The 144,179-nt window shown below is 42.3% G+C and overlaps 6 protein-coding genes across 14 annotated transcripts in view; all 6 read left to right on the top strand.

Annotated features, from left to right (window-relative positions):
• The first annotated feature begins 40,618 nt into the window (after positions 1-40,618).
• On the top strand, positions 40,619-57,745 carry npy8br (neuropeptide Y receptor Y8b). Of its 2 annotated transcripts, XR_010795300.1 has the most exons (3): positions 40,619-40,850; positions 52,243-53,887; positions 55,461-57,745. XR_010795300.1 is itself a non-coding variant. In XM_066643340.1 (2 exons), exon 2 carries the CDS (start codon positions 52,393-52,395, stop codon positions 53,515-53,517), a length of 1,125 nt encoding a protein of 374 aa, XP_066499437.1. In that variant the 5' UTR covers positions 40,619-40,850; positions 52,243-52,392; the 3' UTR covers positions 53,518-57,745. The 2 variants fall into 2 exon arrangements, 1 of the variants encoding a protein (XP_066499437.1); XM_066643340.1 differs by having other exon boundaries at positions 52,243-57,745.
• A 25,986-nt stretch (positions 57,746-83,731) lies between these two features.
• On the top strand, positions 83,732-92,667 carry kctd9a (potassium channel tetramerization domain containing 9a). The gene is made up of 12 exons (XM_066643338.1): positions 83,732-83,875; positions 85,120-85,241; positions 85,411-85,454; positions 85,578-85,674; positions 86,217-86,275; positions 86,389-86,517; positions 88,533-88,600; positions 88,684-88,779; positions 88,876-89,025; positions 89,105-89,210; positions 89,464-89,597; positions 89,741-92,667. Exons 1-12 carry the CDS (start codon positions 83,828-83,830, stop codon positions 89,855-89,857), a joined length of 1,170 nt encoding a protein of 389 aa, XP_066499435.1. The 5' UTR covers positions 83,732-83,827; the 3' UTR covers positions 89,858-92,667.
• Positions 92,668-95,198: 2,531 nt separating this feature from the next.
• LOC136666619 (progonadoliberin-1-like) lies at positions 95,199-96,117 on the top strand. Its single transcript, XM_066644923.1, has 3 exons — positions 95,199-95,339; positions 95,821-95,919; positions 96,041-96,117. Exons 1-3 carry the CDS (start codon positions 95,205-95,207, stop codon positions 96,065-96,067), a joined length of 261 nt encoding a protein of 86 aa, XP_066501020.1. The 5' UTR covers positions 95,199-95,204; the 3' UTR covers positions 96,068-96,117.
• Positions 96,118-96,572: 455 nt separating this feature from the next.
• On the top strand, positions 96,573-101,187 carry ankrd39 (ankyrin repeat domain 39). 6 transcript variants are annotated; one of them, XM_066644294.1, is made up of 5 exons: positions 96,573-96,640; positions 97,982-98,099; positions 98,181-98,284; positions 98,498-98,701; positions 100,088-101,187. In XM_066644294.1, exons 2-5 carry the CDS (start codon positions 98,009-98,011, stop codon positions 100,232-100,234), a joined length of 546 nt encoding a protein of 181 aa, XP_066500391.1. In that variant the 5' UTR covers positions 96,573-96,640; positions 97,982-98,008; the 3' UTR covers positions 100,235-101,187. The 6 variants fall into 6 exon arrangements, with proteins under 6 accessions (XP_066500391.1, XP_066500393.1, XP_066500389.1 ...); XM_066644296.1 differs by lacking the exon at positions 96,573-96,640 and adding an exon at positions 97,339-97,584 and having other exon boundaries at positions 98,030-98,099; XM_066644292.1 differs by lacking the exon at positions 96,573-96,640 and adding an exon at positions 97,339-97,584.
• A 1,202-nt stretch (positions 101,188-102,389) lies between these two features.
• LOC136666152 (uncharacterized) lies at positions 102,390-105,763 on the top strand. The gene is made up of 8 exons (XM_066644191.1): positions 102,390-104,151; positions 104,221-104,339; positions 104,414-104,517; positions 104,840-105,017; positions 105,104-105,221; positions 105,293-105,378; positions 105,453-105,547; positions 105,620-105,763. Exons 1-8 carry the CDS (start codon positions 102,421-102,423, stop codon positions 105,676-105,678), a joined length of 2,490 nt encoding a protein of 829 aa, XP_066500288.1. The 5' UTR covers positions 102,390-102,420; the 3' UTR covers positions 105,679-105,763.
• A 29,118-nt stretch (positions 105,764-134,881) lies between these two features.
• fgfr1a (fibroblast growth factor receptor 1a) overlaps positions 134,882-144,179 on the top strand; it is a 44,114-nt gene continuing 34,816 nt past the window's right edge. Inside the window, exon 1 of one of the 3 annotated variants that reach the window (XM_066644932.1) lies at positions 134,882-135,561. The gene's annotated coding sequence lies outside the window, so the exon portion shown is untranslated. The remainder of the gene's footprint in view (positions 135,562-144,179) is intronic. The other 2 variants (XM_066644931.1, XM_066644933.1) reach the window with 2 other exon arrangements.

Below are 144,179 nucleotides of genomic sequence, written 5' to 3'. Positions count from 1 at the left end.
GAGTCGGTTCTGTGAAATGAATCATCTCACTATTAGCTGGAGAAGCTAGCGCCGTGTTTACATACGCTAAGCGACTTTCACATCCGGGACATCGCTTTGAAGAAAAAAAAAAATCACAGACGAGGCGTATACACCTCTCAGCCATAACATTAATACCACCTGTTCGTTTCTACACTCACTGTCCACTGACTGTTTACATGTACGTTTTAGTTCTACAATTAAAGATCAGGATCACCACAAAGCACTTCGGTGGTGGATATATTTGGTTGGTGGAGTATTCATCAGTCCAACAGTGAGGGGTTTAAAAACTCTAGCAGCACTGCTGTGTCTAATCCACTCGTACCAACACACCGCCACCACGTCAGTGTAACTGCAGCGTGGCGAATAATACACAAATCATACCTGCTTTGTGGTGGTCCCGTAGGGGTTACTGACCATGGTGGTACAGGTTGAAAGGGGCCAACAGTATGCAAGGCAACAGAGGGATTACAGTCTACAGATTTAGGAAATCCAGAGAAAGCAGTCTGTTCAGGGCAAAGTGGACTGTGGAATTGTGTGCCGTGGTCTGATTTTGTTTTCAGGAAAACTGGTCATCTACTTCTTTATGCCATAAAAAAAGGTCCATCCAGACTGTTATCAACTAAAGGTGCAAAAGCCAAAATGTCTTGCTGTATGAGGGTACATCAATGTGAAATTATCACTAATGTTGAGGTGTACATTTAAATATGAGAGAGATTTATACTGCCATCAAAACAACATCTGGTAAATCCATGGTAATTTCAGCAGACCAGGCCAGATACAATCCCAATGTATATGAAGCTGCATGGGATTTGTTTTTTTCTGCACTGGTTTTAAAATAGCTGTCAAACAATATGACAAACTCAATAATCTTACAAATTGCTCCTTATTTCTTTACATCTCTTCACACCAGTGCCTAGTCTAGATCCAAAATAGGGGTTAGTGCATTACCATATTAGTACTGACCACAGAGTAATAGCTGCTGGTGTAATCCCAGTGTAGGACGGTGGATATAAGATTATGCCTGTAGATGGCAGTGTTCAATCATTTTCGTTCTTAATCAAACTACGCTAACACCCTCACACATTTAACCAACGTCCAAAGGCTGTGCTTATCACAAAATACTGCCCATAAGCCAGCAAGATTGTTCAGTGGCTTTAGCCCCAGTAAACAAGGAACGTTCAAAATAGGTCTAAAAGTAGTCTGTCCGTCAAGGACATATTTTAAACGTTAATGGACGTCTAATTACGTCATCTTAATAAGTAAGTTAAGTGGTGACCAGTCGATAACGTCAATGGACGTCCAAAATACGTCTAATAGTCGTCTTTTCAGTGTCTGTGTTTGGACGTCTTTTCAACTTTCATTTTCAACCTTAAGAGAACGTTGATTAGACGGCAGTCATTGCGTTATTTCAACGTTGAATCAACGGCTGGGGCAAGTATTTATTTTAATGGTGATGTAATATAATAGTTTTGAAATACAGAACATTACAGAGATTGACAACTCCTACATATAATAATAATACTGCTAATAATAATAACTAGAAATAACGAATTTAATAGGCTACGCAGTGTTTTGATACAATGTCTGTGTCTACTGAATTGGGACCCAAGATTGGTGTACCTGAAATGTAGTTGGCGGTATATTAGAGTCTGCCTCTGACTCTAACTGTCTCTGTCTTTGACCGATGTGGAATGTGCGTCTAACAAAGTGGACAGTGAGTGGACAATGTTTAAAAACAGTATACAGAGTAACAGATGGACCACAACCTGTAATTGTAGAAATACTAAGAGCGCCTATATGATCAGCAAAACTGATCAAATGGACAAAAAGTTCATGAAGGTTATTGTAAATTGGGATTGAATTACCTCCACACAGTAGATCATGTAGCCTTTTACTTTTCAAACAATGTATAAATGTTTCAAAGTTTTCAATCTTTTAAGGAAGACCTGAAAGATGCACTTCCTTCTTTTATCTGGCAGAGGTCGCTCTTTTACTTTTTTTATAATGTCTCAAATATTGGCCAAAAACTGCAGGTCTGTGTAATCCTGATATTTAAATAATTACTTATTTACTTTTGGTTTTAACACATTTTGGATGCCATTAAACATTTGCTGCTCATATAATTTCTGCTAAATAAATAGCCTTACGACTCAATATATGTATCCAGATTGACACTCTAGAAAGAACAGATCTGACCATGCGTTTTAAGGATAAAGAAAATAATCTGTTTGGTGCTATTGGGTTTCACTTGGTGTATTGCATTTGAATTGATCTTAAAACCATCTCAAGCAGTTGACATGATTATTCGTTCTGCTCCCTCTGTGCTGCTGCCTAGGTCTCTATGCTTTTATGGCCTTGTAACTAATGGGGCATGTTGCTCCTATCAACCTACTCAGACCTGCTGTAAAAAGCTGACATATGTCCCACCCTAATGACAGGTCAGAAATCAATAAGGGCCAGTCAGAGCTTGAAAAACATTGCTATTTCGAGGGTTTTGTGACATCTGAAAGACCATGAAATGGGTTCTTTTCAGCTACTGGGCACATGTCTCTTAAGAAACAGCACCCTTACCAGCCAGGGGTGTCGAATTTGAAACGTAAGGGGCTCACATCTCTGCAGAGATAATTGTTGGTTTTTTTCTTCTCTAACACACTAACTTTGGCCCTCGGTCATTAGCTGATGAGTTGAATCAGCGTGTGTTAAATGAGGTAGAATGCTAAACTTAGAGAGTTAACTCTTTGTGGCCTGTGCTTAATGGAAATCATGGGTTCACTGCTCCTAACGGTTCAGCCATGCCTCAAACATGTGCTGTATCTCAGATTGAGTACTTCTAAAGTGTACTAGCCACTTGTAAGTAGTGCGTTTTCACGTAAAAACCGAAAGTGTCCTGTATAGTCGATGTATTAAAGCTGTTAAGAAATATGCACTTGTGTGTTTTTCCCAGAAAGTGTCTAAATATCTTCTATTTCTTAAATCTGAATAAAGCCTAATAGGCTCATCCTTTGGGAATGTTTACAAGTTTATGCGTGTTAACTGCAAGCTAACACTCCCACACAGTGAAGTGATCGTCTAAGATAGAAGCCAGCAAGCTTTGTCAAATATGGTGGTTACGTGGCTTTGGCAGGAATTTAAATATGTGTTATATAATAGAAGTGAAATAAAGCTCGAAAGGATTTCATTTCAGTGCATGCAAGTGTTAGTTTGACTGTAGCATGTATAAAACTATATAACATGTGAAGCCAAGCCAACAATTCTTTTTGAACTGCTGCTAATGCAACACCATTGAACAGCTTAACACACCAGAGGAGAATGCAAACTGCCCAGATTTGTTACATCAGCTGACAGATACCTGTGTTAGCGCTAGCACAGTGAGCAGAGAGACTGGAGATGTAAGGGACCGTCTTTCCCAATCAAGATAGCAATGCCATTAGGCTCTGTAGGATTCTGATTACTGGCCTCTGACAGCTGTGGCATCAATAGGGATCTAATTTGTGATCTCCTAACGATAGAGCCAGTGCTTAGAGATCGGTGCCAGTCAGAATCCCTCCCAAGGGTGCTTTTCTTTTCACCATTTAGGCATGACTAGCTTAGACCCACAGTCATTATTTGGGGATGTTGCTGACAACAGGATGATGCAATGTTAGCCAATGCTCCTCAGCCTCCAAAGAGCAACACATTTACATAAAATAGTTCCACAAGAGGTGTGTTAGAGCCAGCTGAATTGTGAATTATGGAGTCTCTCTGGAAATCTTCTTATCTGACCCTGTTTGTCCCTTTCCACACAGCACTTCTTCATTCAGCAGGCGTCTGGTGGTGTACAGTCGGAATAAATTAGCCCCTGTAATTACCGCCCTAACATTTTTTTCCGGTTTTGACATGCAACTTGTGTGCCGATCCGTGCCAAGCGACGGAGATTAGGAGACCGTGCACGGAACCATTGTTTTCCACACAATCACCTATGACAGCAAACAATTTCAGCCAATCTGTAAATATAATCGTTTTATCTCCCTCTCTTTCTTTCCCTCTCTCCACGAGCTGTCAAATTACCCTTTTTAAAGGGGAGTGATGTCAACATATTGCACAAAGACGCCGGGCATGTAGCGTAATGAGTTTTTACAAAGATAAGCTTTGCTCTATTCTGTTCTACGTTAATGACCGGGGGGGGCTCATTGAATTAGCTCTGTCCATGGAGACTGTGCAGCCAGGCTCATAAAGGACAGATAATAAAAAAATTAAGAGGAAAAAAAAACAACTTCCAAACAGGTTCAGCCATATCAGGCGCCTTTGTTGCTGTCACTCTGCTCTGCTGCAGTCCATATGCTAAATAACTCTCCAACGGTAATTATTCATGCCTAATCACGCTGCCAGATTGGCTGTTTTGAATATGCAGGATCGGTTTCGTGGCGTTTTTCATTGTCCGAGTGGTGACTGCGAAATCCCTGCACTTATTTTAGCTTAGCCCCGTCGCTAGTCATAACCTCACCTGATTAGCATGCAGAGGACTACCTGCAGCGCTGTCTTCTCCTACTTAAAATAAGACTGCTAGCTGCTGGCTCTTGTTTCTCAGTCAGTGGAAAAGATGCAGCTGTGACGAAACTTCTGAGCCGTTGCCTCGAGACGAAGATAAGTGTTTTTGTTGTTGTTGTTGTTGTTGTTGTTACCTTACATTAAGCTGTTTTTTTAATCACTACCCTGCATTCTTTGGACGTTTCTGTTTTCCAACAGTTAATTTTCCTGTTTGGCTTTGATTCCGTCTTTCAAATATTGTATACACACACCTTTCCCTCAAATTTGGACAGTGCTCAAATACACTTCCTCACATCTACTTCCAGATATCACCTTTCCAACTGGCCAAAATGCAAAGACACTGGACCTCAACACGCTTGGAGGAGAAGAATACTTGCCAATTCTGTTACATCTGTTTGGTTTCCGTTTCTAGTTTCTTGCTCGATCTGAAAGTTAAACTTGGCATAAATAATTACTTGAGAGTCTTGGACTTAAAACAAAAAAACACTAGGAAAGATTTGGTGTTTTCGCTCCTGGGCTCCCCCCATTAATTACAGTGTGTAATTAATTTTTGCAGCACTCTTCCTAAAGCCAAGGGGGAGAGGGGAGGTTGGTGGTTACCTAACCGCCTCCAAATGTCACATAGTGCTGTTTCTGCAGTGCTGAGAATAGAGTAGCCAGAACAGAGGCTTTATTCTAAAATATTATAATATGAATTGCACCTAGTGTTCTTTTAAACTGTTGTTAAAAAGCTGAACACACAATAGCATGTAATCAGAGACAGGGCAACACAGTAAGGCTCCACGGTCCTGGGGTTGTGGATTCAATCCCTGCCTTGGGCCACTGTCTCTGAAGAGTTTGGTGTGTTCACTCTGTGTTTGCATGGAGTTCTCAGGTTTCCTCCCACAGTTCAAAAACACATGTTGGTAGGTGGATTGGCTATTCCATTGTCCATAGGTGTCAATGTGTGAGTGAACTGGTGAATGTGTCTTGTGCTCACTGATTCCTGGTTGGGCAGGACACTGGCATGATAGTGGTGACAGTCACGTGTCCCATAGGGCCATGCGCCATTGTTTGGCCCCGTTAGCAAGGTCACACTCATCACCCATTTTGGTAGCACTGTAGTTGACCCAGAGCAAGTCATGGAAATCCTGAGTGGTGTTATAGGTATGTTTACGGTTGCCTGTGGTCTGTTTTTACCGATATGCTAGACAGCCCAATGCTAGCTGGGAGTTAATACTGCTATGGCCAACACTTAGCATTGGACATGGTGACCTTAGGCTCATGTAAGGAGACTCCAGAGAATCCTTGTCTACTTTATGTTGTTTCTGTGGAGATATTTGGAGAACTAGGATTCACTAGGATTTGTAATAAATTAACAAACTCTGATTATGATTTAACAGTGGAGAAACCTGCTATAATTCACTGCATTTTATATCTTTGCTGTTGTAGCTCTGGCCTCTCTTGCTGCAATGTTGAAAACAATTCAAACTGACCGTCCACATTAAGCCGTTAATAAAAAAAGAGCAGTCAGTCAAAACGTTACATAATGTCAGTTCAGGTTTGTCCACTGATAAATAGCTACAGTGCTGGACTAGTGCTGTACCATGTGCTCCCAGCTCTTATTTCAGAGACTTATTTTTTTTTTTAAAACATTTAAAGTTCAGTTAGCATTTGGAGAGAGGTGCTCATAAATCTTTCGAAAGCGTAAAATGAAAATCATTACCCAGGACCTGTCAGAACAGCTCATCTAAGCTCTGCCTAAATTGGTTTTTCAGAGGTCCTTGCTGGCCTGGGACTCGTTCCAAATTCAGCCAAGTGTGATGAGTGTGCTGGGGTTTAATCGCGTCGCAGGCCATGACCGTACTTTAATAGGTTACACACTCTCAAATGTCCACCCTTACACTCCATTAACGGCTGTTTTTTCTCCATTTCATATTGCGGTGTGTATTGATTTATTGTCATTGGAGCAGAAGAGGTAATGTGGAAATATAGCCGCCCTGTTTTCATTGGGTTCCAAATACACCGCTCCACCTTAAAAGACACAGAGCTTCTGAATGTAAACACACATGAGAGAACTGCAGTTCCCCACACTTGTAGATGTTCCTTTTAAATCAGCACTAGGTGAGATTTTATTTTTTCTCCTGGGGCTCCATCAATTAAAACTGGTGTTTAGAGCAGTGTGGGTTGGTTTCCTGTCCTCCTGAACAAGTTGGATGCTTCTGTAGTAGCAATGACAGAGACTCTGTTCTCCCTTTTACAGGTCAGTGAAATATCACAATGATTTTGAAGCTGTAATTATAAGATAAAAACATTTCCAAGTGTTTAAGGTTAACAAGTCATACTGTATTTCACATTCAGGCAAAGTGTAGTGTGTGAGTATTGTCTGTTTAGGTGTTCATGACTTTGGTATTTGGCAGCATCTGAGCTTCAAATATCTTTTTGAATCTAGCTGATGCAAACTCATTAATTCATTCATTCATTATCTGTAAGCGCTTATCCAGTTCAGTGTCGCGGTGGGTCCAGAGCCTACCTGGAATCATTGGGGGCAAGGCAGGAATACACCCTGGAGGGGGAGCCAGTCCTTCACAGGGCAACACACACACTCACACCTACGGACACTTTTGAGTCGCCAATCAACCTACCAATGTGTGTTTTTGGACTGTGGGAGGAAACCGGAGCACCTGGAGGAAACCCACGCGGACACAGGGAGAACACACCACACTCCTCACAGACAGTCACCCGGAGGAAGCCCACGCAGACACAGGGAGAACACACCACACTCCTCACAGACAGTCACCCGGAGGAAACCCACGCAGACACAGAGAGAACACACCACACTCCTCACAGACAGTCACCCGGTGGAAACCCACGCAGACACAGGGAGAACACACCACACTCCTCACAGACAGTCACCCGGAGGAAACCCACGCAGACACAGAGAGAACACACCACACTCCTCACAGACAGTCACCCGGTGGAAACCCACGCAGACACAGGGAGAACACACCACACTCCTCACAGACAGTCACCCGGAGCGGGACTCGAACCCACAACCTCCAGGTCCCTGGAGCTGTGGGACTGCGACACCACCTGCTGCGCTACTGTGCCGCCCGTGATACAAACTCGCTAAGGATATTTACTGTGTAAACAGCAAAGCACTTTAAACGTAATTCTGTTAATTTTCCTAAATGTAATATAAAATGGTGTGTAAGGTCAATGCCTCTAATGTCTAGTGTGTATTTAAGTGTTCAATGCCACAGATGTGTAAAATATGGAGTCCAAGTTTAATTGTACTCATTATAAAAGCACATTTCACTACTTGCGTTAATGTGGACAAAGATGAAATATCAAATTAATGATGATATTTTCTTATTAATTGGTGTGAATTTGGTGAAATGTTGCAGTGATGCATGAATGCTTGTGTGTAATTATGTTTAAATTATACTGCAATATGTTGCTAAAATTTTTAATGGCTCTGAGGGTTAAAGTCCAGGCCCTACCCCTCATTTTTCTCTGGCATGAGGGACTGGCTGTTTGTCACTGTTTATTATTGACCTTGGACAAATTTATCCATGCCTTCCCGCAATGCCCTTGACACACTGATGTCTGAAAACATTGTGCAACATATTTATGAGCTTCTGAGGGGACTGAGGGAAAAAAGAAAACAGAGAATGGCTCCCCGCTTTTCACTCAGGAGGAGGTTATAAATTCCACTTTCCAGTTTAAGCGCCTTCCATTCAGGCTCATCTGCCACTCGGAACAGCCTGCTCTCCTGTAATACATCAAGAGGAGCGATGTAATTGCTTTTTCAGTGGAGCTGGGGTCGTGATTCCTCCCCAACGCTCTGACGGCCCCTCTCCAAAGCCGGGCTTAGATTGGACATACATGGCCGGCCCTGGCTTTGCCTTGGGCCACATTGCCCTAAGGGGACTGGATTTATTGTATCCCAAAATGTCTGGACAGTAACCTCCAGAGAGTTTTGGTGTTATATTGCTGCAAACACGCTGTTGTCGGTCAAAATGGAATGGGACTTGTCTCAAGAATACCAAGTGTCCATCCAGGGTCAGTCCACTGTTGTAGGGTTCTTTCCCCAGAGTGTTTTGTCACAAGCTACAACATGCAGAGAAAGTTGTTTATCCGTGCCTTTGCAGCGTCAAGGAAGCTATATTCATGTTTTTGAAATATGCTAGTCCTGCTCTTTTAAACATTCTTGGAATGTAGGAATTATACAGAATTCAGTGGGGCACGGTGGTGCAACAGGTAATGCCCCAGGGTTCCGGGTTCTAGACCTGCTCTGGGTGACTGACTGTGAGGAGTTTCTATGATGATCCATGTGGGTTTCCTCCGGGTAACTGTCTGTGAGGAGTGTGCTGTGTTCTCCCTGTGTCTGCGTGGGTTTCCTCTGGATGCTCCGGTTTCCTCCCACAATCCAAAACACATATTGGTACGTGGATTGGCTACTAAAAGTCTCCCTAGGTGTGAGAGAGTGTGTGAGTGTGTGTCACTCCTGCGAAGGGCTGGCACCCCCTCCAGGGTGTGTTCCTGCCTTGCGCCCAGTGATTTTGGGTAGGCTCATTCATTCTTTATCCAGTTCAGGGTCGCGGTAGGTCCAGAGCCTACCTGGAATCATTGGGCGCAGACAGGAATACACCCTGGAGGGGTTGCCAGTCCTTCACAGGGCAACACACACACATACACACACACACACACTCGGACACTTTTGAGTCACCAGTCCACCTACCAACATGTGTTTTTGGACTGTGGGAGGAAACCGGAGCACCCGGAGGAAACCCACGCAGACACAGGGAGAACACACCACACTCCTCACAGACAGTCACCCGGAGGAAACCCACACAGACACAGGGAGAACACACCACACTCCTCACAGACAGTCACCCGGAGGAAACCCACACAGACACAGGGAGAACACACAACACTCCTCACAGACAGTCACCCAGAGGAAACCCACACAGACACAGGGAGAACACACAACACTCCTCACAGACAGTCACCCGGAGGAAACCCACGCAGACACAGGAAGAACACACCACACTCCTCACAGACAGTCACCCGGAGGAAACCCACACAGACACAGGGAGAACACACAACACTCCTCACAGACAGTCACCCGGAGGAAACCCACGCAGACACAGGAAGAACACACCACACTCCTCACAGACAGTCACCCGGAGGAAACCCACACAGACACAGGGAGAACACACAACACTCCTCACAGACAGTCACCCGGAGGAAACCCACGCAGACACAGGGAGAACACACCACACTCCTCACAGACAGTCACCCGGAGGAAACCCACACAGACACAGGGAGAACACACAACACTCCTCACAGACAGTCACCCGGAGGAAACCCACGCAGACACAGGGAGAACACACCACACTCCTCAGAGACAGTCACCCGGAGGAAACCCACGCAGACACAGGGAGAACACACCACACTCCTCACAGACAGTCACCCCGGAGCGGGAATCGAACCCACCCCTGGAGCTGTGTGACTGTGACACTACCTGCTGCGCCACCGTGCCGCCCACTCCGGACCCTCAGTCACTGAATGGATGAATGAACTTTCATAAATATTGTTGTTTACATTTTAAAAATACTGGTCTGCATTTTACAAAGTGTGGACAACACAACACAACTAAAGAACTCATCAAAATTCAGGATTATTGTCTAGAACTTGGTTAATGGTGGCTCTGTCGCAGAGTCTCGGCCTATGCCTTTGCAGACGGGCAATATTTCAAAACATCAAAACAGCATTGAATGTAATCTTTCATTACAAATCTTCCCATTAAAAAGCCCGGTAGGTGATGTTAGATGCAGTGTCTGTCACAAAATGTTCCCGTACCTCAGAAGGCTGTGCCTGATTTGTGGACAACAGCACTAATTAACTCATAACCAACGTCCACGCTCCTGCGCCGCTCGCCACTGCTCTGGGGGCGGACGGTGGACCATTTCCATGCCAACAGCTCAGTCTGGCACAAGCCAGACCTTGGGGGTCACTCTGGAAGGGAGCAGCTAATGCTTCACTGACCACTGTCTGTCACTCCGCACTCATCAAGTCCTGAACATTTAGACACACTGCTATAATTTAATTTTCATATCTTACTCACTCAGCCACATAAAATCTCTTCCTGTCCCCGATTAGACAGGGAACATGGTCAGATCTGTGCTGTCCACTCTCCAGCAGTTTATAGACACCTGCTTACCCAGTGTTTATTCTGAAATGGAGGTTATTAATAAAGATGGTTTTTTACCCCTAGTTTCCTGCAGTAACAGCCTCTGCTGGAAAACACTATTAGTGCAGCGGGACGGTGGGTTTGTGTTGTGAGTCAACTCAGCGGATGCAGCCAAGAACGCATCTCAAGCAAATTATTTAATAAAAAATCCAGTTGACCTACTGTTGGCACAATTTTATTTTAAGGAAAGAATGTTAAAAGAAAATGGTCTGCGTCTGTGTTTTGGCTGAGGGAAAAATGTTGAGATACGCTACTCTAGCCAACATTTGGCACTGATTTGGTGTTGATTTGGTTATTTGAGTTTGCCATTGTGAAACCATTATCAGATAAAATCTATACTGAAAATCCAGCGTCCACCGGCTCCACAGGTGGTCCTCTGGAGTCATGGAGCGCCATCAAATACCATTGGGATCAGTCGGAGTGTTGCCTTTGACCCAGAACTAGTCATGACACAACTCCCCACCTAACATCACTAATGGCTGAATGCAATTATATTTATATACAGGAGGTCCTCGGGTTACGTCAGTCCCGAGTTATGATGTTTCGTAGTTACGACACATCTCCCATTTATTGTATAAAGCCTTGTTTCGACTTAAGTGGTTTTGCGTCGTAAACGTCGTAACGCGAACTTCGTGTTTGGTGTGCGCGGCGGAAGAATACACGGTTACGCGGCTGGGGACCGAGGAGGATAGGTGTTAGGATAGGATAAGTGCTTACCCAGTAAACAAGGAACGTCCCTGGACGTTCAAAATAGGTCTAAAAGTAGTCTGTCCGTCAAGGACATATTTTAAACATCAATGGACGTCCAAAATCCATCTTAATAAGTTAGTTAAGTGGTGACCAATCGATAACGTCAGTGGACGTCCACAATGCGTTTTATACAAGTAATTTATTTCGGGACCAATTAATAACTTCAATGGACGTCCAAAATACGTCTAATAGTCGTCTTTTCAATGGCTGTGTTTGGACGTCTTTTCAACTTTCATTTTCAACCTTAAGAGAAAGTTGATTAGACGGCAGTCATTACGTTATTTCAACGTTGAATCAACGGCTAAATGTTTACTGGGTACAGTATGTTATTCACGTACAGTATGTACGTATGTTCCGACTTACACTGAAAATCAGTTTACGACGCGACATAGGAACGGATCAACGTCGTAAGTCGAGGACCCCCTGTATTTTGACATAATTGGAGCAACAGTAATGGTTCACAAACCAAAGAAAGCGATATTATGCTAGTTTGCACTGCCTTTTCAAGCAGGGAAAGGATGATAGGTTAAAGCTCAGTAAATAAAAGGCCTGGATAGAAAAAGGAATTCATATTTGTTTATGTATTATAATTAATAGACTCCAATGAAACTGGTATTCACCCTAAGCGCAGGATTTGTTGAGGATGGGCAGTTAAATGTCTGGCTAATCTCAGAGACTTCTTCGATCCAGGCTGGTGTGTTTTCTTAGTGCACGTCATCTTCGCTGATACCCTTCCCGTTATCTTCCACTGTTATTTGTGTTTCAAACTCATTAACCCTCCTGTTGATTTGCTGAGGTCTTCATAGCTTAAAGAAGGCCATCTCCCAGAAATTGTGCTCTCTCATGGCCAGGGCACTGGGGTGATGTGCCATAATTTCATTGATTTTTCAGTTCAGAATTTTCTAGAAGCTGCTAAAAATAGCAGCAGCATATGTAGCGGGGTGGTAACATACACACAAGGCTGTGTGATGAGGGGAGACAAAGGCTAATTCAAACCTGACAGATGACTGTGCTTGTGCAACACTATGAGAGGTGTGGTGGGAGAGAGAGTAGGCCATTCTCCCTATTTGAAAAGCAAGGCCAGTTGTTTTTTTCTTGGGACGCCTGGCCTTGGAGCGCTGAGGTATCACTGGCGATCTCACGATGATATGGGTGTGTGTCCTTTAACAGACCCCAAAGCACAAACGTCAAACTTTCTTCTAGAAGAGGTTTACCACACCAACATGTTTGCACCTCTCTGGTTCTGGTTCTGGTTCTGGTTGCGGTCAGTCATGGAACACAGTAGGAAATGGCAAAGCAAAAAGTTCTAGTGGACTGTTAGCCTAGAACAATGGCTATTTCACAAACTACATAGGTGGACTACTAGGTAGATATATAAAATACCATGACCTTTACGAAAGGACCTTTCAAGAACTAATTTAAATTTTGGATGCAAATCACCTCAAGGAACTGACCTATACCTCACTCACATACTCACTCGCATTTAGCAACTACTCCTCTTGGAGGTGCTCATGAGAGGTGGAGCCTCAAAGTAGGCCTTTATAAAAAGGTGGCCGGTATGGATATGTGTTAGCTCTACAGCGAATGGAACCGCTAAAGCTAGCTATTTAGATAAAGGACTTGGGTCAGGGTGAGTTGAAGTGAGTTGAAAACTGAGTCACTTGTGTGGGTGAGCTTACCTCTGCACTCTATTAATCAGGTCTGGAAGTGGTCCTGGCAGCCGTGTGACCCTGACAAGAGCAATTTAGTCTCTGCCTCTCACCCAATGCAGCCGTGGGATCAATTTTTAGCAATGGATTGGAGGAAGAAGGGGGGCGAAAAAAAAATTTAAAAAAAGCAAACCATACAGCTACAATTGGTAGCAGCTGTCATCTATCAGAGTTCAATACTCTTAGTCTGTTCTGGCACTTTTAAAGAAGCACATAGCTCTTGCCTTCATAATGACGGATCAAAGATTTTATTCTCTGTCTCTCTTTCTCGATTGACTCCATTTAAAGCCCTTCCCCCTTTAGTATTTTTCGTAGCCTAGGAATATTAGTCATAGCCATAACCTTAAGGAGGATGATGGCAAAGGCTTGCGGATATATTTATATATATATAATATGTGCAGTACTGAGATATATGAAATATAAAAAGCTATTTATCTGAGCAGTAAGTGTTTTTTTATATACAAAAAATAAACAAACAAATAACCCTTAACATTAGAATAAAACCAAATCACATTAATCCAGTGTGATCCTCTGTGTGTGAATGTGTCGGTTTAACTTTTTCCAAATCTCTCCTCATGGAGTTCGTATTATTTGAGGTTATCATCCAATCCCTAGCTTTAGTGGATAATAAATAATGATTTTAAATAATGTGGATTTAATGCTGTGGATTTAACAAATTCATGCAAATCAAGGAGAATCTGAACAAAACATTGTTCTTCAAACTCACTCTCACCTACTACTTTATTGAAAATAAAAATGATCTTATTTCATTCATTTATTATCTGTAAGCGCTTATCCAGTTTACGGTCGCGGAGCCTACCTGGAATCATTGGGCGCAAAGCCAATACACCCTGGAGGGGGCGCCAGTCCTTCACAGGGCAACACACACACATTCACTCACACCTACGGACACTTTTGAGTCGCCAATCCACCTACCAACATGTGTTTTTGGACCGTGGGAGGAAACCAGAGCACCTGGATGAAACCCACGCAGACACAGAGAGAACACACCACACTCCTCACAGACAGTCACCCGGAGGAAACCCACGCAGACACAGAGAGAACACACCAAACTCCTCACAGACAGTCACCCGGAGGAAACCCACGCAGACACAGAGAGAACACACCACACTCCTCACAGACAGTCACCTGGAGGAAACCCACACAGACACAGGGAGAACACACCACACTCCTCACAGACAGTCACCCGGAGGAAACCCACGCAGACACAGAGGGAACACACAACACTCCTCACAGACAGTCACCTGGAGGAAACCCACACAGACACAGAGAGAACACACCACACTCCTCACAGACAGTCACCCGGAGGAAACCCACGCAGACACAGAGGGAACACACCACACTCCTCACAGACAGTCACCTGGAGGAAACCCACACAGACACAGAGGGAACACACCACACTCCTCACAGACAGTGACCCGGAGGAAACCCACGCAGACACAGGGAGAACACACCACACTCCTCACAGACAGTCACCCGGAGGAAACCCACGCAGACACAGGGAGAACACACCACACTCCTCACAGACAGTCACCCGGAGCGGGAATCAAACCCACAACCTCCAGGTACCCATGTAGACTTGATTTATTCCACATACACTACATGCCCAATTGTTTGTAGACATCCTGGGTAAATCCCATTTCAACACCCTTAGCCCTACCCCTCTGATTTGTGTCTCAATTCTTGTTGCGAATGAGGTGTAGGGAGGAGGGGCAGGGGCTGTATACTCCTTGAAACTGAGATTTTTCAGGTGTATATTTTTAAATCTATGATCTTTTATAACGAATAAAACTTTGCAAGTAATTCGCCATTGTCTCTGAACTTCCAGTTCCACCTTAAATGGTGAATCAGTTACCTTCTAGCACCTGCAGCTACTTCAACATTTTAAGGTGGAACAAGACGTTTCAAACAAAAGAAAAAAGCTAAAGAAGAAATGGAACAGCAAAGCCGAACGGCAGACTGGCAGCTAATTTCTTCCTTCTTCTCTCTTGATTTATCGGGGTTACATGGTGTTCTCATTTTTATGTTCTTGTTTTCATTCTTGTTTTCTCATGTCTCCGCTCTGGTCATGTCTGTTTAACCCAGTCTTTGGTCACATGAATGTGGGTTTGGCAAAGTGAATGGAGAAGCTGAAATATTTACTGGGTAATGGAGTATTATCCAATACCTTTGGGATGAGATGAACTGAAGATGTGATCCGGAATATTTAGCCATGAGAATATTCCAGAGGTCAGCAGCTGATGTTGGAAAATTAGTTCTGAATCGCAAATGCCACTCCAATTCGTCCCAAAGGTATTGGATGGTGCTCCATCAGTCCCTACACCCCACCTACCTCTCAGTTCCACTGCTCAACAGGCCGAGGCTGGAGTTTAAGTTCTAGGAAGCTCCAGAGCATCCTATATATTTTTTTAGGTACAAGCTAAGGCTAAGTGTATCTCCAGTTTACTTCAGCGTTACTGCAAATGTTTCCACTCATATTCTGCAAAGCTGTTCATCTTTTTTAAATTGGCTCATTAAGTAAAAATATTAAATATAAGTTGATTTTTAAAAATGGTCAGACCTCAGGGAAATAATAAATATAATAAACATCTCTCAAAATTACAATTTCATCCTGGCCTTCCTTTAATTTGTGTTTGATCCCATGCTTGTTGAAAGTGTAGCTCAGACCTTCATGTAAACTATGCACCCCAAGGTTGTAGGACTCCCTTATAATTAGTAAATTCATGCTGGAGTAGGGCGGCACGGTGGCGCAGCAGGTAGGTGTCGCAGTCACACAGCTCCAGGGACCTGGAGGTTGTGGGTTCGATTCCCACTCCGGGTGACTGTCTGTCTGTGTGTTCTCCCCGTGTCTCTGTGTTGTGTTCCGCGTGGGTTTCCTCCGGGTGACTGTCTGTGAGGAGTGTGGTGTGTTCTCCCCGTGGGTTTCCTCCGGGTGACTGTCTGTGAGGAGTGTGGTGTGTTCTCTCTGTGTCTGCGTGGGTTTCCTCCGGGTGCCCCGGTTTCCTCCCACAGTCCAAAAACACACGTTGGTAGGTGGATTGGCGACTCAAAAGTGTCCGTAGGTGTGAGTGTGTGTGTGTATGTCTGTGTGTGTGTGTTGCCCTGTGAAGGACTGGCGCCCCCTCCAGGGTGTATTCCCGCCTTGCGCCCAATGATTCCAGGTAGGCTCTGGACCCACCGCGACCCTGATTTGGATAAGCGGTTACAGATAATGAATGAATGAATGCTGGAGTAGCTATGGACCAGGCCCAGTGTCAAGCCCCCCTCAGAGGGGTATAAAGCCCCCAGCTTTGGGCTGTGGATCAGTGGAACTATGCCCTCTGGAGTCATGGAGCACCATCAGATACCACTGGGATGAGTCTGAGTGGTGCTTGTGATCCAGAACTAGTCATGACAAAACACCCCACCTAACATCACTAATGGCTGAATGCAATCAAATCCTCACAGCAGTCACATTGAGTGTAAAGTCTTCCTAGAAAGGTAGATGCTGTTACTAGAGCAAATGAAGACAAAGTCCTTATCGATAACCTTGATTTTAGATGTGTAGATGTCCAGGTTTTTAAAAAGCCATTTTGTTTTTGTCATACACCACTTAATCACCTTAAAAATACTCTCATTTCCAGACAAGCCAGCGTGAGTGAGGGGACATTGGGGTCAAAAGTTGAGAGCCGCTGCCCTGTCTTGAAAGGCCAGGGTAATTAAGAAACTGTGGGGGACACAAGAGCAGGCAAAGGGCAGTGGTAAATACCAGAGTTGTCCTGTAGATGCAAACCCATAGAGTCACAAAAGTAGAGACAGAAACCCGAGTAGACATAAGAGTTTGTATGAGAAGCTGCTGAAGTGGCTGTTTAGCTAAACATAGAGAGAGGTTTATGTAAGATTGTTAACATTTCAGTTCCATAGAGAGGAATAGTGTGGCCTCAAATGCCACTTATCAGCCAAGACATGGTTGCTCCTCTGTAGCTAAGAGCTAATGTTTGTCCATTTGCAAATTGTCTGTTTTGTTGTTTTTTGTCCATTTCCTTGTCTTCACATGGCAACAGAACATCAGACAGAAACATCTGGGTATTGGCTCAGATGTGAAATGAGATCTGAGCTTGATTTTCCCTTTAAGTGCAGGGGCATAACTGGACTAAAGCCCACCCAGGCAGCCATAGCTAATTCCCTGTATGTCAGTTTACACACATTGACATTCTACTTTATTGTTGTTCATACACAGTTTGTTCATACACAGTTTGTTCATACACAGTTTGCCTCCACCCCACCACCCAGGCCTCAAAAAATCTGACCCAAATAGTCAATGGTGTTCCAAGTAGGGTATCCTTTCATCATTTAAAAAAACACCTGTTTCAAATTCGCTTCTTCACTTTTAACCTTTAACCTCTTTTCTTATTCAAGTCTGATTTGATTATTTCTGAACTACTCCAGCGGCACGGTGGTGCAGCAGGTAGGTGTCGCAGTCACACAGCTCCAGGGACCTGGAGGTTGTGGGTTTGATTCCCGCTCCGGGTGACTGTCTGTGAGGAGTGTGGTGTGTTCTCCCCGTGTCTGCGTGGGTTTCCTCTGGGTGCTCCGGTTTCCTCCCACAGTCCAAAAACACTCGTTGGTAGGTGGATTGGGGACTCAAAAAGTGTCCGTAGGTGTGAGTGAATGTGTGTGTCCTCCGGGTGACTGTCTGTGAGGAGTGTGGTGTGTTCTCCCCGTGTCCGCGTGGGTTTCCTCCCACAGTCCAAAAACACACATTGGTCCGTAGATTGGCGACTCAAAAGTGTCCGTAGGTGTGAGTGTGTGAGTGAATGTGTGTGTGTCTGTGTTGCCCTGTGAAGGACTGGCGCCCCCTCCAGGGTGTATTCCCTGCCTTGCGCCCAATGATTCCAGGTAGGCTCTGGACCCACCGCGACCCTGAACTGGATAAGGGTTACAGACAATGAATGAATGAATTAATAAACTACTCCAAAAATTGAATAACTTGTCCTTTGCTTTTCAAAAGACATCAACTAAACCAAGGCTGGTCTCTGACTCTAAAATCGTCAAAGATTTTTGTGCCGTTTAACAGCCAACGTGTCAAAATATCTGTACTCCAGTACATTTTTAAACCCTTTTGAGTGTAAAAATAAAAATCACATAATGGAAAAGATTGAAAAAGCTTTTCAGAAGTATGTCCTGGAGTCTGGATCTAATGTACTTATGAACCAAGACCGTATCCTGCATTAAAAATGCAACCGCTAAAGTATTCAGTGTATTTAATCAGGGGTAAATGGGAGGGGACGATCACAGGGGGAGCATTCGTTCATTCGAATGGTGATATGTTAAACTAGAATTATCCGCCACGGTGGTGAAGCGGGGCACAAAATCTCCATTACCGCTTTAATCAGGCGTCACTTCTTTAACATGCACCATGCATAACAGCCTTGCAGTCTGATTCCCGGTATTAAGGTCCTCCTCTACATCTCTGATGCTACGTCCTGACTTAGACGTGTGCCCCAATTACAAGGAACCCCCATGATTCTCTGCTTCAGCGTATAATTGCAAGGCTGAAATGAAGTGGACAGTGTGTAACGGCCTTATTAGCCGCACTATTCCCTCGCATGGCTGTCACTTTTTTTTTTTCTTTTTGCCCACCACTTTTGTGACTTGCTCCTTGATGTGCCCTGTGCGGGCTGATTAGCTCTGATTAGTGATTGTGCAACTGGGTTTGACACTCCCTATGAGGTTTAGACCTTATTTATTTATTTATTATTTTGTATTTCTTTGCCTGTTGTCAGCAGGCTGGACCGTTACAAGGCCAGGGTGGAAATGGCATATTCCCAGTGGAGGTAGAGAGTGAATTATATGCAGACAGATGCTTGACTTTAGTGAAGCTAATCACCAGCGAGGCCAGGCTGGACGCTAGGCTACAGGTATGATAGGGGCATGGGCTTCTATTGTGCGAAGGTAATGCTCCTTGCTGAAAAGTAAATGGCTCTGCTGGGGGGTTGGTGCATGAATAAAAGTGTGGGCAAGTGAACAGAGTAATGTGTGTGTCTGTGAGATCATACGGCCACTGACGTATCTAGGCCTGGACCTGGTGACCTAAACTTACTAACAGCTTAAACCTAGCCCTAATCCAATTATTATATCTAATTATAATCATTATTCCTCCTCCACCAAATGTAAATCTGTTTTTTTGTTTCACAAAAGGCACTTTTCCCTTGTATGGCACCTACTCTGCTCGGTTCTACTTGTTTTCTAGTCACTGGTACCTGGTATCATTTTTAACTACAATGGCTTCCCAAGAAATAAAGCTAGTGATGTTGCCGAACATTGTGGCATCATCCGGCTCTTGCTGAGTTCTTTCATTGGCTGCCATCCATACATACATCCATCCATTTTCCACCGCTTATCCAGGTCCGGGTCATGGAGGAAGCAGTCCGAGTAAAAAAAACCAGACCTCCCTCTCCCCAGCCACTGCTTCCAGCTCCTCCGGGGTGTACCGAGGCGTTCCCAGGCCAGTCAAGGCATGTAGTCTCTCCAGTGTGTTCTTGGTCTGCCCCGGGGCCTCCTCCCCGTTGGACATGCCCGGAACACCTCACCAGGAAGGTGTCCAGGAGGCATCCGAACCAGACACCCGAACCACCTCAACTGGCTCCTCTCGACGTGGAGCAGCGGCCCCACTCCGAGTCTCTCCCGGATGTCCGAGCTCCTAACCCTGTCTCTAAAGGTGAGTCCAGTCACCCTGCGGAGAAATCTCATTTCAGCCGCTTGTACCCGCGATCTCGTTCTTTCGGTCACTACCCAAAGCTCGTGACCATAGGTGAGGGTTGGGACGTAGATTGAACGGTAAATTGAGAGCTTTGCTTTTCTGCTCAGCTCTCTCTTCACCACAACGGACCGGTACAGAGCCCGCATTACTGCTGACGCTGCACCGATCCGCCTGTCAATCTCACGCTCCATCTTACTCTCACGCGTGAACAAGACCCCGAGGTATTTAAACTCCTCCACTTGAGGCAGGATCTCACTTCCAACCTGGAGAGAGCACGCCACCCTTTTCCGACTGGCTGCCATTCCAAGAAAAGTTTGAACCTCTTCAGAAGACAATGGAGTAATTTTACAAAACACAAATGTGATCTCTGCTGTAGCTTGGAGATTTTACATGTGACTAGTTTGTGCTGGATGTTTGCAATTCTTTGTGACTGACAAATGTCTCTGTCCAATCCGGGCTCTGCCAAACTTACACATCATACACGGCTCGCTCGGAACCATGAACAAGCAAGGACTAACAGAGTATCCAGTTACCAGCGATCCAGCAAATATGCAGAGTAGGGCCGAGTAGTGTAGGAACCATGTGGTAGAAAGGCACCCAAATACACACACTCCCACATATGGAGTGGCGGGGAAGCCATCCCAGCGCCCGGAGAGTAGATGGGGGTTGGGTGCCTGCATCAAGCATTAACTTATGATTCAAAAATACTGAGTAAAATGTAAAATAATGAGTAGACGCCAGGATGTTAATAAACTCTGCTTTAAATGTCCACCCACCTTCATTTTGGATGTTGATTAAAGCTATACCATCAGTCCTGTGGAATATTAATGGTTAAAGAACATGATCAGAAGGAATGTATATTTTCTGTATGCACTATGGTGAAAATGTAAGCGCTTTATATATTACAATAATTTGGCACCAGCCCTCCACTCAGATTCATCTAAATAAACAGGGTTTTGCATCCTTGTATTATTTAGAAATTGGCTTTTCATATTTCCAGGCTGCTATGTGTTACATTACTCGTCTTTATCTGTTATGTGTGATGCTTATTGAGTGCCAGTCAAGTCCAGCTGGCAGGCACACGCTGCATAATAAATCCAGTCCAGCAAATCTGTTCCTCCAAATGAAATCAGCATTTAATAAGGCTGTAGTTCTGGCTGGAGTGGCCAGCAGCAGCTCGTCGCCACAAGATGGACATGTTCAGACACCTGGGCCAGTTCAGACAAAGCCTCAGCATATTAATTTATTATTTTTTAATAATTATTTTTTATTAATGTACAGTTTTAACTCATCCCAAGGGATCTTTTAAATGTAACCTTTATCCATCGTTTCATATTTTTAGGATCACATCCAAGTTTCCCAAACTTTTTTTTCACATGTATGACCCTAAATTACACACCCCTTAAAAACAACAACATTTACAGCGTCAGCAGGCCTGGGAAACTCCAGGAATAGCTAGGATAACTTCCAGTAACTGCCACTAGTACTTAACTACTGTCTATCAGCACTGCACACACACACAAGATCACAGATACATCAGTAAACAAGAGACTGTTCAAGTTCAAGGTACTTGCTACTGGCACAAGAGTTAGCAACTGGCTAATTTCTGTTGACACCACACTTAGCAACAAGCTCATTCAGTTTCAGGGATAAGGTACATGTTATTGTTTGTTCACAAAACGTGCGCACACACACACACATTACATAGGCCAATAAATAATTTGACAAGACAGATCTATAAGTACAATCTCCCTAACCCTAATCTAACACTACGTCTTCACCTTATGACTTACCTATGACTTATAGGGTGGGCCATTTATATGGATACACCTTAATAAAATGTGAATGGTTGTTGATATTAACTTCCTGTTTGTGGCACATTAGTATATGGGAGGGGGGAAAACTTTTCAAGATGAATGGTGTCCATGGCGGCCATTTTGAAGTCAGCCATTTTGGATCCAACTTTTGTTTTTTCAATGGGAAGAGGGTCATGTGACACATCAAACTTATTGGGAATTTCACAAGTAAAACAATGGTGTGCTTGGTTTTAACATAACTTTATTCTTTCATGAGTTATTTACTCATGTTTCTGAGTAAAAAATACATGAGTAAATGTGTCAAGTTTCTGACCACTTATAAAATGTGTTCAAAGTGCTGCCCATTGTGTTGGATTGTCGATGCAACCCTCTTCTCCCACTCTTCACACACTTAAGACACCACACGAGAAATGCTAGCACAGGCTTCCAGTATCCGTAGTTTCAGGTGCTGCACATCTTGATGGTATGGTGTGGTATATGGGGTACAAAGATAGTGGGGTCATTCTTCATCAATGGAAACCTCAAGGCCACTGGATATGTGAAATTGCTACATGATGTGTGATGTGTTTTCATCTTTATGCACTGAAGCTGGCATGTTCCCTGAGTTTTTTCAGCACCACCACATTATGGGTGTCAGGTCAGAGCATTCCTAGATGAACAGTTTCCTGGAAAGTGGATTGGTCGTCGTGGGCCAGTTGAATGGCCCCCAAGGTCTCCTGATCTGACCCCCTTAGACTTTTATCTTTGGGGTCATCTGAAGGCAATTGTCTATGCTGTGAAGATACGAGATGTGCAGCACCTGAAACTACGGATACTGGAAGCCTGTGCTAGCATTTCTCCTGTGGTGTTGCTATCAGTGTGTGAAGAGTGGGAGAAGAGGGTTGCATTGACAATCCAACACAATGGGCAGCACTTTGAACACATTTTATACGTGGTCAGAAACTTGTAAATAACTCATGAAAGAATAAAGTTACGATAAAACCAAGCACACCATTGTTTTTCTGTGAAATTGTGAAATTCCCAATAATTTTGATGTGTCACATGACCCTCTTCCCATTGAAAAAACAAAAGTTGGTTCCAAAATGGCCAACTTCAAAATGGCCGCCATGGTGACCACCCATCTTGAAAAGTCCCCCCCCCCCCCCATATACTAATGTGCCACAAACAGGAAGTTAATTTCACCAACCATTCCCATTTTATTAAGGTGTATCCATATAAATGGTCCACCCTGTACATTGTAGAAACTATATATGTGTGTGTGTGGTGCAGAAATATTCTTCCAGCTCTGTGTTCCCTCTCCTGATAGGGCTCACTGGTTCTGAGGGCCAATTCATCATGATCTTGAGTTCCTTGGTAAACATCTAGAACCGGACCAGAGCACTCTCGTCATGGTCGGATTTTCTCAGCTCGCAGTACCTTGCACAGTGATTAGATCTGCGTGTCCAATAAATTGTCATTTGCTGTATGGTAAGGGATCCTGATTCAATTGCCTTCGTATGGAGTGGTCTCAGGCGAAGGGGGGGAAAAAAAAACAAACTGCTGCATTACTTAAAGTGGCTCTGAGCGAAAGCAGGGGGAACGCAGCAAATTAATACATATGAGGATAGAGAGAGCGAGAGAGAGTTTTGTTTTCCTTTCATCCTCTTCATGTAATTGAATCCTAATAAAGAACCATTGTGTTGCACATTCCCTCTGTTTGAGTCCAAGGTTATTTATGGTTTTTACAGAATCTGTTCATTAGAGCAACGAAAACAGAACGTTAGCTGTATTCCTAAGAGGCTAGCTGTCCATTGCTACAATATTTTAAGAAAAACAAAACAAGGGGCAGCATCTTCTGGGAATTGGGACAGAACTGTGCATGGTTTGCGTCTTCCCTGTTTTGCTAGTGCCTTGAAGTGAGATCAATCTTGTGAATGTTAATTAAGCTACTTGGTATCTCTTCCTTCGCTATGCTATAGCACGTAACTTTTCGTTTATAGTAGGAGGGAATGTATGCTGTGAGATTTGGGAATGTCTAAAGGCTCCAACAGTAAACTATATATTAAACCTGACTTATATATATATATAACATGGGGGGGGGGGACTTGGGAATACAATAAAAACCTGCATGCTTCTGTGAATAAGATGAGATATAATAAGATGAAGTAAGACATAAATGGTCACAAAGTAAAATGCAGAATATTGTTACACCCCACAGATGACGCTGAGACAAGCAGCAGATTTTCCACTACACTGAATCATGGTGTAACAAGACTAAAAGCACTGATAAGCACTGTTTGTGGTAAACCTACTACACTGTTCATACATACAAAAGTAGTCATAGTTTAATAACTGAAGAAGAACGGGGTTTTATTGTCCATAGTATGGGAAACTCTACCAGCGACACAGGGAAAGATATTGTACATAAATTGAGGGAACATTTGCTGCAATACAGTTCTTCTCCTATTTCTTACCATTATTTTTACACATTTTTTTCCTTATGATTCTTTTTGATTCCAACAGGAATGCTGCCCATGAGCAACAATGTCACTAAAACTGCCAGCCTGGTCCCAACAAGATTTTATACATATTTGATGTAAGGACCGTTCCTGGGATTCATACGGTGTGTACGAAAATAATATGCTGCATTGCACCATCTTTCAGGCACCTGGTCTGGTCCAGGTGAACGCAGAAGCCCAGCCAATCAAAAACTTACTGAGAGAGAATATAACGGGTAGCAACAGAAGTTAGTGCTTTGACTGTCACCCCAGGAAGAGTTAAAGTGGGGGAATAAAGACCTGAATATAGAATTTTCACACACACATACCGTGTGTACGAAAATAAAGTTCCCATTTTATGCATGTATACATGCAAATCTGATGCCTACACAGACTTTAAAAATCAAATATAACCATGTCCTAAACTCTAAACCTACCTCAAACCATTCCGTAAACTTTCACTTTAACCATAAGCCTAACCGTAACTCCAAACCTAGCCATAACCCTAGTCATAATATGAGCTTAACCTTAACTTAACCCAAACACTACCTTTTAGGCCTAACTCTAAGTTTTCAAACAACAGTTTACTGCACTGTTGCTGTAATTCTTCTTCGGGAACACAGCAAGAGTCTCTGCATGTGTTTAGCCAAACAGTGCCACCACTGGACAGGAGGTCACATAGCTATTTATGTTTTTCTTCCAACTGATTGCTGTATTAGTATTACATCTACCGTTTTTTGGTATTAGATTAAAAGAGAGCTCTCTTTGAAAGACTGTATTACAGCAATGATCTAGTAAAATTATGGGTGTTGTGTTATTGAGCTAAATCAAGTAAAATGTGAGGAGTACCCATCATTTCTGAAAGTGCTGGTCTTTGTCTCATGGTGTTAACACTCTCCCCCTCTGGGGGTTGTGGGGAATGCATGGTGAAGCCGGAGGCACGTCCCACTCACTCCATGGTTCATTACAGGGACGTGTCTGAAACAGGAGGGGACTGTAAATTGCAGTGTGTGTGTGTGTGTGTGTGTGTATAATGCTTGCAAGAAAGATAAACATGCTGTTCTTTGAAAATATACCCCAGATGCATAGTGCTCTGAAAAAATCCCAGAGTCACCCTTGTTTTAATTAATTTCCTGTTAACTGCCGTTAAGTACAAGATGTACAAACTTTTTATGAAGAGATTGGATACAAGACAATGTACTTGCATTATGGCAAGCAATGCCAAAAACAAAGTAGGCAGAATCAGGACTCCCAACAGCCATGCGGGAATAGATAGGCCACTAAAACAGTTCCCATCACATAAACAGCACTTTTATCTTTCAGACACAGGAGATATTTCAATGCCACTCTTGCTTTGGATCTGAAAATATCCACTGCTTTTACTGAAGCAGGAGTTAAAGTGCGGGAATAAAGACCTACATTTTCACACACACATATATATATATCCATCCATCCATTATCCGTAACCCTTATCCAGTTCAGGGTCGCGGTGGGTCCAGAGCCTACATGGAATCATTGGGCGCAAGGCGGGAATACACCCTGGAGGGGGCGCCAGTCCTTCACAGGGCAACACACACACACGCACACACATTCACTCACACACTCACACCTACGGACACTTTTTGATTCGCCAATCCACCTACCAACGTGTGTTTTTGGACTGTGGGAGGAAACCGGAGCACCCGGAGGAAACCCACACAGACACAGGGAGAACACACCACACTCCTCACAGACAGTCACCTGGAGGAAAACCCACGCAGACACAGGGAGAACACACCACACTCCTCACAGACAGTCACCCGGAGCGGGAATCAAACCCACAACCTCCAGGTCCCTGGAGCTTTGTGACTGCGACACTACCTGCTGCGCACATATATGTATATATATATATGTGTGTGTATGTGTTTGTGTGTGTGTGTGGAGCTCAGTTTTTAGATAAATAGAGCATGATCCAGCAATATATGGCAATCCAGAAATTCTGTATAATATTATATAGTCTTATTTGTGCTTATTTGTTATTTTTCCTCTTTCTATATAATGTATAATGTTTCTGAACCTGTCAGTAATATAACGTACCTGATATCTGAGCACATTAGAGCTGCAATTTATGATTATTTTGATGATTCAAACTAATTCGTTTGCTGATTTGTTTTTAATATCGATTAAATTGATTTTCACAGATATTTGCTATCCTGCAGTGTGTAAAATTGGAATGGTTAGTGATATTAACTTCCTGTTTGTGGCACATTAGTATATGGGAGGGGGGAAACTTTTCAAGACGGGTGGTGTCCATGGCGGCCATTTTGAAGTCGGCCATTTTGGATCCAACTTTTGTTTTTTTCAATGGGAAGAGGGCCATGTGACACATCAAACTCATTTGGGAATTTCACAAGAAAAACAATGGTGTGCTTGGTTTTAACAAAACTTTATTCTTGCATGAGTTATTTACTCATGTTTCTGAGTACAAGAAACATGAGTAAATGTTTCAAGTTTCTGACCACTTATGAAATGTGTTCAAAGTGCTGCCCATTGTGTTGGATTGTCAATGCAACCCTCTTCTCCCACTCTTCACACACTGAAATTCCCAATAAGTTTGATGTGTCAAATGACCCTCTTCCCATTGGAAAAACAAAAATTGGATTCAAAATGTCCGACTTCAAAATGGCTGCCATGGTCACCACCCATCTTGAACAGTTTCCCCCCTCCCATATACTAATGCGCCACAAACAGGAAGTTAATATCACCAACCATTCCCATTTTATTAAGGTGTATCCATATAAATGGCCCACCCTGTATTGGCCCCACCTAGAATATTTTTCATCAGCCACCACTGTATTTAGGGATTACTTGGACTTCAATAATATTAAAGCTACAATATATCAACAGTGTGTAATGACAATGTCCTAGCTTGGTGTAGTTTGGGCCTCAAAAAAAGACAATGATCCTCAACATGCTACTAAAGCAATTCTGGTGAGGCTGGAAAGAGGAGAAAAATGAGTGTTGTGAAATGACCTGACCCCAATCAGGACTAAAAGACTTCATAAGAGCCGCATGTTAATTTTCCCTCCTGAAAAAATCCAAACGTTGCTTGAGCAATCTTTTGAATAGGACAGGGCTGATATTACTCCATGCCCAGCAAATCTCCAGCTAATGGAGAATCAGCCAAGAAAACTACCAACTGCCAGATGGGCTTCATCAAAGTGGTCGTGCTTGAAATGATAGCATTTTAATATTTCATCCTTGCAATATAGCTGTTTAATTAATTGTTTCACTTTTGTCATGCATGTGGCGGGTGCACGGAATGTGTGAAGGAGAATGTGCCAGATGTGATTTATCAAAAGAGATATTAATTTTCTCCTCTTTATTCAATGCTTTTGTGCACTGTTTTTTTTCTAACCTATTAGGACAGAGATTGCTGGGTAGATGAATATGTGACTGGAATATGAATTGTCACAGTCTATCACTTTTTTAAATCATAAGTCTGCCAAGCTACAAGGCAATGGATTTGTGTGGGTGCAAGTGTAGGTGTGAAAGAGAGTCTGCAATCCTCATTGGCCGAAGGAATATTCATCCTGTCATTCATCTTCTGCGACCGCTTCTTCCTGATCAGGGCCACAGGGCACTGCTGACTTTTTGAGAGCCAAAAAGTTAAAGTTCCCGCTTCAGGGAACAAATATAACATTTAAAATTAAAGCAAAGAACATATAAAGTGTGCTATGACTTTGTCTAGGCCATGTATTTCTTTTCAGAATATAATCAAATTAGCAAATTAAGAGTAGTGCACAGTTAAAGAGAATGTCTAGGATTGTGGGGAATCGCAGTTATAAACGCTGCATCTTTTAAGGTGGAATCGTAAATTTGATGGAAAATAACGACTGTTGTTTGTACGTGGCTCAAGTTTAACTTGTTTGTATATATATTTTTTTATTGTTTACCACAGAAACCCATCTGTAACTGGAGTTTAGTTTTGTAGAACTGTCAGTAATGCGGTTAGTCGTCTCCCGAATTTGGAGACATTTCCACCTTAAACAATCTGAAACAGCAAAATTAAGTCAATGTTACCCACCTATGGAGCAGGGACAGAGCAATATCCTCCTATTTGTTCATGCTTTTCAAACTTTGGAGTTCTCTCCATTGTTAACAAACAACTATAGATGCCATGAGCAGAGAGAGAGAGAAAAAGCCTAGCATACTGGACCTAGACAGTCTGTTTTTTTAATTAATTTATTTATTTTTTGTTACATCATTTACAGACACTGGTGTTCGTAAACACATTAGACTGGTTTTGAGAGTAGCAAATGGTAAACTTCACCTTTAAGAACAGTACAATGTGCAAGAATTTGTTCTTAATTGCACTTAGAAGATTAAAAAAAAACTAATTTGACCAAATATTGTCAAAATTAACATGCTACTAACATTACTAACATGCCACCAACATATATTTATAGCCCTCTTTTTGTAATCAGCAGCAAAAACCTGTGTCTTTGTTTGACCACAGCATTGTTTGTCTTATGTATGTAAATAATGTAGAGATTATTGTGGGTGTTAATGTGGTTTGACCTCTGGTCTGAGTCCAGTGGTGTAAAGGCTTTATCAGAAGTGACCAGGGTGTGGTGTATAACACTGCAGCTGATGATATGTCCAGTGATACAATGGAAAACTATTGATCTCTTGACCTCTACTTTTCTTCAGGTTATTACAAGCTCACACACACACACACACACACACACACACACACACTCACACACACACACACACACTCACATACACACACACACACACACACACACACACACACACACACACACATTCTGTTATGTTTATTAGACTGGGTTTGGCTTTACATTTTGCACCTGTACATTTTAGTCTTAGATATTATTTGCATTGGACGACCGAAGACTCAATATACATTTACAGTATATTTGCTGTCTTAATGTAAACATATAGGTTATTTTAGTGTATTTTTCATACTATTTCATTCATTTTTCTTACATGATCTTCCTCTTCAGGGTCCAAGGTAGGTTCAGAGCCTCCATATAGTCATTGGACACAAGGCTGGAACACACCCTGGAAAAGGGCCAGTCCACCGCAGAACATGGACCCCCACCTACCAACATGAATTGTTTCTGAATTGTGGGAGGAAACCCACACATACACTGAGAGAACACACCAAACTCTTCAAAGTCAGTGCTCTGAGGTAAGGATGGAATCCAAGCCCCGAGACCCTGTGCCGTCATTTCAACTTACTTCAACTGGGTTTAGTAGCATTCTTCATTTGTTTTTATTTTTTTATTTTCAATCCCTATTCAAGGCCTCTTGATTTAGACTCTTACTGGAATGAGACCGCATGTTGTGCTCTGCCATAGTGTGCATACCTGGTTTTGAAAAGGTTTATACAATATATAACAAGAATACCATCCAGTTATCATCTGGAAACTCTGGGCCGTGTGCAGTGAGCCTATTTCATGGCATGACCCGCAGCTATGCTGGAAGAGTTCTTCGCTGGTTTCTCCAAATGCTCTCCACATTTCAGAGTTTTTCGGCCATTCGCGCTTCCAGATATGCTTTCTACACACGCTCACTTTCTTATCTTTTTTTTCAGTCTCTCCATATATCCATCACTCCGGCTTTTCCAGACACACGTCTAGCTCGGTTTGGCTGAAATATCAAAGTTATTTTGAAATGTTGCTGTGTTACAGAAGCTCTGTGTTCTTTCCACCTTTTGCATCATTGCTGCAGTAGTTTGAGGCTAAGGAACAGAGGAGGGATGGAGGTGGGAGAGGAGCAAGTGAATTGCTGTCTGATTGGCACCGGTGCCTAAGGCAGCAGGTGCCATCTGAGTGCCCGGTTTGAAGCAGCATTATGGACGAGCTCATTACCCCACAGGGAGCTTGTGGATCATTACTGATCCTTATGTCTCCAGCATTCACATTGGTTGAAGGGCTGTCGTGTTTATTAATGGCGATGTTTGGAGCATTGTCCAATAGCAGACACAAGGCTGGAAAGGACAGAATGTTGAGGTGTGTTTGTGGAATTATTTTCATGGCCATAGGAAGAAGAATACATGAAAATGGCAAAACTGGAGAGTTGAGGCATTTCTTATTGTGCATCACTCAAAACAGATACAATAATAGAACATTCTGGCCAAGATATGAGTAAATTTGTTACATTTCTGTGAAGATTTAATGGAACAGTCTGTAATACTGGCAACATCGGTTTAAATTGGGAAGCACAATACAGAGTCACAGCATTGGACAGAGTTGTCTGCCCCCTCCTCCCCAGACACAAAGCTCACACAGGTTGCCAGGTTAGGAAAACTGAACCTACAAGAATGAGTGCAAATAGACTGAAAATAGATTTTGAAACACAAACCTTGTTCCTCACTTTCTTTGTTTAAAACACACACCATGGAATTTACACACATTATTTATTAGTTATTACACGTTTTCGTTCTTTAAAACACAATACTATTCAGTCAGTATTTCCTGCTGTTTTACTCTGTGTCTGGTGGAGGAGATTTTTAGAATAAGGCTATTTATGTCAAGTAGAGTGTGTTATCTCTGTTCCTTTGCTCCATTCCCGTACACTGTGTTTGTGTAAACTATTGTGTGTCATACCTGGCAACCCAGGTTATGGAAAATGTACTGTGATTGGACCATGGATGGGATCGCAGTCAGAAACACCAATAGAATTCTGCTCTTGAAAGGGCACTACTCACAGAAGAATATACTGGCTGCAGCACTGCTGTCAGAGATGCCAGTGCTTCAATTTCGCCTGTTTTCTTTTTTTTTTGACACGTTTAACATGAACAGAATCAGTGTGTTTATGTATTAAACATTCAGATTTCTGAAAATGATCACAGTCCCCCTTGGAACAGTAATACAGAAAACTGCAGCATAATGTGGCCTAAAGCAAGTGGACTGTGGTGACGTAGTGATTCATCTGACCCTGAGTGGAGGTTCTCCTTTGACGTATATAAACCTCCAGCTCAGTGGTAGAGAGAGATAACCCGGGGACTCAGTATCAGCTCATAGCCTCCGGTTGTTCTTATGGGATTATTGGATGAATTCAGATTACAGGGATTCATTTGCAACTGCTGTGAGATATATATCAGTCTAGTTACAGCAAATGGTGGCTTCTGTTTTCCTTAATGTGAAGGCACAGCTATGGTTTATGTTGGTCTGATGCTAGTTTAGCTGGTCAACCGTCATTTCCAGGTTGGAAAAACAGTTTATCAGCATTAAAACATAACATGAATGTTTTTCTAGCTGGATTGCCCTGTAAGACATTTATTGGCAATTTATGGGGGACATGCAATGAAAAATAAAATCAATCACTTGTTTGGTGCGTGTACGCATTCATTTTGCGGATCTTGAGCCAACTAAGTCAAACACTTTGAAATAAAGCAACCAGGGAAGCTTATAGTGGTTTGCCCAGGAGTCGTCCTGAAATTATGCTGCATCTTAAAAAAGTAAAACATTGTGAAAACAAAGTGAAAACAACTAAAATCCAGATCCTCACTCCTGGGCTCTTGCACTCAACTGTGCTGTAGCCCATTCTATAATAAAGGAACAGGCGCTGAAACCAGGAGATTTGAACAGGACTGTTTAGTCAGGGGAAGAATGCTTCTGTGTTATTTGATCCTTGTGGTATTTTGACACAAACATGCCCTAGAACTTTTTCACTTTTGGAAAAGGGGTATAAGTCCTCTTTAAAAGGATTGATGAGTCTCCTGAGGCATCATGAACAAATTTTAAACAATAAAGCTTTCAAAAAGCTTGGTTACATACAGAAATCTCTTCAGCAAGAGTGAGAACCTGAGTTGGAGAGACATTAATGTGATTTCAGGCTTGTTTGTTTGTATGTATGTAACCTATATAGCTCTGAATTTTAAGGCTCCTCCATGCCAGTGTTACTCAGAGCCCCAGACTATTCTCTGCCTGACATAATCTCATTCGAACAGTGGAAATAACCACTAGGAGGCAGTGAGACAGGAAAAAAAGAAAAAAGCACAACATTTCCAGTTCTACTGCAGCTACGTCTCCAAATGTCGTGACCGTGGGGGGTTTGAAGGCGGCCAGGTTGCTCTTGTCAAAACCTGTTTATCGACGGCAAGTGGGTTGGTGACCTGGCTTATCTGAACGCTGATTCCCAAGGTCCTTGTGCTGGTGCATATTAGCGCAGACGCTCTTCCGCCACATGTGGCAGGGCGATCCTTTATGTGGCCTAACAATGGCTACCTCCCTGAAAGGCGAAGCGACCTTCGGTTTGCTAAAAATCGCTGCTTTATTCTGCTATAATCCCAGTGAAACACCACTCGCTTCGCTTCGTCCAATGAAATGTTATAAATAGCACGGTGTGAAGACGCTGCGTGTGTGTGTGTGCACGCACATGTGCACTGCGCAGGAGGAAGGTGCCACAGTGCCAACTAGCAGCTTGAGCTCTTCATTAGTGTTGTATTGATTCCTTCTAGAGAAGGGAGTAAAGGTTGGATGCTGGAATGACACTCTATCCCTCTCCAAACAATCTCTCTGTCTCTCTCTCTCTGTCTCTCTTGCTCTCTTTTGCTTTATTCCTCCTCCCCGGGTTCCTGGCCTGATGTGACATTTTCATTCTCCAGGCAGCGAGTTGTGCTGGCCGTTAGTAGATTGATTTTACCGAGCTGAGAACAGATAGCGCAAGAGTGAGTCATAGAGAGAAAGTCCATGCTTTGGTCTGCTGCACTGAAAAAAGCCCAAGAGTTCCCGGAGTATTCTTCAACATTCCCTGACATATTACCCATGTTCTGACTCCACTAGCTGACAATTTGAGCTTTCAGCATTGTGACCTTAAGCTCATGTGCAGCTGCTCCCTAAAATCTCCCATTCCACCTCATGCTGTCTGTGGACAAGATGTGTCTGTCCACAATGTGTGAATCTTAAAGTAGTTGTAGACACAAATAAAAGGTGTGTACAAAATGTTGCGTATCATACGTAGCATATGACCCGCCCAAAACAAAAAACCATGGCGTCCCCCAAAAGTCAGCCACATTAAATTACCAACAGATCACATCACCTGAACTGTTGAGATGTTGTTGCCTGGCAACAACATTGGGCAGTTCTTTGGTGCATTTCGAGCAGTGATTTTAAGGCAACTGCTTTGAAACTTGGCAAAGACAAAAACTACCAGAACCCCAGAAGCTATGATAAAAGCTAGTAATAAATACCTAACAGAAGCTATGTCATGAGTAATGTACCTCAGAAATACACAGTGTGACCATAAGTATTTGGGCAGTCCTTTTATTTCACAGTTTTGTCTGGTTCAGCAATTTTCAGTCAGATTTCTGCGCTGCTACAGCTACCCTGGTCAACTGTAAGTGCTACCTTTAGGTGTAAAGTGAAATTGTTTAGAAGCAAGTCTAGATTTCATCCACCAAGGAGTAGTATGTGAAATATATGGTTGCTGACCAGTTACAAACATGTATCTTCCTTTTTGTGGATTTTTTCCACATCATCAGAACACAGCAGATGTTCTTCACATTGAGTGAAAACATCATAAAGAAGTTATGAAGGATTTTTCCTTCTTCTGTAAAGTTACTGGGCGGCACGGTGGAGCAGCAGATAGTGTCGCAGTCAAACATCTCCAGGGTCCTGGAGGTTGTGGGTTCAAGTCCTGCTCCGTTGGTGTGTTCTCCCTGTGTCTGCATGGGTTTCCTCCGGATGACTGTCTGTGAGGAGTGTGGTGTGTTCTCCCTGTGTCTGCATGGGTTTCCTCCGGATGACTGTCTGTGAGGAGTGTGGTGTGTTCTCCCTGTGTCTGCATGGGTTTCCTCCGGGTGACTGTCTGTGAGGAGTGTGGTGTGTTCTCTCTGTGTCTGCATGGGTTTCCTCCGGGTGACTGTCTGTGAGTAGTGTGGTGTGTTCTCCCTGTGTCTGCATGGGTTTCCTCCGGGTGACTGTCTGTGAGGAGTGTGGTGTGTTCTCTCTGTGTCTGCATGGGTTTCCTCCGGATGACTGTCTGTGAGGAGTGTGGTGTGTTCTCTCTGTGTCTGTGTGGGTTTCCTCCGGGTGCTCCGGTTTCCTCCCACACTCCAAAAACACACGTTGGCAGGTGAATTGGCGACTCAAAAATGAATGTGTGTGTGTGTTACCCTGTGAAGGACTGGCGCCCCCTCCAGGGTGTGTTCCCGCCTTGCACCCAATGATTCCAGGTAGGCTCTGGACCCACCGCGACCCTGAACTGGATAAGGGTTACAGACAATGAATGAATGAATGTAAAGTTACTATTTTGTGAGAAACAGGTTGTTAATTGGGCGGCACGTTGGCGGAGCAGGTAGCGTCACTGTCACACACCTCCTGGGTCCTGCGGTTGTGCATTCGAGCCCCACTTTGGGTGACTGTCTTGTTAGAAGTTTGGTCTGTTCTCTGCATGTCCACATGGGTTTCCTCCAGCTGCTCTGGTTTCTTCCCACAGTCCAATAACACACAAAGGTAGGTGGATTGGCTACTCAAAAGTGTCCATAGGTGTGAGTATGTGCCTGTGTCTGCAAAGGACTGGCGCCCCCTCCAGGATGTGTTCCCATCGTGTGCCCAGTGATTTCAGATTTTCAGCTCTGGACCCACCACAACACTAAACTTGACAAGCTGTTACAGACAATGAATGAATGAACAAACTAGTGTTTTTAATTGGACAGACAGGATATATTATTAAAATGTAATGTTTCAATTTCTGTCAATAGATATAAAAAGACGATAAAATGGATACATTTGGATAGATAAAAATGGAGACACAACTTCTGTCACGACGGCGGCTACAAATCTTCAGTCTTCAGCTCATATTGCCTTTCTCTGACTTGACGGATCAGATTTGTGTTTGTAAGTGACCCATATCTTTCATTATAAACAGATTCTGACCTGAAGGGACCTGAATGTGCACATTTTGTCATCATGTTAGTCACCGCTGACACACTACGGACATGGGAGGATGACCACAATGATATGTGGATGGGCCGTGAAGTATGGAGTAAAAACAAAATAACACATCAAATCCGGTCTGACCATCACTGTGTGTCAGATACATGTGTCTGATCTAGCAGCACATAGAACTAAAGCTTTAGTGATTCAGAAGTAATAGTTAAACATCAGTACCTCTTGTGACCTCTAGCAACCACATACATAGAAATATAAAATTATGAAAATGCTATATATATATATATATATATATATATATATATAGGGGTGTCACGGTGGTGCAGCAGATAGGTGTCGCAGTCACACAGCTCCAGGGACCTGGAGGTTGTAAGTTTGATTGTTGCTCCGGGTGACTGTCTGTGAGGGGTTTGGTGTGTTCTCCCTGTGTCTGCGTGGGTTTCTTCCGGGTGACTGTCTGTGAGGAGTGTGGTGTGTTCTCCCTGTGTCACTGTGGGTTTCCTCCGGGTGACTGTCTGTGAGGAGTGTGGTGTGTTCTCCCTGTGTCTGCGTGGGTTTCTTCCGGGTGACTGTCTGTGAGGAGTGTGGTGTGTTCTCCCTGTGTCACTGTGGGTTTCCTCCGGGTGACTGTCTGTGAGGAGTGTGGTGTGTTCTCCCTGTGTCCGCATGAGTTTCCTCTGGGTGACTGTCTGTGAGGATTGTGGTGTGTTCTCCCTGTGTCTGCGTGGGTTTCCTCCGGGTGCTCCGGTTTCCTCCCACGGTCCAAAAACACACGTTGGTAGGTAGATTGTCGACTCAAAAGTGTCCGTAGGTGTGAGTGTGTGAGTGAATGTGTGAGTGTGTGTTGCCCTGTGAAGGACTGGCGCCCCCTCCAGGGGTTATTCCCGCCTTGCGCCCAATGATTCCAGGTAGGCTCTGGCCGCGACCCTGAACTGAATAAGTGCTTACATGTCCAACATATATCTCCCAAAATAGTAACTTTACAGAAGGGGAAAAAAACCTTCTGAGCTATCAATGGAATTCAGTGTAAAAAAATTTGAATCCAAATAATTTTGAAGCATTTTTATTGCTTCATTCTTCATGAAAGTTTTACACAATGTGAAGGACAGCTGCTGTGCTCAAATGATGTAGTAAACTAAAAATTCTCAAAAATGGAGATACATATTTGAAATTGGACGGCAACTATTACAGACCACTTCCATAATTATTTTGTTAGACAATACAACAACATTCTGTCCATGTGTCTATAATGGCACCCATAAAAACAATCATTCAGGCTTCCAAATGCCTTACTAAAAATATTTGGAGAAACTTTTTAACACTTAGAAACCACAAATCTCCTCTCAGTACTCTGTTCTCATTCTCCAATTTTCACAAGCTTCTGAACAGAAGACCTTCAGTAAAACAGCCCCTCAGAGTCCACTGTTCTCACTCATTCTTCACTGACTCATGCTCAGGGATTGTCTCTGGTGAGAAAGGTTGCGAAAGTGGTCAGTTAGCGCTGAGCTAACATGATCTTCCCATGAGATCTGTGTGAATTCTCCCCCAGATAGAATCACAACAAGTAGCCAGTTAGCATCAAGGATTAGCATCATTTGACAGAGACATTTCAAAGGAGAACAGTCACTGAGTAACAAAATAAATATGAAAGGTTACACATATCGTGGCATTTGTATTTGCAGCAGGGCAATAAAGCTGGAAAAATGTGGGTTTCTATTCATTATTTGCAGCAAATGCTACGTGAGTTTTGACAGATTTCGCTGGTGATTTCAAATGTATTCATGAGATGTTACAATAGCTTTAGTTTAGAGTTTGCATGTCTCTTTCCATTAAAAACAAACTTAGTAGTCTCTTGAATGAGTGGAAATAACTGCATAAAATAAGCAGGAGTGTTTCCAAGATGGCCTCCAAATGAAATGACTTTCCTCTAATGACTTCTTCTGCTTAACCCACTTTAACACTTAGATTTAAATAAAAGTATTACTGTTTTAATGATATACTACTATTACATATGAAATAATATATTTAAGGATGGAGATTATTACACTTACATTAAATATATATTCTTTAGCAGAAGCGTTTGTGGCTGCACTTCTAACATTTTTCTCATTTCTGTTAATACAAGATAATAACATGCAACCCTGATTAGCTAGATCAGCAGTGTGTTCTGATTGGCTGGCTGAATTCTGAAACCTGAATGGCTATTCATTAGAATATCTAAATGAAGGGAATCTTAACCCTGGGAGATTTGTTGTTTTGTCCTTTAGGTTACGTGTGGCTTTGCGCATGGTGACATTATGCTCATGTTTTTCTGCTCCAAAATGTCCTATTTTACTTTATGTTTTTATGAAGATTATACAAGATGTACATGCACACTGGAACTCTGTGTCTGCAGGAGGTTGGAGATGTTTGGGATGCAAGAGACGTGATAGTGGGCTGATCTGGAGACTGGATTGAAACCCTCAGGGGCTGTAAAATTTCCCAGCATATTCATCATGGGAAAAGAAGCCTCGTCTCGGCGGTGGGAACAGAGACGTCCGTCGTGAGGTCAAATTCAAACAATCTGCTGTAAAAACCATTACACACCGGTTGAAGGCACTGTATTTTAGCTCCTATTTAAAGCTTCCAATCAGACACTGCTCAAACTGAGCCAAATAACAGAGGTAAAGATGTTTCTTTCCATGTTCAGAGAACATACCACAGTGCACTGCTGCAGTACCACAGCTGGCCAGCTGAGGAGGTTTTTGACTGGAGGCTTTAAGAGGTTTTAAGTGGGTTTCTAAGCCATTGCAAAATATCCCCTAGCTGTGTTGGAAGAGTTCCACAGAGCAGAAGTGCAATAAATAAAACCACTAATACTCAGACTTTTAAATAGTGTGGCTTTATATGTTTATTCTTAGGTTTCCCGTCGGCTCAGATAAACCCTCAGTGTTTTGAAAGCTTTGAACTATTCTCATTCACGATATAATATAGGATTTCAACAAAGGCCTAGCTAGGGGGGCTGGGGGGGATTACATTTCTGTTTTGAACACCCTGAAATATTTTATAAGTTCCATGTGTAATAACTGCACTGTATTGACATAGTTCATGAAAGGTCAGCAAAGTCATCATGGTGATTCCTCCATTTTTATCAGCTGCAAACGCACTAAATGACAATTTTTAAACACTCACCCAGTCACTCAAACTCACCCAGTTACTCACACTCTCATATCTATGGGCAATTTCACACGTAAACACATGTTGGTAGGTGGATAGGCGACTCAAAAGTGTCCATATGTGTGAGTGTGTGTCACCCTGTGAAGGACTGGTGCCCCGGGTAGACTATGTAGACATAGTAGACCCGGGTGCCACTATGACCCTGAACTGAATAAGCGGTTACAGACAGTGAATGAATGAATTTTTTGGGGTGGTGGGGTTATGAAGAGGAAGTTTGAACCCACAAACCTAGGATCTTGGAGCTGTGTGGCAGCGGCACTGCCAATTTCCCTAACTTGCTGCCCAAACATGACACAAAAGCTGAAAAATACCCCTCAAAAATAGTGATCAGAGGTGACGATTGATTGTTTATACTTCTGCCACTGGTATGTTATAATAATCATTTCCAGTGGAACTCATTGGCCTACTTTGTTTACCTGTGCTGGGTAACTTCATTAAAATGGCAAGACTGTACCTTAAATAACTAGATTTGCATTTTCTGAAGGATAAACATTGCTTTGAAGGTATTAATAATCAGTCTAAAATGTTTAATCATTCATTCAGTCATTATCTGTAACCCTTATCCAGCTCAGGGAACCCACACAGACACAGGGAGAACACACCACACTCCTCACAGTCACCCGGAGGAAACCCACGCAGACACAGAGAGAACACACCACACTCCTCACAGACAGTCACCCGGAGGAAACCCACGCAGACACAGAGAGAACACACCACACTCCTCACAGACAGTCACCCGGAGCAGGAATAGAACCCACAACCTCCAGGTCCCTGGAGCTGTGTGACTGTGACACTACCTAAAATGTTAATTCCATTAACTTAACGTATTTGATGTTTCCATTTATGGTCAGCACTGCGACCCTGAACTGGATAAGCAGTTCTAGACAAAGAAAAACAGTAGTATCTTTCCTACTATAATGCTATGAACCTTACCACTGCACTTGCTACTGTCCAGCATCTCCCCAAAAAGCATCAACACTTAGCAATAATCAAAGTCATTTCATAGATTATGCAGTGGTTATATTCAACATGTTTTCATCCCCTCCCCTCAGTACATATCGGACCTTAGACTAACAGTCCTGGATTGATCTAACTTTAACCTTTAGTGCTCAAAATAGGCACAGGATAGCAATTGTTTTTAATGGGCTAAAATGCTAGGTCCAAAAACAGTTGTGTTGGGACAAGGGAATCAATGGGATGAAGCACAGAAACAGGAAACGTTAATTATGAACTCACCCAAGCAAGTTCTGATTTAACTCCGAGAATGGATTGTTCATTTGAACACAGGAAAACTCTGCAAATGAAGATAGATTGTTCTTGAAAGCACAGCATGGGTTTAATGAGTGTTCTTTTAAAGTTGTCCTGGTCGTTAAGTCTTCTGACAGCTCTCGAAATGTGATATTGAAGGCTGGAAGTGTTTCATAAGGACTTGAAAGCGTTTTGATTCCCTCATTATTTCAGAAATTTAAAGTAAGATTTAATCACACATTACCCTTTGAAAGTTGTTTCAGAAATCCCAACAGATTTAAATGCTTTTTGAATTCAGCTGTCCCTGAAAATGATGTTCATTCATTTTCTGTAACCACTTCCTCTTCAAAGTTGAGGGGTGTCCAGAGCCTATCCGGAATCCCTGGGTACAAGGCAGGAACAAAACCTGGACTGGGCGATAGTCCATCAAAGGGCATCACACACAGCAAATTCACCGTGTTAAATCAACACTATTAGTGTTAAATTAACACTGTTAATGTAATAATTTAACACTAACAGTGTTGATTCAACACTAGAGAACTTGCTGTGCACATTCTCACCATCACTTACACCCCATGGGCACATCCATTTCACCTAGCAACACGTGTTTTTGGAATATTTTTGGATACCAGAGGAAACCTACACAGACACAGAGAAAACACAGACAGTGAGGCAGAGATTAGATCACCACCGTGCCACACTGAGAATTATATTTCACCCCAACCTTAACTTCATTTCTTTCTAGTCAATATGACTAATAATAACAAGCTAAAAGTTCTCACTCTTCTCCTACATAGCAGCTTACGGTTTGTTCAAGAGCAAACTCCAGTTCAGTGTTTTAAATTGGTTGCTTTTTGATTTTAAAAAAGGTAGTGAATCTACCTTTAAAGAGAGAGGGTTGAGAGTGTGGTGGAGCTCCATAGGGTCACTGAGGGGCTGGATGCTGGTGGTTGTGTGGAAGGAAGGACGCCTCCTACTAGCGCTGTTTTTTTTTTTTTGGAGGGGGTGGCGGTCTGGGGGTGGTTAGGATTGGACTGAAAGATAAAACCCGCTTCTTCACACACACTACCTTCATGTGTGGATGGAACGCACACGCGACTCGAGAAAGAATACGCACCAGAGAGAGAAAGAGAGAGAGAGAGAGAGAAGGAGGAATACTGCGGGGACAGCCTCTATGGTGAGTCTGCTGAGGATATTTGGTGGAGAAAAGAGTTTTCATGTCGTCGTTTGTTCACCTGAAGGCAGCGGTGTTTCTGAAGGGAAAACACGTCGCTGTCTTGTCGCGCGCGTTGATGCGAAAAACGGTTGAACGTGAACAGGTTGAAGAGTACAGACTTTGGCTTGTGTCGCGCACTCTTAAAAAATAAAGGTTCCTAAACGGTTCTTGGCGGTTTGGCTGCTGGAGAACCCTGACGCTATGTTAAACTTTGAAAATGTTCTTTAACGACGTGAGCGTAGAGATATTTTACGGTTCATTAAGTGTTGACTCATTTTGGCGCCTTCGTTTTTTTGGTGTTGTATTGTTTCTCCTCGGAACTGGCGGCACGTGCAGAAACCTCTCAGACGTTGACTGCAGACAGTCGATAACGAATTGTGGAAGCCCTTTTCCCGCCAGAAAGGGAAGGGAAGATCACATTCTTTGTGTCTGATAGAAATATATCTATAACTTGACTTGGTAAATCGAAATAAAGTATTTTTTTGACGAAAAACAATATTTAGTACGTCGAAATAATGTTTCCAAATGTCCGGTAAATCAAAGAATTTTTGGCAAATAATAATGATTTGCTGTGTTAAAATATCTCATATTTTAATTCTAATTTTGACTTACTATTGTCTATAAGTCAATTAATTACTATGTCGAAGACATTTACAACAGTTAGGCCTTCAACAAAAATAATTATTTTCTCGAAATAATACCTTATTTTAGTAGTATTTTTTACAAAATTTCTGGGCAACTATATTGTAATATTTTGTATTAATAGTTCAACTTCATATGCTAAATAAGTAGTAGAAAAAGGGTATACTTCAAAAAAAGAGCATAATTTGTGGGATAAGAAGTCATTATTCTGGAAAATCTTGATAAAATTAATTAATAAATAACATTTCAGTATTTTAGGACACTAAGTGATAGTTAATTTTCACGTACCTCCACCTGAAAAGCAGGCAGACATAATTGGTCATGATTATAATCAATAAAACTGATGACCAAGAATATCAGAAAAAAAAAACCACATATAATTTTCTTTGTTGTCCTTTGAAAGGCAACATATTTACCATGAATGCCACTGCACATTGTCAGGACTGTCCTGATAACTGTGACAATTCATCCGGCTGTGTCTGTGTGCTATGAATATTTTATTGCAATCTCTGTTATGAAACACAAGACATGGAGAGAAGTTGTGGAAAAAATGCAGCTGGTGGAAGATTTCCCATTAGTTTGCATACGTTTGCTTGTTAATATGCAAATGCATGCATGCTAGGTTTGTGCATATTCCCCACACTGCCTCACAGTATTTCATCCACTGCACAGCATTCTATGTTTGTAAAAGCTAAAACTTCTGTTTGTGTAACTGTTCTGGAACAGATTCCACCCTCCTATATAGTTGCCAGTGCTCATTACTTACAAAAGTGCTTTACTTTTGCTACTAAGAATCTATTTTTCTTGCATCCTAGGCTGCATCCCCAACCAGTACAAGTTTATGAAAGTGCGAGCGATAACTTTGAGGCGAGAGCAATGCAGTGCAGTGACAGCTTTGATTCACATTCAGCGCCTTCACACATCCTACTGGAGAAAGTGTGAGAGACACTCTCTGACAGGAGCATTATTTCACACAGCATCTCTGCTCATTATCGGCAGCCAAGGCAAGCCGAATCGCACATTACGTAACACAACACTAAATGGATACCAAAAAAAAAAAAAGTCTGTGCATCCTGAAGCAATTAACCATCTGTGGACGTTCTAAACCCTTCCTGGTGGGCTTGAGGAGGCCATAAGCTTTGGAAAAGGACAGAACACAATTACAAAACATTTATATCGCAATTAAAAAGGAAGGTAAATTCCTTCTTTTCTGAAAAGAAAAATCGTTTATTGGTTAATTGCAGACAAACTGATACTAACCCCGTCTTATTTACAGCAGAGATAGGAAATATAATCATTTTAGTCACAATCCCTTTCTGGGGAATTGTCTGTATTTCCTCTAAGGGCAAAGTACAAATCGTGACCTGGAAACAGTGTCAGAAATTTTTCTTGATTTTCTTGTAATAATTGAATGTTATACACAGCTCCAGGGGCCTGTAGGTTGTGGGTTCGATTCCTGCTCCGAGCGACTGTCTGTGAGGAGTGTGGTGTGTTCTCCCTGTGTCTGTGTGGGTTTCCTCCGGGTGACTGTCTGTGAGGAGTGTGGTGTGTTCTCCCTGTGTCTGAGTGGGTTTCCTCCGGGTGACTGTCTGTGAGGAGTGTGGTGTGTTCTCTGTGTCTGTGTGGGTTTCCTCCGGGTGACTGTCTGTGAGGAGTGTGGTGTGTTCTCTCTGTGTCTGTGTGGGTTTCCTCCGGGTGACTGTCTGTGAGGAGTGTGGTGTGTTCTCCCTGTGTCTGCGTGGGTTTCCTCCGGGCGACTGTCTGTGAGGAGTGTGGTGTGTTCTCCCTGTGTCTGCGTGGGTTTCCTCTGGGTGCTCCTGTTTCCTCCCACAGTCCTAAAACACACGTTGGTAGGTGGATTGGCGACACAAACGTGTCCGTAGGTGTGAATGTGTGTGTCTGTGTTGCCCTGTGAAGGACTGGCGCCCCCTCCAGGGTGTATTCCCGCCTTGTGCCCAATGATTCCAGGAAGGCTCTGGACCCACCGTGACCCTGAACTGGATAAGGGTTACAGATAATGAATGAATGAATTTAATGTTATGACTTTCCATGACATGAAATCGGCTTTTTTTTTTTAAGTTGCAATATTATGGTCTGTATTCTTCAAGCGAGAATGGTTTGCCCTGGTTAATGCTTCTCTTTTATTGCCTTTCTACGACACGTGAGCATTTTTCAAGGAAATGAAGGCAAATTAAAAGTGTCTCTTATAAATGAAATGCAAATAAGGAAGTAGTAGGTGTGCGCTTGTTTCTAATCAGAATAATCTGATAAAGCACTGTGCTCCTGTGATTGAAAACGGGTTACACACGTTTCATCTGAATTAGGCAAATTGAATGAGTGTTTTTTTTTCTCAATACATGCCAACATAATGTTTGGCTTTAGTTGTTTACTTACTTAAGTGCATCAGAAGAAAAGTATCTCTGAGTCCTCTTACTGCACCGATAGATCTGTTTGAACTGCCATAGCTTATCACACATTAACAGCTGTGGAAATATTAGCTAGTCTCAGATCTAAGAATGACTTATTTTACCCTGTTGTGTGTATGATTTAAATTTGAAGACATTGAACACCTACCAAAACAGACACTGATATAAAACCACAGATTTGTGTGGGCTTCTTAAGACATCAAGTGTAGGATTGTCCCAGAGTCTTTACAATAACGGCTCTGGACCCATGTGAGAGTGCGAAGACGAGGTTAAGCCGAGTAATATATGATGAGGGGGGGACTATAAGGTTGCTGTCAGACTGCTGTCAAACTGGTTGTTTAGACAGATTGGAGAATGTTTGATTTTTGTGTATTTTTAACAAAGCAGGTCAAAGATGTTTCATTAAGATCCTGGAATAGTGTTCACTTGTGGAAAAGGGGGAGAATATGCCCCACTTCATACCATCTCCCAGAAGGCTTGTTGTCACAGGGCCTCAGTGGGTTAAAGATTAAATCAAATCTCTTGAGGGCTGGCAAGGTTAGTGCAGAGCCCGTTTACATTAGTGCTGAGGCTTCTTTGTTGACAAATGCTTCTGGTTTAGGACTGGGTTTGGGCTGGTTCTCTTGAAAAGTGGTCTCTAATTGCTCGACTTTAAAGCGAAATGTGAAATTGACACTGACGAACCATGAAGTTATGTGTGACTCATAGGTTGACAGTGTGATTGCAGGGAATTATGTTCACGCAGACGCCAGATTAGCTGTCACTTGTCAGATTTAAGGAGCGTCAAAGTGTTGCTGTCAGCACTTCCAGCCAGTTCCAGTGTCTAACCCATGGCTGGAAGAATAGGAATATCAGCCTTCTCTGTTCTGGAAGATTTTGATTTGTAGACACTCTTTATAATTATAAATTATGTTATTTTAGGATTTAGACACAAACATTGTACACAAAGCTTCACACATGAGCTTAAGGACACCAGGCCCAATGCCAAGCATTGAATGGAGGTGTGTGTGTGTGTGTGTGTGGGGGGGGTGTTCTCCCTGTGTCTGCGTGGGTTTCCTCCGGGTGACTGTCTGTGAGGAGTGTGGTGTGTTCTCCCTGTATCTGTGTGGGTTTCCTCTGGGTGACTGTCTGTGAGGAGTTGGTGTGTTCTCCCTGTGTCCGCGTGGGTTTCCTCTGGGTGACTGTCTGTGAGGAGTTGGTGTGTTCTCCCTGTGTCTGCATGGGTTTTCTCCCACAGTCCAAAAACACACGTTGGTAGGTGGATTGATGACTCAAAAGTGTCTGTAGGTGTGAGTGAGTGTGTGTGTTGCCCTGTGAAGGACTGGCGCCCCCTCCAGGGTGTTCACATGCTACATGTAACTCGGTAATCTGGGCCCTGGGAAGGGACTGGCTCCAAAGATCTCTTTCCTCTTTTCCTGTGTGATTATAGCGAGCATTTGGGAGAAGGCAGCTGGCCTTTGAAAGGGTGTCACTGTATAGAGCCTGTGTACTGTTGGCTCCTTTTGCCTCAGAATTCTCATTTTCAATTTCAGATTTATCACGAGACGTGGAGATGTGTTCCTGCAAAGCAGAGAACAAAACAAAACAAAGAAAACAATGAAATCATCTTTGTCTGCAAGAGATCAGAACACGAGGTTCCGCATTGTTTCCATGTTTCATTTGAGCCTCTACCAAAGGCAGCGGCGTTCTCATTTTCCATTTTAAAATCAAATGTGCACATTCGGATTCAGCCGCTCTAATCAAAGTGGATGCATTGGCAGAAATATAACTCTGTCTCTTACCTCCGAGCGTCACCGTTCATTAACTCCCTTTTGTGCTTTGCGTCGATGCCGACTGTGGCCATTTCACACAGATGCCCCATGTGAAACACAATCAAAGCTGAGACTCGTAAGCTCATTAGACGATTTGCAGCGGTTGCGGCCCCCTGCCACGATGCTGCATCTTACTTGCTATGATGTGCCGTTTATTTATGGCCTTCTGTCTTCCTCTGTGCCAGCCGCCTGGGAAAAAAAATAAAAAACCTCATGGATTTCACTGCATGCTGTTTGACACAAGCTGTGGTTTGTCAGCCGTGTGGAGTTTGCCTGTTTAACGCACCGAGGGTGGGCGATATAGAAAAAAATTTAACATGGGCATACTCGAAGATGGGCTATATGTGCAAACATTTGTAGACACCATTATATCTAGTGAATTCAGCTCCTTTAACATGGCCCTCTTGTGGATTCAGACATTCAGTTGCACACACAGAGCTTATGTAATCTTTACAGAATTGAAGAACAGAAAATGAAATGGGACGCTCTGCAGCAGATAAGGTCTAAGGTCACCGTGCCCAATGGCTACTGCTGGCTAGAGGAGGGGGGAGGGGGGTTTATTTTAAAGGGGGTGTACAAGTCATCCAGCATTGGGCTGTGAGGGAGCTCCATCCAATATCTCTGAGATCATTTTGAGTGGCGTTTGTGATCCAGGACTAATTATCCTATACCAGTACCTGACCTCAATAATGATCTCATGGCTGAATGTAATCAAATTTTCAAAGCCGTTTTCCAAAATTTAATCTAAAGAATTCCCAGTAGTGTAAGAGCTATTACAACAGGCATACACCCCACTTTATTCAGAAGAAATGTTTCTTCTGATACCTATTCCAAAATTATTTCTGGTGACATCAGCCTAATTCCTAAACGCAGTAATGGGCTGTTGCCACCTCTTCAACATGAGAATGTTCCAGGTTAATTGCACTTTTCCACTGCGTGTTAGCTACACTACTCGACTATACCAGGCTCAGGGCTCTGCCAGGTTTCGATGTCACGTTTAGTCTAGGGCTGCAACAACTAATCGATTAAAATCGTGTGTTAAAATAGTTTGCAACTAATTTAATAATCGATTAGTTGGGTCTAAGTTATTATACACATAGGTACAGTTGCTACACGTGACGAACTCTGGAAGAAGGGTTTGAAAAATGGCGGAGGCGGTCACAGCAGAGGATAATGTTAGCACAAGCAGAGAGAAAAATGTACGACCCGAGTCATCAAAAGTATGGGAACACTTTACATTAACGCCTTCAAGGAACAGCGTTTGGTGCAATATGTGCACAGCTGATCTCGCATGGCACGGCAGCACAACATCACTGCACGAGGCATCTGAAAAAGAAGCCTGTTGGAGCTATGTGTGAAAGAGATGAAGTATAGTAAGTTAATTCTACTTTTTCTCTCACTCAATGTCACTAGAGCCTGCTAGAGTAGTTAAACAAGATGTCTCATTTTTAGTAAATTTATATCACTCTTGTATTTAGCGAGTTTTCCGTTCCACCTTAAATGTGGCGGCAGTTACCTTGAGTTAAAAAAAAAACATTTTTTAAAATAATATATTTAAAGCCTTTTTCAAGGTCTTTTCTGACTGGCATTGCGTGTTAGTGTTTGAGTATCAGCCAAGAGTGTATTATATTATAAGTGTATATTACATTACATACACTGTTAAATATTGATGAATATAAAATTAATGTAACGGTTGGGTTAATTCTTCATGTAAACGCTAATTTTTAATAATGGTATGTTGTGTGTTCCTTTATAAAAAGGATTATGAAAAGTCCCTCATTCCAGGTACCAACATTGTCTAAAGAACAACAAAAAAAAGTATGTTCAAAAGTAGGGTCTAGTAGAGCGGTGTAGGAACCATGCAGTGGAAAAGTGGCATTTCTGTTGGTGCACTCGTTATGAATTTCCACACGGCTGCTGTTTTCAGTTAAACTAGAAGAAGATATGAAGAAACACAAGCTTGTGATCTGACAGCAGCATTTTGCGTCATGAAAATCACATGCACGCCCCCCACCCACGCAGTGTCCCAAATTACTCACACAGCCAGTTAAAAGAGCGATCTCTTGCTTTTGCACAGAGCAGCACTCAGCGGGGACTCTGCGTCTTCCTGGGCTCTTTTTCTCCTGTCAACGACTGAGGGAAATAACAAGGGCACCCTCGCCATCCGTTCATCCATTTTGAGGATTGGGGTTATGTTTTAGCAGCAGACATAATCGCATGTCAGTGTTTTCGCATCTATGGCCACAGGTGACACCTAAACATCCCCTGGTCTCGCCATCCGTGAGCTGCGCTGACAGGCTACGTGTACAACCCATGGGTCGCATCAAGCCTCTGCAGACCGTAATAAACGACACGGGCCCTGCTTTTTTTTTTCCAAGAGGATGGACCGTGTATCCTACCTCTGTCCCTCCACATCGGAAAAAAGATATCTCTTAATATCTCAGTACTTTCTTGCAGAGAACAACAAGATCTTTATAATTTCTCAGATTCTTCGACACCAAAGTGAGGTCAGAGGGAAAGACTCTAGTTCAAGATGTTTTACTGAGAAGATGATCCCAGGAATCTTTGCCTGAATCTCCTTTTGAGGGAAGGAATCTCAATATAACTTCAACTATCTCTCATCCTAGACAAACCACTTTCTGCTGTGAATAACTGCTATAATTTCTGTCTACGTCCAAAGTGTCTCATGTCTCCTTTTTCGTCTGATAGTCTTTCTCACGCGGCATTTTAGGAGAATCATTAAGTATACAAGCACGTTTTTAAGCAATATCGTTTTCCTCTAGGTCTCCAGCTTCATTGTACACAGCTTTTGAGTCGAGTACCACTGCTGAGACATGGCAAGAGTCCTTTCTGAGAAATAGGGGGCTTCTAGAAGGAGATTGACTTGACAATAATCTGCATTTCCAAGGCATATTGGGCCCACATCCAGATTCGGTTTCCGTGAAGATAAACAAACGCCTTGAGCTTGATGGATCTTTAGTCACTTGCAGCTAAGGCACTTCTGAATCTTATCTGCAGTCTCACAGATGTTTTGCTTTTACATCAATACGCCTAGAAGCCACTGATGTTTTCATAAAAGTCTCTGAAACACTTTCAATCTCAGGGACAATGGATGGAAAGGATTTACAACATTTCAGACATTACTTGTTGCACTTTTCCAATCAAAATAAATGTGTAAACCCATAGTCATTCTCATGGAGTTAGTATGATACCACTTTTTCTTTTTTGATGTCGATATTGAATCTTGTAGCCCTTAGGAGTCCATTGGCCTTTTGTTGGAAAATTATAACTCTGTGAAGCCTGGGTAAAGTTGTCTTCTCTATTTTAAGAACCCTGATCTAGAAGGTGTTGATAGGTTTAGAGCTGTTGATGAAGTGTGTCTGAGTGCTCAGTAATTACTTGAAGAAAACACTTTGAACACAATCTCTCCATTAATCTGCACTTCTTTTTGGAGATTTGAATATTAGATAGCCTAATTAGACTTATCTAAACATACCCATCGTTCTCCACAATTAAAGTGTACAAGTCTAAATAGAGATCTTTGCGTAGAATAACCTTATGAAATATTCATGGCTGCTAATTACAGTCATAATTGTTGGGGTGTTTATGTAATGGCTGAGGATTTGGGTTATGATGTGGAGTGTGAGACGTTGCAGTATGATTGCCTTTACACTGCCGGGTGTTACGCAAGATGGGGAGAAAATGATTAAGCTCATTAAATAGGTCTTCTTCTTTGTTATATGTAAATATACACAGTACTGTTACTACTGAACATCTAAAGAAATCTACAGGGATGATATCTTGCTTCCACATTTGAGTCCTAAAAGTTAGTTGCATTGTCTGTAATCTCAGTCCATGGACTCATCGGTTCATAAAACCTTTCTCAAAGGCGTGAGTGTAAGTTGGAGTTCATATGTAATTGGGGTTAATGAAAATGCAACCAGCTTCAAAGACTGAACATTAGAGGAGTGACAAAATGTCAAAAAAACAAAACAAAAAAAACAATCTAGACCGTTTCCAAAATCCACAAACATTGGGTGTTGCTGATGCTGTATAGCTTCAATTTGTTTTTCCACTTTTGAAGACTTATTTACACAGTACAAACCCAGCTGAGATTGAAGTCTTGTTCAGCTTCACTCAGGAAATCACTCTTTAAATCATCAGCAATGGGAGAATATCTACAGCATCTGGAGCTTCTCATTAGAACAAGGTTGGAGGAGCTCAAACGAACCCTAGAGACAAAAGATTAAGATTGAATTATACTCCTAACCAACACGAAAGCAGTCACCTTCAGTGCTCTCGAGGAAAACGTGTAAATTTGGGTAGATATCTTCTACCCTTCTACTTTACTGGACTGCGGTGTTGGGGAACTGATATCAGGGTTCAGGGGCGTCATGACTTACAGAAGTTTAATTGTACCCGGTGGAAGGCCATGAATTTCATAACTGTTAATTGATTTTGCACTGCATGGAGGGAGAAGGATAGGATTGAAAAAGAGATAAAGATAGATAAGGGAAAAAGAAACCAGCCAACTCTAGAACAGCAAGAGAGAGAGTGATAGAGAGGAAGAGAGTAGATTAGTGTTGGCTGAATTAACTGCTCCTCGGCGCTGATTATGAAGACTGAGACTAGTGCGGCGAATGGGTATTGGGTTTATTGATCCTGAGTATGTTGACATTTCAGCCAGATTTCGCTTCTGTCAAATGCTCACAGAGATGAAGTTCCAAAGATAACTCCAAATTTACACTCTGTTATTCTATCTAGCTGCTTTCATCCACCCCTCTTCAAGTTTGTTTTTAACAGGAAGTTTTGTGGGGGTGGGGGGACTGAACAAAATCTTTAATTTCACTTTAATTGAAACTTAATCCCAAATAGAAGAAACTGCTGTAAATATATTAAAGTCAACTTTGTAGCACTCAGCTTGAAGCTGTTTTGCACGAGAAAAATCCAAAATAATGCATGTTGAAAACAATCTTGATTGTTTTATCAGAAAGCTCTGGCTGATATTTTAAGAATTTGTTCAAAGGGAGAACCAAAGGATGTCAGATTTCTGAGCACAGAGTGTGATTTTCCAATAATATGCAGAACACGCAGCAGAAACATATTATACTCAAAATAAGATTTTCATATAGTGATATTAGCCTAGGCGTCTAGGCAGATCTTTGCTTCAGGCCAAGTTGGAATTGCAGACTGAGTAACCTGGCTCTCCAGGATTCCTTTGGAACCCGATTTATAATCTCATTCAGCAGATGGTCAGCTCTTTAGCACACATTATAGAACACGTACATAACATCATCTCCAAATGATGAGTTGCTTCTTTTTTTATGTTTAGGAATGAAAATACCATTAAAAATATATAAGGAAATACAAATGCTTTATTAAAAAAGCAACGTCAGGTTATATGAGAAATCTCATATCACTGTGCAGACAGTGTGGCCAAATGGGACTGGGGTCTGAGTAGAAGGAGATTGATATTTCTCTCTGATGAATACTTAATGTGGGGAGGAATATTCAACTCCAGCAAATGACATTCAGTGACTCCATCTACTGATATTGTATGTCCCTAGATTTTGCTTTATATTGCTACTGCTAGAACTGGGAAATGATTTTCAAGACCATGGATCTCCAAAAGTGCTGCAGCATTCCAACTAGCGAAAGGGCATAGTGAGTTATAACAAGGCTTGGATCTCTAGACAAACTGTACCCATGTCACCACCTGGTTTTCCAAGCCAAAGTGTGGTGATTTCCTAGTTTTGGGGGTTTTTTTTGGTTCTTGCCTCCTCCATAACCATGGTTTTTCATGCCCATCTTTTCATTTAAGTGTTTCTTTTCTGCTGCTGTGATAGAGATAAGCATGTTTAGATCAGAAATATCAAGTCCTGGACGTGTAGTTCTAAGGTACACTGAGCAGGAATCATGTGCCGAGTTAAAGATGAATAATGTACGTAGATTTTGACATAATGATCCTATTACTGGCTGTAATAATAGTATGTTATATCTAGTGTGTTTTCCGTGGTGAATGTTTTATTGCCTCAGCCACCTCTACCAAGTTCTGTAACTGAGTTTCTGACTCCTCCACATATTCTCCCCAGACCACGGTGTTGTTCTGTTAAAAATTCATGACCACGTTTGAAGTGAAGTTGTTCCTAGTGGCAGATGGGAGTTTGAAGTTGCTCGGTAAGATGCAAAGCTTGTTTCAGCTATCAGGGTTAGAACAGAAGAAGAACAGGAGACTAACCCAATGAATAAATCTTTATCACGAAGCTCCTGCGAGGGTTTAAGTCTCTGCCACTTCAATTTAGCATACAGAGAGAGAAGACAGGTCTGTGGGATTATTCTCGGAGTGCGGCAGATTCCCTGCTCTACTTAATAACCTTTAAACCTCCTGTTGGAGAAGATTTTAAATTGTATTCATGTCACAGATCCTCTATTTGCTGCAAGCACTGATGTCTTTTCTTCATTGTCTTATTGCAGGTGTCGTAGGAGCACTGCTGTTCTTTCAAGAGCCGGTAGCGCAGTGAAAATGAGACGTCTTGGGAACTGAGGGAAAAGATCGGACTGGCAACAAAGATAGCGGTGTGCGTTGCTCTTCTTTTTTGGATCTGTGTGTAGAAACGGCTGCTGATGGAGGGTTCTCACCCTAACAGCTCTGGATACTCTCTAATGGACTGGGACCTCTGCCCACCCTCGCTCAGCGGCACCACCTTCCTGATTGTGGCCTACAGCGCCACGCTGGCCGTTGGATTGCTGGGCAACGCCTGCTTGGTTGTGGTTATTTTGCGGCAGAAGGAGATGCGCAATGTGACCAACATTTTCATCGCCAACCTTTCGTGTTCCGACATCCTCATGTGCATCATCTGCTTGCCCTCGACTGTCATCTACACGCTTATGGACACGTGGATCCTTGGCGAGACTTTGTGCAAGCTCTCACCGTTCATCCAGTGCTCATCCATTTCAGTGTCCACCTTCACCATGGTCCTCATTGCGCTGGAGAGGCACCAGCTCATCATACATCCGACCGGTTGGAAGCCCGTGGTTGGGCACTCGTACCTGGCAGTGGCAGTCACCTGGATAATGGCATGCTTCATCTCCCTGCCTTTGCTCCCTTTTAATGTGATCGAAAACTTGCGAGACTTCAACATCAGTCTTCCCAGCGACCCCACTCCTGATCACATAGTCTGTATAGAGAAGTGGCCTTCCCGGCCTCATCGGCTAGCCTACATGACGTCGTTGTTGATATTCCAGTACTGCCTGCCGCTGACGCTTATCACCATCTGCTACATGCGCATCTTCCTCCGTCTAAGCCGTCGGAAAGATATCATCGAGAGGACTCGAGATGCGCGGCAAAGGAAGGCTAAACACTCCAAGCGGATCAACGTCATGCTGGCCTCCATCGTAGCAGTGTTTGCCCTCTGTTGGTTACCGCTGATCGTTTTCAACACCATTTTCGACTGGCACTACGAGGTCTTGCCAGCGTGCCACAACACCGTCTTCTCGTTGTGCCACCTCACCGCCATGACGTCCACGTGTGTCAATCCTATCATCTACGGCTTCCTCAACAACAACTTCCAGAAAGAGCTGAAGTCGTTGATGTACCAGTGCCGCTGCTGGGGGGCGCCAGAGAACTATGAGAGTTTCCCGCTGTCCACCGTCAGCACAGACATAACAAAGGGCTCCGTTCTTAGCAACGGCTCCGTCAGCATCAACGCCTTGCAACAAGAGAAGGAGAGTTTGGAAATCAATGCATAAAAAAGGTTTGCGAGACTGAGTTGCAGTTGGTAGGTTGTCAGCCTACGCTTCCTTGTAATTTCAAGAACTCAAGATGGCTCCATAATCACTGGACTAAGGCTCGTGCAGTGGCTGGTGTGGAAGTCAAGAACACTTGCGGTGGATAGTGGACACTTACGAGGACTGCAGCCTGTGGTTAAAAACGAAGGAGTTTAAGAGTGTGCAAAGGCCTTAAGGTTGCACTGCCTCATTACCTTAGCCTCAATATATGGCCTGGTTCTGGACATAGGGATTGGTAAAGTGGAAAGAGTGGTCAACAGTTTCAACATTCTGAAGATCACTAGTTCCCTCCAACGTGACAACTGTAGGTGTAAGTAAATTGGAAGCAGAGGTACATATCTTCCTGACCTCAATCACATTTGTTCATGTACATAGTGGAACATACACACAGTTGTAATTAGACAATTTTGCTATTTTACGGAAACCGAAAGATAGACGGGCTGACAAAGAATTCTAAACAGTTGGATACCTTACTGTAGTAGCATTTAGATGAGTTCTTAGTTCCTTCAGTGATGATAAATATGTTAGACTTTTCCAGACTTGTGCGAATGATATAGACTCTTTGATAAACTTTCAAGAATAATCCATCAGACGGGGCACATTAAATCGAGTTCAGAATAACTGTAGCATGCTTTCCAAACATGGGATGCCTTATGATTTTTAACACAGACCTAGGTATACGCTACTGAAATTATGGATATAGATCTCTCCCTTGATCTACACTTCATCAGTGTAATATACAGCACTGTGCAGAAATAAGAGACCACCTTTCATTTATTTAATTTACAGTCGAAATGGACTGTTTGGAGATTCCCAGAACTGGGCTTCCTGAAATGATTAAAGCAGTGGTTGCCCTTTTTTCTGCAGTGCCCCCGTTATGTAGATGAGAATGTTTCCGAGCAGCTTTGTTCAACGAAACATTGGAAAAAATGGATATACATGTTTTTCATGGGACAGCGATGGAATACTAAAATCGTTATTATGTTGTAGGGTGGGTGACACAGTGCTGCGGCAGGTAGTGTTGCTATCACACAGCTCCAGGGTCCTTGAGTGATGGGTACAAACCCGGCCTCGGCTGACTGTGGGTCTCGTTTCTAAACAAATTGGCTACTCAAAAGTGTCCATGAGTGATTGTGTAAGTGTGTGGTACCCTGTGACGGACTGGCGCCATGTCCAGGGTGTACTCAGTGATTCCAGGTAGGCTCTGGACCCACAGCAACCTTGAACAGGATGATTATAGAGAGTTTAAGAGGCTTCTGTGTTTCTCTGAACAATTTGGCCTTTTTTTTTTTGGTTCTTTTGACTGGAAATTAAATATAGGAATGGAATATAGGATGGTCCTTGACCTGCACAGTGCTGGGCTTTTTGTCAAGGTCAGGAACTTGTACGCACCTTTAATATGTTTAAATGAAGGTACACTTTATATGGAGCAGTCCAAAGAATGTATATGCCAATGCTACCACTCAAATGGAACAGTCCATTTGAACTGTACTCTACCTATTTAAAGAAATGCTTTGCATCTCTGACCCTATTCCAAATGCAATAGAGTAACTGCCAGTTATCTTCTAGTGATATTGAATGTAACATGATGTTCTCAATAGCCTAAAAGCAATTATATGTGGCCACATGAAGCGAGGTACTGTTTAAATCATTATAAATACTCATCAGCGTGAACTGTATATCCATGAATTATTTATCCATCGTAAAACCACACGCATACAAGCACATACAGTACAAACCTCTGCTTAATGGCTGTGATGGGAGTGTGTGGTTTGGGCGTAATGAACAGTATTGCTTCAACAGTATGAGACACCAATATTTCAGTTCCATCACCTTGTGGCAAATTGCTTTTGAAGTATTTATGGGAGTGAATAATTTATACATTTCTGTTTTTCTGTGTTCAGTTACTGTGTACAAATATTTTATCTGCACCTGCCTTTGATATCGCTCAGCCCCTCAGTGTGTGTTGGGAGGGTGATACGTGTGTGGACATATATTGCTGTACTTGTGAGGACCAAATTCGAGGTTTGGTGGGCCCTTGTTACCTCAGTAAGATGTTTTTCAAGGTAAACACTAGGTTATATTTTACTAGTTTAATAAGCCACAACATATAATTTCTATTCATTTTTGCTTATAATTAATATAAGCTTTAAAGAACCTTTCAGGTTAGTGTCGTAGTCACACAGCTCCAGGGACCTGGAGGGTGTGGGTTCAAGTCCCGCTCCGGGTGACTGTCTGTGAGGAGTTTGACGTGTTCGCCCTGTGTCTGCATGGGTTTCCTCCCACAGTCCCCAAAAAACACACGTTGGTAGGTGGATTGGCGACTCAAAAGTGTCCGTAGGTGTGAGTGTGTGTCACCCTGTGAAGTACTGGCGCCCCCTCCAGAGTGTGTTCTAGCTTTTTGCGCCCAGTGATTCCGGGAAGACTCCGGACCCACCGCGACCCTGAACTGGATAAGGGTTACAGACAATGAGTGAATGAATGAATAAAGTTAGGAGTCTAAGATTAATCAAAAATAAATAAATATAGTGGCACAGGACAGCATTATTGGGGTTCATTTGGGGTCCAATTTCCTTGTTGCAATATCGTTGTTAGAAAATACAGTTTAAAGCCATATATATTACATATAAACAATTCTTTGCATTAATTTTCCATTACAAAGTTGGCTCCAAGACTGTCACAATCCTTGGCGTACAAGCCCCAGAACACCTTTTATTAAGAGGGTTTGTTTACAGCCAATCACAAGTGCAGCAACACAAGTATTTGTGTGTGTGTGTGTGGGAGAGTGAGTTAACAGCTTCATGTCTGCTCTGAGCTCAGTAAAAAGCTGATAAGAAATGTATAAAATGACTGATAACCAGGCTTAAACAGGCCACAAAAACACGTATATTCATTCAACTTGGTAGTATGTTTGTCATTCTTATCGGGACATATGATTTATATAAAAAAACAATCCATAAACATTTCATATACGGCTGGTTTTACACAGGCTACACACAAGTTCATATATAATGCACAGGTACACTAATCAATTACAGAGCTCTAGCGGGAGAACAGATTATGGGGAAACAGTTTGTTTAATCTGTTCTGTTAAATCAATTTCTGAAACTTTCTTTAACTATTGAGTTGCACATTTTAGTTTTATTCTCGTAAACTATGTGCCATTTGAAAAAACATTTGGGGCAATTTCTTAGCTTTTTGTATATCTCACTAGTCTTTAGTCGTCCCCATCACTGCCCCCAGCCCCCGATCGCACACAGTGCCACCAGCCTCAGGAGTGTGGAAGCAAACACCTGCTCCCTCTGAAACACGTGAGACTGCCCACTGCTTCTTTTTGAGGCCTGCAAATGCCAGCACCATGGGCAGTAATGCCGGAGAGTGGGCCATTCTGCCCACCCAGAGAGCAAAGCCAACTGCTTTCTAGGAGTTCTAGAAAGCATGAGAACTGTTTGAAAACTTTGACAAAATCTGCCAGTCTGGAAAAAGAACATAGCTGTATACTTTCATAATATCACTACCATAAACACATGGCCACGTTATGAGAAATATTAGACAGTTAACAGTGAAATTTGGAGCCGTTAACAATATGAAACGTGGGTGTTAGGAGTCTTGCCCAAGGACTGCGTGGAAGGCAGTGGTTTCAGTGAGAGTTGTCATATGGTTTACGGTTATTTTGCCTGTATTCAAGATGGCGCTTCCCAAGATATTGTTTGCAGTGTGAAAGTTGATATTTTTCAAATGACTAATGAATTATAATTTTCTTGAACATATTTACAGGGTTCGTTCTGTCAACCTCAGACATTCAGATTTGATGTGTTGATATGGAGGCCAAACTAGACGTAAAGAACCAAATGGAGTTCCATTGGCTTAACTTTTGAAATATGACAATTTCTTGATGAAAGAGGTGAAATCACTTAAAACAGATTTAGAACTGTCTAGAACTAAGTGGAATAATTAAAACATCCTTGCAACAATCTCATAATGAGGAATATTAGATACATTAACTAAACTTAAGATGATTTCACTTGCAAAGTGTTTTTTTTCCCCCAGTTTGGGCATCAATTGTCTCTGCCATTAAAAACATTCCTGATATTGTACATATGAAAAAAGACCAAATTTTGTAATAATCCATCTTGATGTGTTGATGGTTTGGATTCTTGAATATGCTTCAGTGTGTTATTAAAATGTTTCAAACCTTGACTGGGAGTTTTCTCTTCTGTACTTTTACTGCGTTGCCATTCGGAAGGCTTTACCATCCAGCAGTTGGCCTTGTAGGAGTAATGCAATACTTCCTGTACGGCTTTTCAATGTTATTTTATTTACTTTTTAAGAGTGAACTGAAAGAAAGTGAAGAGAGCTCATCCAGATTGCCAGAAGAAAAAACGTTTCTTGGAATTTCTGAAATATTTCAAATAAACAGGGGTTAATAGAAAGGGATGTTTAATGCTGAGAAGGTCCACAGTATAAAAGCACATAAACAGATGTTTTAACTGTAAATAAGCACTTTCCTTGTGTTTATCTTGAGTTACATTATGGAATTTATTGCACTGCAAAACAGTAGCAAAACTCGTTAGACTTGGCAGGCATTTATCTCACACACACACCACTATTCCTCAAGTTGACTTTTAATGGCTCTGGTAAAGAAAATGAATGTAACATTGGGTAAGACTTGTTGATATAGCAACTATATTTGCAAGACATTTCTGTAATATTTTAATGATGCAGTCCAGTGCAAAACTCAGAAAAGTCCATAATGTTAATATTTTAGTGTCAAAAAAGCAAAAACAATCACATGGAAGCCTCAAAAGCTAGATGCATTATGAATTCCCTCAGTGTTTACATCGTCCAGTATTGTATTTATTCCAGATTCAAGCTTTGAATTTTTTCAGAGAAATCCACAATATTTTTCTCCCAGTTTAGAAGTCGGTTGCATTTTTCTGCTTCCCTCACTCCAATTAATTCCAATTTTTTGTCTATTTCCCTGTTTCAGAAACATCTAATTGACCGATCTATATATTTCAGTCGGTTGTCTCCGTGTAGGCAGCAGAGCAGTCTATTTACAACACAGTAACCAGCTTAAAACAACGTCGTCTGTGTCATTTTTACCAGCAGGGACTGTATGAGTATCCAGGAGTCCTCTACTACTGTCCTCAGCCCCTAAAAGGTGACTACATTTATTAACCTTTATTTCAATGGATGATGAAAAGAAACCATCGTGTTCCTTGCTCTTCTTGAGCTATTTTACAGGAAATTTTCTCCTGGTTTCACTGAGCTCTGTGGACCTGCTGTCTGTGTAATTCTCTCAGCAGCAGAGCATGCGAGGCCTATGGTGTTACATGGGAATATTTCTGAGGAGCTCTGTTGCAAAGCATTGTGTTTTTCTCCTCTGTTTCCTAGAACACTTTAGCATACTAATAGATCGTTCTCTCTGATCATTTCCACTGCGTATTTAAGATTGCAGATAACGTGATAGATAGATAGATAGATTTGTACTTTATTGGTCTAGCAGCCAGTAGAAAAAATACAACACAGCAGTCAGAATTCATATTATAAGTGTGGTACAATATACAGAAAAAAAGAAGGTTACAGTAGGGATATTGTAAATTACATATATATATATATATATATATATAAAGTTTCCTCTGGATGTATTAGCAAACTAGCTTGCTAACTAGCTAGCTAAGGTGATATATACAGACTAAAACCTCACATCTTAAGGTCACGTTATAAAATTAGAAGAAAATTATTAGCCGTTTGTTGTTGTAAACCCTTGAGCTACATTGTGTTAGACATTTTATGTTGAAATAAAGATGGAAAACAAATTGCCAGTTTAAAGGCTAAGCACCAGCTATATAAAAGTGTCAAACAAATAAATACAGTGGAAAGTGTTCAAGAGCCTCTGTAACATGGAGGTAAACAGGGTAAGGACACTCACTTCGCCTGTTTTTTTTGGTGTTAGTTAACGTTAGCTTGACTCGCTAAACTCTGTGGCTCAGATTATACTCGGCTACGTAGCTGCATTACGGAGGTTTATAGTGTCGGATGAATTCAAGTTCGACTTCGATCACATTTACAAGAATAACGGTACCTCTAAATTTGAGTTTAGCTTATTGCTAGGCTATTGTCATGAACAATGTTGGTTATTTAGCGAGATACTGTCATAACAGTCGGTCATAACGGTGTTTTACCGCGGCGTTGTTCAGCTGTTGTCCACCAGTGACGTCACGGTTGCGTTCAAGAATTTCCGTAGCGAGCTCGGTAATTGTAAGTTTTAAAGCAAATTAAGCTGCTATTTTCATTTTAATTCATACTTATATCTGTCAGTAACTAAAATAATGTGAAATATTCATGGAGGTCCATTAAGTGGTGCTTAGCCTTTAATCAAATATATCTATAAAAAATAAATTGTAATAGAAAGTAAATGTAAATTAATTCAAATTAATGAGGAAAATTGATTACAAATAAAAAGGAAGAAAGATTTGACAAATGTAAGCCTCGTGGTTCAAGTTTTTGAATTTTTTCTGAGTTCTTCATCACACAAAATTTGATCCCAACTCAACTCCAACTATCCCTCATCCTGCATCCATCATTAAAGGAATCTCCTGAAGTGTACATTATCTTAATATATGAGCCTTACATTATTAAGACAGAGATTACACAAGGGCCATTACAGTTTGCATAAGTAACTGCTTAGATCTCTGATATTTGTCAATGTGATCCTTCCCAAATGAGGCATGGTTTAAGATGCTATCATGAAAAATGTCTAACTTCAATGGCTGACCGCCAGATCGCCTATGGTTACTCAAAACGTAGTGTAAATTCAAATCATTCCGTTCCAGCAGTGCTCCTCTAAGCATCGGATCCCCTCCTGATGTTGGAGCCAAAAGCACTGACCTTGGAGACCCTGGGGTGATAAACCAAATCCCAACCCATGTCTCCCACGTTCAGGCAGACCCACAGGCCTGGAACATCTGGTCAAATGGAGATTACAGCCTATGTTTCTAGAAAATGAGAACCACTCTTTAATATTGATCGTACTAATAATGAATCCACTTTTTGATTCCAACTGAAAGAATAAAACAAGATAGAACATACAGGGTTAATTCAAGTACTAGAAGTACTAAAAAGATCGTATCTAAAGCTGTGTTAAAAAAATACTACTTTGTACTATACGTTACTTTAAATCTGCCAGATTTTTACGACCACCTCATCTTTGTACGAGACGCCTGATGCTAAAAATGAGACTAAACTAAAATGTATTTGACTTGATTTGACTCTGCAAGAGGATAATCATTAGTGCGCTATAAGCTCCTTACTTACTTGTTAGCGACACTACCTTCAGCAAACTATAAACACCAAAACCTTAGCTAATGAGCTACATGTGAGCTGAGGAAATAACTACTTTTTATTTGTTATTTTTTATTCCAAATCACTGCTTTTAGTTTAATATAAGGCCACATTATATTTTTCATTTAAAATCAGACTTTCTCCAGTTTTTTTTTCTCTGCAGCAGCGCTAAGCTAGCTGCAAACAAGAGAAAACATGTGGCCTCGGCTCTCTAGGTGTCAAATAATTAAGATGCTGTGTTGCAGGGGAGCTGAGAACAACCGAGAGAAAGAGAGAGAGAGGAGGAGGAGAAATACTGCAGGGATATATGGTGAGATAAAGCAAGGAAGGAGAGTGTATTTCAGGGAGGGAGAGAGAGAGAGAGAGGGCGAGATGACACAAAGATTGCAGTGTAAATTCTGATTTGTGCGCCTCCTGCTGTGATTTAGATCTGTTCCACACAATTCTGAGGAGCTGCAGGTGTCTGCTACATCAAACCATACATCTCTGACTGAACCTGGAGACACACACACACACACACGTACAAAAACATCTGCTTCTCTTTTCTTTTTTAGCAATAAGTAAAACAAATCAAAAAATAAATCGAATTCCCCCCTTATCCCTGTAGTCAATGGTTGTTTTCCGAGTCGTGCTAATGAAGCTCAGAAAAACCAGAGTTCACATGGTTAGTATTGTGCAATCATCTCACACTTGCCTCCAGCCCCATTAGGGATATGAAGCTAATGTAGTTAACAAGAATTCGAAGCTTATATATTTTGCATTGTGCAAATAGCACACTCGAATCCTCTCATACTCCCTTCAAACTGCACTGTGAAATATTTCCAAATACACATCCGAAACTCCCAGTGGAGTTGGTGTGTTCTCCCTGTGTCCGCGTTGGTTTCCTCCAGGTGCCCACAGTCCAAAAACACACGTTGGTAGGTGAATTGGCGACTCAAAAAAGTGTCCGTAGGTGTGTGTGAATGCGTGTGTGTGTATGTGTGTTGCCCTGTGAAGAACTGGCGCCCCCTCCAGGGTGTATTCCCACCTTGCACCCATTGATTCCAGGTAGGCTCTGGACCCACCGCGACCCTGAACTGGATAAGTGCTTACAGATAATGAATGAATGAACGAATACCCAGGGGCCTGGACTTATCAGAGATTCTGTACTTAACCTATAACAAACATGGCCGCCTCCCAGTGGGTAACCCTTATAGTGGAGCATAAACTTTTTCATGCAGTAACTGCAAGTCAAGTCTTCATTTCCTGAGAAATGTATTTAACAGGAAAAAAAATAAACATAAAAAATAAACTAATAAACACTGTTTGCACCTTTTCATGTACAAATATGGCTTGTTTTTTTTGTGACAGTACAGACAGGTGCAAACTCCAATCAGGCAGAGCAAACAGGCTCTTCACTGGAGTGGAAGTTCAGTCATAATGAGTGTGAAGACGACCTCAACAAAACCCCTGTAGAAGTTCACTGCAGTATTCTAACAGCGACTTGTGGAGATGTGGTGTAAAAATAGTGAATAGCGATGTGAATTAATGAGGCCTCGTGTCATTGTGTCCCTCCACCCCCACCCACCCCCCCTCATCCCCCAGCTACTGTCTGTTTGCATCTTTCTCTTTCTCTACTTTCCTATCCTCCCTCCATGTGCTATGACTGCGTGTGGGGAATTCAGACAGCTGTGTGTTATTTGTCATTGTCATATTTGGCACTGTTTCTGTGTGTCAGCCAGATAAGGAGCCTTAACATGCTTCAGAATTAATGATGATAATAACAACAATAATAATCAGCGATATGTACCGACCGCCACATATTCATGTTCCAATAATGGAGAATAAATCACAACCCAGCTCCGTATTTATTCACCATTATCAACAACCTACAAATATTTTGCCTTGTGTTTGGGATCACAGCTCGGCTGATATCACCTGCTTTTGCTGATATTCCTCCGGAACGTCAAAACAAAGCTGGATTTTGGTTGGAAATAGAGGTGGGAGGTCGTGGAAATGGATAATGTTGTTTTCCCCTGCATTGCTCTGTGCTCCTCTGGACCATGTAGGCCCCAACTCTCCTGTTAAACACTAAGGCTCTGACAATAACACTGTTTACAACTTCATATCCCTGCTGTCCTCAGAAGACCTTGTAACTTTGTGTTTGAGGGTTGTTACACACTCCTGTATTGTTTCATTTAACAGGATCTGGCTGATGATCCTCTGATGAGTTTTCAGGCTAAAAAAAGAGCGTACTTCATTTTAAGTGATGCTTTGTGATGATATTATCATTTTTCTTCTCTCTCTTTGAATGCTGTTTCCAGCAAGTCAACTGCTCTGAATACTCAGCATCGCATTTGAGTAAGGCTATTTAACCAGACGGGCGGCACGGTGGCGCAGCAGGTAGTGTCGCAGTCACACAGCTCCAGGGGCCTGGAGGTTGTGGGTTCGATTCCCGCTCCGGGTGACTGTCTGTGAGGAGTTGGTGTGTTCTCCCTGTGTCCGCGTGGGTTTCCTCCGGGTGCTCCGGTTTCCTCCCACAGTCCAAAAACACACGTTGCAGGTGGATTGGCGACTCGAAAGTGTCCGTAGGTGTGAGTGAATGTGTCTGTGTTGCCCTGTGAAGGACTGGCGTCCCCTCCAGGGTGTATTCCCGCCTTGCGCCCAATGATTCCAGATAGGCTCTGGACCCCCCGCGACCCTAAATTGGATAAGGGTTACAGAAAATGGATGGATGGATGGATATTTAACCAGACTATGCTGGCACTCTGGTGGGAGCAGGTGCAAAAATAACAAAAAAAACAAAAACCAAAATAAACCCTAACCAACTAAGGTAATGATACTAAATGCTGTTAGGCAGACACATGCATTATAACAAGTCCTGTAATAGCATGGCATGAAGATGGCAATAGACAGACAAACACCACGTTATCAGGTTTGTGAAAAACACTCTGTACTTAAAGCCACTTTTTAAAAATAATAATAATTAATTTAATCATTTTAATTAGTTGCTGAATCACCCAACTGTGTCCGAGAGCATTTGGCTTTGAAATGGGCTCTGTGCTGTTTACTGACAAATACCATTGCTGTTTATTTCTGTATAACCCTGGGTAAGAGACGCTGCAGTTCTTCAGAGAATAAGAGAGGGGGTTGCAGTCGTTTCTATTGATTGTTCTTCTTCAAAGAGAGCTGCATTTGTAACTTAATAGAACTCACCAGTACATACAGGACTCGGATCCCAAACAAAAATGGTGTAGCATATGAAAAGGTACGAATTTTGATTTCTTCCATTATACACCTTGTAAGTTGGCCAACCAAATGTTTCATGGATATCCCCGAAAAAGACGGCACCTAGAAGGCGGCATAGTGTGGTGACATCCAGCACAGAAGCTCTATGCCTTTTAATGCAGTGGTGTCTAAGGGATTGAAGTATATTCAGCTGTGAATTACAGCCAGGCGTTTTTATGCTGAGATTTTTCTCTGAATTTACTGATTCATTTGATGAATTTTGGGCATATGGTAAAACATTCATTCAGTATCTGTAAGCGCTTGTCCAGTGGGTCCAGAGCCTACCCGGAATCATTGGGCGCAAGGCGGGATCACACCCTGGAGGGGGCGCCAGTCCTTCACAGGGCAACACACACTTTTTTGAGTCACCAATCCAACTACCTACATGTGTTTTTGGACCAGGGGAGGAAACTGGAGCACCTGGAGGAAACCCACGCCGACACAGGGAGAACACACCAAACTCCTCACAGACAGTCACCCGGAGGAAACCCACGCAGACACAGAGAGAACACACCACATTCCTCACATACAGTCACCCAGAGCGGGACTCGAACCCACAACCTCCAGGTCCCTGGAGCTGTGTGACTACGACGCTACCTGCTGCACCACCGTGGCACTCTATGGTAAAACAACTACAATTATTATAATGCTCAAGAACGCTGTTTCTAAACGCTAATTCTAGCACAGAGCTTCAGTGGTAGCTAGAGCTTATGATGTTGTATTCCTAATCTTTAGGATTCAGGGTTTGAGCTGTCATCCACAAAGGATGGAATCAAGTGGGTAATAGGTTCTGCTCCACTTTAGTTTGTAGTTAATTCGGTTGTGGAGTGTGCGCTCCGTCATGTTTCACAAGTTTTAAGAGAATGAGCACACTGCTACGTTACAATACTGCCTGTGGAGCCATGAGTCATTCTGTTTTTAAAAAAAAATTTCTAAGGAGAACCCCTGACCCAGAGGTGAGAAGTTTTATGTCAAATGATCTTTACATCATGACTCAGGCATGAAAAACCTTTCTCTCTAATGTATTTTCTTACCTTTAAACCTGTTTCTTTGTGGTTGTGAATTGCTAAAGCAAAGGTTAGTCTGTGAGTTATGGCTTCTTTAGTTTTGCCCTTGAGTTTCGAATCTAAAGTAGCAGTGAGGAAGCTCATAATAAGTTATAAAGTGATCTTAAATAGCCTGAATTGTCTGGCGCAGAGGCCTAAGCTCTGGGAGGGCCAGTTCATTTCTATTAAAAGTCCAGTAGTATTTAATTGGCATAATTTTATTATTTTCCTGCCTGTTTCCTTTTTTTTATGTAATATCTTTATGTTAAAGGCGTAGTTGACGATTATAATCAAAAAACACTTTTTATAAAATGCTAGCTCTGTAATTGAGACGAACTAGCCCGGTATGCTAGCCCCTCTCTCTCTCTCTCCCCTCCCCCACCCCCCAAACGTTGAGAAGCATGTACCGAAATGATATTGCTCTGTCCCTGCTCCATAAGTCGGTACTAATGACACATTTCTGCTGTTTTGGAACACTTAAGGTGGAAATATGTCCAAAGTCAGCAGGGCTAACTGCATTACCAAAAGTGCTACAAGGGAACTCGAGTTACAAATTAGTTTCTGTGGTAATTCAGACAGACAAGATGAATATCAGCCACGTGTTTATTCTTAAACATATGTATACCGTTCCACCTTAAAAGACGCGGTGTAAACAAACCGGAAAGATACTATTTTCCACAACGGTAGACGTCCCCTTTAACTCCCCCCTTCCTTAGTCAAGTGGATTATCTTCTGAAACATTCATAAAGAGCCCTTTCATACAGATAAATGAATAGACAGGGCATTTTCTGAAATAATAATAATTTGCTGTTTATATTAGAGAGTATCTCTGAATTTAGCCCTGTATTCTGCTTGTGTTAAAGTAATACAGTTACTGTGTGGAAATGATGTGCATTTAGAATGCAGTATACTGGCTTCCTGAAATACAATGTAACACAGCCATAAAAACCCATGTTTATAATATATACATATATAGAGAGAGAGAGTGTGTGTGTGAAATAAAATGTATGGAACGATGTTGAACATAAGTCAGTGGACTACTTCCTGACCATACATAATTTAATGTGAAGAGGTAATGTCATGAGGCGCCCACTTCAGGCAAGAGCAAATATCCCCATATACACCCTGTCCTCCACTTCAAAAATGTCAGATGACATGGAGGTCCCAGTTTGTTTAACTTTAGTTGCTCCGTGTGTAGTGGCAAGAAAAAAAGAAGATCAATCTCAATTTCCTGAAAAGTTCTTCTGGCCTTTCTGCTGTCTGTCACCTTGCCGGTGAATATGAAATTGCTCTGTGAAGCGTATTCTCGGGAGAGATATGGCCTGGGGATGTGGCTCTCTGCTCTGAATCCTAATCCAGGAATTACACACGCCAAGAGGGGACTTGGGTATACGAAAATCCTTTGTCACCTCAGCTCAAACCATGCACTGTTCAGCTGTAAACACTTACCAATGACCCCTCTAATATTCTGGATTAAGACAGTAATACTTCAGTAATGTAATAAAGGGTCTGTATTACCAGACATCTTTCACACAACCAGGTTTCTCTTGAGCATGGAAATTTAATTAAAATTCAGTGATGTCGCAGTGGGTCCGGTGCCAACCTGGAATCACTGGGCGCTAGGTGGGAACACATCCTGGAGGGGGCACCAGTTCTTGGCAGGGCGACACTCACTCACACATTCACTCACACCTACGGACACTTTTGAGTCACCAATCCACCTACCAACATGTGTTTTTGAACTGTGGGAGGAAACTAGAGCACCAGGAGGAAATACACACAGACACAGGGAGAACACACCAAACTCCTCACAGACAGTCACCCGGAGGAAACCCATGCAGACACAGGGAGAACACATCACACTCCTCACAGACAGTCACCCGGAGGAAACCCACACAGACACAGGGAGAACACATCAAACTCCTCACAGACAGTCACCCGGAGGAAACCCACACAGACACAGGGAGAACACATCAAACTCCTCACAGACAGTCACCCGGAGGAAACCCACGCAGACACAGGGAGAACACATCACACTCCTCACAGACAGTCACCCGGAGGAAACCCACACAGACACAGGGAGAACACATCACACTCCTCACAGACAGTCACCCGGAGGAAACCCACGCGGACACAGGGAGAACACATCACACTCCTCACAGACAGTCACCCGGAAGAAACCCACACAGACACAGGGAGAACACATCACACTCCTCACAGACAGTCACCCGGAGGAAACCCACGCAGACACAGGGAGAACACATCACACTCCTCACAGACAGTCACCCGGAGGAAACCCACGCGGACACAGGGAGAACACATCACACTCCTCACAGACAGTCACCCGGAGGAAACCCACACAGACACAGGGAGAACACACCAAACTGCTCACAGTCAGTCACCTGGAGGAAACCCACGCGGACACATGGAGAACACACCAAACTCCTCACAGTCACCCGGAGGAAACCCACGCGGACACATGGAGAACACACCAAACTCCTCACAGTCACCCGGAGGAAACCCACGCGAACACAGGGAGAACACACCACACTCCTCACAGACAGTCACCCGGAGGAAACCCACGCAGACACAGGGAGAACACACCACACTCCTCACAGACAGTCACCCGGAGGAAACCGACGTAGACACAGGGAGAACACACCACACTCCTCACAGACAGTCACCCGGTGGAAACCTACACAGACACAGGGAGAACACACCACACTCCTCACAGACAGTCAAGGGAGCGAGGCTTGAACCCACAACCTCCAGGACCCTGGAGCTGTGTGACAGTGACTCTACCTGCTGCGCCACATGTGCCCCAGTGATGTTCAGTTTCTAAAATATCCTCCCAGCAAAGGTCCAAGTCTCAAGACTTGTGTTTCATCTCATAGTGGCACTTAACACTTCTGCTTTAGACAACATAAGCCACACTAGTTTAGAACCAACTGCAGGAAGAACGAGCCTAAGTTGGTTCATTGACTCATTAAAAGTTTGGTTTTCTTAATCAGATTTCTTTATCTTGGAGTAAGCCATGCTGTCTTCACCCTCACGTTCCATTTGCTCTCTCTAGTGAACTGGTCACACAGAGTAAACAATCAAATTCATTGGCACAACTGAGAGAACTTGTTGTGGTATTAACTGGATTGACTGTGCCTGTTTTCTATTGCCATTATATTCATTAATATATTAATCCTAGATAGAACTTATACATGGTCCAGTATTGGACCGAGGTTCACCATTTGATGAAGCCTATTCATCAAAGTATAGAATAGTATATAAAGTATAGAAATCTGGTTTCAGCCAATTGCATGTCCATATTTTGGCTTTTTATCTGATTCATTTAATATTTATTCCAAAATGAAGGGGGCATTGACTTTTAGTAACAGCTCCTGCTCTTCCAAGAAGGCTGTAATGATATGATTTGTAATGGTTCAGCCAACGGAGAGCTCCTGAGGTCAGGCACCGATGTTGGGTGACTAACTGACAGTAGCTCTGGATCATAAACACCGTCATCCTTATAGTACTGGGTGGATTCCACACCCCAATTCTTGTGGGATTTATTCCCTTCTCATAGACTCATGGTAACCTTGGGCTCATGTGTGAGAAAACAATGAGAGCAAATGTAATACAAGCCACTTTTTAATGCATTGATATGTAGGGTCTGGGGAAAATGCTCAAATGAAAGCAGTCACACAATAAGTAAGAGCTTTTAAAACAGCTATCTATACCAAATAAACCTATAAACATAAAGTGTCTTGGTGGAGATAGAAGGGAAATAGAGAAGTCGTTTATATTACAAAGCTGTGACAGAAAACGTTTAAAATTTAACATCCTGTCAGCTGCTCTGTCACTCTTGATTGGCACCCTGTGCTGACAGAAAATGAAGATGAGAGGAAATGAGAGAGCGACTGTGATTATTCTCTGGAAGCCACCATCCGCAGCTGACACATGGTTGACAAATTGCTTTTGTGGGGGTTTTTTTTTGTGTGTGTTTTAACTTAAAAAAAATTAAATAATCTGGATAATCTAGGGTGCCCAGATCTGAGATGGGGAAAAAGAGGGGGGGGGGGGGGGACGACTACTCACGTACAGACTGACCAATTTAATTGTTTACAGAGAAGGTTATTGACCAATAACGGTAGCTCTACAGTCAGACCGTCCAATCATAAAATTTTAGGCTACTTCACCACGCCCCCTTCTCACTCAAGCGAACCAATCGGAGTAGGGGAGGGCGGGACTAGTTTGTGAACGAAACTTCTCGAAGTTCTATGTAAGCTCTAGAAAAACAAAATCCCGGATCTTTGTGAAATTCCGCCCGGACATTATTTTATCTAAAAAAGAGGACATGTCCGGGTAAAACAGGACGTCTTGTCACGCTAGATGATCTTTAATATTTTGATGGACTGGCGCCCTGTCCAGGGTGTGTGGTAGCCTTGCGTCTGTTGAATCCACCCAGTAAACAAGGAACATCCCTGGACGTTCAAAATAGGTCTAAAAGTAGTCTGTCCGTCAAGGACATATTTTAAACGTCAATGGACGTCCAAATTCCATCTTAATAAGTTAGTTAAGTGGTGACCAATCGATAACGTCAGTGGACGTCCAAAATACGTCTAATAGTCGTCTTTTCAATGTCTGTGTTTGGACGTCTTTTCAACTTTCATTTTCAACCTTAAGAGAACGTTGATCAGACGGCAGTCATTACGTTATTTCAACGTTGAATCAACGGCTAAATGTTTACTGGGCAGGTGCGCTCCAGACACACAGCAAACCTGATTAGGATGAAGAGATTACAAAAGAATTCAAATGAATTTTGATGAGACAGAAAGGGTCAAATCTCACATTCTGGTTTCCGTTCATTACATTTCGTAGCATGTGGTAATAGGTGGAGAATTGAGCGCAGTTGATGAATAAGCTTGAGTTTGTAAAATCAAGTAGAGCAGGCCTCATTTGCATATAGTTTACATGAATCACACCTTAGCTCATGCAGAAATGTCAGCACTCATTCATTGTAAAGATGGATTTCTGAGGTTCATGAGCTCGGTTGAGCAGGGAGTGCACTGCTCCCCCTTCTGACCAAACGTTACAGTGCTAAAAAAAACCAATGTGAAATAAACAATATTTCTTACATTTATTATTATTTTTCTTCATGAATGTATTTGAACATTGTGTTTTTGCAGTGTGTTAGAAGGTTTACTGAATTGTTTATGGGATATACACTGTGTAGGACACCGAACAGCAGCGACATGTTAATATTAGTGTTCATTCTCTATATTAGTGTAAATTTCTAAATCCATATTTGTGCTTGATCACCATGTCTACAGTTTATTAGTGTTATTGTCATGGCCTATTTGTGCTGTTATTACCTAAGCTATTAGAGGTTATGTTTTTGGATTATGGTATTTTAACAGTTTAATGCTTTTAATCTGACACTGAAATGAACGTCCACATTAAAGTGTGCTAATATGTAGATAGCAGCTCAAGTAGAAGTGGTGGCTGGATAGCATTACTGGAGAGTCCTCGTTAGTGAGTGGAATTGGCATTCATTCATTCATTATCTGTAAGCGCTTATCCAGTTCAGGGTCACGGTGGGTCCAGAGCCTACCTGGAATCATTGGGTGCAAGGCAGGAATACACCCTGGAGGGGGCGCCAGTCCTTCACAGGGCAACACAGACACACACACACATTCACACCTACAGTCACTTTAGAGTCACCAATCCACCTACCAATGTGTGTTTTTGCACTGTGGGAGGAAACCGGAGCACCCGGATGAAACCCACGCGGACACAGGGAGAACACACCACACTCCTCACAGACAGTCACCCGGAGGAAACCCACACAGACACAGGGAGAACACACCAACTCCTCACAGGACGGTCACCTGGAGGAAACCCATGTGGACACAGGGAGAACACAACCACACTTCTTACAGTCACCCACCTGGAGGAAACCCACGCAGACACGGGGAGAACACACCACACTCCTCACAGACAGTCACCCGGAGGAAACCCACACAGACACAGGGAGAACACACCACACTCCTCACAGACAGTCACCAGGAGGAAACCCACGCAGACACAGGGAGAACACACCAACTCCTCACAGACTGTCACCTGGAGGAAACCCATGTGGACACAGGGAGAACACAACCACACTTCTTACAGTCACCCACCTGGAGGAAACCCATGCAGACACGGGGAGAACACACCACACTCCTCACAGACAGTCACCCGGTGGAAACCCACGCGGACACAGGGAGAGCACACCACACTCCTCACAGACAGTCACCCGGAGGAAACCCACGCAGACACGGGGAGAACACACTACACTCCTCACAGAGGGTCACCCGGAGGAAACCCACGCAGACACAGAGAGTCACCCTGAGCAGGAATCAAACCCACAACCTCCAGGTCCCTGGAGCTGTGTGACTGCGACACTACCTGCTGCGCCACCGTGCCGCCCGTGGGATTGGCAGTTCAGGTAAAAATAAATAAATTAATTATTTTATAAAAAAAAAAAAACCTGGCAAAAAATGACTGAAATGCCATATTCAGTTATTCCCTTTAAAGGACATGTTGACTAATTTTTAAATGACTCTTCTTCAGCTTTTTGAAGTGCTACATTTAACCTCTGTTGGTGGCACACGCCGACAGTTAATTGGACTGATAGTCATCTTTATGAATCTTAATTAAGGGGGAAAACCCCTTCAAAGACAAATAGCTGCTGCTGTGGTGAATATTTATGACAAACTACACACTCGAGAGTTTTTTGTTTTTTTTTGTGGGTGTACTGTTGATTCTTGAGATGGATTGCCCTCACACAAACTGCCTCACTGAGTCATCCATCATAGGCTTTCATCAGAACTGTCTTGTGGACGAAAGGCCAGAACGAGCAAAATGCACAGGCCTCAATAGTCAATCTTAAATTTTTTTTTTTTAGAAGTAATGGCCTTTGCCTGCTCTATATTTCAGTGCAGATGAGAAGCATGGCTGAATTTCCACAACATTATTCCTTGGGACTTTATTGTGCATCCTGCTTTCATGCTTACCTTTTATAGAGACACAATAAAACCCTGACAAATAAAGGTGATTTGATTTATGGCTGGTGTAATATCTTCTGCTGTGTGCTTTCAATTTGTATTTATGGGGGTGGAAGAAACGAAATACAAAGTTTCCAACTGGCAGTGACTGCAGCGGGCCTACACAGGAAAGACAAAGTGATTCATCAGTGTTCCAACCATCACTTATTCAACCAGGTTGCGTGTGGTCAGATCTGATTCTAAAACGACAAAAAACACAAATTTCAACAGGTTTTCACTCGTCAGTTAGTAGAAATGCAATGGTTGAATTTGGGTGCGAAACAAGAACATCACACATCATTCACACACACACTTACACACCCCTGTGGTCCATTTCACACAGCCTTTCCATCTAACAAGGTGTTACTGGCCTGTGGGAAGAAACTGGAGTCCCTAGAAGAAACCCATACAGACACAAGGAAAACACACGTCCTCAGAAAGTAAGCCGAGACGCAGACGAAACTCAGGACCCCCAAACAAATGCGTTGCCCTGTGCACAAACGCATCAATAAATATTAATAAAGGGCGCTATTATTGTTAAATACGTTTTGGCCAGTAGAGGGAGCAGCGTGATCTGCACTTGAAGACGACCAACGGCTCACTATCGAAACATCTGCATAAATGAGGGGGATTTTGTTGATAGATTAGATGTTAATAGCTTCTGCCATTTTTTTAGTGACTTCTAAAGGTTTTATTCAGAACGCCCACCCACCCACCCTCCTCCAAAAGTTACATAGTGCAGTTTCTGCAGTGCTGAGCCCACACTACAAAGGACAGAGAGTGTGTTCCCTATTTACAGGTCAGTGGAGCATCACAGTGATTTTAAAGCTGTAATTGTAAAGTCAAAATATTATGTAATGTTCCTTTAAGGCATATATTTTTTGGGAAAACTACACATACTAGGACGATATTTAAATAGTATTCCACCGAATACTATTTAAAAAGATCATCTAGGAAACTTCGTGAGTCACCAAAATGTTTTTTGTTGTTGTTGTTGTTGTTTTCTGGCTTGGTGGTCTCCTGCTAGGGCAGTGTGCATTGACCCCTACTCTGTCTCTGTGCCTCAGCACATGCAGGCAGTTTCCTCACCACTCTGCTCTCTGAGCAGTTCCATCTATTATTCACCCAGCTCGTTTTATTTCAAAGAGTTGGTTATAAAAAAGAAAGAAAGAGAAAAGCTAGCAGCGTGACCCCCTGATGCTTTATTCATGGGGCAGCGGCTCGCTGTTATGGGGGCTGCCCCCACACACTGCTCATCGCTGAAAGAACATCGAAAGAACATTGTAGCACCTTTCACATGGACGTCATCATACCGGACCCTGTGTTTTGATCCAAACACAAATGACAACCCGTTTGTTCCCTTCTAAGCAGGCATTAGGTGCTTGTCACTTTTTGTCCGTACAGGTACAGTTGCCTAGTAACAGTCCAAATGAGGCCCACTCTCGGAACAGCTGGAGAACACTCGTCCCCCGCTAAATTCCCAGCGTTATGCACTGAGAAGGGCTAAATGCTTTCAACAGAGTGTCTCCTCTGCAGGCCCAGAGGCCACCCCCAGACAGAGCACCTGCTGAGAGGTGGTGACCACACTAACATCCATTTCTCTCCACCAAAGGCACTTTAGAGTGTACCACCTGCGGTTCAAACTCTTACAGAGTTCTGCGAAAAAATAAATAAATAAAAAATCTCCTTTAATTTACACACCTCCTCCACTCAACAAAGACACACTGGGGTAGTTAAGTAAGTTTTCAAAGACTTGATTAAGTAGTTTCTGACAGCATATGATTGCTTGTTATCTGGAAAACAAATGTGCTTTAATAATTCATTTGAATTATTTAAAAAGTCTTGACAAGATAAAGTTAAATCTGGGGATGATTTGGCTTTACCTCGTTGTATAAAACTGTCCACAATGAATAGAGTTTTTAAACATAAAATTAGGCCTAAAACTAAAAAACAATGAGTCAATGAATCAGTGTGATTTATTTATTACAATATCACATGATAAACGTCTGTGAGAATCCAAATAGCTCCAGGGCATCGCAGTCCTGGGTTCGATCCTCACTTTTGGTCGCTGTGTGTGAGGACTTGGTGTGTTCTCTCTGTGTCTGTGTGGGTTTCTGTTGGTTTCCTCCTGCAGTCCAAAACCACATGTTGGTAAGTGGATTGGCTTTGTGCTATTGCTCACAATAATGAGTGTGTGAGTGACTGGGTGAGTGTGTGAAATTGTCCACAGGTGTGAGTGACTGGGTGAGTGTGTGAGTGACTGGGTGAGTGTGTGAAATTGTCCACAGGTGTGAGTGACTGGGTGAGTGTGTGAAATTGTCCACAGGTGTGAGTGTGTGAGTGACTGGGTGAGTGTGTGAGTGACTGGGTGAGTGTGTGAAATTGTCCACAGGTGTGAGTGTGTAAGTGACTGGGTGAGTGTGTGAAATTGTCCACAGGTGTGAGTGTGTGAGTGACTGGGTGAGTGTGTGAAATTGTCCACAGGTGTGAGTGTGTGAGTGACTGGGTGAGTGTGTGAAATTGTCCACAGGTGTGAGTGTGTGAGTGACTGGGTGAGTGTGTGAAATTGTCCACAGGTGTGAGTGTGTGAGTGACTGGGTGAGTGTGTGAGTGACTGGGTGAGTGTGTGAAATTGTCCACAGGTGTGAGTGTGTGAGTGACTGGGTGAGTGTGTGAAATTGTCCACAGGTGTGAGTGTGTGAGTGACTGGGTGAGTGTGTGAAATTGTCCACAGGTGTGAGTGTGTGAGTGACTGGGTGAGTGTGTGAGTGACTGGGTGAGTGTGTGAAATTGTCCACAGGTGTGAGTGTGTGAGTGACTGGGTGAGTGTGTGAAATTGTCCACAGGTGTGAGTGAGTGTGTGAAATTTTCCACAGGTGTGAGTGTGTGAGTGACTGGGTGAGTGTGTGAAATTGTCCACAGGTGTGAGTGTGTGAGTGACTGGGTGAGTGTGTGAAATTGTCCACAGGTGTGAGTGACTGGGTGAGTGTGTGAGTGACTGGGTGAGTGTGTGAGTGACTGGGTGAGTGTGTGAAATTGTCCACAGGTCTGAGTGTGTGAGTGACTGGGTGAGTGTGTGAAATTGTCCACAGGTGTGAGTGTGTGAGTGACTGGGTGAGTGTGTGAAATTTTCCACAGGTGTGAGTGTGTGAAATTGTCCACAGGTCTGAGTGTGTGAGTGATTGGGTGAGTGTGTGAAATTGTCCACAGGTGTGAGTGTGTGAGTGACTGGGTGAGTGTGTGAAATTGTCCACAGGTGTGAGTGTGTGAGTGACTGGGTGAGTGTGTGAAATTGTCCACAGGTGTGAGTGTGTGAGTGACTGGGTGAGTGTGTGAAATTGTCCACAGGTGTGAGTGAGTGTGTGAAATCTTCCACAGGTGTGAGTGTGTGAGTGACTGGGTGAGTGTGTGAAATTGTCCACAGGTGTGAGTGTGTGAGTGACTGGGTGAGTGTGTGAAATTGTCCACAGGTGTGAGTGTGTGAGTGACTGGGTGAGTGTGTGAGTGACTGGGTGAGTGTGTGAAATTGTCCACAGGTGTGAGTGTGTGAGTGACTGGGTGAGTGTGTGAAATTGTCCACAGGTCTGAGTGTGTGAGTGACTGGGTGAGTGTGTGAAATTGTCCACAGGTGTGAGTGTGTGAGTGACTGGGTGAGTGTGTGAAATTTTCCACAGGTCTGAGTGTGTGAGTGATTGGGTGAGTGTGTGAAATTGTCCACAGGTGTGAGTGTGTGAGTGAGTGTGTGAAATTGTCCACAGGTCTGAGTGTGTGAGTGATTGGGTGAGTGTGTGAAATTGTCCACAGGTGTGAGTGTGCGAGTGACTGGGTGAGTGTGTAAGTGATTGGGTGAGTGTGTGAAATTGTCCAAAGGTGTGAGTGACTGGGTGAGTGTGTGAAATTGTCCACAGGTGTGAGTGTGTGAGTGAGTGTGTGAAATTGTCCACAGGTCTGAGTGTGTGAGTGACTGGGTGAGTGTGTGAAATTGTCCACAGGTGTGAGTGTGTGAGTGAGTGTGTGAAATTGTCCACAGGTGTGAGTGTGCGAGTGACTGGGTGAGTGTGTAAGTGATTGGGTGAGTGTGTGAAATTGTCCAAAGGTGTGAGTGACTGGGTGAGTGTGTGAAATTGTCCACAGGTGTGAGTGACTGGGTGAGTGAGTGAGTGACTGGGTGAGTGTGTGAATTTGTTCACAGGTGTGAGTGTGTGAGTGCCTGGGTGAGTGTGTGAAATTGTCCACAGGTGTGAGTGACTGGGTAAGTGTGTATTTGTGTGTGCTGACTGGGTGTGTGTGTGGTGACTGGGTCAGAGGTGTGAGTGTGTATGTGTTTGAGTGATGCCACAGTAAATCTCAGCCACAGACACTCTGCCTACAAGTGCACGTCTTCAGTGTCAGGATCCTGCTTGTGATTGGTCCTTTTGTGTGTCAGTCAAATTTTTTTTACTGCAGCAGTAGGCGGTTCTAAGCCACGTGAAGTGACTCTCCCTAGAGAGTCTGGCAATGTGAGACTATCCTATGATGCACTGGCTTGATGTTCCTGCCTTGCACCTAGCGATTCCTGGTAGGCTCCAGATGCACTGAGACCCTGACCCTGATGAAGCAGTTACAGTGAGAGGCTTTTAGAAGCACAGGTCTGGTTCCTATCCCAACCACATTTTTATGTAAGTTTCTTCGTAACAGAGCGTTTCTCATCAGAGCCCTCTGAATAACTTTTTTATATATTATTGATTCAACTGTTCAGACTTAAAAAAAATGAATCAAATTTAATTTAAAAAATTATTCTGATGAAAAGTTGTGTATATCCGCATGAGATAATGGGGTTCAAACCCTTAAATATCAGTTCATTCATTCATTATCTGTAACCCTTATCCAGGAGGAAACCCACGCAGACACAGAGAGAACACACCACACTCCTCACAGACAGTCACCCGGAGGAAACACACACAGACACAGAGAGAACACACCACACTCCTCACAGACAGTCACCCGGAGGAAACCCACGCAGACACAGAGAGAACACACCACACTCCTCACAGACAGTCACCCGGAGGAAACCCACGCAGACACAGGGAGAACACACCACACTCCTCACAGACAGTCACCCGGAGGAAACCCACGCAGACACAGAGAGAACACACCACACTCCTCACAGACAGTCACCCGGAGGAAACCCACGCAGACACAGAGAGAACACACCACACTCCTCACAGACAGTCACCTGGAGGAAACCCACGCAGACACAGGGAGAACACACCACACTCCTCACAGACAGTCACCCGGAGGAAACACACACAGACACAGAGAGAACACACCACACTCCTCACAGTCTCCCGGACTCGAACCCACAACCTCCAAGTCCCTGAAGCTGTGTGACTGCGACACTAACCTGCTGCACCACCGTGCCGCCCTGAGAATAGTTGTATGAATATGTGATCTGTATAAATAAATAAATTAGACATTTAACCGTGTGAGTGACTGACCTTCAGTTCCACTTTAGGTTTAAACCCCACAACACAGAGACTTACATCTTCAGATTGTGTCACTTCACAGCAGTTTGGTCAAATGTAGTGTTTTCATTGGGTCAGTTTTAGTAAAAAAAACGCGACTAAATATGTGCTGTCCTTGGAGCAGTGTTTCCTCAGCTGTGTGTGTATTGTATGCAGCTTTCACGTGGCATTAGGTCTGCTGTCTTTTGGCATGCTGTTTTACTCAGAGGAAATATGGGGTCATGCTGCTTAGATAATACAACATAGTGTGTGTGTGTGTATGTGTGTGTGTGTGTGTGTGTGTGTATGTGTGTGTGTGTGTGTGTATGTGTATGCGTGTGTGTGTGTGTATGTGTATGAGTGTGTGTGTGTGTATGTGTATGTGTATGCGTGTGTGTGTGTGTGTGTGTGTGTGTGTGTATGCGTGTGTGTGTGTGTGTGTGTGTGTATGTGTATGTGTGTGTGTGTGTGTGTGTGTGTGTGTGTGTGCGCATTTGTGTGCACGTGCACCCGTGTTTTTTAACAATTGATATCAAAGTCTCTGTCAGTGAACTGCCCCTCTCTGCTCACAGCAGGGAACCTTACTGTAATATGGTAGGAGGGTCCCTCTCTCTCTCTCTCTCTCTCACTCTCTCTCTCTCTCTTCTCTCTTTCTTCTCTCTCCTCTTTTTCTCTCTCTCTCTCTTCTCTTCTCTCTCTCTCTCTTCTCTCTTTTCTCTCTCTCTCTCTTCTCTCTTTTCTCTCTCTCTCTCTCTCTCTCTCTCTCTCTCTCTCTCTCTCTCTCTCTCAGCAAGTCGCACAGAGACTAATTAAAAGTTGGAAATCTTTCCAGTTTCCAGGTTATAATCAGACAGACTGTTGAAAAATTACTGTTTCCAATGTTCCTGATTCAAATTAGCGAGGCAAGGGCTTTGCATGAATAAAATATATTAACACTACATCAACACAGTCACTGCCAAAAATACGTTAATTACAAAGACAATGGTGTACCAATGTAATATTTTTTAATTCGTGTGGATCTGACATCGGAGTTAAGTGTGTAGGCTACATTCAGAGTGCTCTGTTGTGACCTGAGTGCACTAGCCACTTATTTGATTTAAAACTTACTACATATTCTTTACAGCTCTTTTCAGACCCATTGTGTTGACTCGTCTTGTCAGTGGGAAGGTTTTGTCAGATATGAAGTGAGTGTGAGGTTGATTTTCTCCCATCTCTGAAAGGTAACAGCTTTAATTTCTGTTTATCTGGGACTAGCTTTGCTGCTGTAACAGGTCTTGTTTTGTTGATAGAAGTTCTGCTATTTCTATATTTTTTAATAGTTGTTTGACCTCCAGTAATGGAAAGTGAAATAATCAGGGAATCTGTGCATTTTTCACCGCCTTGAGGAGACCCAGGATGCTGGTCAGCAGTGTGACTGTGTTCAGTGACCAGCAAAAATCAGCCCAGACCATGGAATTCATGCCAGTCCATGCTGTTCTTCTGAACGGTAGCTGGCACAAATTCAGGGAACATAGCACTATCAACCATTTGTTTGTTATGGCTACAGTAATCACAAAGGACAAAGTGGACATATTATTTCAGTAGAGAACACAGTGCATCTTGCTTCCACTTAAAGGGATGAGTGTTAACCCTCTAATCACTTAATCAAAAAGACAGCTGGGTTTGCAGATGGTTCCTGTCCAAGAGTCACTTTTCGTCTGTTAGTGTATTAGGAAGCTATGATTTTTGCCTCAAACTAATCATCGGTAGCTATACGGTTCAGCTAGAACCAAATGTCCTTGTCTCGGGTGACTCTCCTTGTGGAGTTTGGTGCGTTCTCCCTGTGTCTACATGGGTTTCCTCCCGCAAACATTTTGGTAGATGGACTGGCCATGCAAAATTGTCCATAGTTGTGAGTTTGCGGTGCCTTGTGATAAACTGGTGCCCTGTCCAGGCTGAGTTCCTGCCTTGTGCTCAGTGATTCTGGGTAGGCTCCAGACCCACCATGACCATGAACTAAGCAGTTACAGGCAATGAACGAATAAATACGTTCTGTTCGTTAGGTAACATTTTGTTGTCTTCACATCTGTGATGAAAAGATCACTAAGTCAGTTCTGGTTCTTCACGAGCGCGGAAGAGAGTCTTGAACTTGAACCCGTGTTTTTGATATCAGGTATTTCATCTTGCCCTTCATCTCCTGTGGCTAATAACCCATCTCCCACTACAACCTCCATCTCCACTCAGTAACTCGTTTTGCCTTGCCATACGAAGCAAGTGCCGCGTTAATTACCGTACAATGCTATGCCTTAGGCTAACTTAGTTGGACTTGCGCAAAAACAAAGTGAACTTGAGAATGATCTCTGGGAACTGAACTTTTTTGTATGTAGAGGACTAAATATATAGAGGATTTCCTTGACTTCTGTGCTGGTTTATACTCATCTAGTGCTGGTTTAGCTGGTTAGCCTTCATGCTAATGCAGGTTGACCAACAAACCAATATTCAACTCAACGTTTGCTGTAGTTCTATGCTGTTTGTTTTTTTTTTCTTTCAGTTCAGGGTTAACTTGTGGAATCTACCTAGAAATCGGTTCCAGAAACATTTAATGCCAAAAAAAAAAAAAAAAAAGAAAGTAAAAAACAATCCTATGTTAGCAATCCAGCTAAACTATGTATATAATTCTCTGAGATGTGTACTTTTTAAATCTAAATGTTTGGGTTAGGAAAGAGGGAGGATTTATTGGAGTGGTTTTATTAGATCTAGTCAGGGCCAGAGTTTGGCAAGACTCTGACTACGCTTATAGGGAGTGGGGCCAGAAATTCATGGATACACTCTTATCTGGTCTGCTAATCATTTTAGGCTGTTTTGAAGAGCATTATGAAGCAGCTAATGCTCCAAGATCCATTCCAGAAATAATTAAATCAGCTTTGAAGGTCAGTCCTATGTCCTGTCATGGGGTTATTTATTTGCTTATTCATTCAGATCACTGCACTAATAGATAAATGGAAGAGCTTTGTAATAAAATATCACTGATCCCATAAAGAATGTAAAAGCCAGTGATGAACTAACATTTGTGGGTACGTTCTGACCCAAATATTCCATATTTACATTAATATTTTAAGGCTCTGTTTCCCAGAAAGAAAGACAGTCATTCAAGTGGTTTGATGCTAAATGCTACAGTCAGGAAGGTTCACAGTGGTGGAGATAGTAACCAGACATCAGAAGTATTTAAAGTGGTTGTCTTAATCACAGAAAGATTCATTAAATAGTTTTATGAAGCTTTTGCATTTGAATATTTTCAAACCCATAATTATACAGAGACAAAATTATCCCAAAATACTGTTTCCTGTTTTCCACTATTTTACATTCACTAACATTACAGTAAAAACTGCAGGTAGTGTCACTTCCACACTGTTCTAGGGTCCTGGGTTTGATCCCCAGATTGGATCACTTTCTCTGAGGCGTTTGGTGTGTTTTCCCTGTGTCTGAGTGGGTTTCCTCCAGATGCATTCTCCCATAAACATGTTTGTCGGTGGGTTGGCTGTGTGAAATTGTCCACAGGTGTGGGTGAGTGTTTGTGTGACTGTGTTAGGGTGTGTTCCCCGTGCCTAATGATTCTGGGTAAGCTCCAGACCCACCGCTATCCCGATCAAGGTGAAGGAGCTACACGAATGAATGAATGTAAAACTGAGTTGACACTGATGATACACTGATGATCTTGGATAGTAAATAAAATACCTATAATCTGAACTCTACACAATGTGACTTCTGGTTCTTAACCCCAGCATGATAAAGATTTATCATCAAAGCACTCTCAAAGACATTGATTTAATCTGAAATACTGATATAAATATTCCCAACGAAACACATCCCATTAGTATCTTTTTTTTTTCTTGTGCCAGACACAAAGTGCACTACCATTTGTCCATAGCCGACCTTATCTAATGTATTCTTTGAGAAGATAATACTCAGCCCACGTTCCCCAAACATGGAGACACAGACAATGGGAAACTTCCCTACATCTGGTTGCCAAACTGTCAACAGAGAACAGCGAGACAGGCGATTATCTGCTGCATGTGTTTGCTGAGAGCGAGAGCAGTTACAGGCGTGCAGTGACATTCTGAAAAACAGCACTTTTTTTTTCTCGCCCAAGATAAGATTGTGCTCGCCATGTGAGAGTCACTCAGCTGTAAACAGGATATTGTCACTCATGACCTGATTGTTTAAAGGCTTTCATTAACACTTTTACACATGTTCTATTTTACTTTGCTTAAAAAAAAACTACTAGTGCAAACATGTTTGTTTGATGTTTAATTAGGTTATTAGCTGTAGCTTATCACAGCCTTGTTTATTAGGCCAATGTAGTCTCCAACCAAACCGGGAAGTGGACTCCACGTTATATGATGTTATTAGGTTTTTAATGATCTGAAATATTTTTTATGACGTTATTTCATGTTGTATTCCATAATGAACATGATTTACAAGAATAAACCATCAGGAAATAAAGGACCATTTAGGTGACATAGCACTTAGTAACTGTCATTCCTGTGAGAACAACACCTTGTCTCAGAAATAGACACGTTTACCTGGAGAAGGATTATATATATATATAGAATCTACATTACATAAACCTGATTTATGGTGTTTGCTTAAACAAAATATAGCTGTTGTTCTCTTCACTCTTTAAGGGCAAAACCAGTGACAATTCCGTTATTCTTACAGTAAAAAGTAACAACAATCTAATGTTTTATATTTTTTACATCATTATTTTAAATTCTAACTTGTAATTCTTTGTGCCCATTTCATGTAAGACATGGTCAGATTAGTGATTCTCTCTCTGTGTTAAAATGGCTGATATGTAGGCTAATAAGCATTCCTGAGATTGAACAGATAAGCCTTTTATTGCCATCATGAAAACTATAGACTAGCTGTAAACTTCAGCATGATTTAGAGTTCAAAATATATGTCAGTGCCGCACACAAAGTCCAAGATATAAGTAAGCAAAGACATCTCCAGTCACATGACAGTGAATTACAAATAACGGGATGTTTGTTAACGAGGGAATGTCAAGGATAAATGTGTTTTCCTCTTCTGCCCTCTACTGGAGAAGTATGGCGTTTTGCATGGCTGTAAGAATAGCCAAATAAAATAGTGTAGTGGTAGGTAGAATGTATTATTCAGTTTCATCACAACAGTTTCATTAAACGTCCAAGAAAAATAGAAAGAAAATAAAGGAAAAACTCATAAGGGTCAAAATGAAAGTGCTGATACAACATCAAGAAATGATCAAGGCTTCTTGTATTATCAGACTCTTTTACTAACAAGAAATGGAAGTGATGGTTACCTTAAGCACACGTTTCTGTAAATAGGACTATTGAATTACCAGTTCAATTACGTTTTTTTTTTTTGTTTGTTTGTTTTGTTTTTGTCACATGTTAAAACAATGGGAGAGCTAACAAGCCTTCTCCAAGCTTTTGGGCTCCAGGGGAAAGCCGACTAAGTTGTCTAACTTATTAATACTAAGCTAGGCTAAGCTGAAATTTGGTTTAATAATATAGGGGCGGTTTCCCAGACAGGGAAAAGGTCTAGTCCTGGAGTATATCCTCCTTTCAATGGATAATCACAATTCAGAAGTCTGTTTGGGAAACCACCCCATAGTTTTATTGTCTATAAGTCTGTTTGCTTCATACTCGTGGCTTTGTCATCCACCAAAAGCATTTAATTTAAGATATTTATGAACGTTCAAAACTCCGCTTCAAAAACATCACACTGAGGTAATAGTTTCCCTTGGCAAATTCCTCTTGAGTGAAGCTACGCCACAATTGTGTCTGATTGGTTGGTGCCACTGTCCAGATGATGAAACGCCGCTCTGTGATTGGTCAGTTTCTAGGCTAGTAACAGTTCCCTCGCTCTGATTGGTTGCCCCTTTGTAATCTGGAGGCACTGAGCTGGGTTTAGGTTGTTACTGACTGTGGGATGAGTTAGATGTAGCACCTACGTTAGACATTTCACCAATTCATGTTACAGTATATTTTAACCTAAATATTGCACATAAATAAAGCTTAAACAAAGAATGCGAAGGGTCACGCTTTTTGTCAATGGCTCGTCCAAAAATGGCAAGGTGAGTGTTTGTACATTGAAGAGTTCCTTATTAAGTTGGTTTCTTTTGGGAAATTTCCGTTCCACCTTAAATGCAGTGTAACTGCTGCGCCATTTAAGGTGGACCGGGACGTTCGACCAAAGAGCTGGTGAGTGTCTATTTATTACAGGCATATTACCTAAACTGTGTAGATATATTAAGTCTACAACTGCTTATTTCTTGTTTGTCATTTTCCAACTGCCGGTAATGAACAGTAATATATAACTTAATGATTAGGCCTATAGCGTTTAAGCTTGCTAACTTTATAAAGACGTTCACACAATGACCCTCAGTCGTACATTTCATACTAAGTCATTTTACAATTACTTTCAGTCATATTACTCCTAGAATTGACATTGTTCCTCTATAATGTTAAGGGAACGTTACACCCAAACAATTAGAGGATCAGAAAACGAACTCCGGAAAATGTCCGTTCCACCTTAAAAGATTCAGCAGCTACGTTCAGATGCCCATGCGGCTGACACCTTTTAAGGTGGAACAGAACAGTCGAATAAGAAGGTGGCATAGAATAACCACTTTTGTCTCTGTATGGAAACCTTGCATTGTTTGATGTACCTTCAAGACTTTTACAAATGTCTCCTAATTCACAAACCTTTCAACCATAGTGCTTTATATTTAGGTAAACATTTAATAGACTGTAACTCTTCACACCTTTCACCGAACAGGAGCTGTTTCTTCACTCCCACTGCCCCCAACTTTCCTGACAGTCATGGGAATCAAACCAATGACCTTTCTCAAATCAAACTTAAGGCCTCTTCTCTAACCATTCAGTGGTGGATCACACTCAATCCTGAAGTGACACTGACTTGGCACTTGTATGTTAGTGTGTGTATTGCTGGAAAAAGTGGATCAGACACAGCAGTGCTGGTGGAGTTTTTAAACACTGTCCACTCACTGTCCACTCTATTAAACACACCTACCTCTTTGGTCCACCTTTTAGATGTAATATCAGAGACAGTAGATGATGTGCAGTTTGTCTGACATGCAAATATCACTGCAGTGCTTAGAATGGTCCGCTACTCTTATAGGCTATGCTTACCTGCTTTGTAGGATTTTTGACCATTGAAGAATGGGGTGAAAGGGTGTAAAAGGAGGCAGAGCATCGTTTAATGTTCTGGCTAATTTGTTTATTCTACTATTTTATTTTGAGATGTACATTTATGGGTTGTCCCTTTTTTTTTAATCTCCTCTTTTTTCCCCCACAGGTTGTAGCAGTATACGGCACTTTGTCGGATCTCTTATCCGTCGCCAGCAATAAACTTGGAATTAGGGCTAGTAATTTATACAATGGCAAGGGAGGGCTCATTGATGATATAGCACTCATTAGGTAAGATTATTTTTATTTGGAGGTCCCTGGTTACAAGCTAAAACAAACTTATGTAGGGTTGCATCCTTTTTTTTATCATCTTTATATCAAACAAACAATAAAGTGAGGCTCTGTGTTGACTGTTAATACTCTGCAATTAATAATAATGTTTTTTGCTTCCATTTATCAGAGATGATGACGTGTTATATGTGTCAGAAGGAGATGCCTTTGTCGGTAAGATGGTGTCATTATTAACTTTGCAGCTTCTTTATTTACCTGGCAACCGCAATGTGTGAAAGTCCGAAAGTGTCCTCAGAGCACCTTTTATGGTACAGTGTGAGAGTTTGTGTGTTTCAGATCCTCAGAGTGAGGGGAAGGCCTCTGATGAACGTTCAGGCTCGCACACCGATTGGCTGACTTTAAATATCGGTGGGCGTCTCTTCACAACCACAAGGTACGCAGTGTTCTTTATGAAGTCTGCTGTTTCATGAACATCTGATTTTGTGACAAATTATGGTGTAGTCTTCACATTTTACTGACTATATGTTCAAAAACATTCTCAAATAACTGGTAAACATCTATACTCCCTCTTCTCGCCTTCGAGCTGCATGACAGAGGCAGATCTTTATGAAGTTCCGTCTACACTTCAGTTCAGTCTACACTTTACAGCACAGAAATGCAGCATGATTTCCAATTCATATTGCCTTCATTTTGGCAAAACCACAGACTGGGTTTAAGACCAAATTAAATTACAATGTTTTTCATGAACTAAATAGGCTGTTTTTAAACTTTACAAATAAGCATGGCCCAGTTTCTCAGAAACATTTTAGCATTAGCATCCTCTTAAATGGTAGGTGGAGTGCTTGCTGCACAATGCGGTTGCTTTTAGCTAATTAGGCTTTTAACGTACCTCGTGATCTGAAGTTGCTGTTCCAGTTCCAGTACTTTTTTTCCAATACTTTATTGCTAAAATGCTGCAAATTTTGCTCCCATTAGGAGTACACTCGTGAGTAAAGAGCCAGACAGCATGCTGGCCCACATGTTTAGAGAGAAGGGTAAGGCACACATACACTTATCTCTTTTTCATACATTTGTATAACTATCAGATGGGATAGGAAATATTTGTGAATGCAGACTTATCGTTCTGTACTCCTCTGCCCTGTTGTAGATGTGTGGGGAAACAAGCAAGACGAGCGTGGAGCCTACCTCATCGACCGCAGTCCAGAATACTTTGAGCCTATTCTGAACTACCTTCGACATGGTCAGCTTATTGTTAATGAAGGAATCAACTTACTGGGTGAGTGGCTTTTCTAAATCCACTCATTGCTTTATTAATAGGCAGCACTTTGGAAGAAGGTGTTCGTATTAGCGATGCACCGATCCAATGTTAGGATCTGATATCGGTCCCGATATTAACAACATTAGCTGGATTGGGTATCGGATAATTATCCATGAGACCGATATTTCGAATTGCACTAAAAGTCTTTGTCTGACGTCAATGCCGGATCAGAGCACGCTGGCGTCTGTCTGGTGACTGCCGCTTCTGCCCGTGTCTCACTTGTGTTTTGTTTGTTGTTCAGTTGTTGTGTTTAATTTATGGATGTCTGTCTGTGTGGAGAACTGAGCGGACTGGTTTCTCCATTGATGGCCGGGGGTTAGCTGTTTGCTATCTCTGATGCTAACTGCTGGCTTGCTGACCAGACAAGCCCAAGTCCATAATATTCTTCGGCACATTCCTGCCTAGCGGTTTGCTAACACCGGAGCTAGCCGCTGCTGATTCGGCTGAGGTGCACGTCCAGGTGCCAGTGCTCAGCTGTGGGATGGTTTTGGGCCGCTGCTTCTGGTGACGGTCGAGGGAAAACACTCTGTACATCCACTGACTGCGGCTATGGACCTAGAGACTTTGCAGCTGTGTCTACCCGATGGTCCGTTTATGTCTATTGGTGTGGTCAAACTATTTACTATACTATTTACAATGACAATCAGTCTTGGGACACATTTAAAGCCTGTGGCTCGGTGCTGCACACTGGACGCAATTCACTTTTGTTTTCTTTAATTATTTTTTTTGTGTTGTTTTGTACTCTTTGTATTGCTGTGTCTTTCGATGTTCTTTGTACTGTGTATTATTATTGTAAGCACTTTGGGTATATAAATTAAATGTATTATTATTATTTATTGCTGATGATGTTTGATTACTGATTGTATTTGACCAAGGTCTTTATTCTCAAGTTCAGTTAATAGATTTTATTTTTGATTTCTGTTTACACTAAATATTTACAAATAAAATTGATTACTGTTTGTGTGTTTGACAAAGTGAAGCTACTTATTCCCATTTTTGGCCGATATATTATATTTATTTTAATCTGTTTTAAGAAGTTTGACTCTGCTGTGCCACAACTGTTCCTTTCAGTAACAAATAAATAGCATTTCAGTGTATTTATGTGTGTTAATTGGTTATATTTTGTTAGTAATGTTTAAGTCAGTCCTTATGCCTTAAGTATCTCCCACAGGGTGAGGTATAGTGTTTATTAATTCAACAATGGTATCGGATTGGGGGCGGCACGGTGGCGCAGCAGGTAGTGTCGCAGTCACACAGCTCCAGGGGCCTGGAGGTTGTGGGTTCGATTCCCACTCCGGGTGACTGTCTGTGAGGAGTTGGTGTGTTCTCCCCGTGGCCGCGTGGGTTTCCTCCGGGTGCTCCGGTTTCCTCCCACAGTCCAAAAACACACGTTGCAGGTGGATTGGCGACTCCAAAGTGTCCGTAGGTGTGAGTGTGTGAGTGAATGTGTGTGTGTCTGTGTTGCCCTGTGAAGGACTGGCGTCCCCTCCAGGGGGTATTCCCGCCTTGCGCCCAATGATTCCAGGTAGGCTCTGGACCCCCCGCGACCCTAAATTGGATAAGCGGTTACAGATAATGGATGGATGGATGGAATGGTATCGGATTGGTATCAGGTATCAACCGATATGCAAAGTATATGTATCGGTATCGGAACTGAAAAAGTTTGATCCCTAGTTCATATATGTTTATGTATTCTACCCTGTCCCTCTGACTCAGGATAAATGTCGGCTCTGTATTCAAGCTTAGACACCGGTATCAACTGAGTTTAATTTAGGCAAAACTTAAAATAAGTAACGGTGCTTGTCTTGATTTACAGGGCCAGTTTAAAGATTTTCTATCATGTAAAATTTACACTCTTTTAGTCAAGATTCATGATTTGTAGCATCAGGAATGAGAGGCAAAAATGTCTTTATTTTGTAGTGATATTAAAGTACACTTTTGTTCATTTGAATGCTTAATTCTGTGTTTTCCAGGAGTACTGGAAGAAGCTCGATTCTTTGGAATTGAGCAGCTTGCTGAACAGCTTGAAGTTGCAATTAAAGTAAAGAACTTTATTATGGATAATGAGCATCTCTTTGTGTTTTGGTTATAGATGTATGATTTTGTTTGTTTGTTTCTCTGCAGAACTCCCATCCACCTGAGGATCACTCCCCCATTTCTCGAAAAGAGTTTGTACGGTTTCTGCTTGCCACACCCACCAAGTCGGAGCTACGATGTCAGGTACAGGACTTGAGTAACAATTTAGTAGGTACCTGTTGGCGTAGAAGATTTCTTTTTGAACGCTTTGCTTTTCTTTTGTTTTCCTTTTACGCGCAGGGTCTGAATTTCAGTGGGGCGGACCTCTCTCGACTGGACCTGCGCTATATCAATTTCAAGATGGCAAACCTGAGCCGCTGCAATCTCAGCCAAGCTAACCTGTGCTGCTCAAACCTGGAGAGGGCGGACCTCTCTGGGGCAAACCTGGATGTGTGTATCTTTATTTATGAGTTCTTTTTTTTTAACCATATATCTCAATTTAGTTAATAGTTTTGTGGTTTTCTCCAAGGGTGCTAACTTGCAGGGTGTAAAGATGCTGTGCTCCAATGCTGAGGGTGCCTCATTGAAGGGCTGTAATTTCGAGGACCCGTCTGGACTCAAAGCCAACCTGGAGGGTAAATCCTACACTTACTGTGTACCCCTGACACTCCTGGAGGTTTTTGGATTGGTATAATTGGAGGAGCTATTAGCCATTCTGTGCTGTAAATCTTTTCCAAGGCTATGGTGTCCCAATCATCAGAGGTTGTATACATGAAATCCTCTCCAGGATTTCCTTCCTTATCCTCCAGGATTTTGTAACTTTCACAAACGAGTGTGACAGGTGACGGGTGAACTGTCTAAATTTGTGTGTGTGTGTGTGTGTGTTAGGTGCCAATCTGAAAGGGGTGGATATGGAGGGCAGTCAAATGACTGGTATAAACCTACGTGTGGCTACTTTGAAGAACGCCAAGCTGAAGAACTGCAACCTACGAGGAGCCACACTAGCAGGCACTGATCTAGAGGTGAGAAGGTTACCACACATAATTAAATCAAATAATATCATGGTAAACCTTGTTTACATCTGTCTCAACGTGTTGGATGACTTTATTTAAGTAGCAGATCGGCTGTTTCATTATTACCACCTCTGTGTCTTTCTCTTTGGTAGAACTGTGACCTGTCAGGTTGTGACCTCCAGGAAGCGAACCTACGTGGCTCAAACGTGAAGGGAGCCATCTTTGAAGAGATGCTGACCCCACTGCACATGTCTCAGAGCGTGAGATAACTACACCACCTGACTCCCTGCTCTCGTTTCCTTAGCCGCCAGGCTGTAGCAGTGTGAAACTTGTGACATGCCTCTTTGGAAACGTATGCAATACTGGCATCCCCACCTTTTCCCCCCCCAAAGCTTTACTCTCTTGCACTAGTGCACATCCAGGGTCTTTAATTGGCGAAAGCCTCGTGTAGGAATTTCAACTTTATTATTATTATTATTATCAATCTTGATAATTTGTTACACCAAATATTGTTTTATGTGTTTGTATTTATATTTACGTTGGATTGAACCTATAGGGAGTGGTTTCCTAGACACAGATAATAGTCTTGGAGTAAAATCCCTTAATCCTAGGCTTAATCTATATCTAGGAAATCTAATCAACCAATCATGAGAAGTTTGTTGATTTTTAGTGAATGTATACTTTTTTCCATCATTTGTGGGAGAAGGTAATTAGGCAAAGATGGAAACAACCAAATATCTGTTGCATTTCATTGTGGAACGTGCACATGTGTGTAATGTAAGTTCCTTTATGGGTCTTTTGCTTTAGAAACGATCTCAGTAGTTTATGTCACTTGGCGGCAGAGCTCTGTGGCATAAACAGCAGCCCTTTCTGTTCCAGTAAGTGTAGATCAGATCGTTAAGGCTCTGTTTTGGTGATTACTGGCAGTAAGTAGATCCGTGTTTCAGAATTCTGGAATATTTTCAAGAGTTGAAGAGTCGGTCTCTGAGGCTGGTGAAATGCTGAAGAAGTTAGACGGAGCGGCCCTTTTTGAGGCTTCTCTGTAGTCAGTCTGAGTGCTTTGCTTTATTTCCAAAAGCACTTCGGGTTAAATTTGAAGCCATATTATATATCGCATGCTTAACAAAGCAAAATATTATCTGTGTAGCAAACTGAAGAGTAGTTTGATAGAGTTCCATAACCACCTCACATTTCTATTTCTGTTTCTAGGATAGGCATACAATCAAATATGCAATATATATGTATTAGTACCCCCTGTTTTTGACATTTTTATTGTGTTCAGGGATACAGCAGCGGTTTGTATCTTTTGTTCCAAAACTACCTCCCTCTTAGAATATTGATTTTTCTTCTTTTCTTTGTGTGTGCGCCATTGTCTCAGATTCTCATATGAAAGCTAGCACTGACAGTGAACGAATAGATACTAAGACATTGACCAAAAATGATTTATCAAATTGCTGTTGCGTTCAAGTTCTAAAATATAAAGTCCTTAAACCTCAAGCTGGGTTATTTTTTATCAGTGGAAGGTCTGTAAATACTACAGATGTTGCAGATTTAATATACAGGGGTTGGACAATGAAACTGAAACACCTGGTTTTAGACCGCAATAATTTATTAGTATGGTGTAGGGCCTCCTTTTGCGGCCAATACAGCGTCAATTCGTCTTGGGAATGACATACACAAGTCCTGCACAGTGGTCAGAGGGATTTTAAGCCATTCTTCTTGCAGGATAGTGGCCAGGTCTCTACGTGATGCTGGTGGAGGAAAACGTTTCCTGACTCGCTCCTCCAAAACACCCCAAAGTGGCTCAATAATATTTAGATCTGGTGACTGTGCAGGCCGTGGGAGATGTTCAACTTCACTTTCATGTTCATCAAACCAATCTTTCACCAGTCCTGCTGTGTGTATTGGTGCATTGTCGTCCTGATACACGGCACCGCCTTCAGGACACAATGTTTGAACCATTGGATGCACATGGTCTTACTGGTGATTGGCCACCAGGCTCTGCTCCAATTTAGCCATGAAACCTACCACACTACAATGACAGGTGTTTCAGTTTCATTGTCCAACCCCTGTAGTATTCAAATCAGTTCTCAATCAATAGACCAGTTAAACCTGGCAAATTTAATCCGGTTTAAAAAAAAAAACAAGGCTTGATGCATGCCTATGGGCCAGTTTCCCAAACATGGCCTAGTCTTGGACCCAATTTTCATTTCATGTTTAGAAATGATGTTTCAGTCCAGACTTAGGCTTACTTTATATGTGGGAAAACTGACAGACAAATGTATCAGTCGCAAGAACATGCTGGTCTGAATAGTCGTTTTATTCCTTTGTTAATTTATCTTATCGTTAATTTCTTATTCTTGTTATTAGTAGTATTGTAACTTGTTTAAAAAAATAAAATAAAATAAAAATAAAAAAGTCACTCGATACCAAAAAGCTTTGAATGGGGTCCTTACCCTTTATCTGTGTCAGATACAGTGCTTCCCTATGAACTTGTTTGCTGGTTTGGTGAGGCTCGATCTGACCGGCCTCAACTCATTGTAACTGACAGCATTAACTCAAATCCAATTGTGGTTTCCCATGAAAACTTAGCACTTATGAGAATTGTTTGTTTATTGCCTGTTAGCTGCTTATAGTAGTAGGATTCTCCCGTGTTTATTTCCTAATGTAGTACCACCACTACTCTTAATCTCGGCTGACCTGGAATATAGCTGTGTGGTTAAACAAACTCAACCATTTCAGCCGAGACCTGTTTTCTCTGTCAGTAGCTTAAAGCTAATGGGATTTAATATGCTGTTATCTCTCTCTCTCTCTCTCTATATATATATATATATATATATAATTGTAGGTACTCCTATTGTATGAAGGCAATCAAAGCAGACTTTTGCACTTTACGTGTGAGTCTATGTATATTGGACCCTTGATGAAGGGGTGTAGGCTATCTATTTATGTATTATGTAATGTAATGTATGTAATCAGGCTGTATTTATGTTGTGGGGAAGAAAAGACACATGCTCTACTTTCACCTCACTATCTTGCACTCACGATTACGGAAGTGTATTTCAATAAACAGACTGTTAAAATCCAACTTTTCTTGCCTTTTTTTCCTTCTGGTGTTTATTCTTCATACTGAACTTTTGCATTCCACTGGGTTCCAGCATTCCTCCGTGTCTACGTGGGTTTCCTCAGGGTGACTGTCTGTGAGGAGTGTATTGTGTTCTCCCTGTGTCTGCGTGGGTTTCCTCCGGGTGACTGTCTGTGAGGAGTGTGGTGTGTTCTCCCTGTGTCTGCATGGGTTTTCTCCGGGTGACTGTCTGTGAGGAGTGTGGTGTGTTCTCCCTGTGTCTGTGTGGGTTTCCTCCGGGTGACTGTGAGGAGTTGGTGTGTTCTCTCTGTGTCTGTGGGGGTTTCCTCCGGGTGACTGTCTTCGAGGAGTGTGGTGTGTTCTCCCTGTGTCTACGTGGGTTTACTCCGGGTGACTGTCTGTGAGGAGTGTATTGTGTTCTCCCTGTGTCTGCATGGGTTTCCTCCGGGCGACTGTCTGTTAGGAGTGTGGTGTGTTCTCCCTGTGTCTGCATGGGTTTCCTCCGGGTGACTGTCTGTGAGGAGTGTGGTGTGTTCTCCCTGTGTCTGCGTGGATTTCCTCCCACATTCCAAAAACACACGTTGGTAGGTTGTTTGGTGACTCAAATGTGTCCATAGGTGTGAGTGAGTGTGTGTGTTGCCCCGTGAAGGACTGGCGCCCCCTCCAGGGTGTATTCCCACCTTGCGCCCAATGATTCCAGGTAGGCTCTCGACCCACCATGACCCTGAACAGGATAAGGGTTACAGAGAATGAATGAATGGGTTCCAGCAACATAAATCAGTTGCTCCAATTTGATATATTTTATTGAAAAAATTGGGACCAGTATAACCCACAATGAACTGCAGGATCCTTAAAGAAGGTTGTCCCTGACTGATTATAATCCTAAAATCCCTAACTTGGCTTGATATGATTATGTCCTTTGATTAAAAATTGAACCAACATCCTGAAAAATCCTGCTTTTGATTAAACTCTGGGGTTAAGTCTAGAGATAGTTTCTTTAATTTTAGCAAACAAATGTGTCCATTTCCAATCCTGGATATTACAGATGTCCACTTTAATGCCAAACATTGGTAGACATTATTTCATCAAATTTTTATGTGAAATAAAATTTTTATTCTAATGTAGGATTTAGAAAATTTAAACTCTTGATTTAACACGTGAGGTACTTAAATATCCCCTGGGTTTGTACAGTGTTTGGTTATACTCCTTTGATTTGGGATGAATGTGGAACATCCAGGCAGAAGACGTGTTTGCCAAGGTTTAGCAGCAAAAGAGCTCTGTCTAAATGCCTGATCTGTCTGCACTTCTGTTATAAAAAGTTAATCACTCTTAGCACAATAAATCCCCTTTTTTATCCCTCAATTTACACACTGAAGCACTTTAAAACCTGGATATTTCATCTTTTTTTATGATTAATCTCTTAAAATGCTCAGTGGGAAGTGTCTGAGAGGTGGTTATACTTTCATCATCCCCAGATTTTGCTCTTAGCACCCTGCAGTAAAGGCTACAGGTGTGTGTGTGTGTGAGAGAGAGAGAGAGAGAGAGAGAGAGATGGATGCAAGACCAATATAAGAGCCCTTAAGCTCAGAGCATTTGATCACAGTAAGCAGAGCATCTGTCAAGAGCCAAGCAAAAGGTAAGTCTGTCTATACATGTCTGTATATAAGTCCAAATATTTGTAGGCACTCTGGGGGTATTTATGCTCAATGCCAAATGTCAACAAAAAGGGTGTAATTAATAAATAAATAATTTGTAATTGTGACAAGTAGCGCAGCAGGTTAGTGTCGCAGTCACACAGCTCCAGGGACCTGGAGGTTGTGGGTTCGAGTCACGCTCCGGGTGACTGTCTGTGAGGAGTGTGGTGTGTTCTCCCTGTGTCTGCGTGGGTTTCCTCCGGGTGACTGTCTGTGAGGAGTGTGGTGTGTTCTCCCTGTGTCTGCGTGGGTTTCCTCCGGGTGACTGTCTGTGAGGAGTGTGGTGTGTTCTCCCTGTGTCCGCGTGGGTTTCCTCCGGGTGACTGTCTGTGAGGAGTGTGGTGTTCTCCCTGTGTCTGCGTGGGTTTCCTCTAGGTGCTCCAGTTTCCTCCCACGGTCCAAAAACACACATTGGTAGGTGGATTGGTGACTTAAAAGTGTCCGTAGGTGTGAATGAATGTGTGTGTTGCCCTGTGAAGGACTGGCGCCCCCTCCAGGGTGTATTCCCGCCTTGCGCCCAATGATTCCAGGTAGGCTCTGGACCCACCGCGACCCTGAACTGGATAAGCACTTACAGATAATGAATGAATAATTTCTTGTCTCGTTTCGAAAAACCACAAAGGTGTCGAAGCTGGACACACTAAATACTGAGGAAAACTATTTGCTGAGGTTAATTTCTCTTAAATGTTTCCATTAATTTTTAAATCCTGGAAATACTTGAAATTAATGGATAAATTACAACAAAAGAACAAAATGGTGATCTGTTGTATAACTGTGTCGACTAAATTACTGTTTTTCGACGTATAGAAGTTGCTGTTTTGTATTGTTTTTTTCAGGATGAACATGAGGACTGCTCTGTTGTGGATGACGGTGTGTGCTGGGCTGCTGCAGGTGCACGGTCAGCGCTGGTCATATGGTCTGAGCCCTGGGGGTCAACGTGCGGCAGAGGGTCTGGTGGGCACGTTTCAGCAGGTAAAACAATATTTTGAGTAATAAAGGAATAAACTACACTATTTTTTCAGAATAGAGAATTCAGCTACTTTAAACTGTATCTAACTGTGGAGACTATTCAGTTGTGCGCATCACAGCTTAAATCATCTTTACCGAGAATTAAAAACACCAGGCTTAGTGCCAAGCCGCAGATGGAGAGGCCTAACCCCAAACCTGGGCTGTGGAGCAGTGACTGTTCTCTGGAGTGATGGAGCACAATCCAATACATCTGGGATGAGCTGGAGTGGTGTTTGTGATCCAAAACGAGTCCATCATCAGTGCTATAACTCAGTAGTCTTCACACAGCTGAATGTCGTCAGGCAGCTCACAGAAAGGTTCAGACATGCAGCGCAGATTTAAGCTGTTAGTCGAGCAAAAGGGGAAAAGCAAAATGTCCAGAAATGAGACAGAGGAAAGGCACAAATGTTCGATCCCTAAATGTATTCTGTATTACATTCCTCAGACTGATGAAAACACACCAAAGAAGGGCCCGTACAGCTACGTGTGTGACCATGTGGATGTTTCCCCTCGTAATCAACCGTCCAGACTCAAAGAACTTCTGGTGGGTGTGGCATTATATGTTTTCTTCTTTTGATGGAAAAATTGTTAATTTTTTATTAATTTAATGATTTACTTTATACTTTTAACTTATAAAATCCTTTTTTTTGTTTGTTTTTAAACAGGTGAATCTTGAGAGCAGAGAAAACTGAAAGTAGAATTTGTAAAATGACTAACTGAAATGCTCAATAAAACACTGTGCCTTTTTTCTGTCTCATTTTGGGATATTTTGCTTAAACAAATTTAAATAGGAACTGTACATGTTTATTAAATCCATTTAGATTTTGGTTAAACTCTTAATTTAATTCTAACCTCATATTTAACTTACACCAATCAGCCACAACATTAAAACAACCTCTTTGTTTAAACTAGGGTGACCAGACGTCCTCTTTTACCCGGACATGGGTTAAAAAAATGTCCGGGCGGAATTTCACAAACGTCCGGGATTTTGTTTTTCTAGAGCTTACATAGAACTTCGAGAAGTTTCGTTCAAACTAGTCCCGCCCTCCCCTACTCCGCTTGAGTGAGAAGGGGGCGTGGTAAAGTAGCCTAAAATCTTCTGATTGGACGGTCTGACTGTAGAGCTACCGTTATTGGTCAATAACCGTCTCTGTAATCATTTAATTGGTCAGTCTGCACATCAGTAGTTCTTGTTTACGTCAGGGAAAGCTCATGTACCCACCCTCATCTATCCTCATCACCCGCAGCTATGCTGAAACGCAAATGTAAGTTCTCGGATGAATTTAAAAAGAAACTCCCATGTTTTGTGTAGCAAATAAAGGTGTAAACGACATAAAAACACACATAGTTTCAGCTAAGCATACAACGGCAGCGAGGGGCGAGAGCTCATCACCCCCCCCACCCTATTTAAACACATATTGTCCATTGGATCAGCTCCACTCTATTCCTGCGGCTGCTAAATATAAAGCCTTGTTTTGAGTGCAGCACGGTGGCGGTACCGGCAGTGTCACTTTCACAGAGCTCAGGTCACTACCGTGTGGAGTTTGGCATTATCCCCATGTCTATGTGGGTTTCCTCTGGCTGTTACAGTTTCCTCACACAGTCCAAAAACACATCCTGGTGGGTGGATTGGTTATTCAAATATGTTCCAAATGTGTAAGTGATGGACTGGCGCCCACTCCAGGATGTGTTCCTGACTAGCACCCAATGGTTCCAGGTAGACTCTGGACCCACCTAAACCCTGAACAGGATGAAGTGGTTACAGAAATTGAATGAATGACTTATTAATTAATTGCCATGGGTATTTTAAAAAATAGTTCAATATATTTCACCTCAACTTCAACCTAAACCTTAACCAAATCAGAGTGGAGATACTTTTATTTTGAAAAACATTGCCATCTTCAGCAGTGTGTTTGGACTTTTATTTTGAAGGTTTTAGTGTATGTTATTAGCGCCGTTCACTCCGAATAAATAATGGCTTCTCCTCCCTACCTAGTGTTCCTGGTGAAATAGAGAATAGTACCTTCTTGATACGAATAGTGCAATGTACGTAGGGTAGGAAATTTCGCACAGTTGGCTGTTGGACGTGTTATGCGCGGTTGGGGGCTGGAATCATTATTTCAACTCTTAAATTGTGCACTAGGCAGGGAGTAGAGGTCGGTTTGGAACGTACCCTAGGGGTTCTGTTAACGGCAGATAGTTTGTGAAGGTAGTACTCCCTTTTTTACAGCGCGCTTTGGCTGAACTCAACTTTAAAGCAGTTCGTTTAGTATAAGCTTCGTTACAGGGGTTGTGTTTAACAGAAAACTATTATGTTTAATTAATTTATCTCCAGCTTCCTGCTGAATCTCAGTGAGTAAAGAACCACAGCTTCTGTAAGGTCCAGTCCTAAAGGTTATATTTGGTTCACAATGACCAGAATTAAATGTAAAAAATATATATATATATCGAGTTTGCAATAAATCCTCTTTAACATAAATAGATTTCTATTTGTAATAAAACATATGTAGAGATAACATAATGTAATAAAACATTAGAGAACTGCTGGGTGAGAGCGTTGAATGTGTTAAGTACCAGTCAAATGTTGTTTAAATATTACTGTGTAGGCAGTATCTAAATTCTGTAACCTCAAGATGGACTCCCATGGTACACAGTGCTCCTGCGGTGCTCACCGCTCCACACCAAGCGTCCACCAAACCCTCGAAGAGATGGACTTTGAGAGAGGTGACCACACATTTTCTGTACGTCTTCAACAAGTTATGGTCTGCTGCATTAATTAACATACATACATTTCCTCTTTAACAGGTATATGGTCAGCAGCTCTGGATGGTGACCTGGAGAGGGTCAAGTCCTTTTTAAGAAAGGGAACTGATCCAAACACCAAGGATCAGTCCAGCTACACTGCTCTGGTCAGCAGGAAACCCACTGGGTATTGCTTGGTTAAAGGTTGCTAAACATCAGTGTTTAAGGGTGTAACAATTGGATTACAATCTCAGAACCGTAATGTTCAAACTGTGTAATTGGATCAGTCAACACGCTTTGAGGGGAACACTAACTGCCAGTTGGAAATGTGTATTTTTGTGCCAGGTTTACCGTTCATCTGATCGTGATTTGTGTTACAGCACTACTCCAGTCGGGCAGGTCATCGGTCAGTGTGTGAGCTGCTCCTGGACCATGGGGCCTGTGCTAACTCCCAAACCTCTGGTGGAGCCTCTGCCCTGCACAGAGCGGCCTACTGTGGCCACTTGGCTATTGTCAAGCTGCTGCTGACCCACAGAGCAGACCCCTGCCTTACTGATGATGATGGATTAACACCACTCCATAAGGTTAAAGGTTGTTCATAGCTAATAATGTTGCAAGAAAATATTAATACTACTGAAGCAGCTGGTGTCAATCTTACAGTCTGATTTGACTCCAGTTATGATGGGAACGGCTGAACTGAGTGCACCACAAAGTCTACAGTTCAGTTGGATTATTTTGATAAGACTGCTACTGAACACATACACTGGATGATGGCAGTGTAAGAAGTTTCTACACATTAAAAATAAAACAGCGAGCACCATGAATGCTGTATACTTCTTAACATTTTCTCACAGTGTGACCCTTTTCTGGGGTGAAAAAAAGAGTGTCTACCAAAAAAGCAACTTTAAGGACGTCAATTCAAAAGGTTTTATTCCAAGTAATTTTGGAGCATTTCTACTGGTTCATTCGTTATGATGTTTTAACACAACGTGAAGGACTGTGACTGTGAAGTGTCACAGTCACACAGCTCTGGGGACCTGGAGGTTGTGGGTTCGATTCCCGCTCCGGGTGACTGTCTGTGAGAAGTGTGGTGTGTTCTCCCTGTGTCTGCGTGGGTTTCCTCCGGGTGACTGTCTGTGAGGAGTGTGGTGTGTTCTCCCTGTGTCTGCGTGGGTTTCCTCCGGGTGACTGTCTGTGAGGAGTGTGGTGTGTTCTCCCTGTGTCTGCGTGGGTTTCCTCCGGGTGACTGTCTGTGAGGAGTGGTGTGTTCTCCCTGTGTCTGTGTGGGTTTCTTCCAGGTGCTCCGGGTTCCACCCACAGTCCAAAAACACACGTTGGTAGGTGAATTGGTGACTCAAAAGTGTCCGTAGGTGTGAGTGTGAGTGAATGTGTGTGTGTCTGTGTTGCCCTGTGAAGGACTGGCGCCCCCTCCAGGGTGTATTCCCGCCTTGTGCCCAATGATACCAGGTAGGCTCTGGACGGTTACAGATAATGAATGAATGTTTATCAGGTTAGGAAATGTCTGCGTATTAATCCACCAATAAAATAGAGCAATTTCGAAAATGCAGCCGATACAGAGTGATGCACACAGACCCTTCTGTGGTAATTCAATACAAATCAGTTTCAGTCATAACATGTAAGAACAGTTTAGAGAGAAATGATGATTGGTGGGTGGGTCTGCACGGGACATCAAAATCATGATGTCCACGTTTGCATCTTATGTTTTTTTTCTTTTTCTTTTTTTTAAAACAACCTCGCAACCCCAGGTTAAGAACAATTGTCCTATAACAATTTAATCCTTTTTTAGGACTAAATATGGAGGATTTTTTTATTATTATTATTTTGATGTAAACATTTTCAAAACTTGTTCAGTAAGTAAAGTTTTCGAAGGAACCAGCAGTGATTCTTTTCTGTATGTAATTGCATATTAAGAGTGTTTTTTTTTTGTCTCTGTGCCCTCTTCTGTACAGGCTGCTGAGCAAGGCCACCTGGAGGTGTGTGACTTGTTGGTGAGCAGTTTCCCTGTGTTGAGAACCATGAAGGATAACAGATCACGCTTACCTGCAGATCTTTGTCCAGACAACAGTGCATTACTGGAGTTGCTGAACCCACAGTGATCTTTTCTAACCAAAAAAAGAGAGACTTGGAGACCCAGATTAGGCACAGTTTCACATTATTTTGTTCTGCTTTGACGTCAGGTTAGAATCCATCTCCAAATCTTCATTTGTGGTCCTGTTAAATATATCTCTTTGGTCTCGAGTGACTCCGTAGTCTACCCTGGTGTTATAATAACTAGGACAAGTTTCGGCAGTGATGTGTTTTTCAGCTGCTAAATCAGTGCCCAGTGCAGACCCACAAACCAATCTGTATGAAAATCATACATACAGCTCATTTAGCTATTTCCACAATGAGCTGCCAGCAGATGGTGCCACTGATGTAGGCTTGCTTCAGTGAACATAAGAGCGTATTCTTTTCCTTTTTTTTCTCTCCTGTAGGCAGTTTCCTGACCATAAATGGACTTGGGTACATGTGTACACATACATCAAATATCTGTATTGATTCTAAACGTAATTTATGCCTATGTAATCATTCAAGGGTTTTATTGTAAAGTTTTTCAGCATTTGACTGGAGTAAAGAAATGGCTTTTCCAGACACAGTATATTTTCCTGAACAGTTACAATGCTAATGTAGTCTGTCGAATTATTCCCTATCTGTGGCATCTCTGGGGAAAACATATGAGACTCGTCCAAGATGAATGTCTGGATGTCTCTTCCCTTCGGATATAGCTCAGTTGCATGAAACTATATCTGTCGATCTTGGCCATCCTGATGCGCCAATTCTATTTGAAATATATTACCTTTGGACATATGTAATGTTCATAAATACAATTGGGTAATTTTGGCAAACTGTCTGTTGTCTGGAAAATAAAGTTTGAAAAAAAAAACACAATAAAAAAGTAGTCCCTGGGGGGGTCGGTCTGTATTTAAAAATGTTATATTAATTTTTGAGGTAATTCTTTATTGTAAATATGATTAATTCTGCTCACACCTCTCCCAGTTTCTATAATAAATAAAGGTGCATCACTGCTTAAACATCAAATGCTGATGTGCAATGAATAACTGATAATGACTTCATTAAACATAGTGGTGCAGATGGAGTAATATTCTGAAGACATCTATTTAAGATATTCATTCATTCATTATCTGTAAGCGCTTATTCAGGGTCACGGTGGGTCCAGAGCCTACCTGGAATCATTGGGCGCAAGGCGGGAATACACCCTGGAGGGGGCGCCAGTCCTTCACAGGGCAACACACACACACACACACACCCCTACGGACACTTTTGTGTCACCAATCCACCTACCAACGTGTGTTTTTGGACTGTGGGAGGAAACTGGAGCACCCGGAGGAAACCCACGCCGACACAGGAGAACACACCAACTCCTCACAGACAGTCTCCCAGAGCGGGAATCGAACCCACAACCTCCAGGCCCCTGGAGCTGTGTGACTGCTACACTACCTGCTACGCCACCGTGCCACCCCTATTTAAGATAATGATAAGCAATTCTGACATATTAAACTTCACAAATATCCTATTTTTTGTGTTGAAATCGGCAGTTTTTTAAATTTGTGCCTCTTTTTCCTAACCATACACTAGACTTTTAAAAGACTAAAATGAGACCCACATTTAAAGGACTACGCTTTTGCAAAGTCCAGGGGTCTCACAGGGTCACTGAGCTAAGACTAAACACTGATAAGATTAAACTCTTTATTGTATATAAACTGTTTATTTTTTAAAACATAACATAAAAATGAGTAAAAGTGTGATTTAAGACCTTACACCAAATGATCAAGTTGACTGGAGCTAAAGTTAAAACTAGGTTAAATCCGAGTTCCCTGCTTCCTATTAATTTGGCTTAAATCGAATTTTGCAAATGTGGCTGAAACACAAATGACTACTTGTTTGATGCATCTTGCACTGTTAGATCACAGGAACCAGTACTTTGATTCCTATGTTGTTCACTACATAGGGATTAGTGAGCATTTGAGATTTAGCCTTACCTTCACATCAGGCAAATACTAGTTAATTTAATAAGAGGAGCCCCCCTCAATAAACAATACGTTTCAGCTGATGCTAATAGGGCTAGAGAAATGTGGTTGAAGGATTGTGGTCTTCCTGCACCATAATTTGTCTCACCTGTCATATACAGAGTATTAATTTGTTGAGAGGTGGAGTCTCTTTCATTTGAACTCTACAAAACCAGGTATTCAAGCTGCCACAGTACTCTCTGGTAGGTGCAGTCATGATGTTAGTAAGTGCTGGGCTTCTGTTGCTTGTTGGCTTAGCTTTAGCTGATGTTCAATGGATGGAATGGCATTCCCCTCGAAACCAAGGGCGCTCTTTTAGACCATCTAAATCCAGGAACACTGCTCTAAGCTCAAACACGTTAGAGTCGTACTGGGGTGGGAAGCGAGCTCGAGCCCCAGCTGTGTTTCACCCCCGGGCACTTGCGTCTAAAACAGTCGTAAGTCCTGTGCAGGCACCATTCCAGGATTTTAATCATGAACCTATGCAGCAACCTGGCCATGATACTCTTGAGATTCCACAGCTGGCATCTCCACAGGATCCTGATCAGCTTTTGGCACAGAGTCCTGCAGCAGCCATGCCATCTTTTCACCCAGCAGTTGGGTCTCTAGAAACTAGTTCTCTAGCAACACATGCTCAGGGTCCTGCCTTGACAAGTGGTCCATTTCAGACTTCTCCACATGAACCTGGTCAGAATCCTTTACTGATGCTTCCAGATCTACACAATGTAGTGCCACCAGCCCAGAGTCCAGTCCAGATTTCTGGGCATGCACCAGGTTTGCATCCTGATCAAGCTCCTGTGCACTCAGTAGCTGGGTTTCTAGGAACTAGTTCTCTAGCAACACATGCTCAGGGTCCTGCCTTGACAAGTGGTTCATTTCAGACGTCTCCGCTTGAGCCTGCTCACAATCCTTTGCTTGATCTACACCCTGTAGTACATCCAGCCCAGAGTCCAGTCCAGATTTCTGGGCATGCACCAGGTTTGCATCCTGATCAAGCCCCTGTGCACTCAGTAACTGGGTTTTTAGGAACTAATTCTCTAGCAACACATACTCAGGGTCCTGCCTTGACAAGTGGTTCATTTCAGACGTCTCCGCTTGAGCCTGCACACAAACCTTTGATGCTTGATCTACACCCTGTAGTGCCACCAGCCCGGAATCCAGTCCAGATTTCTGGGCATGCACCAGGTTTGCATCCTGATCAAGCCCCTGTGCACTCAGTAGCTGGGTTTTTAGGAACTAATCCTCTAGCAACACATGCTCAGGGTCCTGCCTTGACAAGTGGTTCATTTCAGATGTCTCCGCTTGAGCCTGCTCACAATCCTTTGCTTGATCTACACCCTGTAGTACATCCAGTCCAGAGTCCTGTCCAGATTTCTGGGCATCAACCAGGTTTGCATCCTGATCAAGCCCCTGTGCACTCAGTAGCTGGGTTTTTAGGAACTAATTCTCTAGCAACACATGCTCAGGGTCCTGCCTTGACAAGTGGTTCATTTCAGATGTCTCCGCTTGAGCCTGCTCACAATCCTTTGCTTGATCTACACCCTGTTGTACATCCAGCCCAGAGTCCAGTCCAGATTTCTGGGCATGCACCAGGTTTGCATCCTGCCCAAGCACCTTTTTACCCACCAGTCGTCAAGGATATTCCCCAAATACAGATGGGCATGGGTTCCCATAAGTTGACATGGCGCTTTCCTGAAGTTCCAGAAAGGACCCAGCAACCCCTGGGTTACTTTAATTTGCCCCAGCCAGCCCCAGCCAAAAGTGTAGCTGTTGCATGTGGGGAGAGTATGGTGCAAGTGGAGGTGAAGGAAGACTTGTTTGGAACTGGCCACTTAATAAACCCTAACTCTCTAACTCTTGGTGGGTGTGCAGCAGTAGGACAAGACCCAGTAGCTCAAGTGCTCATTTTTCAATCTGAACTCCAGGCATGTCATAGTGTGCTAAAGGTGAGTAGGATTACAGCTAGCTTCTTAGACAGTGTTCATCTTGAGATGCTAATCTGTACCTTTTTTCAGATGACTGAAAAAGACCTCATCTACAGCTTCAACCTCATCTACAATCCAGAACCATTAGTTGGTACTCCTATTGTCCGACTTGGGGCTGCTGTGATTCATGTTGAATGCCATTATTCAAGGTGACTTCTTATAAAGGCTGCTTTCAGAGTGTTGCATTTGTTGTCACGCTTACTTGTAATTTGGTGCTTTTCAGGCAGCACAATGTGAGCAGCCATGCCCTGGTACCTTCATGGGTACCTTATTCCTCTACGGAGTTTGGGGAGGAGCATATGGACTTTGCCCTGAAGCTGATGACAGGTTTGTTTCCTAGAACCAAAGGTGAAGTAGGAACTACATGTCACTTTTGCATTATACTTGACACTAAACAGAAGTCGCCCAACCTGGAACTTTGATCCAAGTTCCAGGCTGGGATTTTACAGTCATGGCCTGATGATGCAACCTAGCATGTCAGGTGCATTAACAGTTGCAACTATAGTGTGATACCTGTTGGCCTACTTAATTCTGGTCTGGAACCTGAAGCTAATGTCTGAATTAAATTTTCTTAGCTTGAATCTTGGTTCCAGTTCTTTCTAATGATAGTAGCATGTCCCAAATTTAAGCCCTTCTCCTGTATTTGAAGATGACTGGGCGTTTGAGAGACCATCAAACCAGTACATGCTTGGGGACATCATGCACATTGAGGCATCTATATTGCAATTCAATCATGCACCGCTGCGTGTGTTTGTGGATAGCTGTGTGGCAACAGCAGTTCCTGATGCTAATGCAGTTCCACGATACTCCTTCATTGAGAATCATGGGTGAGTAATGCTTTCTGTAACTTTGTAGTTAGTCTCCCAAGTGGTTCTAGGTGTCTCTGGTGCCTAAACCTATGTGTTCTACCTAGGTGCCTGACAGATGCCAAGATTACTGGCTCCAACTCTCACTTTATGCATAGGGTTGAAGGTGACAAGCTGCAGTTTCAGTTGGAAGTGTTCATGTTTGAACAGGACAACAGTAGCTCGGTATGTTAGAACTAGTTGCATGAGTTTTATGAAACAGTACTACTTTATAAACTGTTACCTGGTCTTTGCAGATCTACATCACATGTTACTTGAAAGCCTCTATGGCTTCATATCCCACTGATGCTGAGCACAAGGCTTGCTCCTTCACAGCTAATGGGTAAGCCTCAAACTAAATGTTTATATTTTCTGTTCTGGTTTCATACTAAAGTTCCTGCTGCATGTTTCTTATAGGTGGCTCAATGCTGATGCTGACGATAACTTAGCTTGTGGTTGCTGTGATTCCAAGTGTAGCTTAAGGAAGGGAAGAAGTACACTTGTTGATGAAGGTATAAACCTCAAATGGACATTGTTCAACCAAATCTAGCAGTTTCTGATCAAATGTTCATCTTGTCTTCTAGAGTCGATGTATGAAGCTGAAGTCTTGCTGGGCCCCATTGAGGTCAAGGATAATTTATGATGATAACCTGATTTCTTATCAAATAAATGCATATTTTTAAAAATGGTCTCCTTTTGAGTTCAAATGTAAAGGTACTGCTACAATTGACTGGATCTGATTCCCAAGGTGATTGTGTGTCTCACACTTTAAAATTGTGGAGAACTCCTTGGATAATTCCTCAGTAGCTGTTCCATAAAGCAGAGTTGAGGTTGGTCCAAAAGGAATGACTGTCTCTTTGACATTGGGCTTAAATTATCTGGCTTAACCTAAATCCTGCCATGTGGAATACCCACTGATTAGCGGGTTTAAGTGTTTCTTGAATACAGGCTTGAGGTTGAGACTTGTATTGAATAAACTTAGGACCTGACTTGAACAAGAGATGGGGCCTGTAAAGGTGCTTACCCAAGGCAATCTAAAGTGGCAAGGAACAATGTAGGGATTTGTAAACGACCAAGTATGTAAATGAAGTGGGAGCTCTTAACCTTAAGTATACGGCAGTCTTGTCTCAAAGCAAAGCTGATTGCAGATAGCCTGGGTAAGGTCCAAGTTGTAACATTACAGGTAAATTCAATCATGGTTTCTAATGTGTTCTCCCAAAATGGTGGCAGACCAATAGGGTACTTCACGCAAGTTCTAATCCACATCATGCATGTAAATTGGCTCATGTTGAGGGCCTGCTGAGCGGACTTCAGAGGCTGACCTTGTTAGGGCTTGTTCCAAGGAACTATACAAGATTCATTTGAAAGAAATGGAGAAGTGAGTTGGATTCAATCTTGGGGGGAAAAAAATCCCTGAAGTAAAGCTAAGAAAAGTTGTTTGTCATTGGTTTTGTGGTGGCTTGCTTATTTTGGAAAGTGCCTTGGTGGACCCTTGGCTTTAAAGTTCACAATTATAATAAACACTATTTGGAAAATTGAGGATGTTTCCTCAACGTGCTGTGTGCTCAGAACTGGTCAAATGTGTTTATGAAACCCCTGTGTCCGTAAATGAGTAAAAAAAATAAACTGTCTTGGTTTGGTATGCTAGGCTTTCTCTCTCTCCCACATTACTTATAGCATTTTGACATCTGGTGTGTGTGTGGTTTTTTTTTTTTTGGGACAACGGAGCAAAATCTAAACACTGGAAAGTACAAATTGAAATGGGGGTTATTCTACTCCCGCTCAATAGGTGGGTAACATTGACTTAGTTGTGCTGTTTTTGATCACTTAAGTTTGAAATGTCTTCAAACTCCAGAGACAGCTACCTATATTACCTAAAGTACTACAAAACTAAACTTGAGTTACAAATAAATGTGGTAATTCAAACAGTGAATAAAACAAAAACATGCTCAAAATGTTATTTCCCCCTCAAAAAGTCATGGAGCATTAAACCTTTCCTTATAGTTGTAAACATTTCCATTAAATGTGCCTTATACATATATTGCATTACTTAAGCTGCCGTGGAAATTAAGGAATCCGGATGATGACTGGATAAATACATTCCAAATAGATGACATTAAGCTGATATTCCACCTTTCTATCAGGGTCTTCTCCTGTGTTTTGAACTGCTGTGAGGTCTGTTAAGTGGACCTTTCTCTCTGACTGAGCCCACTGCCCATTACTCAGCTGATTATTTCTGCAGGAACAGCATATGGCATTGATTCTGGAACGCATGAACCCTGCTTTGCCTGGGGAAGCATTACACACATTGACGTTGGATTAAAAAAAATGGAGTGGAAAATTCAGTGATACATATGAAACAAAGGTGATTGGCATTGTGTTTACCAGGTCTGGAATGAATACCCGGTAATGGTAATGATAGAGACCTGACAACAAAATGGCTGACAAATCAGTAGAGGGGAGTACAAGGAAAGTACATGCATTAACTCAGAAAGATCACCATAAACAAACAAAACAAATGATAGGGGTGGTTTGGAACTGTGGTATAATTCGTTTGGCAAATACTCCTTTCCAAAGGTGGTTTACACTCCTCTAGACAACGCTGAGTATTGACCATGGTGACTTTTGACACGTAGCTGCTCCAGAGGATCCCATTTTGTTTCATGCTTTTCTAAAGACATTGTATAAGCTTTATTCGCCCTATAAAACTCTATTTATATCTACATGCAATGGTACTGGTATTAGGAGCGGTAGAACCAGGCCTAGGCCTGGTGTCTCATAACCCCCACATCTGACTTCCTCATCTCAATTAGACAAATGTTGTTGTATTTTCGAGACTTATGAGGAAAGGATATGAATAACCACTAAAGACAGGGGGGAACAAGTTTTTTTTCTTATTATTTTTTTTACACTCTCCTTACTTCTCCTACACCACATTATTCACATACTATTTTTGACATGGCATCACCACACACATTATAACAGCTGCACTGGTAAAAGAAAATGAGGTACTATTAAAAAGACAAAAACAGCCTTCTGCTCTTTCTTAACTTCACACCATTCAGAGGCTGTTATTACCCTTCAGTTTTACCCAAAGTAAGCATCAGAACTAACCACACACATTGCTTACCTCATTTACACATGTCTGCTCTACCGGACACATCCAACACAAAAATACTAACATGTCACACACCTGATTATAAATGCTACCTTAAATTATAGTGTGTGTTCTATATTTGTGCATGATTCTATAGTCCAGACTTTCTAATGCTGACCAAGGTGTGTTCAGCATGTATAACTGTTTTCGGTGATCTAACCTGTCATAGTTCCACTTTCAAGGATGAAAAATAAGTCTGTAACTCATCTGTGCAAATTAGAAAATAATCCAAATGGGAACAACAATCAGCCAGAACATCAAAATGACCTCCTTGTTTCTATATTCATTCACTCTCTGTTTTATCAGCTCCACTGACCATAGAGCAGCGCTTGTAGTTATACAATTACAGACTGTAGTCTCTATTTGTTGCTCTACGTACTTGTTGGCTACTTTTCACCCTGTTTTTCAATGTTTAGGTTCCCCAGAGATCACCACAGGGCAGGTTTGATTTGGGTGGTGGATCATTACCACCGTTCCAGGTGTAGAACTAATCTGTGTATATATCTTTTACGATATTGTTTCAAATTGTGGATTATTTGCATTATGTTTTGAATAATAAATCCCCTTTGGAATTGGACTCCACTTAATGCTAGCACTTGTCAAGCAGGTTTTAATGGATGCTACATTCCATTTTATTTATTTAAAAATATTTTATGTACAATCCAGGTACAATATCACCCCCACCTCCAAAAAAAGTGTATAATGGTTTTTTACTTGTCATGCTTTTACTGTTCCCAGTGAAGACACTGAGATATGAATTATGTTTCCAAAGTGCAGAAGTGAAAACTCTTGAGCTGAATAGTCTTGAGGTCATGACAACCTGAGGAACACAAGTCATCCATATATGGAGATGTGTTTCATGGTCCAGAGGAGGCGTACTGGCCTTCAAACTCACAGGTTAGTGGAGCTGACGTGTGATGGGAGAAACCTTTTATGGGGCAAACAAATACATGGAAAATATGCTCAGTATTGAAAAGCTAACGTTATATGACAAACACATTAAAGTTGTAATCTGTCCAATAATCCTGCCAAAGTCAATTTGTATGATGTCACACTACAAATAATGTTCCTACTCAGCAAAACCTGTCATCAGTTTATACTGTTCTTCATTAAAATACATATTTGTAGTCATTGCTTGTTTTGGAGGTGCAAGGCTAATAAAGTTAGATAAGTCAGAGTACCTCATCAGTTAGCATTGTGCTACAAGCCTAAATGAATTCATTTTTGCTTTAAAACCATTTCCAATGTTCAGGCGTCTCTAAACAGACTTGTCTATGTGCTTTCTGACATTCTATGACATACAGTTTTCTGTAAAAAATGAACATGAATACAGTCAAAATGCTTCAAAATGGTAGCTGTTGCTTTAAACTTAGCAATGTATTGTAGTTTAGATACCAGTGTGCTATTTAGCTAAGGAAGCCAATTTTGAATACAAACTTGACTTGGCTCACTGACTAGAATAAATTTGAGATTTTCTTTAGTATGTTTTTAGCTTTTGTTTTCTTTGTATTTAGCCCCAAATTAAATAATTGAAACTCTCTCAATGGTTGTCTCTCCCCAGTAAACATTTAGCCGTTTATTCAATGTTGAAATAACGTAGTGACTGCCGTCTAATCAACGTTCTCTTAAGGTTGAAAATGAAAGTTGAAAAGACGTCCAAACACAGACATTGAAAGACGACTATTAGACGTATTTTGGACGTCCATTGACGTTATTAATTGGTCCCGAAATAAATTACTTGTATAAAACGCGTTTTGGACGTCCACTGACGTTATCGATTGGTCACCACTTAACTAACTTATTAAGATGGATTTTGGACGTCCATTGACGTTTAAAATATGTCCTTGACGGACAGACTACTTTTAGACCTATTTTTAACATCCAGGGACGTTACTGGGTCCTGTGTAAAGTGTCTGCTAGGGAGTGTGCAGAGGTTTTCCACCCATTAGACCGCAAAGGGCTGGTCTGGCCATGGGTTTTAAGTCCCAAATGGATGTTTAAAATTTTCTTATAATTCAGGAATGTCCAGTCCCAGTCTTGAACACTGAGATCAGGGAACAGAATGGAGTTATCATCAAACAGGATCTGTACTGTTGTTGTTTTTTTCAGCTTTCAAAAAAGATAAGGAACTCAGAGTGTTGTGACCTGGTTCATTGTAGAGAAACTTACTGGATCACATCTCGGAATTGGTTGCAGTGGTGGTGAAGTGTGTATGGATATGACCACTTGGCTTCTGAATGCAAAATATATAATACCTCCAGGCCACTAGGTGTCGCTATAATGGGTGTTTTCTACTGTGCCAAAGAATCAGTGGGGAAAATGACTCATTACCCCTGAAAGGACTGACTGAGATCCACTGGCTCTTTTTATTGATTACTCAGCATGATTCTCAGAGTAGTGACGCAGAAGCCAGGGTCCAGTCACCGAGGGGCCAGTCATCCAGTTTGGGGTGGAGGAGAGTGGAAAGAAGAGGAGGCTGCTGTTGACGGACCGCCTTCACGCATAGCTTCCTTCAATTTAAACCCATCCGCTCTTCACGGTTTACACATTCAGCTATGAATCCAGCTCATTCATACACTCCGGACCCAGACCTTTCCTCTAAAGCATGTCTGCATGTGTGTGTGTGTGTTTTCACCACATCTAGGGTCTTGTCTGGAGGAAAGCCAGCTTCCATCTGGAGCTTATTGCAGCTGACGCTACACAATACATGAGGGAAAGCCAAGTTTGTTCACTACGAAGAGATAGAAATGGAATTTGTTGGTGTTGAAAAGGCCAATTTAATGAAGAAAACAAGTTTGCCATGCTTTTTTTTGTATTCTTCGTTTTGCAGTATGTGTATGTGCCATCATGCAGTTTTAGATCATCAACATTTATTCACGATTATGTTACTGTGTTAGTTCTCCACATTTGCTGAAACAAAGACTTTTACACTTCTGGGAAGACTGGATAGTGCTCAATCCAGCCAGAGAACGCAGTTCTACTGCTCCTCAGCCCAGAGCTTCGGGGCTTTGGTTATACCTGCATTGAGCATGGTGAGTTTAAGCCTGTGAGACTGCTAATGAGTGTTCTGTTTCATGCTGTCCTGTGTGCACTAAACAAGCTGAATCCACAATGGGTGCACATTAAATTAGCCCAATAGAATATACAGTGTATTTACTATGCATAGTGCTCATAGTCCTCGTGTTCACTTGTCACATTTTGCACATTACACTGACCAGACCACTCGGTCCCATGAACCTCTTCATTGTGTAGCTCTTTCAGGGTCTAAAGGCCTAACACAGATGTCCCTTTGGTTAATCCCATTACAGGTGGGTCATGAGAAACACTGGCACTAGGCCTCGCTTCCTGAGGTAGGGGTGGGGGGTGCTGTGTGTATGTACGTGGGGGTGTGTGTGTCTTCCTGCCGTCATATCCTTGCAGGCTAATACTCAACAGAGGTCTTGCTGATTCATTTCAGATGGCACCAGGAGTATTAGGGCAGAAATATGGCTGGTTGCCTGTTTGGAGGCATTGCCTCAGTTGGGCGAGAGTGCTCTTAAAGACTCTCTGTGCTGGGCTCTCGCTAATAAAAACCCTATGGACCTCTGAAGGGAAATAAGGGGCAAACTAAAAAGGACCTGCCTTTTATACTTTTTTTGATATGTGTGTGTGGGTGTGTTAGAATGGGAGCATATCGTGCCCTTTGAAGTGGTAAACGTCTCTGGCGTAGCTTGGGTTTAATGCACCCCCAGTTAAAAAAGGCTTACGCCCAAAGGAATGAAGCTTTCATTGCCATTAAGAAAAAGTGCCAATGCTTTGATTTCACTTTTTTTTTTCATAACACACTCCTTCACAGCTTTGGAATAAGAACAGAAATGGACTCAGACTCGACTCACCACAATGCTTTGTTTTTGGACAACCATCCCGATGACTTTGAAGTTCATATAATCACCTCCTGCAAAAAGGTTAATTCAGACTGTTTAGAATTTCAGTTGTACTTCACATATTGATGTTGAAGAATATTCTACTAAAAGAAACAATAACATTATGCTGTACTGACAAATAATTATCATATATATAACTTATCAGCGGGCGACACAGTGGCGCAGCAGGTAGTGTCACTGTCACACAGCTCCAGGGGCCTGGAGGTTGTGGGTTCGAGTCCTTCTCCGGGTGACTGTCTGTGAGGAGTTGGTGTGTTCTCCCTGTGTCTGCGTGGGTTTCCTCCAGGTGACTGTCTGTGAGGAGTGTGGTGTGTTCTCCCTGTGTCTGTGTGGGTTTCCTCTGGGTGACTGTTTGGTATGTTCTCCCCTTGTTGGTGTGGGTTTCCTCTGGGTGATCTGGTTTCCTTCCATGCTTCAAAAACACGTGGATTGGTGACTCGTGAATGTGTGTGTGTGTGTCGCCCTGTGAATGACTATTTTAAATTACTGTCAATCTAAAAAATTGATGCTCAATGATGCACAAAACATGATAGTACGGAATTTCCTTGCGGATCTCCACGTCAAGAGGGCCTTTCCCAAACCAAATCATTGACCCTGCTTTGTATCAACAAACTTTTTTTTTTGTTTGTTTTTTGTTTTTTGTTTTTTTGAAGAGCAGAAATTTCTGTTAAGGGACACCATGTTGAGGGTTAGGACAACTCCCATTGATAGTTCAACCAGTGACCGTTCTACTCATTTATACTGAACCTGGCCTCAGATATTTGAATTTGTTAAAACAGATAAATGCAGTACATTTCTACAAACAGGCAAAATGTCAATAAAATACCAAAACATAATATACTGCACTAAAGTGAGGGAGAGAGTGGTATAAAATAGCTCCGAACAAAAGAGGGAGAGAAGGAGTGTTTGAGGAAGTGTTTGTAATCGTTTTTCTTCATGTTTCAGTAATAAATTCAGACGCTGTATCTATGTGTGTGTGTATTTACACCACTGAGTATCGCTGATATTTAAAATGAGCTATTTTATCTCTCTCTCTCTCTCTGATCATGGCAGAGGCACCTGGAGTATTTATAGACAATGAAGAGAACTCCAAAAGTTGAAAAGTATGAAGTGAAATAAGGATATTGCTCTGTTCCTGCTCCATAGGTGGGTAACATTGACCTATTTTTGTCCGAACTCGAGAGACAGCTAACTGCATTATCGAAAGAGCTACAAAACTAAACAACTCCAGTTACAAATGAGTTTTTGTGGAAATTCAAACAGTGAATAAAAATCTGCAAGCTAAATTTCAGCCACGTACAAACAACAGTTGATTTATTTCCTTCAATCATGCCGTTCCACATTAAAAGACGCTTAGCTTCTGATGGTTAACAATCAGAGTGAACGGCATTTACTCACAATAAATGTTTCCTTTAAGAGCTTTCCCAATTTATATTTATATTTATATACAACAAGCTGCTGTTCTGTTAGCAATTTGTTGTCATTTTCAATTACCATTTTAACTTTCACATGTTCATTAGTTATAAGTTTGCCTCAAACTGTGAGGTTAGTTAATGAGCTGATCAAGAGAACACACATATTTCAGTGATTCAGTCATTTATTTAGTTGCGTATCATTAGAGTAGCTTTGGAAGTTGCTGTTGCTTTTCCTACATAAAGCTACATATTAACTTGAAGGACACATTAACTAGACAGAAGCTCTAGAAGAATCAACCCCCCTGTGCTATAGTAGACCATCTGTTTCTCATCCCTGTATGAAAAATGTCTGCCATATACATGCTAGTGACTGTGTGTCTCCAAGCAACCTGTGGTTTCCGTTAGCCGCAACTTCTGGTCCACAGTCACTTTTACAAATTGGACATTGTTCAGAGTGGATTAAGCTGATTTCGGTGAAACAGTGCCATCATGGAAACAGTGAAATATGTCTTTGGACCATTTAAAGAGACAGCACATGGATGTAAAATGAAAGGCCATGAGTTCATTTACCACGGTTCCACACTAAATGTGCCTCGGTCTACAGCAGAGACACAAAAATACCACAAGGGCAGTAATCAGAATTCTGTCGGGGTAAGGGAGATTTATTTGGAGAAGCAATGCCACTTTCCGCAATCCACTTCCTTTACGATGAACCTCAAGCCCGCCAGAGCTCTGAGAAAACACAGGGCTGGGTTCAGTCTCAGCACTAAAGTCTTCGTTGAGGAGGAGAAGAAACACAGAGCGAGTGTGTGCTGCTCCTCAGAGTTTGGTTGGGCTCATGAACAGGACAGGATGTTTACCGTGCCAAGGCTAGCTCGGAGGCAGCACCTCTGCCAGATCACACAAACAGACCCTCGGCTCTGAGTGGGAGTTTTAAAAAGGGACGGAAACTTGACTCATACTTTTCATTCTCCTTTTTGGAGTAGTCCTTCACAACTTCCGCAAAACTGCCTATAATTCATTACAAGGTGTTGGTCAGTAAAAAATAATATGTAGTCCAAACCTGTCTTCAAAACAGTTACCTTACAATGAAAGAGACGATAGCATTTATACCTTTCATTCATTGTCTGTAACCCTTATCCAGTTCAGGGTCGCGGTGGGTCCAGAGCCTACCTGGAATCATTGGACGCAAGACGGGAATACACCCTGGAGGGGGCGCCAGTCCTTCACAGGGCAACACACACACACACACATTCACACGTGGACACAGGGAGAACACACCACACTCCTCACAGACAGTCACCCGGAGGAAACCCACGCAGACACAGAGAGAGCACACCACACTCCTCACAGACAGTCACCCGGAGGAAACCCACGCAGACACAGGGAGAACACACCACACTCCTCACAGACAGTCACCCGGAGGAAACCCACGCAGACACAGGGAGAACACACCACACTCCTCACAGACAGTCACCCGGAGGAAACCCACGCAGACACAGAGAGAGCACACCACACTCCTCACAGACAGTCACCCGGAGGAAACCCACGCAGACACAGGGAGAACACACCACACTCCTCACAGACAGTCACCCGGAGGAAACCCACGCAGACACAGGGAGAACACACCACACTCCTCACAGACAGTCACCCGGAGGAAACCCACGCAGACACAGAGAGAGCACACCACACTCCTCACAGACAGTCACCCGGAGCGGGGCTCGAACCCACAATCTCCAGGACACTGCCACTGTGCCACCCCTTATGAATTTTTTTAATTTTATTTCTACATGTACTCTGAATGTGCATCAAAAGAACAAACTAGTTGCTTTGTGCTCCCTGAATGAACAAGCTTATGCTCCACAGAATGGGTCCCTCACCTGTGGCTGGCCATGTTTAATAGGTTTATTATCAAGTGTCTGATATGTGAAGGACACTAGGTGTCAGTATAAAGGCTGCTTTATGATGTTACAAAAAATCATTAGAGAAAGTGATTGCTCCTTTAACATAAGTATTCTCAGTCATTCAAAAACCACTGTCTATAAAAGTAGTCAGTGCCACCCACTGTATTTTGATATTTAATTTGGAACAGGTCGGTTTACAGAAGGAAAAAAACAGCCCGATATGTTGAATATTTCAAAACAGAGCCGTCTAACACAGTGGATAATGAATGATGTGGGTCTATAGTGGTTTTCTCTTTCCTGGAAACATTAATGTGCTCCCTCAAGCTTGTCTGTGTTTGTCCACTTGTCTGGAACCTAATTCAAGTCCATTGTGAAGCAAATAAGACAGCTTGTTGAAACTAGGTGCCTCCTTTTGCTTTTAAGTGCACTTGAATATGTATCTGCTTCTCTACTTGTCTGGTTTGTGTCCACCTTCTTCCTCGCTCCTCGACTCAGTCTCTTCTTCCTTCAGATGCTTTGTGTGTGTGTGTTTTTTTTGGATGCAGGCTTAATCTGGTAAATGAGCGTTCCACAGGCGGCCCCCTTCAAAGAGCAGCTTTTTGGACGAGTGGTCCTGCATTACCTAATGGCTTCTGTAAGGGCCAGGGAGGGAGGGGGACAGTGGCCAGTAATCTAATCTACAGGGACAGCTTCATTGGCACCAGAAAACGTGCAGGGAGGGGTGGAAGGAGGTAATTCAATCACTGTTTTCCTGATTTAAGGCATCATGTCATTCTGATGATTTAGGTGATGTGCAGCCTCCAGGACAGGAGATGGAAGGTGCCAGAAAGGCATACCTGGGACGTTGGGGGGGATTCGGGTTCATGTCCAGTGTCAGCATGATGCTACCCAGGTAAGACAGGATTTGAGAGCTGTTAAAGGCAGAGGAACAGTGTCACCTGTGACCTGGCAGTGAGAACAGTGCCAAGATGGGCTCAGTCAACTGGCAGGAGAAGAGTCTTTGCCTTTGTCGAGTCTTGGAATTTGCCTCTTCAATGTCCAAATATGGGCGGCACGGTGGTGCAGCAGGTAGGTGTCGACAGTCACACAGCTCCAGGGACCTAGAAGTTGTGGGTTTGAGTCCTGCTCCGGGTGACTGTCTGTGAGGAGTGTGGTGTGTTCTCCCTGTGTCTGCGTGGGTTTCCTCTGGGTGACTGTCTGTGAGGAGTGTGGTGTGTTCTCCCTGTGTCTGCGTGGGTTTCCTCCAGGTGACTGTCTGTGAGGAGTGTGGTGTGTTCTCCCTGTGTCTGCGTGGGTTTCCTCTGGGTGACTGTCTGTGAGGAGTGTGGTGAGTTCTCCCTGTGTCCGCGTGGGTTTCCTCCGGGTGACTGTCTGTGAGGAGTGTGGTGTTTTCTCCCTGTGTCCGCGTGGGTTTCCTCCGGGTGACTGTCTGTGAGGAGTGTGGTGTTTTCTCCCTGTGTCTGCGTGGGTTTCCTCCGGGTGCTCCGGGTTCCTCCCACAGTCCAAAAACACACGTTGGTAGATGAATTGGCGACTCAAAAGTGTCCGTAGTTTTGAGTGAATGTGTGTTGCCCTGTGAAGGACTGGAGCCCTCCAGGGTGTGTTCCCCGTCTTGTGCCCAATGATTCCAGGTAGGCTCTGGACCCACTGTGACCCTGAACTGGATGAGCGCTTACAGATAATGAATGAATGAATGTCCAAACATAGGTCCAACAAGTATTCCTAGAGGTATTACCTGGGTGATATTAATCATCTTAGGGTACAGTTGTTGCTGACACCGGTGTTCGATTCCACTGCCTGAGGTCACCATATTCAGTGTTAAAGGTTGACTAGATGTGTATAAAACTCCACAACACTGTGGCGCAGTGGGAGCTGAAGGTTTTCTCAGAGTAAGTCTCTAGATCCACTCACACAGTAGCTTCTATAATCTATTTTGGAGTGGGATGGGATACTCTGGAACCGCTATACATGAGCCTGAGGTCACCATGCCCATGGCATTCCAAGTCTTGGCTAGAGAGGTGTAAAACCAGGCCGTGCAGCAGTGGAACGTCTTTAGAATTTATTTAAGAAACTGGAGTGCATTGTATAAGTGAGATATTTGAGGTTTCTTGTCTATCAATTCCTTATTTGATTTTATTCCACATTCGGGATGTCAGAGCCAAGACATGCCGTGTTTGTGAGTATTTCCCGGGGTGTGGAATTAAGGTGTTGTTATTGTTACATTACTGATTCCCATAGTCCTTTGTGAAACAGGTAAGTGCACAGTGAAGGTATGGTGCTGTTATGTAGCGTCTGCATGATATTATGTTTGCTTTGGACTTGTCTAGACCTGCCCGGAATGCATCTGAGTGACATGCATTCACATACTGCAGTATATTAAACAGAAAAAAGCCCTCATGCAGCGCCCCTTTGGGGAGCCTTGGAGGGGGAGAAAGAGGAAAATGAGTAGAAGAAAGAATGAAAGTGAGATAGAGGCAAGACTGAGAAATACATGTCTCTTTTAATGTCGTAGGAAGATAAATGTCCAGCAGTGGCGCTCCTTTCTGCCGAAGGAACCCCCAAAATGGCACTCTAGTTACATATTTTGAGTTGTGAAATATAGCACTTGTGTGTGAGTACCCTGTGAAAACACAGTTCTGAGAGGACACACTAGCAATTCCTTAAAGACTGCACTCTCTGTGATTACACATTTATATAGCATTAAACGACTCATCTCAGTGCAGAGGTCTGGTGGAATTTAAGCATCCTGAGCAGAGGAAAAGCCACACTCTGCTCTGATATGTGTGTGTGTTACACATTGACAATTTTCTTTCTGTTAATATTTTGCCAGAGAAGGTGGGAGTGGAGGGTAACTGGTTATGGGGCCTCAGAAGAATAAAGTCTGAAATGTTTGGACCTAAGGCCACGTATGAAAGAGTCATAGATCTGAATTGAATAGATCAAATTATTTCACGCTGTGAAAACAGACCCAGCTTACGTTAATTTCACATGTGGTGCCAAACCACACCTGCTAATGTGAACTAAAATTGTTCAGTGCTTAAAATATTGCCTCTCCAGACAAGTGCCTACATAGGCAGGGTGCGAGGTGTGAAGATGTACTCCCGGAGACAGCCATTTGTGTGTAATTATATTGCACTTCCTGTAAGAGTTCAGACTCGTCAGATTCGGTAGAACATCTTCAACGCCTCACCCACATTCTTGGATTGAGTTGAGGCCCACACACTCAACAAAGAAGACGACTCCTTTGGCACGAGAGAGTATTGTGCCTCTAAAACCTTGTATTGTTGGTTAAAGGGCAAGGGATAAAGCAGAGAAAGGAGAGAGGCAGGAGGGAAATATGAGGACAAAGTTGAGAAGGTAGTGAAGAAGAATACAGATATTGTACATATTGTAATTTATACTGTGTATTGTCTGTACTGATTTTGTTAGTATTTATTATGCTGCTATGGAGTATGTGGTTGCTTAGATCCGCATGGGAAATGAACCCTGGAAATGTCGCTGTTCTTTTCTGGAGAAGTACTTAGTCATATTCTATCTTTAGGACAGACAATGTGAATTAAAAGCTTTGTAGATACCACTTCCAGTTTAGGGAATTTAGCAACTTTAAGATGTACACGTTATCTTCTTCCACCATACCACCTTCTTCATACCACCTTCACCTTCATACCATAGTCTTCATACCATCATCATGGAAGACGGAGCCTACCCATAATCACCGGACTCAAGGCAGGAACACGCCACGGACATGGACAGGTCACCAGTCCATCACAGGGCTTCACACTCTCACCCAGTCACTCACACCTGGTCAGTCCACCAGCATGTCTTTTTGGATTGTGTAAAGACACTAGAGCACCCAGAGGAAACACACAGACACAGGGAGAACTCACCTCACTCCTCACAAAGCTGTGTAACAGTGAAACTACAGGTTGCACCACAATACCACCCATAGAAAGGCACTGACCATTATAGGTTTATGCTCTGGAGCTCTGAGGCTAATGTGACAGTGCGCAGTGACTGTTGTGATCTTCAGTACTGTGCTGTCAAGCAGCAGGACCTCCATTTTTGGACTGAGTTGGAGTGGCTTTTGTGATCTAGAACTAACATCAAACATCAGTACTTCAGTAGTCTACTGGCTGGATGCAACGAAATCCTCACTGCAATGTTCCAGCATCTAGTCTAAAGCCTTTGCAGTGGACTAGAGGCTGTTATTGCAACAGAGAAGCGATAAACTTTCAAGTCGTACATTTGATTTCTGAGGAAACCTTCGGAACGGAGACTGTGCCAAGGTGCGCTCCTCGAATCCTTCCAGAACTTTCCTTTTGATTGGTGGAAAATGCCTTAATGAGGCCTTTTTCTACATTATTACCTGTAGTTATTTGTCCAAAATCTGCAGAACTCAACTCACACAAACAAAGCTCTACTGCTAACTTTGGTCCATGACGTCTTGAAGTTGTTAGCGTGTTGTTTGCGAAATGCCATGCACCAGTCTGGGAGTAATTAGAAGAGAGAAGCCAAAAGGGCGTTTCTGCAGAGAGCAGGCTGATCTAAATCTGCGCGTAACAGCTCGATGTTGTGGTGCTTCAGCATCTGTTAACATCAGCATCTTGAAGCAGATTCCAAAAGCATCTATAATATTTGTATATAAGGCAGTGCAGTTTCATCACAGAGCATTGCATCATCGCTCAAGAGTATACGAACCGTTCAAGGGCAGTGCATTGTGTGCTGTTTCGTTTTTGGCGTTGGTGTTGGTTGTAATTGGCAGTGTTTACAGCACTCGATTTGGAGTGTGTGTCAGAGAGTGAGAGGGAGGGTGGGGGAATTTACAGCTACATTTTTTGGATTGCGGGTGTGTTATTGATTATGGCAGTGAATCTTAGGCCAACGTGTTTAGAGCAAAGATGTAGCCTCAGCCGTTTTATGCGTGAAGTGTCTGTAATGATCTCTTACCCATGTGTCTGTTGAAGAGTATTAACACTGAAGCTTTAGGTTGGGATTCTTGGTAAGATACAAGACTTTGCGTCTGAAAGTGTTCACCTTTGCTGTTTATATGCATGCACTTCATTTGTTGCACTTTAATACTGTGGTATATTTATTTGTTGCATTTATTTTATTTCAAACAAAATTCGAATCCTGGTAAGTTATATTTTCTTATAAAATAACCAAATGTTTATTTGGTTATTTTATAAGGTGGTGCAGCAGGTTAGTGTCGCAGTCACACAGCTCCAGGGACCTGGAGGTTGTGGGTTCGATTCCCGCTCCGGGTGACTGTCTGTTAGGATTCTCCCTGTGTCTGCGTGGGTTTCCTCCGGGTGCTCCGGTTTCCTCCCACAGTCCAAAAACACACGTTGGTAGGTGGATTGACGACTCAAAAGTGTCCGTAGGTGTGAGTGAAGGTGTTGCCCTGTGAAGGACTGGCGCCCCCTCCAGGGTGTATTCCTGCTAGTGATTCCAGGTAGGCTCTGGATCCACCGTGACCCTGAACTGGATAAGGGTTACAGATAATGAATGAATGAATGAATGAGTATGTTCATATATTTCAGTGTTTTGTCATATCGCTAGGAATATCAACATCCGAAATATACCATATTGTTCATTCCAAATGGTACCTACTCTACTCTGCTTCACTCTACTCTGCTTTTTTTGCTTTTCCATTAGACAAATTGGGTCATTTCTTTTTTTTACTATAAGCTTGCAGTGGAAAAGTGCCAAAAGAATCTGCTAGTGCTCTGAAACGTCATCAATGAATTTCTTTGGGAGGTATTCGCATAGGGCCAGAACTTGTGAGGTGTGGAAAAATTTAAAAGAAAAAAAGAAAAACTTAAAGCAAGTGTCCTGAATAGAATAGAAGCCATATAATGACAGAGCTGCATGAATGGAAGTGAACAATCGCAAATAATTGGATGTGTCCATTAGGATTATTTTTATAAGAGAGGCCAGTAAGAGAATTTTAAATATGCATTATCATCAGGGGCGGTGCAGGTAGTCGCAGTCACACAGCTCCAGGGACCTGGAGGTTGTGTGTTAGTTCCCGCTCCGGGTGACTGTCTGTGAGGAGTGTGGTGTGTTCTCCCTGTGTCTGTGTGGGTTTCCTCCGGGTGACTGTCTGTGAGGAGTGTGGTGTGTTCTCCCTGTGTCTGTGTGGGTTTCCTCCGGGTGACTGTCTGTGAGGAGTGTGGTGTGTTCTCCCTGTGTCTGTGTGGGTTTCCTCCGGGTGACTGTCTGTGAGGAGTGTGGTGTGTTCTCCCCGTGTCTGTGTGGGTTTCCTCAGGGTGACTGTCTGTGAGGAGTGTGGTGTGTTCTCCCCGTGTCTGTGTGGGTTTCCTCCAGGTGACTGTCTGTGAGGAGTTGGTGTGTCCTCCCTGTGTCTGCGGGGGTTTCCTCCGGGTGAATGTCTGTGAGGAGTGTGGTGTGTTCTCCCCGTGTCCGCGTGGGTTACCTTCTGTGCTCCGGTTTCCTCCCACGCTCCAAAAACACACGTTGGTAGGTGGATTGGTGACTCAAAAGTGTCCGTAGGTGTGAGTGTGTGAGTGAATGTGTGAGTGTGTGTTGCCCTGTGAAGGACTGGCGCCCCCTCCAGGGTGTATTCCCGCCTTGCGCCCAATGATTCCAGGTAGGCTCTGGACCCACCGCGACCCTGAACTGGATAAGTGGTTGAATGAATGAATGAATTATCCTCAGGCAAACAGCCAATACATCACAGAAGGTAAATCTGAAATGTTTTTTTATGGAGTTATAGAGGAACAAAGTAACTGTGGCCTACATTAAAAACACTCACTCATTTTGTGTTTCCAATTCTGATCCTGTTTACATGCAGTGATTGTGATAAACAAATCCTTTTTTTTTGTATGTGACAAATGCCCTTCTTTTGCAATTAATGTTGTGGTTTATCCTCCCTTCAACCGTTTCTAATGGCTCGTTAAAAAAAATTTAGGGCCCATGTCAAAGAGCATATCTCAAGCTTTTCATTTCTGTAACCCTCCCTCTTTTGAAAACGTCTGCCTGGGGCTATGGTATAAAGTCTCCCCTATCATTTTCCAGCTGCTAAACTTGGAGACAGTGGCCCACACCCACAGCCGTTATGAAGATGGGATGTTACAGTTCGTGCCCAAGCCTGTATGAGCACACACACGTGTCTAATCGGGGAAAATGGCCTCTGCCATTAAGAGAATATAAACTCCACTCTTTAGCGCTTTCAAATCACATTTACACACACCCATTTTGGGCTGCTTGTTTTAGAATTATGGAATTTGATGGAAAAGACATCAGTAAATATCGTTGGAAACTGATCCTTGTCACTGATTGTGAGCAAATTGTGAGAGAAATTCTTGCTGGGAATCACCTGCAGTGCAGTATCAGATCAGAGAGTGTCAACAAGAACCATCCGTCCACAGCTTTATCCACAGGGATATTACAGCAGAGCTGCTGCACATAAACCCATAATTACACAGAACAATGCACATTGATAGTTCATCATTCATTCATCCATTGTCTATAACCACTTATCCAGTTCAGGGTCTCCTGGGTCCGGAGAGTATGGAAGTGTGAAAACCACAGGCACTCGTCTACAAAGATGTGGGTAAGTTTCTATAATCAGTTGACTCACCCTTCACCATATTCTCCACAAGTGGGCAAGTGTATGTGTTGTACATGAAGAAAATGGTATGGGTCTGAACTCTTGACCCCTACAGTGTGGGTTTCTTGTGGTATTGTTATACTGTGAGGGTGGTTTGCAGGCATATTTTGCATAACATTTATCATACTATGCAAGGAATTGAATAAAGGCTCTTAAGGCAACCAGCTGTGGAGCAGTTCTTGGGACCTAGTGTGTAGGAGCCAAATCAGAGAAGGCAAAAGAGAACATGAGCAGTTAGTCACTAAAGCAGGGCATGAAAATCAGCATGCAAATCTCAATCAGCAACATTGTTTGGGATGAACGTTTAAGCCCCCCCCCACCCACCCCCCCCCCGGCCCACCTCTATTTGCACTGCTGTTATCGTGTGGCTTTCTCTTCTTTCCCTCGCTACGGATGACAACATTCCTGACTTTACTAGCATCCGGAGAATTGCTTTACACTGAAAAAGAGAAGCATCCATCTGTGGAAGTTGGAGTTATTATCAGGCAAAGCAAAGTCAACAGACCGATAAAAAACAAAGAATGGTACATAACCACACAGTCATTTAGCGGCAGGTGTGATTTTGTCCAAGAAAAGACCATGAAAAATGCCCTCTGTACGTTGAAGTTTGCGAGAATTAAAAATGAAATAACAACTCAAAGTTACAATATTATATATTTATATATACATATTATATTAGTGTTATATATTTATGTAATCAGTGCTCATACCTTTGCAATCATTGTGTGTCTGTTTTCCTCTATTTGACCTCGTCTTTGAAGACGGATCCAGGGTTGTGATTGGGGAGACTCAACTCTTACATGTCATACAACCCAGTATGAATGAGTGTAGGACTAATGGTTAGGGAAGGGGACTTGGGACCTTAAGGTTACTGGTTCTATCCCACAGCTGGGTGAGAAAAAAAGGGGGATTGTGGGATTGAAGAAACAGCACTGTCCTCCTCCCGGTAAGTTGTCATTGAGCAATGAAATAAAAATGAAAAAAGACACTCTGCAGCAATCACATATAAGTTCTTCATGCTCAGTACCAAGTGTTGGATGGAAGGGTAAAATACCCCCCCTCCCCAAACACTAAAGCTATATCCAATACGTTGAGTAAATTTTGTCACAGTTTGAGAAACAAACTCAGTATCATCCCCACTGTTCTCAGAGTAAGTCATGGATGAGCATGTGTCTACAAACGCTTGGTGGTACTCACTAAATGCTTTAAGGCAGTGGATCAGTGAGTGAGAAGATGAGAACAGACAAACCTTCGCTTCTACATGAATCAATAGTTGGACAAGCAAGGTTTATATACACTTACACTAACACAAAGCCTTCTGGTTTACTGCCTCTTTATGGTGACTCGTGACTTCATCTATTGTGTGTGTGTGTGTGTGTGTGTGTGTGTGTGTGTGTGTGAAATCCCCATCTCTTCGTCATCTCTCATTAACACCCCTCTCCAGTTTCTCTCCCAGATTGTAAAAGCCTCCTCATGCTCATGTCTTTGTTGTGCTCTAGAAAATTCCACACAGCTTTATTGTGCCACCCAGAAAACCTCACATTGTTCTTCTCATGGTGTGCCCCCTGTAGTCTCTCTCTCTCTCTCTCTCTCTCTCTCTCTCTCTCTCTCTCTCTCTCTCTTTCTCTTTCTGTCTCTCTCTCTTTCTCTTTCTGTCTCTCTCTCGCTCTCTCTCTCTTTCTCTCTCTCTCTCTCTCTTTCTGTCTCACTCTCTCTCTCTTTCTCTTTCTGTCTCACTCTCTCTCTCTCTCTTTCTGTCTCTCTCTCTCTCTCTTTCTCTTTCTGTCTCTCTCTTTCTCTCTCTCTCTTTCTCATTCTGTCTCTCTCTTTCTCTCTCTCTTTCTGTCTGACTCTCTCTCTCTGTCTCTCTCTTTCTGTCTCTCTCTCTCTGTCTCTCTCTCTCTTTCTGTCTCTCTCTCTCTCACTCTTTCTGTCTCACTATCTCTCTCTCTCTTTCTGTCTCTCTCTCTCTCTCTCTCTCTCTCTCTCTCTCTCTCTCTCTCTCTCTCTCTCTCTCTCACACACACATATACACACACGCATTTGTTTATATTCACAAAGAACTTGGGAGTGCCATACACTGATCAGCCATAACACTGAAATGACCTCCTTTTTTTCTGCACTCATTGTCCATTTCATTAGCTCCACTGACCACACAGCTGCACTATGTAGTTCTACAATTACAGACTGTAGTCCATCTGTTTCTGATCCCTTCTTAGCAGCGCAGTACACACTAACACACCACCACATCAGTGTCACTGCAGCGCTGAGAATGATCCACAACAAAAGTACTACCTGCTGTCATTGAAGAACAGGGTGAAAGTGGGGTAATAAAGTATGCAGAGCAACAGTTGAACTACAGTGAACTACATGTGGTCAGTGGAGCCAATGAAGTGGGCAATGATGAGTGTGTGTGTGTGTGTGCGCGTGTGCACAGAGATGGCTGTAATTAGTGAGTCATCAGTGTAAGGTTATTAACTCTAGACCTGTGCACTGTTTGCATTGTCTGACTTGGACTTAACCCGCCTTCATTCTGCTGTGTAATGCATCTCTTCCATTGCCAGTGGTTACATTCACTTTCTGTCTTCAAAACATTAGCCTCTGAGTCACTGCAGTGTGCCTCAGCACGCATACTACTGTTTACTCACAGCAGGGGAATCTCATCTTGGAAATATTTAACAGAAGATGTAAGCGTGACTTGTTATTATGTGATGTGAGTCATAGTCAGCAGTGAGTACGCTTTAGAGGTTTGGCTGTGGATCTTCTCTGAGACTGATTGCATTCACGCATAAGCACACACACTCACACACACACTCTCGGACAGATTATGGACTCGTGAGGGTTTCATGTGACTGCGGGTTATCGAGAGGAATGTTTTTGATCTGTCAGTGTGATCCATGTGGTGATACAGAGATGTTAATAGTGAAAAAAAAGCTTGGGGGCAGTCATTTTCCTTGAGTGAGTACAGTATAACACACTCTGTTTATTTTGTAATCTGTTTATCCTCTGTTTTCACGCCTCCTTACAAAGCCCCTCCCCCAAAATACCACATGAATATGTACTGCCTGACTACAGCTGGAGGAGTCCATGAAAGATAGCATTGGAGAGAGGGGTGAACGATGTCATTGTCTACTATCTTTCTCGCCTTTCTTTGTTAAACAGTGTGTGCTGTTGTAGACTATCTGTGGAAATTTCTCTGCCATCCTTGTGCTGCTAGCTTGCTAGTTTTTAGCAATGCGTTTACAGCTTTGTGAAGCCCTCCACACGTGAGCTAACGTGCAAATGTGCAGTCTGCACAGTGGGTACTGGATGGCCGATGGTAGGTAAGTAGACAGGCAGGTAGGCCATTCAATCATTCCATCTCAACAAGGTTCTTACCTCAAGTTCTTCCACAGAAATGACTGACAATTCAGAGAGAAATGTCATTAATGAGTGTCCATTAGCAGAAACGAACGCCGCTGGAAATGATAAATCCTCATTCTGATGGTCTGAAAGCACACGAAGTGGTGAGCAAGTCTTTTCCTCATCTTTCAGATGTACAGTTGATCACATGTTTTGCATGAGATGCAACAGACAAGCCCTGAAGTGATGCACAGGGAGGAATATGTGCTAGTAATGTATAAACAGTTCTTTCATTTCTACTTGGTAAAAATAAACACCATCTATTAACTTACATTAGTTATGGAAGCTTCCGGACTTCAGTGAGAGGTCATTAAGTGATCAAGTCTGTGGCACCTCGTTCTGAAGATGGAGGTGGTAATAATGACCACTTCCACTCGTGCTACTGTTCTTGCTGCTGTTACAGTAGCTGGGAATAATGGTATGGCACTAGGCCATTTGTCCAGGCTAATAGACATGAGTGCGACTTAATGGACACGGATATTCAAATGAACGGCCTCCTAAATTTAATTAGTTAATGAGTACATCCTCGGGATGACCTTGGAAAGCTCTTCGACGGGAACGGAGCCAAGGAGTGGGATGAGGAGAGCCTCAGAGCGTTTGCTGTTTGTTCTTTAATCAATACCCTTGATCGATCCGGGCAGTGTTGAGGAATGAAAGAGACTTCCCGACGAGTGTCTAACCAAGACTTTATCGGAGGACCTCGGCAACAAAACGATTGTCACCCATTTGGCTCCTTCAAGTGCAAAAGCTGCTTGGACTCGAATGGAAAATGTGCAATTACAAACATGAAATGGAAGTGTAAATGCTGAGATGCTGCTTTAAATGGTCAGATAACAGCAAATGGCTTGAGTTCAGGCCCTTTACAGTACATTAAAGAGTTCAGCAACAGTTTCAGTACAGTTAGGCTATAATCAGGGTGTGATTTACGTGAAGTTTAAGGGGGAACTAAGTGACTTGTAGCCTTATTCACCAGGTCAGATTACAGTTTACAGTCTAAGGGCTGGAATACCTGAAAACTAGGATTTTCCCGATGTGTATGGACTTTTCACAAGGTCTGAATGCAGTAACGGCAGCTTTGTTTTAAAGAGAAATCACCCCTGGTCTTCCATATCACTTTTAGTCACAGCCAGGAGTGTGTGTGTGTGTGTGTGTGTGTGTAGTCTGCTGATGAAAAGCATTACCAGCATTGCTCTGCACACCACACACAATACAAATCAAAGACAAAGGGCCCTTCACCGAGTTCAGTATCAAAGAACCACATGAAGACGCCAGAAACAGGCGACAGCTTTGAGAACATGTCTGTAAATACATATGGATTTCAATATGGTCCCCAGATGAGGCTGTTCAGATTCATCGAGCTTTTTCATGTTCACACTGGTGCGATTTGACGTGAGGGGATTAGAGATGACAGCATCTCACTTTGATCCAGCGAGACAACTTTTAATTTTCAGTCTCAGCCTTGGCCAAGGTCTTCGTTTGCCAAGTGAAATGAATGCTATTATTCTGAATGCACTGTAAACCCCAAGGCCTTCTTGGCATGGGTGTGTAGTTTGCAGCTGAATTCAGACTTCATCGTTCATTCATATGCTGTAACCACTTCTTATTGTTTGGGTCCTCGCTGGGTTCTGAGTCTGCCTGGAATCATTGGACGCAGGCAGGAGCACACCCTGGACAGAGGGCCAGTTCATCATGTGGCATCACACACTCACAGAGTCACTCACACCTTACCTGGACTCTTACACCTGTGGATACAGTCGCAGTCAGACCACCTACCAACATGTGGTTCTGTAATGTGGGAGAAACCCATGCAGACACAAGGAGGACACACCACACTCCTCAGAGAGAGTGGGGTGGGGTGGGGTGGGGATTGAGTCTCAGCTCCACAGTGTCACCTCCATCTAGTTATCAGTGTTTCTGTTATTGATTACTAATCAGCCATTTTTTTTCCCGATGATTTTCCTTCATCTTATCAAACCTCATTCTGTATGTTTCCTGTAGCCTGTGTGTATTGGAAATGCCAGGGTGGTTTTCCACTTTAAAGGCACAGCTAATATGTGCGGTATGTCTGCATTTCACAGTTAAGACAAGCCTTAAAAGCAATGGAAAAGCCGAGCTGTGTAGGGGCCATGCAGTGGAAAACCTTAAATCTAAAACGAAATGTAGTTTTTGAATTCATTTAATAACATTGAAATATTCTTAAAAAAGAAAAAACGTTCACTTGATTTCACTTTTGCCATTAAAAAGTCCACATAACTTGGGCTTAGGCCACTCATCTATGCCTATATTGTGCCTTAACCCCAAATCTGCCCCCCCACCTCACTCCTGTCCTCCAGTCTGTCCCTCATTAGTCTCTGTAAGGTTGGTTCACACCTCATTGCCACCTCTATTCACTCCTATATTTGGTGATAAGCCCCCTTGAGTAGGTCAATGGGACCTTTTCTGATCCGCCTGCCTGCTCGCCTAAAGAATAAGACTGCGGCTAATGGACAATTAGTTAGATTTATTCCTGGGCCGTGCCATTTTAGATAATAAGCTCCAGGAACCACTTCCTCTTCTCAGAGAATTGGAGAATGCACCTTTTTGGGCCTTTTTGGAGCAGCTGGTCTTGTGTAATGGGGATGGGGTGGGGGTTGCTTTTGGCTTGTGCATTATCACAACATGTCTCGAGTGAAAAAAACAAGGTTAAAGATGTTTTTGCTGCTAGGGAACAACACCGGTGTTTCAGTAATTGACGCTCAGGCGATACACGTTGGCTTTCTGTTTCTCAGAACACTAGTCCCGAGGCTTTCCTGAGATGTGAGTCGGACCTGGATCATGTCAGATGAGTTTTCCTGGGTTTATGCTCTCTTTCGGGAATTGAATTGGGTCAGGGGGTGTTTAAAGTGCCCTCCCGGAAAACAACAGTGTCATGAAAAGCAGGAAAAACAAATCATTCAGGTTTAGGTGAGACATTACATAGAAACCTTTGTTTTTACATCTGTCTGGTGCTTCTGTCGTCATGCTGTTTAAAATGCCCAGGTTCTGCATTACTCTGTTATTCTACACTACTACTACATTCATCCATTCATTAGCTGTAACCAACTTTCCAGTTCAGGGTCGCGGTGGGTCCAGAGCCTACCTGGAATCACTGGGCACAAGGCAGGAATACACACTGGAGGGGGCGCCAATCGTTCACAGGGCAACACAGACACACACACACATTCACTCACACCTACGGACACATTTGAGTCACCAATTCACCTACCAATGTGTGTTTTTGGACTGTGGGAGGAAACCCACGCAGACACAGGGAGAACACACCACACTCCTCACAGACAGTCACCCGGAGGAAACCCACGCAGACACAGGGAGAACACACCACACTCCTCACAGACAGTCACCCGGAGGAAACCCACGCAGACACAGGGAGAACACACCACACTCCTCACAGACAGTCACCCGGAGCGGGAATCGAACCCACAACCTCCAGGTCCCTGGAGCTGTGTGACTGTGACACCAACCGGCTGCACCATCGTGCCGCCCTACTACTACATTCTCTTTCTTAATAAATAAAAACGGCATCTGGTTTGTACATAATTGATGTTAACACAACCATTTCCTATCTCTCTTGCTGTTACTGCCCCTTTAAGACGGACATATGTAAATCAGTTGTGTTCTGATTGGCTATTTTGCATTGTACCTGCAAAATATCTAAAGTATCTAAAGAGCAGTCCAAGCTAAAAACTACTTCTAAAGTTATTGTGAATGGGTGAATCTAAAGTGCTGTAGGCTACATGGGTTAATGGAAATGCATGTATTTTATGACATCACAAAATATGCCAAACCTGTTTTGACCACTTTTCATTGCCTTACATTTACTGTGTTTGGACAGTGTGGTAGAAAAACAGGTAGAGTCTCTGCCACACAGCTCTAGGACCCTGGGTTCCTAGGTTCAATCCATGCTTCGGGTCACCGTCTCTGATGGGTTTGGTGCGTTCTCCTCGTGTCTGCATGGGTTTCCTCCAGGTGCTCTGGTGTTGTCCATCAATCCAATAACACATTGGTGGTAGGTGGATTGACTGGGGGAGTGTCCACAGATGTGAGGGTTTTAAGTGAATGTTCCAGAGAAGATAAAGCACTATATCTTCTCACAACGGAAGTTTGGACGCAAAACAACTGTGGATGTTTTTCTGGCTCAAACTCTGTTTAAATATGGAAACTTCTGTCAGTGCAGTCAAAGTGCAAACACTTCATTATAGTCACCTTTGTGGAACAGCAGTGGCAGAAATGTGTGGACTTTGCATACACACAAAAGCTTGATGGAATTGCTTTCTCTATACGATAAGGAATCGAGGGCAGCGTCTACGGGTGTTTGCTGGGTGAGCACACCATTATCACCTTCATCAACACACTACAATGTTTAAAATCTTACTGTAAAAAAGGTACTGTATCTAATCTCTTGTATATGACCATGTCATAATCAGTCGACCTGTGTTGTCTCAGCAAGGTCATTTTAGTTTTTACTGCCCAGGAGTTTTAATGACTCTTTTAATATAGGGGATATTAACAGACTTCATTCCAATACGTCAACACTCGTTCAGCTGCTATTAAGCTGCACCCAGTGGGAGCACAGACATTCACTTGCATGAAACGAAATGGAATGCTCTGGAGCAGCTTCACTAATGCACTCATTGATGTATAGATAAGATTAATTTTTAATAAACCCAACAGGGAATGCAATCAAATCCTTACAGAAATGTTCCAACACGTCTTATGAGAACATTACAATCTGTTACTGCAGGAAGTGGAGGAAAAAAATTGCTAAACCCCTTGATTTCCGAAGAAATTCTGAATGACCACAATCATCAATAAACATATTGATATATTACTTTTTTTTTCATTTATTCATGTTCTATAACTGCTTATCCAGTTCAGGGTTGCGGTGGGTCCGGAGCCTACCCAGAATCGCTACCCAGAACACACCCTGGACGGGGCGCAAGTCCTTCACAGAACGTTTGAGTAGCCAGTCCACTTACCACTGTGTTTTTGGACTGTGGGAGGTACCCGGCGCAACTGGAGGAAACCCACGTGGACACAGGGAGAACACACCAAACTCCTCACCCAGAGCGGGGCTCAAACCCTTAACCCCAGGACCCTGGAGCTGTGTGACAGCAATGCAACCTGTTGTGCCACCATGCTATCGCCACATACTACTTTATTAATTTTATTTTTTTATAGGTGGCACTTACCACTTAAATAACTACTACAGAGAAACCCAAGGAGCCATTTATTTATTCTAAAAAAGCTTCCTTCACGTCTACAATTTACAAACAATAACAAGCTCATTAAAATTAGCCATATTTTTAGCTCTCGGATACAGATTTCTAGCTAAACGTGACGTCTGTTTAGATAAGCCTCTCACTTTGGCATTATATTTGTAGAGTGGCTACACTGGCACCATTCGAAAGCTCTGCTTCATGTACAGTGTTTACCATTCATATTTACACTTACTGATAAGAGTAATACAGCATGAGAAGTGCATTTTTATCACAAATGTCTGTTATCAGGGTTAGCCACCTGTTGTTATCGTTAGCCCTGCTGGATGCCTGCTTCCTGTTAAGTAGCGGTAAGGAGTTATTTTGCAGCATTAGTAAATATACTTTTAAATATGCTTCTCAAGAGCAGCTTTGCTAGAAAGAAGATGTATGACTTGGCTCTGGCACTTAAATTGCTTTCCCTGAGTCATTCTGTGAAACTGGTGCCAAGTTGTTATGCTAACCTGTTGTTATGCTAGCCTTTTTTTTTTATCAGAGTAGCAAGCAATTGCAAAAAAAAGAAAAAAGAGACCAATTTCTAAGAGTAAATGTTGTGTATATAGAGTTGAAGCCATATTTAAAACAGATTTAGCATTAATCTCTAATCACCCCATGGGACCATGTATTAATATATTGGCCGTTTCATTTTAAAACAGAAAAACAATGGAGAAAATGGTTGACATGACAGCCATTACACCCATTGACTTTGATGTATCTAATATTCTGTCCTAATATTTTAAACACGACCCGCACTTAATATTCATTGACTAGAGAGCAATTTGGTTTTTCATCTGATGTTTTTTTGCATTTTATAATACAAATGTCAAATGGGTAATAAACGGTTAAATTGTTTATTGCTTTATTATTTAAAACAAATAATAGAAATATAATGAAGCAGTTTAGTGTGTAACAAGACCTTAGATGTGTATATTTCTGGTATGTGTTTTCCTAAGATCATAACTGTATTAGCATGGCGAATCAAGATATTTGTTTGGTCTGAGATTACATCGCTATTTCAGCTAGCATTGAACTTTCTATTTTTTGTCTGGGTTCTTTGGCCAAGGAAATCTGATGCCTTTGAAATATACAAGTGAGGCTTCTTATCTTGAAAATCTGAATGTTTCTACTAACGTGACTTTTGGGAAAAAAAATCCTTGTTAGTTACAGTTCAGTAGCCTTCCAGAGGGCAATTCTAGACACACCCATGGCTCCCAAAGGCATTTCTCCGGCACATCAAAAGTGAGGAAAAAAATGTGGTTAAAGATTAGTCCGCTGTTTTCCGCAGTTAGTTCCACATTTTATAATTTAGGGTCTGTTCAAAATTTTGTAAAAATGTTTACACTTAAACTAATATATGAGGGGAAATATATATTTAGTGAACACTATTTTACAACAATATTGTTCTATTTTAGAACAATATTTTTATTAGAACAATATTTTAGTGACAGTACTGCAATTGTGTTACATTGTTTTATTTGTTTATTTATTTATTTATTTATTATTTTTGCATACTGCCCACACATGACTTTTTAGTCCTTATTAAAGAATAACACATTGATAACTCAACTCAGCATTTTCATATTGTGGTAAATCTACATAAACAACAAATGTAAAAGAAACACTGAAAAACTATCTACAGAATTTATTTTATATTTGTTTACTTCAGGGTGCTACCATTTATTTTCTTTACTCATTTTTTTTGTTGTAGAGAAAAGTGGCCTTTTCTGTCTTCAAGTCCTCCATGAAACTTCTAACATATGAGTTCAGAGGTTGTAATTACGACATGATATGCAATCAAGTGGACTTTTGGTCGGGGAACAATGGGTGCCATGAAAAATGTGGTTGACAACTGAATCTATTAAATGATTGGCTGGAGTTGAAAGTGACTGACAGCAGGGGTCCTGCCCATTCACCCCGGCCTCACAGCTTTACCCTTCTCAGTTTTTTTGGCACCATGACCTTTTGTTACTGATATGCCCACAACTCAGAAAGTCAGGGCAAATCAAAAATTCAGATGTTTCCTTGTCGTTTCCAGTCTGTTTGGGTGCTCGAAACCAGTCTAATGTGTTTACGAACCCCCAGTGTCTGTAAATGAGTAAAAAATTGACTGTCTCTGTCTGGTATCATAGTCTTTCTTTATCTCAACAGACAACAGAGAGAACTCCAAATGTTGAAAAGCATGAACCGAAATGAGGATGTTGCTTTATTTCTGCTCCATAGGTGGGTAACATTGACTTATATTTGCTGTTTCAGATAACTTAAGGTGGAAATGTCTCCAAACTTGGGAGACGGCTAACAGCATTAGCGAAAGTGCTACAAAACTAAACAGCTTGAATTACAAATGAGTTTCTGTGGTAATTCAAACAGTGAAAAAAACCTTACAGACAGGTTAAGCTTCAGCCACGTACTAACAACATTCGTTATTTTCCCTCAAACACACTGATCCACCTTAAAAATGCAGGGCTTAGAACTGTGTTTCCCCAAAGTTCCCTTTAAGACAAAAGAATTTGTGGTCTGAACTAAAATACTAAATTAAAACATGGATAAAACAAGGCCATTTTTAAATCTTTCCAGTGATTCTTCTTCATTCAGTCTCCACCCACCCCTCTGCCACTGGCCTACACCTCAAAACCCTGCTCTGCAAGTTGATGGGATTTGTAGCTTGGGTTTATGACATAAGAAAACCTTGTTATCTGAATCCGTGTGTTTGAGTTCATCATCGGGACACTGAAGTTTCAACCATGGCACTGACCTCTTAATTCACTCATGATAACGTCTTCTACAGTAAAGCACCGACACCGCTCCGACAAGTTAACAAAGTTAAACACTGGATTTGCACTGGAGGGGGTCACTGTCTTTAAATAATCACTTTGTTAAAGGGTCTTGCTATTTTTTGTTTTTTGTTGGTTACATGGCTTCTTGCTTTTAAAATGGTTAGATCTCAAGGTAGGTAACTATATAAAAGATTGGAGAAAACATTGAGGCAAGAAAAACTACATTCCCACAATGCAGCAGCGTCCTGAGGTGTAGTGAATGGCGGAGATGGGGGAGAGGGGGGGCAACGCGGAGGGGGAGGGACACAGGTTTCAAATGCCGTGATGTAAGCGAGTGTGCGGTTCCCCTGTAGGTGCAGCTCCACGCAGGAGAGTGCGGAATCTCGTCCTTCGTTTTCTGAACGTGTCCGGAGGGGGAGGCCGAGGAAAAGCGAGTCTCTCAGAGATGCACAAGCTCAGCGCTGATATCTGAACGTCTATAGAACATTGAAACTGTGTTCAGCCTCCGGGTCGTGCATTTAAACCGCGGTAGAGTCCGAGTTTGAGCTGTTTTTGGGGAAGATTACTGCTCGAAAAGCTGTGAAAGTTTTTTTTTTCTCTGTTTCTCCCCCCTCTTTTTCGGTCGGAATAGACCAGACCTCGTCCCAAACAACAGAAAGGAAGAGAGGGAACGCGTTTGGAAGATTTTCATCGCCAGAAAGAAACTAACGCTTGGGAATTTGCACGGGATTCACGATAAAGATCATTTCCAAGTGATTTTTTTTGGTTCCGCGAATGAACGCACCTTTACGAAGTGGACTGTTTGTTTACTTGAGTTATTTCTTCATCTACTTGTATTTCTTAAGGCAAAAAGGACGCGTTTGTCGCTGTTTTTAAAACCCGTACATTTCTGAACACCTCACACTCGTGTTGGAGTTTTCAAAGCTGGGGTTTATCGTTATTCTCAGCGCGAAATTGTCTTTTTAATCTCGGAAACGATTTTTTCGTTCCCTCCACCGCGAAGGAAACCGCCTCGGAGAGAAAGGTGAGTCCCCGAGAAACTTTCGCAGCTCTAAACTAAAGTGTTTTTTGTGTTGTTTTGTTCTGGTTTTACGACCTGAAAACACCAGCCTGCATGTTGTAGTGTGCATAAGTTTGGGCACTCGTGGTCATTTACAGTTCAGTCTGTTTTTGTAAGTGGAGAAGTAGCCAACATCTCTCAGATGGAACAAGATTAAATTTAGTTCTACGTTACACTTCAACGTTGTGGGAATGTTTTCTCTCTCTCTAAAAAAAAGCAAAGGATGCTCAAATTTTGCACGGGCTGCTTTTTATGTGATTAAAAAAAAATAAAAGTTACACCAGCGTTGTATTGAAGTGTCCATAACTAAACATGCAATTAATCCCAACGTCTCCCAAACGTTTTGCCTATAATATATCCGTGGATACTATTGTGTTGAGTGTGCTAGAATTTAGAGAAAATATGAACTCATCTCTTGGACTAGGAGTTGTAGCCATAGATATGCTTATTATTTTGTATACATATATTATTTTATCGTTATCTTTGATTTATTTCTTTAAATCTGTGTATATAATAACTTATGGCAACAGGCAACTCACAGCCACGTTATTTCTCATTATTTCCTTCTTCTCATATGTTGTTTTATCAGTTTCCTAAACTACGGCTAAAGATAAAAAGAGGTAACTCAGAGTGTGAACGTGTTGCAGGAACAAATGGCCCAGAGCTGCAGGAGCGCAGTAGTGAATCGACTCGCTAAAAGCATCGTTCACTGGGAACCGATTCTCAAGTACTAAGTTGACGCTTTTGATAAATATACGAAATTTGTATTTTAAAAAATTGTAATATCGCCAAATAAAAGAAATTAGAGACAGATAAACGTATATTTGCTCGTGTGCAGCAATTTGGACCCCCCTGGGCAGTGCTTTTTCTGTGCCATTTCAACATGGAACTATTCTGCAGTGTCCTGTAAGTTCTGTTTGTTTTTGGAGTTAAAAATTGTAAGCTATAAAATGTGTTTTAATCTTTGCACAGGGTGCTTTTTATAATTATGAACTTCAATAATAAGTAACGAGTACCCCAATAAGTGACATTCGGAGAAATATATATCAGTGTCTAAGCTGAGAAGTAATGGTTTACAGAAAAGATGAATAGAAAAGTGATTTGTTTTCACATACATATATTGTTTGAATCAATGGACAGAGAGTTTTCCAAGGGATCGATTCAGTAAACTGATTCAAACTTTCCATCACACTTCTTCAGCCATTTGGCAGGTTGGCATGCTTCAGCTGCAAGGAAATGTGCTGCTTGTGTAAACAATCTTAAGTAAAGTTTTCCCACTTGAAGAACATATGTCGTTGAAGTGTTTTGGCCATCGAGAACTTTTTTTCTTTAAGCTACCTTAAATGTAACACTTGCTCTTTAATAAAACGTTAAAGCATCTCTGCATTTTTTCAAAAAAATATTGCACAGAAGCCATTGACTTCATAAGAAAGGAATCATGCTTTTGTTCACAAACACTGATACACTGTTGCAACATTAGAACGTGCCAATAAACAAAGCCCAGCCCAAAGAATGAGCACCAAAATCCTCCCAAGTCTGAGATTCAGTCTTGTTTTTCTTATTGGTGCCTCGTAAATATTGAGCTTGAATAATCTTTGCTCTGTTTTTGCTTATTCCAGTTTGGACCATTTTAATGTGAAAGGCCAAACTTGTACTTGGTGCTTTATTTTTACGCAGTCAGGGGATAAACAACAATGTTTTACAAAAATACTGTTTTGAATACCACAGTTGCACGATAATATGGGAGTGTGTACTCCAGGGAGACACTGGGGCTGGTGTATGTTTAGTGGGAGTGCAGGAGTTATTTACTTTTCCTACTTAGACTGGAGGAGAATAGGTTTCATTTGGTTTTTCTAAATACTTTCCAGTTGGAGAAAGGACTTTTACCTTGTTTTGAATGTGCCAGTGTGTAATAAGCCGACCCAAAATTGTATAAATTGAATTTAATGTGGTGTTTACATTCTAGATTAATTGTTTGTGTGATAATGCATATTTTGTTTAGACTGTAAAAATAGAGCCTGATGTATTTTCATAGAGATTTTGCCAAGTCTTTCCGAAGCCGCCTTGTTACGCTTTCCGCTGGAGTATTCTGGAATCACTGAGATGCTGTCCTTGGTTTGTTATTTTGTAGATAGGCCAGTTTTTTTAATAATTTACTTGAATAAAAGTCAAAACAATCAGTAGATGATGCGATTAATGATATAATTATGTTGTACATGTTTGTCTTATTCCTCACAGACTGTGATATCTACATCAGTGTTTGTCCATTTAATGCCCCTCCTCATTCCTCATTTTTTAAAATGTTTTCATGAAAAAACCTTTCCCTACTTTGTAACAGCGCAGCGCCCAACTTGGACTGCATTTCTATCCATCTGTGTGCACTTTCTATTGAAGACTTTGGGTTTCCAAAACACGCTTTCCCACCCCTCACTCGGCACACAGTTCACTCTCACGTATGCCCCCCCACTTCCCCCGATCTAATTTAGCTTCCCCAAAAAAAACTCTCCCTGCCTGTAAGTGGCCATTGTAATTCAAAGTAAAAGCGTTCATGGTCAATTTCCACCTTGTGACTGGTATTATGGATGTGCCTGGAAAGCAAAGCAGTCTGAATGGTGGACGGAAGGCTAGCCACAGCATGCGGAGACTTGTTATTTAAAGCAGCTTTGAATGCAAAGAGTGAATGCACTCTGTGTGTATATATATTAGTATTCGACCCCTTTAATGACAAACCTAAGCAGCCCGAATGGCTACTGAGATGGTTGTCTGAAATGGCTTAATATTTAAGGTTCTACTTTCTATCAAAGTCATGTGGAACGTTCTGCATTTATTCGTTTATTTATTTTAGATGTTGTTCTCTTGAATGGTATTCAACCTTTGATATTGAGAACTGTAGCTAACCTCGTAAAGTTGCAGCCGATTAGGGCCATAATTACATCAATTAGTGAAATTGGAGGGGAAAATGGCTGCAGTTGATGGTCCTTCAGGATTTGATCGCTGTTTTTTCAGCGTCTCCTTCGAGACGGGTCATAAGTTCACTTGCTTTTAATGAAATGGTAAGTATGCAAGCTGTATAGGCCTACTCCGTGGCTCTTTCCGGAGACGGCTATGACCAAGATTGTGTAATTGAATTTCATACATTGAAGCCTGCCTGTTTGTTTACATTCATACTGGAAATTTCCATTCACACTAGGTCAATTTCAGCAGGGCTAAAGTGAGGGCATGAATGCTCACAGTATATGAAGTAAACGTTTGAACCATGGATTTAGTGTAAAAGGTTTCCAAATGAAGGTTATTTAAGGTTTCAGGGGAAAAAATGTTTTCCACCAGGCAGATTAAAATGTTTTGGTAAGCAGTCCGGTGTATATGAATGACTTCAAACCTGAAGTCTGGAAAAAGAAGTTTGCCAAAGATGGATAGAGAGGGGGAAAAGCAAAGTGGTGTTCCCACTGGGCATTCTTTCTGGTGGAAGTGTGCGGTGGAGCGTTTGGGAGTGGAGGAAAGGAATTTTTTTCTGCCCTCTAATTTACGGGACTGCCAGGGCTGAGCTGGCAAAGGAAAGCAGCACCCAGTGCCTCTAAAAAGAAAGTTGTTGTTGCACAACTGTTTGAGAGCTTTGGCGTGAAACTCTCAGTTCGCTTTCATTACGTGCATCTTTCAGAATTCAAGAACAATAGCGAGCGACCGATATGCCATTCATGCCTTTCCTACAGGCCACAAAATGTGTGTAAACACAGTAATGACAGAGCAGAATTGACTTGTTTATGTAGCTTTCAGAGCCTAGCCTGAATATTCTAGCTGGTGTTTTGGATGTGAGGCCATATGTGGCAAATATACATAGTATTGAGAGCATGAAATACAGAAAATGAGGAACAAATATAATTTTCAGGTATGCCAAGTAGCTATTTTGTTTCTAAGCTTTCAGTTCTCCATAGTTCCCAATAAATTACAAACAAAGCTCAAGTAAACAAAGATTACTCACCACTGCCATCTAAAATGTTATAACACCAAGCAAAAGATTTGCAATCCTATCAGGATGTGTGACATTACCGTCAGCTATTTTTATTTTTAATTTACAGTCCATCAGTAAGTAAATACACCCACTTCATGTGACTGACATGTCTCATTTAAGCCACACCCACTTTAGTTTTTGATTGAAAAAAGGCTGATATTGTTTAAGGATCTGTATTAATGTAAAGTGGCACTATTCCTATTTTTTTAAGCATTACATAGGCCTATAATGTAATTAACATGCATGAGGCTGGGGCCTAATGGACCTCCTGCAGAGCGGTGGTCTCGCGGCCGACACAGGGGACTGAGGGACTGGGGTCAGGCGCCGCGAACCAGACACAAACCAGCGGCGCTGCGAGGAATGTTCCGGCGGTAATGAGCGCCGGCCGAGCTCCCGCCCCGTCCTGTTCCCCTCCAACGATCACAGCCAGAGAACATCCTGGGGGTCGTTTAATTAGGGGACGGAACCTCTCCAGCTCTCTGGAGCTTGCTTCACTCCCTGAGTTTAAGTTTGGCCAGTTTGCTGTAGTTGTTTGAAAACTTTTAGCCTTCTTGGTAACTTTTACAGACTTTGCTAATAAATTTGTTTCAGAAGAGTAGTGAGTAGCTGTGAAACTTGGGAAATAGCAGTGTTCCTTGTCTATTCACAGAATGTTGGCACTTAGTTTTCAACTAATTAGGTGCTTTTTGTCTTATCAGTTTTCTCTAAATATGGGACATAACCCTTCAACTGCTGTGTAACAAATTTTTTCTTCTGTCTCATTTTGATTAAACTAGGCTTTGCAAAGCAGAGGACTACATTCAGATCAGATTCCTCCTGCATTGATGATAGTAATTGTCACAAAACCTTCTGAGACCCTCACATGTTTAAGGCAAGACCATGAGCGTGAGCAAGGACCATTTAAGACCATTAAGAGTTCAGTTTTGAAAAAATAGTGTTTGGCATTACATATTTGGATATGGGTGTGAGTTATACTTAGTCTCTAACTAGCTGAGGTATTGTTGTTGTATAAAATGCTAAACAGTACATAATCCCTTCTCATATTAGCCCCAGTGCTAGCAAATTAGCATCCACCAGATCAGTGAGCTATACTGCTAATCACAAAATGGCTGTATGATTAAGAATTATTTTCTGTATATTTATTTCTATGGAACATACCTCACTCTCATCCGTCTTTTCCCTATGGAAACAACTTCACTCTGTAGGCTGCTTCATTACGTTTGCCCCACTGCTTGTTTAGTTGTGGCTAGTTTGTTTACTTCAAGTGACGGGAATCTTTAAAAGTGTTTGTTTAGATTTCTCTGCTCGCCTAAGACAGGAACTGAGCATTATCTTCCCAGGCTTAGGATCTGTTAAGCTAGAAAGATTGTTACTAGGAGAATGAGGATAGCTTCAGCTTTTGCTAATTTGCCTTACCCATAGCTATTGTCTCTTTTTGCGTAAAATAAGGCTAGATAATCCTAAAATACTTTAGCTGAATTCTGGGTTATGCTTGTGAGTATAACACTGGGGGTTTGGCTTCTTTACTTGGTATAAGCCACAATGCCAGTAAATTAGCATCTGCATTAGCAATGATAAGCTAAGGGAAACACAGGCTTGAACAATGTAGTTTTCTTTTGTTTTCAGTTTTATTTTTTCTCTTTTTCTGTTAATGGAAACTGTTTATCATTAAAGTAAAGTGAAGCCTTGAAATACTCATTGCTTTGAAGCCTAGGCCTATATTTTAGGTTACTTTCTCAGAAAATGACCATTTTCCTATAAGACTTATTTCAAACATGTACTTTTTCTTCATGGTACGCTGAGTGAACTTGAGCTAATGAAACCTCAATAGATTTATTGCTGTGTATCATATACAGTAGGCAGTAGTGAATGGCACAAAAAAGCTCTCCTAAAATGCTGATGAAGGAAAATGTGTTTTTCAGCATTTATGAAATATTAAATTTCATGTCAAATGCTCACCATGAGTTTCTTAGTTCTGAAATGATTCATTTTACATAAAACCAATGAGGGGATCATGCAAAAATGTTTAAGAAATAGGTGGAATTCCCACTGAAGAAGTAAGAAATGCATCACACCAGGGAGGGTCGGGGTTGAGTAGTGACACACTTGAGGAATCATAGCTGAGCTGTCCCAGTCCTATTAGTTTTATTATTAATTGGAATTTGTGTTATGTTTCAGCTGAATTACACACAGAGAAACAACACGTTCCTCTTTGGGTCGTACATCAGGCTTGATTATTAAAAACATCCCATCTGAGAATTACAGCCTCAGTGTCCTCAGCAGTGCTCTCCATGTGCTTGCGTTTTTTGGCCGAGATGAGGAAAACGTGGTTGGCTGTAAGCTCCTCTCACTTCCGATTGTCTGGCAGTTGATGGGAGCTGCTGGACAGAGACCAGACTCAGATTTACATGCACACATTTTCACTGACCACTCCTCCACCCAGTCCCCCAGCTTTGATGAGTTTGACCCAGCTGCAGTGACAGCAGCTTGGCCTGGGAGGGGAGCAAACTCTGCAAGGAAGCCCTGTTTTGTTTTGTTTTTTTACTTTTCTTCCAGTCTTTCTCTCTTCTCTCTCTCTACTTCCTTCATTCTTATGTGTTTTTGGCATTTGTTCACTTGCATTGTTTTTCCAGCCCGACAGGGAACAGCTGTAGAGGTGATGAAATGGTCATAGAGTAAAGCAGGGACCAATCATTGGAACTTTATGCCTGTACTAATTGCTAAAGCTGCATTTTCCACAGTCTGAGGGGTGGGGGGTTATATGGATTATTATCAGGATTCCTGTCAAACGGAAGAAATGTCTGAAACCTCTGACGTCATAATGTTTCTAATGAAAAAACGATGGCCATATGTATACAACAGTTTTTAAATTGAAGGGATGTCATTAAAATACAGCTTTTTATTTTATTATCTGTGGGATTGTACTAAAATACCTGCTTCTTAGAACATTAACTTTTTTAAGAGGTTTTCTTAAGTTTGGAGATGGAAGTGCTAATTTAGTGCTAATTCATCTGGTTAATGGTTACTTAGACGAACTGTTGTTCTAAAACACGTCAAGTGTGAGCGGTCTTTCCCAGGATAAAGCCTGGAGCTTGTGTTTGTATAGTCGTGTGAGTGACATTTGGTGAGCGAGCTCCGGCAGTCGCTAAGACAAATGGTATGTGTCGGGTTCATGCAGTGGCTTGGGACATCCACCAACAAGTGTGTGTGTGGTCTTTCGTGTGTAAAGATCTGCGTTCGCTCATGCTAAGTCTTTGTCGTCTTCATCCAGCATAAATTTCGAAGACCACTTTACAGCTAGCGTCCTGAAAGCAATCTCATTCCGGTTGATTCCTTTGTCCACCAACGTTATTATATAACTGCTAACATCTGTTTGGTTTCTAAAGCACAAATGCTTTTGCACGCAGAGGCCAAACCAGCAAACCATGTCCAGAGAATATAATCGCTAGGTCTGTTTTGCTTGTGGTGGATGTGAACAGAAATGGCTCTGAAATTTTTGTTGGCATGTGATGTCATGGTAAATGTTAGCAGCGTTTTCTCATGGTGTTCTACAGCTCAATCTCATGCTGCTTTGTACAATTAAACCAATATGCTTATGAGACAAATGGTACAAATTAGAAGACCCCCACTGATTTGAACAGAGTAGTTTTGCCCTTATATTAATGGTGCTTCTCCACTGCATGTTACCTACATAACTTTACCTGGTTAGTTTTTCACAATTCATTGTGTATTCAGATGTTGATTTTGTTTTTTTATTTGGGACTGAACACACCATCAGTTTAGAGAGATCAGTAGAGCTTATTTATTTTATTTATTTTTGTTCCTCCTTGCATTGCATGGATTGTTAGGTCAAACATCTGTCAAATGAGTGTTTGTACCTCTTAAGACCATGGTATAATTTTACGAGCAGCTGTAATCTTGGGGAAATGACAAACAACGAGTTAGTGCTGGACGTCTGCAATTGATTGCCAGGTCTTTCTAGCCAATCACGGCTCTGCAGTGACTTTTATGAAATTTAGCCATGGTTGTATAACTCTTCCTCTGCTATGTATGACAGTGAAAATCTGTAAGAGAAATGTCATCCAGCTGTGAAAAAATCCATGTTTTTTTTATCCTCTTATCAATGCCAGGATGTCAGCAAACCCCAGAGTCAATAACCAAGGCTGGAATCCTTGAGTTCTTTACAGTACGTGCTGTTCCGCTGTTGGCAGTGTGTAGCACCTCAGCAGGAGAGTAGTTTTTCGGGGAGAAGGCGAGTGGGGGGGGGTGGTTATGCCTGAGTGAAAAAGTGACACTGAATTTGTCATGTCGTAAATGCTCTCTCACTGTATCTGGCCACATGGAAGTCTAATCTCCACAAGCGAAGCGTCCGAAGGACTGTTTTCGGAGTTTACAGGAACTCTCTGCCTGTGCTTGTCCTCTTTTCCTTGGCCTCTGGCCCAGTTTCAGAAGCACTCAAGTTGTCAGAATCATTTTAACACAGAGATAGCAATGGGACTGGGGAGTATTTGTGTTTCTCACCCGGTTTGTAATGTAATAGACGTTTAAAAAAATGGACTGTGTTTTTGTTTTG

Source organism: Hoplias malabaricus, chromosome 14 (assembly GCF_029633855.1).
Source record: "Hoplias malabaricus isolate fHopMal1 chromosome 14, fHopMal1.hap1, whole genome shotgun sequence".
Classification (NCBI taxonomy): Eukaryota; Metazoa; Chordata; class Actinopteri; order Characiformes; family Erythrinidae; genus Hoplias; species Hoplias malabaricus.
Note: the sequence above shows the minus strand (reverse complement) of the source record. Positions and strands in the feature narration are given on the sequence as shown.

Excerpts from the sequence above, each read along its gene's own strand:
- npy8br (XM_066643340.1), top strand. The coding sequence starts at position 52,393 with ATGGAGGGTTCTCACCCTAACAGCTCTGGATACTCTCTAATGGACTGG.
- kctd9a (XM_066643338.1), top strand. The coding sequence starts at position 83,828 with ATGCGAAGGGTCACGCTTTTTGTCAATGGCTCGTCCAAAAATGGCAAG. Across the intron at positions 85,242-85,410 it reads GATGATATAGCACTCATTAG|AGATGATGACGTGTTATATG; the intron begins GTAAGATTATTT and ends TCCATTTATCAG. Across the intron at positions 86,518-88,532 it reads TGAAGGAATCAACTTACTGG|GAGTACTGGAAGAAGCTCGA; the intron begins GTGAGTGGCTTT and ends TGTGTTTTCCAG.
- LOC136666619 (XM_066644923.1), top strand. The coding sequence starts at position 95,205 with ATGAACATGAGGACTGCTCTGTTGTGGATGACGGTGTGTGCTGGGCTG. Across the intron at positions 95,340-95,820 it reads TGGTGGGCACGTTTCAGCAG|ACTGATGAAAACACACCAAA; the intron begins GTAAAACAATAT and ends TACATTCCTCAG. Across the intron at positions 95,920-96,040 it reads CCAGACTCAAAGAACTTCTG|GTGAATCTTGAGAGCAGAGA; the intron begins GTGGGTGTGGCA and ends GTTTTTAAACAG.
- ankrd39 (XM_066644294.1), top strand. The coding sequence starts at position 98,009 with ATGGACTCCCATGGTACACAGTGCTCCTGCGGTGCTCACCGCTCCACA. Across the intron at positions 98,100-98,180 it reads AGAGATGGACTTTGAGAGAG|GTATATGGTCAGCAGCTCTG; the intron begins GTGACCACACAT and ends CCTCTTTAACAG. Across the intron at positions 98,702-100,087 it reads GATTAACACCACTCCATAAG|GCTGCTGAGCAAGGCCACCT; the intron begins GTTAAAGGTTGT and ends TCTTCTGTACAG.
- LOC136666152 (XM_066644191.1), top strand. The coding sequence starts at position 102,421 with ATGATGTTAGTAAGTGCTGGGCTTCTGTTGCTTGTTGGCTTAGCTTTA. Across the intron at positions 104,152-104,220 it reads CATGTCATAGTGTGCTAAAG|ATGACTGAAAAAGACCTCAT; the intron begins GTGAGTAGGATT and ends ACCTTTTTTCAG. Across the intron at positions 105,018-105,103 it reads TCCTTCATTGAGAATCATGG|GTGCCTGACAGATGCCAAGA; the intron begins GTGAGTAATGCT and ends TGTTCTACCTAG.